This window comes from Neofelis nebulosa, chromosome 4 (assembly GCF_028018385.1).
Source record: "Neofelis nebulosa isolate mNeoNeb1 chromosome 4, mNeoNeb1.pri, whole genome shotgun sequence".
NCBI classification, from domain to species: domain Eukaryota; kingdom Metazoa; phylum Chordata; class Mammalia; order Carnivora; family Felidae; genus Neofelis; species Neofelis nebulosa.
The window spans coordinates 113,044,326-113,166,221 of NC_080785.1; the positions used below are offsets into that span (position 1 = coordinate 113,044,326).

Genomic DNA, 121,896 nt, shown 5'->3' on the forward strand with positions numbered 1-121,896 from the left:
CTGGTCCCCACCCTGGGTATGGCATCGTGTGTCACCTGCCACATAGTTTCTTTGCCTACAAATGCTATGTGTGTTTTTTATGTGTATTTTTTTTTTTAAGGCAGCTATTACACCACATTGTTATTTATTTGTGGGCCTTGCAGGAGGTCTGAGAACCTGATGCCCTGCAGTCCCAGCAGGGGCCTGGCACAGAGTAGGGACTAATAATGCTGCTTTGACCGAACATGTGAAGTCACTGCATCGAATGGGAAGAGTGCCTCTAGCTGGCACGGGGGTGGGGGTGTGTGGGGAGGATTCGGTGTCCTTTGATGCACTGGTGTTGGAGTCCGTGAGACTCCAAATGTTGGTAGTTGACTGGATCAGCTGGGCCTCAGAAGCTTCTGGGCCCGGAGCCCCCTGGTCTGCGGGTTTGCTGTGTAAGACAGGACTCTGGATCTTGGCTCTGGACTTCTGGGTCGCACTTCTGCAGTCGAATGGGATTTGATTTCATGGGGGTGCTGAGAGCTGGCATACCCAGCCAGACCACAGCGCTCACCCCTACCCCCTGTCCCTGCAGCTGGGGACTGCTCTTGGTGAGGGAATCCTTTGAACAGTAACGTTCCCCTGGCCGGTCAACGCTGAAAAGAAAGCCTTTAAATATCTTGCCATGGAGCGTTGCCTGGGCCTCTGCCCCCCGCCGCTCAGCAGGGGCCAGGGAAGTCGGGGTTTATAATGGTGCGCTGTCAGGCCTGTCTGTCTGTGGGGCAGGGTTACCAGGCGCCTCTGAAATCATTCCGGTTGGACCCACAAGGTTTTTGTTTAAGGTTCGGAGTGAGCAAACTCAAAGGTCTCCTGTGCTCTTTTGTCTGAGCTGGGGGATGGGTGTGTGTCTGCGTGGGGGAGAGCCGAGGCCCCCGCAAAGAGATGATTTTCTGAAGTCAGTTCACTGTTGTTTGAGCCATTTCAAACAGTATATTGTTTAAAGTGCCTTTCAACAGCCCCGAAAAATGCTAAACAGCAAAAGTCACCCCCGTAAGCAGGGACCATAGACACTTCTGATGTATTTATTTCCAGGCGTTTTCCATGCATTGAAAGAACTCCACTCGGGTGGTTGTTATGGGACTGTGTACATCTGTCAAAGCACTTACAAGGACGAGTTTTACAGGATGTGAATTGTACCTCATTAAACTCAACCTAGAGAAACACAGTTGAAATGCTCTTGCTGGGATCTTTCCTTGCACATCAGCCATACTTCCTCAACAGCTTTGCCGTCATTAATATTCCTTTGCAAATGTTCTTGGACGGCTTCTTGTTGCCTCTTGGGAGCTGCGAGGTGTTTCCTCATCCCCCAGCGATGCACATCAAGGTGGTTTGTGGTTTTTCTCCATCAAAACAACACCGTAAACTGTTGACTCTCCATCCTGAGTGATTTACTACCGTGCCAAGGAGTTTGGACATTTATTTTATAAGCTCCTGATATTGTCGAACTGTTTTTCAGAAACGTTTTGTCATTCTGTACAGCCCCCTGGCGTGTCTGGGAATGTCTGGGAGCCATCATTTTCTGTGACAAAGCTTTTATATTTTCGGGAGTCTTGGTCGTGGATTTGCTTAGCGTTCAGACTCCAAGTTTTACTCTTCTCTCTATTAAAAATCAGACTGAGCTAGGCAAGTTTTCTTAGACACAACAAATGCATGATCCAAAAACAAAAAAAAAAAATTGGTAAATTGGACCTAATCAAAATACAAAACTTTTGCATTTCAAACTGCAATGGTAAAGACACCGTTAAGAAAATAAAAGGACCAGCAGGAGACCAGGAGGAAGTATTTGCAGAACATAGGCCCTGCAATTAAAGGACTTGTGTCTGACTTTACAGAGAACTCCTACAACTCAGTAAGACAATCCAATCAAAAAGTGGGCGAAAGGCAGAAACAGACATTTTACCAACGAGGATCATGGATGACCAATAAGTCCATGAAAAGATCTCAATATCATTAGTCATTGGTGAAATACAAAATAAGACCACAACGAGATACTATTCCATACTCATGAGAATGGCTGTAGTAAGTTAGACGGCAATAAATGGTTTCTGGAAGATGGGGAGGAACAGGAACCCTCATCCTATGATGGCGGGAATGTGAAATGGCGCAGCCACTTTGGAAAACGGTTTGGCAATTTCTCAAAGAGAGAAACATGAAACTACTGATGTGGAGATGTTGGGGTTTGGAGCAGGCAGTCAAGAAAGAATTCTTGAGACATCTTCGGTGTAAAAGGTGGTCTTCTTAAAGCTCAGGGACAGGACCTGTGGGCAGAAAGAGCCGCACTGGGGTTGTGAGGAGTGACTGATTATACATATTCAAGTTGGGAGGGGGTCAGGGATAGCATAAGACTCTAAGGAACTTGGAAGCAAGGTTTCCAGGATCTTGAAGGACTAACTGTTGTTAGGAAAAGGTCATTTGCTACTGTCTAGTAAAACCTCGGTCATGAGACCTTCGGATGTGTATCAGTGGGCCATACGCTTGGAGGATGATTGCTAACATATATCTGGGAGGGGTAGAGATAAAGGAAGTTTCCAAAGGAATTTTTATATGTTAAAGGAGACTCACAGGATCTTGGAGGGGCGAGATAATGTTAAGCAAAGATTGCCTTTTTTTCTTAGCAAAATATTAACGTCGAAGCATCTGATCTTCTAGAGGAAGGTCACCCTGCCTGTCTCAAGGACTTGCCAATGGGCTGTAAGTTGTAAGGAAATTTATTTATTTTTTCTTTTGCTTTTGTTCCCCATACCACTACCACACGGCCCAGCTCTTTTACTCCAAGTGTCTACCCAAGAGAATTGAACGTATCTGATGACGCAGAGATTTTTAGGGGAATGTTCATGGCAGCATTTTTCATAAATGTCTAAGTGTTCGGCCTGAATTTCCATGAACGGATGAACGGATAGACAAAATGTGGTCTATCACACAATGGAACATATTTAGACACAAAAAGGAATGAAGTATTGATTCATGCTACAGCATGAATGAGCCTCAAAAACATGCTAAGTGACAGAGGCCAGTCACAAAGCCAAACCATGTAATATATGACTCCAATTATATGAAATATCCAGAAAAGGCAAGTTTTTAGAGGCAGAGGTAGATTACTGGTTGCCTGGGCCTGGGGCTGGGAACAGAGATTCATTGTAAATGTGCACGAAGGCTCTTATTAGGGAGATGGATGGTTTCATCACTTGGTAAAGTTACCAAAAACCATTGGACTCTACACTCGAAATGGGTGCATTTTATGATATAGAATATACCTCATTACAGCTGTTAAAAAGGGGGGTTGGAGATGCCAAGAAGAAGGTGGGTGTAGCTTTTCCCCAAAGATGCATCCTCTGCCAGAGGCTTAGGAGAACTTCAGAAAGGCTCTTCTGGATGCCCGTGGAAACTTTGGGGCTCCCCTACTCTGGGAGGAAGAAGGAAGTGATAGAATGCCTTCAGATTGCTCCCACCCATGGGACATCTGTCTGCAATGTGGCTTCGCCCTTCCTCCTATCCAGAGGTGGAGTCTGTTCTTCATCCCCTTGAATCTTGGCTGGCCCTTGTGACTGGCTGTGGTCAATGGATATGGCAGAAGTGACCCTGTGCCATTTCCCAAGCCTTGGTCTCAAGAGGCCCTAGACCTTGCACCTTTGCTTTCCTGGAACCCTGCCCTGAGAATGCCATCTGAGGAAGCCAGTCCAGCCTGGTGGAGCATGGCGGGGGGGGGGGGGGGGGCATATGGACGGGGAGAGGGAGATTGAGGGACCCCAGGCAAGGGCACCAACGGCCAGACATGTGAGGCCATCTTGGACCTCCCAGCCCTGTGGATACAGATGATCCAGCTCAGTGAGTGAGCCCAGGCCACACCATCGGAGAGTCACTGGTCTATAGAACTGTGAACATATACCCTCTTTGCTTTGCTTTCCTTTGACTTTGCCTGTCCTGAAGGCACCTTTGTTGAAGTGAGGTTGTGGACCCACCTCCCACACCCAAGTACCAGCAAGCACACCTGTGCCTTCACTCCTTCCCGTGATGCTCTGGGTCTTGACCTAGACACCATTTCTCTCAAAGCAGTGGTTCTAAACCTTGGCTGTGCGATAGAATCTTGGTGGAGGCAACTTTAAAAAATATGGGGTCGGGGCACCTGGGTGGCTCAGTCGGTTAAGTGTCCGACTTCGGCTCAGGTCATGATCTCGCAGTCTGTGAGTTCGAGCCCCGCGTCGGGCTCTGTGCTGACAGCTCAGAGCCTGGAGCCTGTTTCAGATTCTGTGTCTCCCTCTCTCTCTGACCCTCCCCCGTTCATGCTCTGTCTCTCTCTGTCTCAAAAATAAATAAACATTAAAAAAAAATATGGGGTCGGTTCCAGTCATTTTTTATTAAAAATTAAAAATTTTTTAACTTTATTCATTTTTGAGAGACAGAGAGAGACAGAGCATGAGGAGAGAAGGGGCAGAGAGAGAGGGAGACGCAGACTCCGAAGCAGGCTCCAGGCCCTGAGCTGTCAGCATAGAGCGCGATGCGGGGCTCGAACTCATGGACTGTGAGATCATGACGTGAGCTGAAGTCAGATGTTCAACCAATTGAGCTGCCCAGGTGCCCCCCAAGTTTTTTTAAATGTTTATTTTTGAGAGAGAGTGACCGAGAGGAAGACACAGAATCCAAAGTAGGATCCAAGCTGTCAGCACAGAGCCCTAGGCCAGGCTTGAACTCACGAACTGCCAGAGATCATAACCTAAGCCAAAGTCGGACACTCAACCAACTGAGCCACCCAGGCGCCGCCCAGTTATTTGTTGTTGTGCAACAGATCGTCCTAAACCTTAGTGGCTTAAGACAACAATAATTTACTTCGGTCATAAAGCTCAATTTGGGGAGAGTTTGGTGATAGCAGCTGGTTTCTGTTACATATGGTGGCCATTGGGGTGACTCAAAGGCTGGGAGCTGGAATCATCTGAAGTCTGGCACTCTTGCACGTCTGGTGGTTGAGGCTGGGAGGCAGCTGGGAACTCCGCTGGTGCTGTTGGCCAGAACATCCGTATGTGGACCTTCCATGTGGCTTCTTGGGCTGCCCCCCAACATCCTGGCTGAATTCTCAGAGTGAGCTCCCCAGAAGAACAAGGCAGAAGCACATGGGGTTTGTATGACCTGGCCTCAGAAGTTACAGAGTCACTCTGTGGGCTGAGGTGGTCGCAGAAAGTCTTACCTGGATCCAAGGGGGAAGGGACTAGACCTACCACTGCATGGGAGGAGTCCGACATCATTCTGTAAGGGGAGTGTGTGGGAGATCTATTGAGGTGGCTGTCTTTGTGGAGAATACAGTGACTGGTTCCTAAGCCCCACCCCTGGAGAATCAATTCTGAAAGTCTGGAGCGAAGCCTCAGGATTGAAGTTTTTTTTTTTTTTTTTTTTTTTTTTTTTTTTAAATTTTTTTTTTCAACGTTTTTTATTTAGTTTTGGGACAGAGAGAGACAGAGCATGAACGGGGGAGGGGCAGAGAGAGAGGGAGACACAGAATCGGAAACAGGCTCCAGGCTCCGAGCCATCAGCCCACAGCCTGACGCGGGGCTCGAACTCACGGACCGCGAGATCGTGACCTGGCTGAAGTCGGACGCTTAACCGACTGCGCCACCCAGGCGCCCCCAGGATTGAAGTTTTGACATGTTCCTGGGTGATTCTGGTGCATAACCAGGACCAGGAAGTGGCCCTTTGTCTTAGGCCTGTGGCCTCTCAATTCTGAGCTCAGAGCTGTCCACACCATAGGAGATGCTGGGGAGATCGACTTTGGAGAGAAACCAGCCTCGGGTCAGCAGGGGGACCTGAGGAACAGGAGGCCTGCTGTCTGTGCAGGGGAGGGTGGTGTCACTGACCTGCCTTTCTTTTTTATTAAAACATTTTTTTTGATGTTTATTTATTTTTGAGAGAGAGTGAGTGAGCAGGGGAGGGACACAGAGAGAGGGAGACGCAGAATCTGAAGCAGGCTCCAGGCTCTGAGTCGTCAGCACAGAGCCCCAGTGTGGGGGTCGAACTCACGAACTGCGAGATCATGACCTGAGCCACCCGGGTGCCTCGACCTGCCCTTATTAATGGGGCCTTTTGGGAGCTGGTGCATCCTAGCAGCCTTCTTTTCTTCCAACCCTGTGTGTGTCTCTTTAGCACTTCCTGGTTTGTAGACGGTGATGTCCAGGCTGCTGGTGGTACAGTATGACAGGGTGGTATGGCATTTAGTGGGGACAGTTTGAGTTCTCCTCTCCAGGGTGCTCCCTGCCATCTGGGGCCTTCCCCTCATAGCTATTCTTGAGCCTCAGGTTTTTTTAGATTGATTCAACCTGAGGACTATTGGAGGGCCCCAGTCAGTGGGCAGGATTCTAGAAGGGGGTGGTCTAGGGAGGCAGGAAGTGGGAGGCAGGGGACCTGGGTTCCAGCTCCAGCTCGGCCACAGTTTTGCTTCTTTAACCATGGGTAGGTCATATCTCAGCTCAGAGCCTCAGTTTCCCCAACAGGTACATGTGTGGAGTCTCAGCTCCCATTCTCTTGAGTGGAGCTACTCTCCCTTAACAGAAAACCCGAGGTGGCTCCTCATTGACTCTAGTCTTTGAGTCCTGCCTGCCCTTCACACCTGGGTCTCAGGGGCCCTCCGCTCACCACTCCAGCCTCATCATCCCTTCCCAGAACTTGCGGGCACCTTCACCCCCTCTGGGCTTTTGCATAGGCTCTTCCCGCTGCCTGGAATACTTTCTCTTGCGTTCATTTCCTGGCAAACCCCGAAGTTTGGCTTTTGTCACCTCTTCCATGAAGCCTGCCCCTGCCCCCCCCCCCTCCCCCCCCCCGCCAGCTACCTCTGCGGTGTGTCCCTCCGCCCTAGCCCCTTGGATGTTCTGTGATCTACGTAGGGAGCAGCCACCAGTGTTCTCTCAGCTGGGGAGCTTTGGGGTGGCCGTGGTGTTTGCAGACGAGCCCAGGCTTTAGCGTCAGATAGTCTGGATTTCCACCCAGTACTGCGACACACTCGCTTGTGTGACCTCCGGCGAGTCGTGGCACCAGTCGAAGCCTCAGTTTTCCCATCTCTGAGTTGGGGCTCCTGATCACGAAACAGAATTCTCATGATATTTTAAGGACATCAGCGACAGAAGCAGAGTCTATATGAAAAAGGTTTGGGGTGGGGTTAGAGATACCAGAGTTTTCAGAGCCCATTGCTTCCCTCGCCCTTATCAAAGAATGGAAGGTGGGGGCTGATGGCGGTACAGGCGGGGCCACTATCCTTGTCACCTGTACTGTGGGTAAGGGCGAGGTGTGTAATAGGCGCTCACGTTCAGATCTGGAATTCTTTAAAGATTGAATGAATGAGTGGATGGATGGATGAATGGATGAATGCGTGCATGCAAGGGCTCCAACTAGTTTCCGGATTTGGAGACACCTTTTTGCCACACCTTGGCTGCACCTGGTCAGGGACCAGGGGCTGAGGACGGAAGTCCCACCTCCAGGAGCCCCGCCCCCAGAGGAGCCCCGCCCCAGGGCCGTAGCCACGCCTGTCTCCTAGCAACTGTAAACAGAATTGCGCAGCTTCGACCCCCGGGCCTCCCAGCCTGGGTGGATCGACTTGCACCCTCCGAGCCTTCTCGCCTGGCGGCTGTGCAGCGGGTGTACGAGCTGGCTGACACCAGGGTCTGAGCCCAGGGTGCTGCCCTGCGCATCGCGTCGCAGGTACCGAAGGTCCCCTGCCACCTGCCCGTCTTGCTGGGCACCCCTTTCTGAGCATTTGCCCGAGTTCCTCCTGCATGGACCCAGAGTTTGTGCCCTGAGCCCAGCACTCAGTGCCCATTCGTGTCTTGCCCCCGGGGGGGTTCCCGCCCTCTTTGACCTCACCAGGCCCTTGCACTGCCGTCCCCTGGCCCGGTTCGCCTGTCCCTACGTGGCAAACGCATACTGTGCTTTGACACTGCTCACCCGTGGAAACACCCGGTTCTCTCCCAGCTTCTCGGTTCTTAGGGAATTGCACTCACCTGGGGCTGGCTCTCCAGAAGTGCCAATGATTGACTTGGCGAAAGGGGGAGGAGCTGGGGCTGGGGGAGGAGGGAGAGTCAAGCTGGAGTTGGTGTTGCTTATCGTGAGTCCTGCAAGCCGTCATTCTCTGTGACTCACTGTTGCACGCCTACTGTGTGCCAGGCGGTGTTCCAGGCCTTGGCCGTTCACCCCAGACAGGACAAGGGGAAGGAAGGGAAGGAGAGGAAGGGTGGGTAATCCTGAAAGAGGCAGGGCTTGCCTCCGGGGAACAGAGGGTGGTGACAGTAGTGCCTTCATCGTCTTCCAGCCAGGAGTGCCGGGCCTGTGGGTGCTCTGCGGAATGTCCCTGCACGCCTGGGAGTGGGAAGATGAGGACAGGGCGAGCATGGGGCCCATGTCCTCCATGGGCAGCTTTTACCAGTCTGGCAGTGAGTGGGACACGGAGGAATACCTGAAGGTCAGAGCCCAAGCCCCGGAGTCGGATTCCGACCACCCGTGTAGCAAGTCCTCACATGGGCCTGCCGACAGCTTCCAGTCTGATGTGCCCCAGGCTGTCCCCTGCAAGTTCGTCATCTCACTGGCCTTCCCGGTGACTGCTGGTAAGTGCTAGGACAGAGACCCAACACCCTCTGCAGAAAGGGGTGCGCCAGTGACCTGCCCCCAGAAGTTTGGGGCCCCTGAGCTCCCTCTGTTGGCTTCCCCAAGTGAGGTGGCCAATGCCAGCAGCAGAGATCAGAAAAGCAGCTGCAATCTCAGGGGCCCACAGTGGGCCAGCAAGTAAGCGGTTACATGGGCTTCACGTGCTTAATCCTCTCAATAACCCTAAGAGGTAGGTCGTATTATTTCTACTTTTTGCAGATGAGTACATGGGGAAGAGGTGAAGGCATTGGTTCCCCTCAACTGGTTGTGTATCACCTAATTCCTTGTTGAAAACACAGATTCTCAGATGCATGGGATCCAGCTCTCTGGGTGTATAGGTGCATCAGTTGGTTTTTGCCACACAAATGCTGTGTCACAAACCCAAACGACTCCACAAGTGGGGGGCTTCGAACAGGAATCCCTCGTTCTGGATGAGCAGGTGGGCGGGTCCAGGCGGGTCTCCCTGTAGTGGGTCTGCTCTGCTTCGTGCCCCTCTCACCCCTTCGTGCCCCTCTCACCCTCCTCCGGGACATGGGGGCTAGCCAGACACATTCTCATTATGGGAAGGCACAGGCACACCAAGGGGGCAAGCCCGGACATCCAAGAACTCTTCAAGTCTTTGAGCACCTCCCACCTGCTAGCATTTTATTGGCCAAAGCCAGTCACATGGTTGAACCCCAAGATTAGGGGCAGAGAAAAGAACTCCATGTTTTGATATATATATATATATATTTTTTTTTTCCCCCCCTACTTGGTCTCCCCCCCGCCCCGCCCCGCCCCGGGTAGAAGATTAATTTCAGCTTCTCCTTTGTAGTTCTGTCCATTGTTGCCTCAGATACTTTGGATGCTATTTGGTTAGATGTATATACCATGTTTAGAATTGACCGGCAGTCTTGGTGACTCGAACTTTTTTACTGCCAAGACCGCCGTGAGGCAGGCAAAGCAGGCAGGTGAAACATTTAAGGAGACACTCCCTTTCAGAGTTGCACGCTGCATTTTTGCACCCTGCTGACTGGTGCACAGCCTGTTCCTCTACCTGCCAGGGGGACCGGATCTGCATCTCAGCCTCCAAGCTGGGCGAGCAGCCTGGGGTGGGGGCGGGGGCAGCCTCCCACATCCTCGGGCTCTTCCTTGCTTCCAGGGCACTGCGGGGTGGGGTCTGCTTTCTCGTGTGAGGTTCAATCAAGACTCCTGAAATCGTGTCTCCTAGGTCATAGAGGAAAACATACATGTTTTATTGAAAAACATAGGAAACACTCTCGAATGGACAAGCATACTTCCAAGGCTCGCTGTTACTACCACATGGAGTATTTCCTTCTGCCGGATGATGCAGAGCCTAAAAAGATTGACATGGTGGTGTTTCCAACGGTGGCCAAGTTGTTCCTGGATTCAGGAGTAAAGGTGTGTGTGTGTATGCGTGCGCACCTCACATATACTCTAATACTGTACCAAGGGTGCTTTCTTCCCTGGAGCTTGCTAGAAATGCAGGATATTAAGTTCCCACCCCAGCCCTACTGAATGAGAATCCTCACTGACCTAATAATACCAGTTACCTGACTTTCTATTTAGGTATCTTTGTCAGGTAGCTTCTTTGGTGTTTTAAAAGTTTTTGCCCCTCTTACGATTTCTTTTTTGGGTACCCATGTGTGTGCACACCTGCTTGCCCGCGCACACACTCACCCTCCTGCCCGAGGCCTGGCTGTGGGTCAGTGCTTCGAAGTCACTGGAGAGGGTGCTATTTGCAGGTAATTGCTTTGATTCTGGGTTCCCGAGGAACCCAGAGGTGTGACAGGGCCCAGGCCGGCACACCCATTTCCTGATGTGGGGTGGGAGCTGAGGGAGGGCCGGGCCCAGAAGGCAGACAGGTGGAGAGCAGCACCCGGCTCTGGTCCCCGGAAGGGCGAGGCTGGCAGGGATGGGTAGTCGTGGGCTCTAAGCCTCCCAGCCTTGCACGCTTCAAACCCCTTGGTGTTCTTTTACACAGACGGTGAGGCCGTGGCAGGAAGGGGACAAAATCTGGGTGTCATGGACCCAGAGTTTCAACATCAACATGACGAAGGAATTACTAAAGAAAATAAATGTTCACAAAATCACCTTGAAGGTCTGGGACACCAAGGACAAGGTTTCAAGAAAAGTCAGGTATTATCGGTTAAAGACTCCTGCATATTCAGAAGATGCAGGATCTTTTGGTAAGTCAGGTGTTTGTGTTTTATTTGAAATGTTTCTACAGGCGTGTGGCTTCTCAGTGTTTGCAGGATAAAAGCCAGTGTTCCATCATTTACTTCGGGGAACATGTTACTTTGTGGACAAGCTTGGGAGTACTGCCCGGCGGAGCTGTGTCGGAGGGTGGACAGCATCTGTTTTGCATGTACACGGTCCCCACCTCCACCTCTGCCGCATTTCTGGACTTCCTGTTCCCAGGCAGCGTGACCTGTGCAGTCCCCACTGGTCTGTCTTCTGGCCAAGTAATGGGTGTTCCCTGACCACACACACAGACACACACACACACACACACACACACACACACACACACACGACACCAAGAAACAAAAGAGAAAACCTAAAAGTCCCACACCCCTGAGACAACCATGTTAACATTTTCGTATAGACCTTCTAGATTCTTACGTGGGTGAATATTCTCTCAAGGACCAGAAAGTGTCCTTTTGAGCTCACCTCCAAGGAGAGAGCCAGGAGAGTGGAAAGATCCAGGCTTTGAAGTCAGATAGCTGACTTCAACCTGTCTCCATGTTGACCTTGGGCAGCTTACTACTTCTGGTGGTTATATGCCCCTGAGGCAGGATGATGGGAGTGCCCCCCACCCCGCGATAAAGAGGGTGTGTGTTGTCTATAAAGAATTTAAAAGCTAGGGCGCCTGAGTGGCTCAGTCGGTTAAGTGTTTGATTCTTGATTTCGGCTCAGGTCGTGATCTCACCATTGGTGGGATCGAGCCCTGTGAACAGGCTCTGTGCTCTGGCAGCACAGAACCTGGGATTCTCTCTCTCCCCCCTCTCTGCTCCTCCCCCGCTTGTGCTCCCTCTCTCTATCAAAATAAATAAGCATTTAGCATCCTAAAATGCTACCAGTTAAACTCTGTGGCGGTAATCATAAGATGCATCCAGTTTTTAGAGACCTTGAAACGTTGCAGCAGTGTGCATCTGAGATTGGTCGGAGTACGGTCGAGAGCACTGTTGGTGGTGGCTGCAGACAAGTACAGTTGTCCCCACTTTACAGGGAGCAAAGGAGACCCACACCTGCTTGAAGGGCAAGGCAGTGCCGCAATCAGAACCCATTCTGTTTGTGACTGGAAAGCCTCTCCTTTCTCTGGGTTTCCAGCCTGCCTTCTTGAGGAGCCGGTCTGACATGGGGTGGGGGGGAGGGGCATTTCCGACTGTTCATCTTTCACTTTTATCTGGGGTTTCTTGCCCTCAGTGCTGTTGGCATTTTGGCCCGGATCATTCCGTGGGGACTGTCCTGGGACCTTGACCTGATAGATGCCAATAGTCTCCCTGTTGTGACAACAACAACAACAAAAAAATTAATGTATATTTATTTTTGAGAGAGAGAGAGAGAGAGAGAGAGCGAGCGTGAGTGGGGGAAGGGGCAGAGAGAGAGGGAGACACAGAATCCAAAGCAGACCCCAGGCTCTGAGCTGGAGCCCGATGGCGGGACTCCAACCCACCAACCATGGGGGGATCATGACCTGAGCCAAAGTCGGATGCTTAACCAACTGAGCCACCCAGGCACCCCATTTCACCTCTTTCTTGTAGCTTCCATTATCTCCATTCATTCATTCGCTCCCTCTGCTCATTCATTATTCCACACGTGTTGGTTACTGCTACGTTCCTGCAGAGTCCTGTATTGATAGAAGTGAAAAACAGAGCGCCCATCTCCTTAGCTCGATGCCCTGAGCCCTGGGGGTAGCTCTGGCTTAATAAGTGCCAGCTCTGTGATCACAGGAAAGTTATCATTGTCATATTCCCCATCTGTAAAGTAGGGCAAGTGGAAGTGCCTTCAAGTGAAATGTGATGATTAAATGGACCAACACAAGTCAAATCCTTAATGGTCTTATTTGGAAGAAGTCATTGCCAGTTGAAGTTTCAATTACCTGGTATTTTGAAGGAGCCCCCTAGGCAACTGCTGCTGGAAGACAGGGGTCCTGCCTGTCTTGTCCACTGCCCCATCTGCAGCACTAGGAGAGTGCCGTATGCACAGAAGGTGTTCAGTAAGTATTTCTGATTGACTGAGTCAATGATTCTCCTCCTGCATTCTAGAGGAAGTGAAAAATTTGGTTTTAAGTCAGAGAAGATTGTGTGAAGAGGGCGCACACATCAGAAAGGAGTGGAACCAGGAGCATGCACCAGAAAAAGCAGAAAAGGCAGGAAAACACATAAAGCCTTCGCATGGTGAGTGGAGATGACCTCCGTGGACAAACTGAGTGTAGGGCGATGGCAGAGAACGAGGTGGATGGGTGTTGCTGGTACTGTGCACGTGCACTGGTACCCTTCACGTGTATCAGCAACTCCTGCTGGTGCTGCTTCGCCCTTGAAGCAAACAATGCTCTCAGGGCAGGAGTCACTTTCTGTTGTTGATCCTTTTTCTTTGTTTTATTTTTGTATATTTTGTGACTTATCCAATTTTTCTAACTGTAGGAGTTACACTTGTGGGTTTGTTTGTTTTTTAAAGAAAATTCAGTGAATATAGAAAAGTACAAAACAAGCAGGGAAAACAGTCTATAATTCCATCACCAGGAACAAGCAGTGTGATATTTTGGTTCTTATATTATGGCAAATACCTTTGTTGTAAGTTTTTTTTTTTTTTTTTCTTTTACATAGATGAGGTTGTCCCGGATTCCGAATTTTGTATTCTGAGATTAACCTGTCACCACATGCGCTTTCCTCTTTACTTAAGAACTTTGCATAAACTCCATTTGTGGTGACTACATAATATATCAGCTGCTGGTAGCACTATACGTTTCTTAATCGTTCCCTGTAGGTGGAAACTTGGGGGTCTTGGAAGTGTTTTCAGTATTCTCTGATGTAAATGGTGCTGAAGCAGACAACTGAATAGACTTTCTCCCCCCCTCCATGGCATGTTATATAAGAAATCGGAGGCCTTGTCTTGCCTCCATTTGTCCAAATAACTGTAATTATTTACAATTACATTCACTCATTTACTCATTCATTATTAACTAATCTTTTTATGGAATGCTCACCACACACCAAGCCCTCTGTCTGGTGACTGGCATTGCAAAATGGGTCAAGGGCCCTCATTTCTTAATGAACTAGAATGGGACAAGAAGTCCATTTACTAATAAATATTATCCGATTCTCACTCAGCAGAGCCTGAAACTTTTTCCAAGAGCTCCGAGGAATATGAAAAGGCACTCCGAATGGATGATCTTGGCATAGTTCGGTAAGGATGGACCCATGTTATTTTGGGGAGTGGGAGTGGAACCCCCTCTTGTACTGGCCCTATAAACTCTCGCCAAGAATTATGTGGGTTTTAGTAACTTCAGTTAAGTCGGAACTCATACAATCCAGGTGAAATTAAAGGAATAGAGAAAGGAATGGTTGTGTTTATGAGTGTAAACATGTACTGTACTTTTGCATGTGTAGTTTATCTCACTTAATCCTCATCATGGTCACTCTGTGAGGTGGTATTACTATCTCCATTGTCTTCACAAGCTAACAGAGTGGTGGTAAAGCAATTTGCACAAAGCTTTAAAATTGGAATTCTTTGGAATCTTGGGAGTGTTGGTAAAGCCAGGACCCCATCCCATACCTTTGGATCACCAAGTCCACAGCCTTTCCTGCTGAGTGCAGTTGCTCTTGGAGCCTAAGAAGGATATGGAGAAGGAGATTCCTTGGATGCTGTGGGGACCAGGGTGGAGGCCCAGCTGGTGGCTTGAGAGAATAGGATGGGGAGAACCCAAGAGACCATGTCGTTAAAAAATCTCGATTTTTAGGGGCGCTTCTGTGGCTCGGTTGAGCATCCGACTTTGGCTCAGGTCATGGTATCACAGCTCATGAGTTCAAGCCCTGCGTCGGGCGGGCTCTGTGCTGACAGCTCAGAGCCTCGAGCCTGCTTCAGATTCTGCGTCCCCCTCTCTCTCTGCCCTTCTCCCACTCGTTCTGTCTCTCAAAAGCAAATAAAAACATTTTAAAAATTTTTACAGAATCTCGATTTTTAAAAAATTGTTTTTTTGCATTGAATTTATGCGTTAATTTGGGAAGAATGGACATTTTTACATTGAGAAGTTCTCCTGTCCATGATCATGGTATACCTTTTCACCTAATTCAGTTCCTTCTTTATGATTTTTAATAGAGTTAAAAAATTTTTCTTCCTATAGATGTTGGATAATTCCTATAAGTGAGTTCCTGGATTTTTTTAGAGTTTGGGTGCTTTTATAAAAAATATAATATTTTCCTTAATGTCTCTGGTTGGTTAGAAATTGATAGTACAAGTGTGGTCTGCAGAGCAACAGCATCAGCATTCCCGGGAACCTGTTAAAAATGTAGAATGTCAGGTCCACTCCAGGCTTACTGAACCCTAACCTGACTTTTATTTAACAGCATTTTCAGGTGATTCATATGCACAATGAAATTTATGAAGCATTGGTTAGAGAAATACAGTGTCATTTAAAAAAATCTGCTCACATTTGGTCCAGTAAATAGATTCTTAGGTCTGGTCCCTGATTTTTTTCACCTTCATTTATTTTTCTCTTTGTGAATTTTCTAGATGGAGTATTTCAAGAGAACCAACTGTTTATTTGGAGACAGCACCTGGGATGGAGATGAAGGAATTAATGGAGAGATCATTTAGCAGTTTAACAAACATAGTAGAAAAGCAAAAATTTCAAAGTAAGTTAGGATGGGATTTTGGAATTTTATAACGTAACTAGACTTGGAAGAATTATGAAATATTTCTTTTTTTTATATATATTTTAGAGAGTGAGTGCACATGAGTGGGGGGGAGGGGCAGAAGGAGAGGGAGAGAGAGAAAATCTTAAGCAGGCTTCATGCCCAGCATGGAGCCCAACATGGGGCTCGATCACATGACCCTGGGATCATGACCTCAGCCAAAATCAAGAGTCGGATGCTCAACTGACTGAGCCAACCAGGCACCCGGGATTATGAAATATTTTAAATTCAGAATACTTCAGAAAGATTCTTTGATATCTGACCAAACGTGACTCAAAAGTAAAAGAATACTACATACACATTCAACTTGCCCATTCTATCTCACCTCAACCAGCCATCCCTACCACCCCATCCGTCCATTCCAACCGACCTCATCCCATTCAGTTACCTGCGTGATCCCACCCATCCACACTGCATCCCCCTTCCACTCCACTAACGTTTCTGTGCTCCCGACTCATGGTGTCGTGAACATGGGAAGCATGAAAATCTCTAATGTTGATGGAGACTTCCTAATAAATAATGATAGTCCTATGTGATAGATGCTGTGGTAGGGTAGGTAGGCATGTTGGGGAAGCACAAAAGAGTTGGGGCTATGGAAATAATCTTGGAAGATAAGTTATTTGCTTCTTATGGTGGAATAAGGGAAATAGCATGCCAGGTTACAGGAACTGCTCATGCAGATGCTTGTAATCTTAGTGACAGACAAGAGGCAAAGTGTCGTCAGAAGCCACTAAGTGGACCTGTTCATTCTTGACCTTGTTCTCCTCACCAGTTTTTCAGTAAGCAGTTGGGTTTCCAGTATGAGGTGGAATATTCTAGAGCTGATGCACTTGCTGCTTCTGGGATGGCCTACTTCCTGTTTGTTCAGCTGTAACTGCTACAGATCATTTCCTTAACTCTCTATCAATTAATCTGCTTTTCCTGGTTCGCATTCAACACTATGAAGCTGGGGGAAGAAGTGGCTGCTTGAGTCGGCTCTCTGCCAGGCGTCAGAAACACAGTTGTTCATGTTCCTATTTTTAAGGCCCTAAAAGTCTAGTCAACACTTTCACATCGGAACACCTTCAACTCTGAGTTTTCTCTTTTTCAGATTAAAGAGGCTTGCTCAAAAAAAAAAAATTTTTTTTTAACGTTTATTCATTTTTGAGAGACAGAGCAGGGAGGGGCAGAGGGGGAGGGAGAAACAGAATCCAAAGCGGGCTCCAGGCTCTGAGCCCAATGCAGGGCTTGAACTCATGAGCTGTGAGATCATGACCTGAGCTGAAGTCGGATGCCTAACCAGCTGAGCCACCCAGGCGCCCCTAAAGAGACTTGCTTTTTAAGAAAATATATTTATTTATTTATTTATTTATTTATTTATTTATTTATTTATTTATTTATTTATTTATTTAGAGAGAGTGTGAGAGAGTCCTCATATGGGCAAGGGAGGGGCAGAGAGAGAGAGGGGGAGAGAGAATCACAAGCAGGCTCCATGTTGTTAATGCAGAACCTGATGTGGGGCTTGATCCCATGAACCATGAGATCATGACCTGAGCCAAAATCAAGGGTTGGCCACTTAATCTACTGAGCCACCCAGGTGCCCCTAAACAGCCTTGCTTTTGAAAAATATTCTTTAAGCATTTTAATGAGCTTTTCACACCCTCCTTTTTACTTTGTAAAAGTACACAGTAAAATACAACCACAGCTTTCTTGAGAAGGGAAAGTTTACAGATAGAGTTTGTCTCCTTTACACCCTGTGCTTTTAAGAAGCATACCCTGTCCTGCAGATAAATTGGTGTGACCCTTCCCTGCCACCCCTTTCTTTCTGACACATTCATACAACATTGTATTGATTTTTATTTTTGTGAGTCACAGAAATGATTTCATACTGTACATATCTTCCTGCAGCTTGCTCTTTGCATTCAGCTTGATTTTTGAGATATTCGTGTCCATATACCTAAGTCCAGCTCCTTCCTTGGAACTTCTGTAGAATACCCCATTAGATGGACGTGCCATCCTTCACCCATACAGTCCACACTGAGGGACATTTGAGTTGTCTCCAGTTTCCTGCTGTCACCAGTGCTGTGACAGCGAGCACTCTTGGGTAGGTCTCCATGTGCCTGTGCCAGAGAGTCTAGGGCATTTGCCCAGAGGGATCACAGGGCATGGGAAATGCACCTTGACCTCCTCAGGAGGTATTCGGGTTTATTACTCTCTGGGTGGTACCAGTTTGCTCTCTGGACAGAAGTCCTGAGAATTCCAGTTTTTCCATGTCATCAGCCGTGCTTGGTGCGCTCAGGGCCTTATTTCCTGATTCCCAGTGGGGTTGAGAACATCTCATGTGCCTATTTGGTCACCGTCTTATGTGATTTGGCTATTGCGGTTCTTTGCTTATTTTTCTGTTGGGTTTTATATTTTTTTCCTAGCGATGTGTAAGCTTTATTTCTGACATCTTCTGGATAATTATGCATTGTCAGTTACATGCACTATAAACATCACAGCCCGCAGTCTGCAATTTACCCTGTTACTTTATGTGTGCTGTTTTGTTTTGCACACCCTTTATTTGACTATTCCTTTCTAGTTTGTACTTTTGGTAATGTTTAAGGAATCCTTCCTTGGGGTGCCTGGGTGGCTCAATTGGTTAAGTGGCCAACTTTGGCTCAGGTCACGATCTCATGGTCTGTGAGTTCGAGCCCTGCGTCAGGCTCTGTGCTGACGGCTCAGACCCTGGAGCCTGCTTCGGATTCTGGGTCTCCCTCTCTCTCTGCCCCTCCCCTGCTCACACTCTATTCTGTCTCTCTCTTTCAAAAATGAATAAACATTGGAAAAAAAAATAAAATCATTTCTCATCCAGATGTCAATAGAGTCTTCTCTGTATTCTCCAAATGAGTTTGAAGTTTTTGTTTTCTGTCATTAGTCTGCAATTCATTTTGCATATGGCATGAGATGCCTGATAATTTCATCTGCCTCCGAATGGATAGTCAATATAATTAACCGACTGATCCATCCTTTCCTGAGATCTGAAATGCCACCTCTGGCATCTATTAAGTCCCTCTATGCTAGCAGATGTATTTCTGGGCTTTCTAGGTTCTGTTCCCTTGGTCGTTATATCACGGAACAAATAGCTCATGGTTTTTTTTGTTTTTTTTTTTTTTAATTTTTTTTTAACGTTTATTTATTTTTGAGACAGAGAGAGACAGAGCATGAACAGGGGAGGGTCAGAGAGAGGGAGACACAGAATCTGAAGCTGGCTCCAGGCTCCAAGCAGTCAGCACAGAGCCCGACGCGGGGCTTGAACTCACGGACCGTGAGATCATGACCTGAGCCGAAGTCGGACGCTCAACCGACTGAGCCACCCAGGCGCCCCGCTCATGGTTTTAATTACCATAGAAATATATGTCTTATTGTCTCCTTTTTAATCCCTGGATCTGAGCTTGGCACAGAGCTGAGTATTTTATGTACCTTTGCTCATTTCCTCTTCTCAACACCCTACAGGGTAAGCACTATAGCTCCCATTCTACAGATTCTACAGATCGAGGCTTAGAATGGTGACGGAGGGGGAGACCTGGTTCTGGAACTTTGGTGGTTCAACTCCGAAGCCCAAACCTCAACCCTACACTGTGGTTAAGGGCTGACTTGGGGGAGAACTTTGGTATGTGATGGTGCTGTGGTCATCATCCAATCTTAGCCCCCTTCTGCCCACGTTCTTAGGTAGGAGAGGCTGGGAGGTCACATTCTTCCTGAATGTAACTGATAACTGGTCTGGTATCTACATTTAGACACCTCTTCTGGTTGCTGGGGACCGGCAGCACCAAGGACAGCCTCTGCCTTCAAGGATCTTCCAGAACCTACCTACCTCTTTTTCTTTCTTTCTTTCTTTCTTTCTTTCTTTCTTTCTTTCTTTCTTTCTTTCTTTCTTTCTTTCTTTCTTTCTTTCTTTCTTTCTTTTCTTTTCTTTTCTTTTCTTTTCTTTTCTTTTTTTTCTTTCTTTCTTTCTTTCTTTCTTTCTTTCTTTCTTTCTTTCTTTCTTTCTTTCTTTCTTTCTTTCATTTTTGAGAGAGAGACAGAATATGAGTGCAGGAGGGGCAGAGAGAAAGGGAGACACAGAATCCAAAGCAGGCTCCAGGCTCTGAGCTGTCAGCACAGAGCCCGATGCGGGGCTCAAACCCATGAACTGTGAGATCACAACCCGAGCTGAAGTTGATGCTTAACCAACTGAGCCACCCAGGCGCCCCTGTTCCAGAACCTTTCCGAATCTCTGCAGCATGTAAGAGTTCATATATGGTAGCTTGGATACGTGCTCCTCTTAACACTGATTTCCTTCCTTTGATTTTACAGGTAAAAGGAAAGAGTCGGAGGTGAAAAAGAAGAGCCAGAAGAGAAAGAGGAAATCTCGAGTGGAAGACAGTGACTTCAAGGGGGCAGGAAATTGGAAGCACGGAGCTTTCTCTACCGAACTGGTGCTGATGCCGCTCCTCGCAGGTAGTTACACCTGTTCCCAGCAGTTCTTAGTTGTCTGGTCCCACGTGGCTAGAATGTCCATAAACAGGATGCTTGCATTGACCAAGCCTTTCCTCTGCCACCTACTTCCATGCTCCCAGCCATTTCAGCAAAATGGAGGTGTCTCCATTACACAGAGGAGGAAAAAGAGGCGCAGAGAGGTCAGCCGGGTTGTCCGAGATCACACCAGCAAGTAAAGGCGAGGCCAGGATTGGAACTCAGGTCTGATTCCGAAGTCCAAAGAAACCTGTGAGAATAACTGCCCTGATTTTGTTTTCTAAATAGGATGCTGCTTTTTATAAACGCCTTCCTGCAGAGTTTTACAAAAACATCTAGTAAAGGAAATGAGGAAAAGGAACCAGTGTTCCTGGCCCATCATTTACTGCTCATGGCAAACTCGGATCCTCCCGGTGAACTTGTAGCTGTGGTGTTGGGCTCGCTCTCCTTTATTCTGTGAGGGACCAAAACTCAGAGAAGTCAGAGCAACCTACTTGAGGTCACAGAGCTCAGTGGCAGGACAGGGGTTTCATTCTTCTGTTTTGTAAGATCTATCACAATTTAGAAATGAGGCTTTCTCTGGCTTAAATAATAAATAGTAGGCATGTTATATCCATAGGTTGTGCTCATGGAAAGCTCAGAATATATTTTGGGTAACATTATGTGACTTCGTTTCTGAAATAGTATATGGGGGGAAACCCTTCTCTTTTAGAGAAGGTAATTTTCGAGAATAATTCATGGTAAATTTTTTTTGGCCATCAGGGTAAATGTGCGCCCTCTACTGGCCAATCTGCAGAAATTTAGGCTTCCGTCTTGGGATGGAACCCCCCTTTGCAGCTGCTTGGGGTTTTACCTCCTAAAGTCAGTGTCGAGTGACTGGAAAATCATTTCTCACAAGCTCTTGGGTTGATATTGATACAGTTTGAGGAAATACCTTTAACTTTTTAGTTTTTACTTTTAGTTATTAAAAAAAAATTTTTTTTTAACATTTATTTATTTTTGAGAGAGAGTGTGTGAATGGAGGAGGGGCAGAGAGAGGAGGGGACACAGAATCCAAAGCAGACTCCAGGCTCTGAGCTGTCAGCACAGAGTCTGACGTGGGGCTTGAACTCACAAACTGTGAAATCATGACCTGAACTGAAGCTGAATGCTTAACCGACTGAGCCACCCAGGTGTCCCTGTATGTTTGTTTTTGCCATAAAATAATAGCATAAGACTATTCCAAGACCAGCATGGTAATTTTTGGTAATCATCTTCAATTTCAAATTAGGCCATAGGCTTTGCATCCCTGAGTGATAAATGCTGATTGGCTAGTAACACATTAAGATTCTAGAAAGATTCTGTGTTTGGAATGAGCTCTTTACTTTCTATTATTGCATAGCGGAGGGGCCAAGCATAGCCAGGGAGGATGGGCTTGGACATGGGTTCTGCCACTTATGGGCCAGGAGACCTCAGATGGCGTCTCACCATTTCTGGACCTCGGTTTCTGTATCTACAAAACAGACATTATGGCGGCCACACAGGGCTGTTCTCAGGATCAAATGGCATGAATGCAGGCTCAAGTCTGGCCGTTTCAGTGCACACACTGTGTGGCGTTCATTCCCCCGCTCCTTTTCTCTCCTCGGCTTGGGCACGTGTGCCTCCCCCCACTCCACCCCCCACAGTGTGAGAATGTATTTTGGTTGTCACAGGTGGGAGCAGAGCGTTAGAGGGTTGCTGCTAACTGCCCCACGATACACAGGACGGTCCCCACAACAGAGAACTCTCTGTCCTCAAGTGTCTGTGGTTTTGAGGTTGGGAAACCCTACCCTGGAATTATGGCTCTCCCTGCCCTAAATTTCTGAATGATGATTTGAGTGCATGTTTGCACGGGAGATTTCTTCTAAACTGGGCAGTCTTTTTCTACGAAGAGGCTTGCAAAGTTCTAGAACACAAATCATAATTAGTTATGGCCTTAATGAGTCAGCTCCATTGAAAAGAGAGATGTGGGAGCACTGAGGGCTGCTCCCCTGGAGCTGCACATGGCCCCACGCTCACGGCCTGTGCACATGGCCAGACACGCTGGGCCCATAACTTGTTTTGGAAGTGACTGCTCTTTTCTTTCTTTACTCTTTGCTTTTTTTTTTTTTTTAACATTTGTTTATTTTTGAGGAGGGGGAGGGGCGGCAAGAGAGGGAGACAGAGGGTCTGAAAAGGGCTCTGTGCTGACAGTAGAGAGACGATGCGGGGCTCGCACTCACACACCGTGAGATCATGATCTGAGCCCAAGTCAGAAGCCTAAATGACTGAGCCACCCAGGGGCTCCTGGAAGTGACTCCTCTTTCTGAGTGTGACTGACCGGGTTTTTGTGTGCCCTGGAAACGCATTTATAAGTGTCGTGAAAGGAACAGAACTGATTTTTTTGAGCACCCACCGTATGCTGGGTGGTATCCCCAGCACCTTCACATATATGAGCCCTCTTGACTCTCCTGACCAAGAAAGCTGGGATCTGTGCCTGTTTTGCCCATGAGGACATGAAGCCTCAAAGAACCTATGCTTGTACGTCTCATGACTGCTGAGAATCGAATCTGGGATTTAAGCCTAGGCCTCTCTGCTTGTTAAATTGGAGGATTTCCCTCTTCCCCTCCCCTCGCCCCCCACCCCGGTATGTCTCCACCTGGTAAAATGTAGGGACGCCTTTCGCAAGAACATATTCCACTGCTACCCGCGTGCCACGCGGTGGCTCAGTTCACCCACCCTTTTCCCTAGTTGCGCCATCGCGCAGCCATTGGGGAAGGGGCGCCATGCTTGATCCGGTACCAGTTACGTTCTACGTCAGCATCTAGGCTTTTCTCACTGGACTGCGACAGTGAAAGTGGCACCACTGGCCCCCGTAACAGACACACTGACTCTCTAGTGGAGCTTTCTGCAGTGATGGAAATGTTCTGTATCCGTGGTGTCCAGGCCAGTGGCTCCTAGCTACACGTGGCCACTTGAACATTTGCAGTGTGACTTGTGTGATGAAGGAACTGCGTTTTAAATTATATTTAAGTTTAAATTTCAGCAGCCACAAATGGCCTGAGAACTTATTTATTTATTTATTTTAACACTTATTCATTTTTGAGAGACAGAGACAGTGAGTGGGGGAGGGGCAGAGAGAGAGGGAGACACAGAATCCGATGCAGGCTCCAGGCTCCGAGCAGTCAGCACAGAGCCTGACGCGGGGCTTGAACCCACAAACAGCAAGATCATGACCTGAGCCGAAGTCGGTCGCTCAACCGACTGAGCCACTCAGGCGCCCCAGCCTGAGAAGTTTTTAAAAACCTTAGTGTGGAGGCTACATCCCAGACCAAGTACATGAGACTGCTTGAAGGTACCACCCAAACATCGGTATTCCTGTAGATGATTCAGGAAATGCTGATATTACAAGGTGATCATCAAGATTAAATCACAACAAGTAAATTCTCTTAGGAGACCTCTGGGACCTCAGTTTGAGAAACTGACATACACTATGCTGCCCGTAGGTGTTTGCCAATTCGCTTTTTTTTTTTCTTTTAAGTTTTCTTCTTTTAGTTGCGATTTATCATTGGCTTTTGTCAGGTTGCCCGATCCCTCTGTATTTGTGGTGGGGCTTTCAAGAGTAACAGTCTAATGCTCTGTGTATGTCCCTCCTAGGATGGCAAACTGTCATGAGTTGTGGCTGTTGGAAGTCTGCCAGCATTTTAGATTGTTATTTGAGTTTTAAAACAGAAGTTCCTATCATGACTGAGGAGCAAAAGCAGGATTTAAACCCTTTGACCATAAAGATCAAGTGTGTTTCCTGCCTTCCATCACAACCTGTGCCAATCCATGAACTAGAGGTAAGAGTGAGCCAGAAAAACGGACTTGAGAGCTCTTTTTCCCATCCAGTTGTCCGTGTCATCTCTACTTCCCCACCATGACCTTACGTGAGATGTATAATCATTTAGGATCTCATAGCGAGATATGAGAGAGATTAGGTTCCTGGGATTAAGAGCTACCGATTCTTGATGTCTCCCCGCTGCACCACAGGTGTCCTTCAAGTGCAGGTAGTGATCCTCCCTTCAGATCCCACCCGCCAGGCTTCATGAATACAGTAACAGCACTCACCTAGATGCTCACTCATTTTGAACCAACCAGGTTTAGCACTGATGTTTATCCTGGGAGTTCCCTTTTTCCTTTCTTGGTGGGATCCTTGTTTCCTGGATTCTGTCTTCCTCTTGATTTGTTTGCTTTCTGGTTTTGCTGGAAGACATCTTCCTGTAGATTCTTGAGAACAGGTTAATGAGAGGTGATTGTTTTGAGGTCTCATGTTCTGAAAATATCTTTATTCTACCCTTACACTTGATTTATAGTTTAGCTAGGCATAGAATTCTAATTTTCCTTCAGAGTTTTGAAGGCATTGTTCTGCCATCTTTTATGTTCCATTTGAACTTTTGTATGTGCTTTGAATGTTTTTTTTTTTAATGTTTATTTAGTTTTGACAGAGAGAAAGAGACAGAACATGAGCCAGGGAGGGGCAGAGAGAGAGGAAGACACAGAATCGGAAGCAGGCTCCAGGCTCTGAGCTGTCAGCACAGAGCCTGATGTGGGGCTCGAACTCACAGACTGTGAGATCATGACCTGAGCCAAAGTCAGACACTCAACCGGCTGAGCCACCCAGGCGCCCCTGAATGTGTTGTTGTTGTTGTTGTTGTTGTTGTTTTTAACCTACAATCGTCTTCTTGTCTTCTGAAACTGATTAATTATGTATCTTAGCTTGGGCATGTCCACATCTGTGTATTATACTTTTATTTTGAAATAAAAGTTCAGATGAAGTTACAATCGTAGAACAGAGAGATCCTATGTAGTCTTTGCCCAGTTTTTTTTCATGTTTATTATTTATTTTTGAGAGAGAGAGAGGGAGGGAGAGAATGAGTGGGGGAAGGGCAGAGAGAGAGGGAGACACAGAATCTGAAGCAGGCTCCAGGCTCTGAGCTGTCAGCACAGAGCCTGATGTGGGGCTTGAACCCACGAATTGTGAGATCATGACCTGAGGTGAAGTTAGATGCTAACCAACTATCACCCAGGTACCCCTGTCCAGTTTTTTTCCAGTGGTTATATCTTATATAACTATAGTGTAATATCAAAATCAAGATATTGATAAATGTGTGTGTAGTTCTATGCCATTTTATCTTTTGTGTAGATTTATGTAACTGTCATTGCACTCAAGATACAGAATTACTACATCACCACAAAGATCTCTCATGCTATTGCTTTATGGTCACAACCACTTCTTAACCTCCCACCACCCCTAACCACTAACGTGTTTTCCATCTCTATAATTTTGTCAATTTGAGAATGTTATTTTTGTGGGTTGAATTGTGTTCCCTCAAAAAGATATGTTCAACACCTAACTGCTAGCAACTCAGAATGTGACTTTATTTGGAAATTGGGCCTTTACAGAGGTAATCAAGTTAAAATGAGGTCTTGAGGATGGGCCCTAATCCAATATGACTGCTGTCTTTATAAAATTTGGATGTAGAGAGATAGAGGTAAGACTATATGAAGAGATATAGGGAGAATGCTATGTGAAGAGTAGAGTTATGCTGTCACAAGCCAGGAAGTGTGTCAGGCTACCAGAAACTGGAGGAGGCTGGGAAGAATCTTTCCTTAGCATCTTTAGAGGGAGCATGGCCTTGTTGACACCATGATTTTGCACTTGTAGCCTCCAGAACTGTGAGACAATGAATTTCTGTTATGCTAAACCACCCAGTTTGTGGTAATTTATTATGGCAGCCCTGGGAAATGAACAGTTATATAAATGGAAACATCCAGTGTATGACATTTTGAGATATGCTCCCCTGCTTCAGCATAATGCCCTTGCATTTAGGGCAGTTTTTTTTTTTTTAAATTCACTAGCTCTTCTAATTGGTTTATTTAGACCATTTACATTTAGTGTAATTATTGATATTTTAGAGATTAGGTCTGCCATTTTAATATTTGCTTTCTGTTTCTTTGTTTTCTTGCCTTCTGGTGGGTTATTTGAAAGCTTTCTATGACTCTATTTTGATTATCTACAGCATTTTTGAATGCATCTCTTTATATAGGTTTTTAGTGTTTACTACAGGAATTACATTATGCATACGTAGCTTATCACAGCCTACTGGTGTCAACATATTTCCAGTTTGAGTGAAATGTAGAAACCTTACCTTTCATCAAATCTGTTTACCCTATCTCATTTACAATTGTCTTAAATATTTCCTCTACATAGGCTGAGAACCACATCAGATGATGTTATACTTTTTTTTTTTAATTTATTTTTTAAAACTCAAGTTAGTTAACATACAGTGTAGTATTGGTTTCAGGAGTAGAACCCAGTGATTCATCACTTATGTATTACACCCAGTGTTCATCCCAACAAGGGCTCTCCTTAATGCCCATCACCCATTTAGCCCATCCCCCCGTCCACCTCCCCTCTGACAATCCCCAGTCCATTCTCTGTATTTAAGAGCCTCCTATGGTTTGCCTCCCTCCCTGTTTTTATCTTATTTTTCCTTCCCTTACTCTATGTTCCTCTGTGTTCCTTAAATTCCATATAAGTGAAATCATGTGATATTTGTCTTTCTCTGCCTGACTTATTTTGCTTAGCATAAGTGAAAACTCTAGCTCCATCCACATTTTTGCAAATGGCAAGATTTCATTCTTTTTGATGCGGAATAGTATTCCATTGTATATGTATACACACCACAGGATGATATTATACTTTTTTTTTTTAATTTTTTTTCAACGTTTTTTATTTATTTTTGGGACAGAGAGAGACAGACAGAGCATGAACGGGGGAGGGGCAGAGAGAGGGAGACACAGAATCGGAAACAGGCTCCAGGCTCCAAGCCATCAGCCCAGAGCCCAACGCGGGGCTCGAACCCATGGACCACGAGATCGTGACCTGGCTGAAGTCGGACGCTTAACTGACTGCACCACCCAGGCGCCCCGATATTATACTTTTTGATTCATTGTCAAACATAATTTAGAAAACTCAAGAGGAGAAGAAAAGTGTATTTATCTATAGGTTTGCTCTTTTTAGTGTTCTTTTTCCTTTTTGATGTTCCAAGATTTAAAAAAAATATTTCTGTTTCAAGAAATTCCTTTAGTAATTATTTTAGGGTAGATCTGATAACAACCAATTCTCTTAGTTTCTCTTTGTCTGAGCATGTCTATTTCTCCTCTATTCCTGAAGGCTAACTTCACTTGATTTAGAATTGGGGGTTGAGCATTTGAAAGAAGTTGTGCCTCTTCCTTTTGACCTGTATGGTTTTTTGGTAAGAAATCAACTGTCTTTCCCAATAGGCTGGGTGGCATTTATTACTTGTAGCTTTCAAGTTTTTTTTTTCCTTTGTCTCTGGTTTTCAGAAGTTTGACTATGATATGTTTCAGGTTTTCTACATAGAGTATCATGTCATCTGCAAATAGTCGAAGTTTGACTTCTTCCTTGCCCATTTGGATGCCTTTTATTTCTTTTTGTTGTCTAATTGCTGAGGCTAAGACTTTCACTACTGTATTAAATAGTAATGGTGAGAGTGGACATCCTTGTCTTGTTCCTGACTATAGGGGAAAGGCTCTCAGTTTTTCCTCATTGAAGATTATATGAGCTGTGGGTCTTTTGCATATGGTCTTTATGATGTTGAGGTATGTTCCACCAGTCCCTACTTTGATGGGCATTTTAATTAAGAAAGGATGCTGGATTTTGTCAAATGCTTTCTGCATCTATTGAGAGGATCATATGGTTCTTATCCTTTCTTTTATTAATGAGGTTATATCACATTGATTGATTTGCAAATATTGAACCAGCCCTGCAGCCCAGGAATAAATCCCACTTGATCATGGTGAATAATTATTTTAATTTACTGTTTATTCAATTTGCTAGTATCTTGTTGAGAATTTTTTCATCCATGTTCATCAGGGAGGTTGGCCTGTAAATCTCCTTTTTATTGGGGTCATCTGGTTTTGGAAGCAAGGTAATGCTGGCCTTGTAGAATGAATTTGGAAGTTTTCCTTTCATTTCTATTTTTTTGGAACAATTTGAGAAGGATAGGTATTAAATCCTCTTTAAATGTCTGGTAGAGTTCTCTTGGGAAGCCATCTGGCCCTGGAGTTTGGTTTGTTGGGAGATTTTTGATTACAATTTTCATTTCTTTTCTGGTTATATGTCTGTTCAAGTTTTCTACTTCTTCCTGTTTCAGTTTTGGTAGTTTGTGTGTTTCTATAAATTTATCCATTTCTTCCACAGATTGCCCAGTTTCTTGGCATATAATTTTTCATAAAATTCTCTTATAATTGTTTGTATTTCTGTGGTGTTGGTTGTGATCTCTCCCCTTTCACTTGTGATTTTATTGGGTCATTTATCTTTTCTTTTTGATAAGTCTTGCTAGGAACTTATCAATGTTATTAATTCTTTCAAAGAACCAGCTCTTAGTTTTGTTGATCTAGTCTACTGGGGTTTATTGTATCTATATCATTTGTTTCTGCTCTTCTGCTGGCTTTAGGCTTTATTTGCTCTTCCTTTTCTAGCTCCTTTAGGTGTAAATTTAGGTTACACCTAAAGTATTAGGTATTTGAGACTTTTCTTGCCCTCGAGGTAAGCCTGTAGTGCAATATATTTCCCTTTTAGGACTGCCTTTGCTGCATCCCAAAGGTTTTTGGACTTGTGTTTTCATTTTCATTTGCTTCCGTATACTTTTTTATTTCATCTTTAATTTCCTAGTTAACCCATTCATTCTCTAGTAGGATGTTCTTTAGCCTCCATGTATTTGTGGTCTTTCTGATTTTTTTTCTTGTGGTTGACTTCAAGTTTCATAGCATTGTGGTATGAAAATATGCATGGTCAGGATGCCTGGGTGGCTCAGTCGGTTGAGTGTCTGACTTAGGCTCAGGTCATGATCTCACGGTTCGTGGGTTCGAGCCCCGCGTCGGGCTCTGTGCTGACAGCTCAGAGCCTGGAGCCTGCTTCCGATTCTGTGTCTCTCCCTCTCTCTGCCCCTCCCCCGCTCATGCTCTGTCTCTCTGCCTCTCAAAAATAAAGAAACGTAATAAAAAAAATTTTTTTTAAATATGCATGGTATAATCTCAATCTTTTTGTACTTGTTGAGGGCTGATTTGTGACCCAGTATGTAATCTATTCTGGAGAATGTTCCATGTGCATTCTAGAAGAATGTGCATTCTTCTGCTTTAGGATAGAATGTTCTGAATATATCTGTTAAGTCCATCCAGTCCAGTGTGTCATTCAACGCCATTGTTTTCCTGTTGATCTTCTGCTTAGATGATCTGTCCATTGATGTAAGTGGGGTGTTAAAGTCCCCTACTATTGTATTATTGTATTATCATCAGTGAGTTTCTTTATGTTTGTTGTTAATTGATTTATATATTTGGGTGCTTTCAGGTTGGGGGTACAAATATTTATAATGGTTAGATCTTGATGGGTAGACCCCTTAATTATGATATAATGCTCTTCTTTATCTCTTGTTACAGTCTTTGGTTTAAAATCTAGTTTAGGGGTGTCTGGATTGCTCAGTCGGTTAAGTGCCCAACTCTTAGTTTTGGCTCAGGTCATGATCTCACGGTTCATGAATTTGAGCCCCACTTTCAGCTCTGTGCTGACAATGCGGAGCATACTTGGGATTAATTCTCTCTCTCTCTCTCTCCCCCTTTCTCTCTCTCTGCTCCTCCTTCACTCTCTCGCTCTCAAAATAAATAAACTAGGTTTTTTTCCCCCCATTTTTTAAAAGTTTATCTGATATAAGTATATGGTTACTCTGGCTTTCTTTTGGTGTCCATTTGCATGATAGATGGTTTTTCATCCCTTCACTTTCAATCTGCAGGTGTCTTTAGGTCTAAAATGAGTATCTTGTAGGTAGCATATAGATGGATCTTGTGTTTTTATCCATTCTGATACCCTATGTGTTTTGATTGGAGCATTTACATTCAGAGGGATTATTGAAAGATATGAGTTTAGTGCCATTGTGTTATCTGTAAACTTGGTGTTTCTGGTGATGTTCTCTGTTTCTTTCTTTCTAGTCTTTGTTGCTTTTGGTCTTTTTCACCCCACTCAGAGTCCCCCTTAATATTTTTTGCAAGGCTAGTTTAATGGTCACAAACTCCTTAGTTTTTGTTTGGGGAAATCTATCTCTCCTATTGTGAATGACTGCCTTGCTAGGTAAAGTATTCTTGGCTGCGTATTTTCCCCATTTTCCCCATTTATATCCTGTCATTCCCTTCTGGTGTACCAAGTTTCTGTGGACAGATCTGCTGAGAACCTGATCTGTCTTCCCTTATACATTAAGGGCTTTTTTCCCCTTGCTGCCCTCAGGATTCTTTCCTTGTCTGTGTATTTTGTGAATTTTACTATGATATGCCTTGGTGATGGCCAGCCTTTGTTGAATTTAATGGGAGTTCTCTGTACTTCTTGGATTTTGATGTTTGCATTCTTCCCCAGATTAGGGAAGTTTTCAGCTATAGTTTGTTCAAATAAATCTTCTGTCCCTTTTTCTCTCCATCTTCTGGGATTTCTATGATATGAGTGTTATTCTGTTTTAATAAGTCACTGAATTCCCTAAGTCTACCTTCTGATCCATTACCACTTTTTTTCAGCTTCATTGTGTTTCATAATTTTGTTGTCTGTATCACTAATTTGTTCCTCTGCTTCATCCATCCACACTGGCATGGCATACACTCAGATTTGCATCTCGGTTATAGCATTTTAAATTTTGGTCTGACTAGATTTTAGCTGTTTTATCTCTGCAATAAGGGATTCTCTAGTGTCGTTGTTGTTGTTGTTGTTTTTTCAAGCCCAGCTAGAATCCTTATAATTGTTTTACATTCTGATTCAGACATTTAACTTATATCTGTATTGATTAAATCCCTGACCATCATTTATTCCTTCTTTCTTTTGGGATTAATTCTTCCATCTTGTCATTTTGGAGGAAAAATTAAATTAAATTTAATTTAAATTTAAAAATTTTTAAATAAAATAAAGAAAGCTAGATTCTAGGTATGCTTTGGTCTGCTTGTTAAGAGAAACTGGATAGAACAAAAAGACAAAAATTAAAAAATAAGTAAGTAAACAAAACTTGCTCTTTCTGTATTCAAGAAAAACAAAGCAAAACAAAAACAGAATCAGCCAACCAATCAACCAACCAAAAACCTGAAGGAAGCTAGATCCTGTTTCCCCTAGAACTGAAGCTTTGCAGCACTCTATGATCAGTAGACTTGGTGTGGGCAAGGGGTTTGTGCTGGTCTTCGGGGGCGGGGACTGCTGTTCTGATTCTCAGGTGGACTTGTCCTATTGGAGATGTGCCTGGAGGGAGCAGTGGGCATGGCTTGGTGTGATGGCTCCGTTCTCCACTTGGTGGTGCTGTTTAGCTCACTGAAGTCAGTCAGTGCTGGTGGGCTAGGGGTGAAAATGACTTCAGCCCTCTCTCTAGTCTCTGGAGTGGAAGGTCCATACCCTCACAGACACGCGATCAGTCACCCTTCCTGTATCTCCAGCTTTTGTTAGATCCCCACCTTCACCCTGTCTGTGTCCAAGCTGCCTGCCTGCCAGGTGCTGCTGCCCTTCTGTGTCTTATCTCTCAGGTATGGCTGTGTTTCAAAACCCCACACTTCAGAGATCCCCACACTTCAGACCAGCACTAATCCTCTGGGGGAGGATCTCTCTGTGCTGTGGCTGGTGCCAGCTTGTCCCAGAAAACATTTGTGTGATTGTGCAGCAGTAGTGGCTCAGTATTTATGGTAAATTGCAACACACAGCTGGTGCCAGGGTTTGCTGCCCTCAGCTGGTGTCTTTATTCCTATACTGGTGAACGGGGCAGCTCTATGGTGCCCACTGGGTCTTTTAACCATGGAGAGACCATATCACCTCTACCAAATGCACTCCAAGCTGGGGAACTGCTTTTCCCCATGTGACCCAGGGGATCTTTAGAAGTGCTGCCTGCTCCTAAGGCTCCACCCCACTTCCTTGCTGTAGCATCACCAGGGGCTGAAGTCCGAAATTTCAGACTCTGCGTGCTCTGCTGTTTATAAGAACTGGTGATATTGTTGGGCACCTGGGTTGCAACAGTTGGTTGAACATCCAACTCTTGATTTTGGCTCAGGTCATGAGCTCACAATTTATGAGATCGAGTACCACGTAGGGCTCCATGCTGACAGCACAGAGTGTGCTTGGGATTCTCTCTCCATCTCTGTCTGCCCCTCCCTTCCTCATGTGTGCACTTTCTTTCTATGAAAATAAATAAACAAACTGAAAAAAATATTGGCAGTACTGAAATCCTCTCCTTTTTTCCTGTCAATGGTTTTGGGGAGCAGTTTTCTTGTGCAATCCCCCATGCACATTTTCACTCTTTTTTTTACCCATCGTTTCTCTCTGTCTCTCTCTAGCTACTCTCTCCGCATTGAGGGCTCCCTTCCCACCACAGCACCTGGGGCTCTTTTCTACCACAAATCAAGTCTGCACTTCCTACCTTCCACGGGTCATTTTTTCTGTTTGTAAATGTGCAGCTTTGTTCTCTAAGACTTTCCATCAATTTCTTGGGTGTTCAGAATGATTTGATATTTATCTAGCTGTTTGGGGTGTGGGGAGGCAAGCTTAGGGTTGCCCTACTCCTCTGCCATCTTAACCCTCCCCCCCATTCCAGCCATTATTTCTCTAAATACATTTTAGCACTACCCTTGTTCTTCTCTCCTTCTAGGACTCCAATGACACGAAGGTTAGTTCTTTTGTTATAGTCCCCACAGGTCCCTGAAGTTTTAGCTCATTTGTTTTTAGCTTATTTTTCCTCTATGTTCTTCAGATTGGATAATGTATATAGTTTTATCTTCAAGTTCACCAGATCTTTTCTCTGTCCTTTCCATTCTGTTATTGAGCCTATCCATTGAGTTTTAAAATATTAGTTATTGTATTTTTCAATTCTAAAATTTCCATTTGGGTGGTGCCTGGGTGGCTCAGTCAATTAAGCCTCCAACTCTGGATCTCAGCACAGGTCTTGGTTTCAGGGTCATGAGTTCAAGCCTCACATTGGGCTCCATGCTGGGTGTGAGGCCTACTTAAAAAAATAAAAATTTTCATTTGGTTCTTCTTTATTTCTTTGCTGAGACTTAAAAAAATTTTTTTTTTCCATTTGATTCAGTAATGTTCATACTTGCTTTAAAATTCTTGTCCGGTAATTCCAAGAGGTGTCATTTGGTGTTAGCATCTGTTGATTGTTATTTGTCATTTAAGAAGTGGTGAGAGTTGGGCATCCTTGTCTTGGTCCTGACCTTACAGAAAAGGCTCTCAGTTTTTCACCATTGGCAATGATATTAGCTGTTGGTTTTTCATAGAAGGCCTTTATTATGTTGAGGTATTTCCCCTCTAAACCTACTTTGTTGAGGTTTTTTTTTATCATGAATAAATGTCATACTTCATTAAATGATTTTTCTGCCTCTGTGGAAATGATCATATGGTTCTTATCATTTCTCTTATTGATGTGATGCATCATGTTGATTGATTTGCAAATATTAAACTACCCTTACAAATCAGAAATAAATTCCACTTGATCATGGTGAAAAAAATTTTTTAATGTATTGTTGGATTTGGTTTGCTATTATTTTGTTGAGGATTTTTGCATCTGTGTTCACCAATGAGAGTGGCCTATAGTTCTTTTTTTGTGATGTCTTTATCTGATTTGGGTATCAGAGTAATGCTGGCCTGATGGAATGAATTTGGAAGTTTTCCTTTCTTTTCTATTCTTGGAAATAGTTTGAGAATAATAGGTATTAACTCTTCTTTATTTTTTTTTCAATATAAGAAATTATTGTCAAATTGGTTTCCATACAACACCCAGTGCTCATCCCAAAAGGTGCCCTCCTCAATACCCATCACCCACCCTCCCCTCCCTCCCACCCCCCATCAGCCCTCAGCTTGTTCTCAGTTTTTATTAATTAATTAATTAATTAATTAATTTACTGAAAAGTCCACATTGTGTTCTCAGTTTTTAAGAGTCTCTTATGCTTTGGCTCTCTCCCACTCTAACCTCTCTCTCTTTTTTTTTTTTCTTCCCCTCCCCCATGGGTTCCTGTTAAGTTTCTCAGGATCCACATAAGAGTGAAAACATGATATCTGTCTTTCTCTGTATGGCTTATTTCAGTTAGCATCACACTCTCCAGTTCCATCCACGTTGCTACAAAGGGCCATATTTCATTCTTTCTCATTGCCACGTAGTACTCCATTGTGTATATAAACCACAATTTCTTTATCCATTCATCAGTTGATGGACATTTAGGCTCTTTCCACATTTTGGCTATTGTTGAGAGCGCTGCTATAAACATTGGGGTACAAGTGCCCCTATGCATCAGCACTCCTGTATCCCTTGGGTAAATTCCTAGCAGTGCTATTGCTGGGTCATAGGGTAGGTCTATTTTTAATTTTCTGAGGAACCTCCTCACTGTTTTCCAGAGTGGCTGCACCAATTTGTATTCCCACCAACAGTGCAAGAGGGTTCCCGTTTCTCCACATCCTCTCCAGTATCTATAGTCTTCTGATTTGTTCATTTTGGCCACTCTGACTGGTGTGAGGTGATATCTGAGTGTGGTTTTGATTTGTATTTCCCTGATGAGGAGTGACGTTGAGCATCTTTTCATGTGCCTGTTGGCCATCCAGATGTCTTCTTTAGAGAAGTGTCTATTCATGTTTTCTGCCCATTTCTTCACTGGGTTATTTGTTTTTCGGGTGTGGAGTATTAACTCTTCTTTAAATGTTTGATAGAATTCACCTGTGAAGCAAATGGTCCTGGATTTTTCATTTGTTGGGAGTTTTGTGACTACCAATTCAATTTCTTTGCTGGTAATCAATCTGTTCAAATTCTATTTCTTCCTGATTCAGTTTTGGTAGGTTATATGTTTCTAGGAATTTATCCATTTCTTCTAGGTTGTCCGATTTGTGGGCATGTAGTTTTTTATAATATTCTCTTATAATTGTTTGTATTTCTATGGTGTTTGTTGTTATCCCTGCTCTCTTTTTTAATTTAATTTTTTATTTTTATCTCTCTTTTCTTTTATATGTTTTTATTTTCTTGGCTCCTTTCCACTTTTTTGTTGTTGTTGATAAGTCTGGCTAGAAGCTTATCAATTTTATTTATTATTTTTGAAGAACCGGCTCCTTGTTTCATTGATCTGTTCTATTTGTTTGTTTTAGTTTCTATATCATTTTTCTTTTCTAATCTTTGTTGTTTCCTTCCTTCTGCTGGTTTTAGGTTTTGTTATTCTTTTTCTAGCTCCTTTAGGTGTAAGGTTAAGTTGTTTATTTGAGATTTTTTTGTTTCTTGAGATAGGTCTGTATTGCTATAAACATCTTTCCTAGAACCACCTTTGCTGTGTCCCAAAGATTTTGAGCTTTGTGTTTTCATTTTCATTTGTTTCCATGTATTTTTAAAAAATTTCTTATTTTATTTCCTGGTGGCCCATTCATTGTTTACTAGCATGTTATTTAACCTCCATGTATTTGTGATCTTTCCAGGTTTTTTTCTTGTGATTGACTTCTAGTTTCATAGTGTCGTGATCAGAAAGGTGCATGTTATGACTTCAATGTTCTCGAGGTTTGTCTCGTGGCCTAATATGTAATCTATTCTGGAGAAGGTTTTTTTTTTTTAATTTTTTAAATATTTACTTATTTTTGAGAGAGAGAGCACATACAGGGGAGGGGCAGAGAGAGATGGGGGCAGAGGATCCAAAGTGGGCTCTGCACTGACAGCAGTGAGCCCAGTGTGGAGTTCAGACTCACAAATTGTGAGGTCGTGACCCGAGCCGAAGTCGGACACTTAACTGACTGAGCCACCCAGGCGCCCCACACCCTGTCTTTTGATTGGAGCATTTAGTCCATTTACATTCAGAGTAATTATTGATAGTTATGTATTTGTTGCCTTTTTATTACTTGTTTTGTGGTTGTTTCTGAAGATTTTCCCTGATCCTTTCTTCTCTTTCTCTCTTTCATGGTTTGATGGTTTTCTTTAGTGATATATTTGGATTTCTTTTTTTTTTATTCTTTGCATATTTATTAGTGTCTTTTTATTTGTGGTTACTATTATGTTTGTATATAACATCTTCTGCATATAGCGGTCTATGTTAAATTGATGGTTGCATATGTTTGAACCCATTCTTTACTCCTCTTCCCTCCCATGTTTTAGTGTCATATGGTGTCATATTTTACATCCTTTTACTTTATGAGTCCCTTGACTCATATTCAAAGAAATACTTATTTTTAATGCTTTTGTAGTTTTTATTTTTCATACTCTCACCTGTATTCTTTCCATTAGACTCAAAGAGTTCCCATTAAGGGGCGCCTGGGTGGCTCAGTTGGTTAAGTGTCTGACTTCGGTTCAGGTCATGATCTCATGGTTCATGGGTTCGAGCCCTGCGTTGGGCTCTATGCTGACATCTCAGAGCCTGGTGCCTGCTTTGAATTCTATGTCTGTGTGTCCCTCTTTCTCTGCCCTCCCCCACTTGCACTCTGTCTCTCTTTCTCTCTCTCAAAAACAAATAAACATTAAAAAAATAAAAAATGTTTCCTGTTAATATTTCTTGCAGGGCTGGTTTAGTGGTCATGAACTCCTTTAGTTTTTGTTTGTCTGGGAAACTCTTTATCTGTCCTATTCTGAATGATAGACTAGCTGGATAGAGTATTCTTGGCTGCAGATTTTTCCCTTTCAGCACTTTGAAGATATCATGCCACTCCCTTCTGACCTGTAAAGTTTCTGCTGAAAAGTTTGCTGGTAGCCTTATAAGCTATTTTTAATTTAATTTAATTTAATTAAAAAAAATTTACATCCAAGTTAGTTAGCATATAGTGCGACAATGATCTCAGGGGAAGATTCCTTAGTGCCCCTTACCCACTTAGCCCATCCCCCCCACCCCCTCCCACACCCCCTCCAGTAACCCTCTATCTGTTCTCCACATTTGAGAGTCTCTTGTGTTTTGTACCCCTCCCTGTTTTTATATTATTTTCGCTTCCCTTCACTTGTGTTCACCTGTTCTGTCTTAAAGTCCTCCTATGAGTGAAGTCATATGATATTTGTCTTTCTCTAATTTTGCTTAGCGTAATGCCCTCTAGTTCCATCCACATAGTTGTAAATGGCAAGATTTCATTCTTTTTGATTGCTGAGTGATACTCCATTGTATCTATATACCACATCTTCTTTATCCATTCATCCATTGATGGACACTTGGGCTCTTTCCATACTTTGGCTATTGTCGATAGTGCTGCTATAAACTTGGGGAGCATATGGCCCTTCGAAACAGCATAACTGTATCCCGTGGATAAATGCCTAGTAGTGAAATTGTTGGGTCATAGGGTAGTTCTATTTTTAATTTTTTGAGGATCCTCCATACTGTTTTCCAGAGTGGCTGCCCCAGTTTGCATTCCCACCAGCAGTGCAAAAGAGATCCTGTCTCTCTGCATCCTCTCCAACATCTGTTGTTGTCTGAGTTGTTAATGTTAGCCATTCTGGCAGGTGTGAGGTGGTATCTCATTGTGGTTTTGATTTGTGTTTGCTTGATGATGAGTGATGTTGAGCATTTTTCATGTGTCGGTTGGCCATCTGGATGTCTTCTTTGGAGAAGTGTCTATTCCTGTCTTTTGCCCATTTCTTCACTGGCTTGTTTTTTGGGTGTTGAGTTGGATAAGGTCTTTATAGATTTTGGATACTAACCCTTTCTCTGCCATGTTGTTTACAAATATCTTCTCCCATTCTGTCACTTGCCTTTTAGTTTTACTGATTGTTTCTTTGCTGTGCAGAAGCTTTTTATTTTAATGAGGTCCCAGTAGTTCATTTTTGCTTTTGTTTCCCTTGCGTCTGGAGACGTGTTAAGAAGTTGCTGCAGCTAGGGGCGCCTGGGTGGCTCAGTTGGTTGGGCATCTGACTTCAGTTCAGGTCATGATCTCACACTCCATGAGTTCGAGCCCCGCGTTGGGCTCTGTGCTGACAGCTCAGAGCCTGGAGCCTGCTTTGGATTCTGTGTGTGTGTCTCTCTCTGCCCCTCCCCTGCTCATGCTCTGTCTCTCTCTGTCTCAAAAATAAATAAAAAACATTAAAAGAAATATTTAAAAAGAAATTGCTGCAGCTAAGATCAAAGAAGTTTTTGCCTGCTTTCTCCTTGAGGATTTTGATGGCTTCCTGCCTTACATTTAGGTCTTTCATCCAATTTGAGTTTATTTTTGTGTATGGTGTAAGAAAGTGGTCCAGGTTCATTTTTCTGCATGTCACTGTGTCCAGTTTTCCCAGCACCACTTGCTGAAGAGACTGTCTTGATTCCATTGGATATTCTCTCCTGCTTTGTCAAAGATTATTTGGCCATACATTTGTGGGTCCATTTCTGTGTTCTCTATTCTGTTCCATTGATCTGAGTGTCTGTTCTGTGCCAGTACCATACTGTCTTGATGGTTACAGCTTTGTAATACAGCTTGAAGTCCGGGATTGAGATGCCTCCTGCTTTGGTTTTCTTTTTCAAGATTGCTTTGGCTATTTGGCATCTTTTCTGATTCCATACAAATTTTAAGATTGTTTGTTCCAGCTCTGTGAAGAATGCTGGTGTTATTTTGGTAGGGATTGCATCAAATATGTAGATTGCTTTGGGTAGTATTGGCATTTTAACAATATTTGTTCTTCCTATCCAGGAGCATGGAATCTTTTTCCATTTTTTTGTGTCTTCTTCATTTTCTTTCGTAAGCTTTCTATAGTTTTCAGTGTATAGATTTTTCACCTCTTTGGTTAGATTTATTCTTAGGTATTTTATGGTTTTTGGTGCATGGGCTCTTCTTTTTTAATGTTTGTTAATTTTCGAAGGAAGAGAGACAGAGCATGAGTGGGGCAGCGGCAGAGAGAGAGAGAGACACACACACACAGAATCTGAAATGGGCTCCAGGCTCTGAGCTGTCAGTGCAGAGGCTCAAACTCACAAACTGCGAGATCATGACCTGAGCTGAAGTCGGTCGGTTAACCGCCAGAGCCACCCAGGCCCCCCTTCAAATAAACTTTCTGATCTCTTTTCTCTCTCTTCTTTTGGGATCCTTATATTTTATTAAAAATTTTGTTTGTTTGTTTTTGAGAGAGCACGTGTTGGGGAGGGGCAGAGAGAGAGAGGGAGAAAGAGAATCTTAAGCAGGCTCCATGCCCAGCATCAAGACTGACATGGGGCTCTATCTCATGACAGTGAGATCATGACTTGAGCCAAAATCAAGAGTCAGATGCTTAATTGACTGAGCACCCAGGCGCCCCCTTCTGAGGTCCCTATAATATGAAAGTTATTATGCTTGATGGAGTTGCTGAGTTTCCTAACACTATTCTCAGTTTGCATAATTTTTGTTGTCTCATTTGCTCATCTTGGTTACTTTACTGTCTTCCAGGTTATTAAATCATTCCTCTGCTTCATCTAGCTTCCTATTTATTCCATCAAATATATTTTAAATGTCACTTATTTTATTCTTCATTTCTGATTGATTCTTTTTTTTATCTCTTTGTTAAGGATCTCACTGAAGTCCTCCACTATTTTCTCCAGTGAGCATCTTTACGATCATTACTTTAAATTCTCTATCAGGCATATTACTTCTATCCATTTGCTTATGTCTCTTGCTATGGTTTGGTCCTGTTCTTTCATTTGGGACATCTTTCTCTGTCTCCTCATTTTGTCTAACTCTCTGTGACTGTTTCTCTGTGTTAGGAAAGTCAGCTACTTCTCCTGCTCTTGAAGGTAATGGTCTTATGAAGAAAAAGTCCTATAGTGGCTCTGCAGTATCCCCTGTTCCCTGGGACCTGGCGCTTCAGGGAGTGCCTCCTATGTGTGTTGTTTATACCCTGCTGTTGAGTCCTGGCACCCTCCCTTTTTTTCAGTCCAGTTGCCTGCAGAGGCTGTCTTTGCCTGTTGTGGGCAGTGTTTGGCTCCCAGCAGGGGTGGGGTGCATTTTAATAAGGTGTGCACTGGTCTGCTTGTGAAATGAGACCTGCCAGCACAGCTGCTCCTGCTAGAACTAAGGTCCCACAAAATATGCAGGTCGGGAGATGAGGTGTTGGTGCAGTTTGTGCCCGTTTTCTGGGAGAGGGGCCCTGCAGTGTGGGGACTGAGACAAGCATGACTGGGAAGGGTAGGTCTACCAAAGTTTGTGGAGTGGGAGAGACCTTGGTGTAAGCCAGTTAGGTAGTGAGTGTCAGTGATGCACTGGTTCCCGCAGGTGGCCGTATGTTTTTGCTGGGGGTAGGGGAGGGAAATGGCATCTGCCAGCTCCTTTGTTCCTGGAGAGGTTTCCCTGTTATCCCTGCCTCTCTGGGCCATGATTTTGATGAGTGAATCACTCTCCCTCTTCTCTACCCCCACCACCCCTGGCATTTTTCAAACTGCTGCTTCTAGGCTGTGTCTGCCTGGGTTGTTTGTCATGCTGTCTCTTTAAGGGTGAGAACTCTACTTTCTAATGTCTTCTGGGCTCTCCCAGGGCTGAACCTACTGACTTCTAAAATCTAGGCTTTAAGTCTCACTCACAAAACTCAGCCCCTCTTTCTTTCAATACCACATGTTATGCGGATTCGTCTTCCCTTCGTGGGCTCCCTGGTGTGAAAGTCTATTTTTTGGCCTTCTCTGCAACATTGGCTCCTTCCCCACCACATACGGACACAGTTCGTCTCTTTCCCAAACCATGTCTTTTCCCTTCCCACCTTCTTTGATGTGACCTCTTCTCTACCTTTAGTTGTGGAGTTGTTCTGTTAGTCTTCAGATCATTTTCTGGGTTATTTACACTGATGTGAGCGTTATCTCGTTGTGTCTGTGGGAAGAGGTGTGTGCTTAGGGTCCTCCTACTCTGCCATCTTCCCAGCCTCCTCAGATATCTTTTATACAAGTTTCTTCTCTTCTCCTAGAGCTCTGATGATACAAATGTGAGACTTGTTCATATTGTCCCACAGGTCCTTGAGGCTCAGTTTACTTTTAATTTTCAGTCTTTCTTTCTCTATGTGTTCAGGTTGCATACTTTCTATTGATCTATCCTCAAGATCACATACTTGTTCCTCTGCCATCTCCATTTGTTCTTTGGGCCATCCAGCAAATATTTAATTTCAGTTATATTTTTTAGTTCTAAAATTTCCCTTTGGTTCTTTGTTATTGTTTCTATTTGCTGAGACTGGTTACCTTCCATTTGTTTCAAAAATGTTTGCAGTTACTTGTTGGAGAATGATTATAATTGTGGTCTTAAAGTTTTCATCTGATAACTCCAGTATTCATGTCATCTCAGAGCTGGCATTTGTTGGTTGTCTCTCCCCCTGATAATTGGCCAACATTCCTAGTTCTTTGTATGTCCAGTAATTTTGGATTATATCTTAGACATTTTAAATACTATGTTATGAGCCCCTGAGTCTTTTTAAATCCTATGGAGAATGTTGGTTTCTTTGTTTTATTAGACAATAACCACAGTTAGGGTGAAGGTGTAATTTCCAGTTTACCTTCTGTAGCTGTGGTTTTAAGGCCAATTCAGTATTCAAAGATTTTGTAGTGATATTTAAGCCTGTGCTGCATGTGCACTACTCAGGGGCTAGTCTGAGACCTGTGCAGTGGTCTCTCTATAGTTCAGTTCTCAGAACCCCTGGTATGCTGCTTAAGGCCAGATCCACACATGCATAGTTCAGGTATAAGCCCAAGTTTACACATAGCTTTATGGAATCCTTTTCTTGATTTTCCTCCTATCTACACTCTCCAGTTCCTAAGGAATCCTCTTCCTGGTCTGCTGGCTTGAAAGGTGTATCTTTAGTGTTTCCACTCTAACATGCCTTTCCTGGGACTTGGACTGCTTCTGAGAATAGGTGGTGGGAAGACATGTAGAGTAAAAACAATAGCGAGGGTGTGCCACACACTTTGTATCACAGTTACTTTGGTCAAAGAGGATTTCCCTCTTTCGGATTTTTAGGTGCCTTTGGGGTGGTTGGCTGGGTCAGTTGGTAGAGCATGCGACTCTTGATCTCAGGGTTGTAAGTTTGAGCTCCACGTTGGGTGTATTTATTACTTAAAACCTTCAAAAAAAACAAACAAAAGATTTTTCAGTGCCTGCCCAGTTGCTGCCACTGCCATCAGATTGCAGCGTTGGAACTTGAACTTGAATGAGGGCAGAGCCTGGAGAGAAAAACAACAGGAGATCCTCCCCAACCTCTACTCTTTGTATCCTGTAGTGGCGGGGGAGGCGGGGGGAGTCCCTCCTCCCATTCTTTAGAACAGAAAGAAAGGGCTTCTCTTAGAGCTCTGACAGTCAATGCCTGGTATACAATTCTGGGATTCAGGCTTCCTTTTGAATCCAGTCTGTGACATACAGGAGGAAGATAAAATCCAGGAAACTCACAGCTAGATTGGTTGTACTTTGAGTTTGTTCTCTTTCTGCAATCTGCCCATTACCTTTTACTTTCCAGAGACCTCTGACAGCAGCTCCATGCATTCTGTCTACAGTTTTTGGTTGCATTCACTGGGAGATACATGGCGGATGTGCTTACTCCATTTAGCCAAATTTTAAAGTTCATCTTGACCAGTTTTAATTTTTCTTTTTTATTATTGTTTTATAGATGTTCTTTTTATAGTCTGCATACAAGTCCTTTATCAGATGTTTAGGTATTGCCCATATTTTATGCCAGTTGAGGACTCGACTTTATTTGACAAAGTCCATTTTATTAACTCTGGCTGTTATAACTAGTGCTTTTTTGTGTCCTGTCAAAGAGATCTTATCCTTCGTTCATGAAGATTCTCTCCTATGTCTTCTTCTAGAAGATGTAAAATTTCAGCTTTTGTATTTAGGTCTATGATTCATCTAGAATTAATTGCATTTTTCTGACCATGAAAACTGTGTATTTCTCTATTTAGATTTTCTTTAATTTCTTTCTGCAATAGTTTGTAGTTTTCAGTGTGTACAGGTCTTACACATCTTTTATTGCATTTCTTTCTAGGCATTTTATGTTTTTATGGTATTCTAGGTGATATCTTTATTCATCACCAGTAAATTGAAATACAATAGATTTGACCTTGATATTCCTTTTTATACACGTAACCAAATATATTTAGTTTATATGTATCTGATCGTTCTAATATCTTATGCCTTTGTGCAACCAATTTTGCTAGTAGTACCTTTTACCTTAGTTATTTTGTGATTTTTTTACTATGAGCTCACATTTAATTGGACTTTATCTGTGGGGATTCTCTGAGGCCAAGGTTGAATGTGGATTTCTCTAGGTTTCTTGATTGCTTCTCCCAGGTACCTGGGAGCATACCAGCCCAGGATTATTTAAAAGTAATTTTCAGTTTCTGTGTAAAATAAGTAGTACACTTGGAGTATGAATTCAGATCATAAACTTGCATAAGGGATAACTTTTGATAATAAAATCTTAGCCCCAAGGTTAAAAGTTGCAAGATTCCCTGTTTTCTGTCCCTCCTTTCCATCTCATTCTCCATGCCCTCTTAAGCCCCAAACCTCTGAGCCTTTCCTCACCTTGTATCTTTCTCCTTGAATACCTAGTGATATGCTGAAGGTGAGCCCATGCCAGCCCTCCAGATGGATGTCTGGGAAATATGGATTACCTTTTCTAAAAACCACTTACCTCCGCCTTTTCTGCACCTAGCCCTGGGCTTGGAAGTAAAAATACAGGTGTGCAAAATGCACGTGGACTGTCATCATGACACTCAGTTTGGGAGGAGGAAATAGTGACTTAATACTTATTAAGCCCTTGTCTTGTGTCAGCCACCGTCTTTCACATATATCACCTAATCCCAGGGATTACCTGGCAGAGCAGGCTTTTCATCAGTATTTGGGGATGAGGAAATCCAGGCCACAGGGGCGTGTCAAATGCGACATTAGGATTTGAGCCCGTGTGGGATTCTTCCTTTAAAGAGGAGGCAGGGTGACTGCCACTGCATCCTGGTGATCTGTCGTCACCTCACTCTCTCCTAGAGGCTGTGCACTCCCGTGTACTGCAAGTACAAGTTCTTTAAGACTCCAGTTCACAAGACGGAGGGGAAGCCCCATGGAGTACACATCTACTTCCAGGACATCAATGTCATCTTTCTTGGGCCAATGCAGCCCAGTGACCTGAGGGAATACCTGGAGGGGCCCCCCATGATTGTGGAGGTTCACGACAGGGACCGCAAGTTAGAAGAGTATTCCCGGAAGCCCACCCTGTTTGGGGATGACCCCTTGGATTCACACCTCAACCTCCAGGCCCTCATCTCTCCGGAAGAGACAGAGAACAACCCCTTTGAATCCCAAAACAAGATATGGGACCCTTATGGGGTTGCCAAGGTCAGTTTTGCCGACCTTCTCCTTGGCCACAAGTACTTGAACTTGGTTGTCCCCATCCACAGGTGTGAGCTCAAGCCCACACATCATGGCCGAGATGGCAGGAGCAGGAAGGTTGTGGGGTTTCAGGTCCCCACAGATGGCTTTCAGCACAGCTCAGTGCCCATGGGCAACTACCTCGAAGCCAACTCCCAGCTCAAGCTGCGGGTGGACATTGCAGTGCCACTGCGGGCCAGCACCGAAGCCCCTGACCCTGAACTTACAGGCACCCTGTTTGGCCGCATCATTTTCGTGTTTGACTCCAGAAAGATCTCCCTCCTCTCCAGCCTGCTGCAGGACATCTCCATGATCAATGCCAAGGCCCTTGATCTGGACGCCTACTCTGCTGGGAACGTCCAGCAGATTCTGTCTGCCTTTAAGATGCACATGAGGATCCAGGAAAGGCAGGACCTGGATGTGCTCACTGGCTTCCACCTGCTGGATGGGAGGATCCATCTTCTCATTCTGGAAGGTTTGGCTGACCAAGGCTTGAAGCGGCTGTGGGACAGCCATCAAAGCCGGTGAGTGCGTGGTTTTGTGTTTCATGTAAAAGTCATCATGTCTGGATGCTGAGTGAGTGGGGAAATCTTTTGAAGCCAGGATCAGGTTCAGTATGTTCATCTGTGAGAAGGATATGCTGATTCAGCTCCTCTTGGGGTTTATTGTAAAGCACTTTACAGGGCTCTGTACTTGGCCTTGATCACAGAAGCAGTTGCTTGCCTTTGGATGAAGAAAAGACTTTAGGGGCATCTAGAAGAGAGGATGGTTGAGGAAAATGGGTTTGCCTTCACACTTCTGAGGGGCCTACTTGGCTAACAGGGAGAAGAATGTTCTATATGGCCATAAGATGGACACTACAGGGAAATAGATTTCAACTCACCCCAAGGAAGACCTTTCTGATTATTTTGGGGCTGGGAAAACTGCCTCAGGTGCAGAGGGTTTCCCTTCCCTGATGGCCTCCAGGAGCACCTGATGACTGCTCAGTGGGGATATTGGAGAGGCAATTCAAGTGTCTGATTTGGGGCTAGAGCAGGTGGCCCCTTATGGTCCTTCCATTCTTTAGTTTTGGTTTCCTGACAATTCTCTTTTCCTTTCATTATTTGCATGTATCCTAGTTTGGGTTAAAAGGACCTCCCTGTTTTAGTCTGGGAACACCCTCTCTCTGTCTTTGGAGTTCAGATGCCCCAGGACCCAGATGATGACAATAGCAGGTAGTCCTGAGGTTGAGTGCATCCACCCAGGAGGGAAGAGCGGCCCTGCGGGGACCTGTCTTAATGTGCTAGTGGGCCAAGAGGCACTGTGGAGAAGCTGGCAATATGTCTAGTTACCTGCCCAAGAGAACTGAAAACATATGTCCACGCAAAAACTTGTACAGGAATGTTCACAGCATCATTATTTATAATAGTCACAAAGCGGAAACAAGCCAAATGTGCTGCAACCAATGAACAAGATGTGATATATCCATACACATGAATAATGTTCAGCCATGAAAAAGGAACGAAGTACTGATCCACGTACTTCAACATGGATGAAGCTTGAAAACATACCAAGTAAAAGAAGCTGGGCATAAAAGGCCACATGTTGAATGATTCTGTTTATGCGAAATATCTAGAATAGTCAAATCCACAGAGACAGAAGATTAGTGGTTCCCAAGGTCTCAGGGGAGGGATGAGGGAGAAGTGGGGAGTGACCGATAATGGGTACAGTTTCTTTTTGGGGTGATGAAAATTTTCTAGAATTAATGTTTGCGATCGCACAACATTGTTAATATACTCAAGACCATTGAATTGTTACAATTAAAAAGGGCAGACTTACAGTGTGCGGTGAAGAATCTGGCCTTGCCTAAAAGGTCTGGCCTTTGCCCTTCCTTGGCTTCTGGGAGGTGACATATGTCATACCATATATAAGTGCCTTTGTTTAGGATGGGGGCTGACTGCACTAGATCTTAGAGTGGGACCAGCCTCACCTGATAATCATAGGATAGAGGCTGACCATGCCAGATAGACCAACAGTGTGAGTTAGGATTGGGGCTTTGGTCTTGCAGTGTTGGTTGGTCTAGAGACTGAGATTGCTATGTGGGCAATCAAGCAGTAAATTGGTCATGTCCCTGTAATGGAGCCCAAATAAGAACTCTACACACTAGGGCTTGGGGGAACTTCTCTCTGCATATTGTCCCATCAGTGTCATAAGGGTGATACATCCTGACTCCATGAGGAAAGAGCAATGGAATCTTGGTGTTTGGAACCATCCTGTACCCTGCCTGTGTCTCTTCCTCTGGCTGATTTTAATCTGTATCCTTTCCTTGTAATAAGCTGTGTGAGTATAACAGCTTTCAATAAGTTGAATAATCGGTGAGCCTGGGGGTGGTATTAGGAACCCCCTGAACTTCAGTTGGTATCAGAAATCAGGGTAGTTTTGGGGACTATGACCTCAAATTTTGTAGTTTGGCTAAGTTGGGGGGTATGGTATGATCTTGTATCTCAATGAACAGTTTTTTCCCAGTAGGAGAAATGATATAAAGTATGTTCATGGACCCCAGTTAAATTAAACTACAAATAAATTACTAACCAAGAAAAAATTTTACATGCTTGGAAATTAGCAAATACTTCCAAGTAACCCATGAGTCAAAAGAGAAATTGTAATATAATTTAGACATTGTTGAATTGAACACTAATGAAAAGAGTATAATATCTAAATTTGTGGGGTAATGTTAAAGTGTTATTTAGAGGAAACTTTATAGACTTAAATACTTACATTAGAAAAGAAGAAAGGATGAAAATGATTGATAGATGTTGCAGAGATTGAAATAAGCATTGTAAACTATGTCAGTAAACTTAAATATGTACAAGAAATTCCAAATATATAAAAATGTTTTCAGAGGAGATAGTTTAGAGGTTTCTGGATATAAAAGTTAATGTAAAAATCTATTGAATGTCTGAATACTATCTACATACAAAAGTCATTTTTAAAAAAGTTAATACTTTTAAGTATCATAAAAATATGAAATTTGCATGAATAAATTCAACATAAAGGAGTGGAAGACCTCTATCATGAATACTATGGAACTTTTAGACACTTTAAAGAAAACCTAAATAAGCGAAGAGACATACCATGTTCATGGATTTGAACACATAATAATGTAGAGGTGTCAGTTATCCCCAAATTGGATATATAGATTCAATGCAATATCAATTTAAAAATGCCACTTTTTCAAAAGTATGGAACTTGAAAAGCTGATTTATGAATTTACATCAGCCTGCAAAAAATACATTCTTGAATAAGAACAAGATGGGAGAACTTGCTCTACTAGATATCGGGACTCATGATAAAACCACAGTGATTAAGATCATGTATTGGTTCAGGGATAGACAAGCAGATGTATGGGATGTAATAGAAAATCCAAAAAGAGACCTACGTGTAAGTGGTAACTTGACATATGACATATGCAGATTGAAAAATCAGTGGGAATGAATTTTAAATGCATTAAAAGTGTGAATTTACATAACACAATATCACTTTACACCCACTAGTCTGGCTAGAATTAAAACGTCAGATTATAGCAAGTGTTGACAAGGATGTGGAGAAATCAGAATTGTTATTCACTGCTGGTAAGAATTAGGTGAATTAGATGGTGTAGTCACTTTGGAAAATAGTCTGGCAGTTCCTCAAAAGAGTTACTATTTGACCTAGCAGCCCCACTCTGAGGTAAATGCCCAAGGTAAATGAGACTATATATCCATGCTAAACAGTATATAACTTTATAACAAGATTATAATAGCCATTAGGGGGGCACCTGGGTGGCTTAGTTGGTTAAGCATCTGACTCTTGCTCAGATCATAATCTCATGGTTCATGAGTAAAAACGATTGAAGTATACACATTAAACGAATGAATTGTATGGAGTGTGAATTAAATCTCAATTGAAAAATACCTCTGGGGGGCGCCTGGGTGGCTCAGTTGGGTTACGTGACCAACTCTTGGTTTCGGCTCAGGCCATGATTTCACAGTTTGTGAGTTCAAACCCCGTGTTGGGCTTTGCGCAGACAGTGTAGAGCCTGCTTGGGATTCTCTCTGCCCTTCCTCTGCTCATGTTCTCTCTCTTTCTCAAAATAAATAAACGTTATAAATAAAAAAGAAAAGTACCTCTAGTGGGCAAAAAAAAACTGAGGAAAGGAGAAAATGTTTTCAAAAAATGGTGTTGGGATAATTGTTTATCCAGAAGAAAAAAGGAAAATAATTTCCTACATCAAACCATTCACACATATCAATTCCAGCTGGATTAAAAATCTGTGTACATTTTCAAATTTCTGAAACATTTTTTAATGGTTATTTTTGAGAAAGAGAGAGTGCACGAGTAGGGGAGCGGCAGAGAGACAGAGGGAGACACAGAATCTGAAATGGGCTCCAGGCTCCGAGCCATCAGTACAGAGCTTGACGTGGAGCTCGAACTCACAAACCACGAGATGGTGACCTGAGCCAAAGTCGGACGCTCAACCGACTGAGCCACCCAGGCGCCCCTCAACTTTTTATTTTGAGATACTTATAGATTCACAGGAAGTTTAAAGAATGTCGCAGAGATCTCACATACCCTTTCCCCACAGTGGTTACATCTTACCTAAGTACAGTACAATATCTAAACCAGGACGCTGACACCAATACAATGTGTGTGTTGTCTGTGTCAGTTGGTCAAATACAAATTTGTATGACCACTACGCTAATGAAGTTCCACCCTCTTTCTCCGTCCTGTTTTCCACTTCCTTAATTTTTTCGTCTGTGTATAATCTTGCATATTAATGGAATCATACAGTATATGACCTTAGGAGATTGGGTTTTCTCCACTCAGTATAGATTGTGACAGGTCCATGCGAGCTTTTGTGTATGTCAGTAGCTCATTCCTCTTTGTTGCTGATTAGTATTTCATGAAATGGATGTACCACAGTTGAACCATCCATTTATTGAGAGACCTTTTGGTTATTCCCAGTTTTGGACTTTTACATACGAAGCTGCCGTGAACAATGACGTACAGGTTTTTACGTGGACATAAGTCTTTTTTAAAAAAAAAATTTTTTTTTTAACGTTTATTTATTTTTGAGACAGAGACAGAGCATGAACGGGGGAGGGTCAGAGAGAGAGGGAGACACAGAATCTGAAACAGGCTCCAGGCTCTGAGCTGTCAGCACAGAGCCCGACGCAGGGCTCGAACTCACGGACCGCGAGATCATGACCTGAGCCAAAGTCGGCCGCTTAACCGACTGAGCCACCCAGGCGCCCCAAGTCTTCTTTTTTTTTTAATTGAATTATAATTGACTTACAATATTATATTAGTTCCAGGTGTACAGAACAGTGATTTGATGTTTGTATGCACTGCAAAATGATCACCATGGTAGATCGGATTACCATCTGTAACCGTACAAAGTTATTAAATATTATAGACTCTATTCCCTGTGCTGCACATTACATCCCTGTGACTTATTTATTTTATAACTAGAAGTTTGTACCTCTTAATGTTTATTTATTTTTGAGAGAGAGACAGACAGAGCATGAGCAGAGAAGGGACGGAGAAAGAGAGAGGGAGGTATAGAATCTGAAGTAGGATCTAGGCTCTGAGCCATCAGCACAGAGCCTGACACGGGGCTCGAACTCACGAGCTGTGAGATCATGACCTGAGCCGAAGGCGGATGCTCAACCGACTGAGCCACCCAGGCGCCCCTATGCTTGTGTGTTTTTAAACAAGTGAAAAGAAAAGGAAAAGGCTCTTGCCAAAGGGCAAAACCGCGGAGCATTCTGGGGGCCTGCAGAGCGGTGCTGGTAAAACCCCGCCCTGCGGGCTCCTTGCAGAAACACCAAAGCAGAACACGGGAAATGCAAGGTGCTCTACAACTCCATGCTACTGTTTCGCCACCGCCTGTACGCAGACCTGGAGACCGTCCTGTACCAAGTGCACCTCTTCAAGCCGCTGTCGCAGCTCATGAAGCACTCGGTGCTCTACGTCCGCAACACCGTTCCAGAGAAGACCTTCCAGGCCCTGACCAGGTGTGCTGGGCTGCCACGGAGATGAAGGTCCCCTCCCTCGGGGTGGGCGCCGGGGCCTCGTGGGGGAGCCCCTCCAGGGGCAGTTGTTGATACTCTTCATGCCCAAAGGAGTCGAACCAGGAGTGTAGCACGGTTCCGAGGGACCCCGAGCTTCTGTCATGCCCCACCCACCGAGGGGGTTTTGGAATCACACTGGGGAAGGGAGGGCGGTTGACTTGAACACGGGTCACATGAAGCTCTCTGCTGCTCTTGGGGAATAGCCTAGAACAGCGTGAGCAGTGAGTGGGGGGGGTTAAAACCCCTTTTCCCAGTGAGTGATGAGGACCAGAACCAGATCCACCAGGCCTGCAGCAGTTGTCTCTACCAACTGGATGTTTGCTTTTGTTGGCTTCTTCCCCAGCGGCCTGTCCAGAAAGCCACCGTCAGAAAGGCATCCTCCAAAGATCTAGATCTTAAACAGGGCATGCCTTAATCTGTGCTCAACCCTGGGAAGCTGTGTGCTCCTCCTGCTGGGTTGAGCACGGCTCGTGCTCCAGGAGGACCTCCTCCCTTCACGTAGGGAACAGCCACTGCCCAGTAGCAGTGGGGCCGAACGAGGCACACCCAGTTTGGAAGCAGAGACGGAGAAAGCATAGTGCGGTGGGGTTCCTGGGACCCTGGCTAGCCTGTGCCGGGCTTCGTGGGGGCAGCGAAGGACCGTGGCTGGTTCTTTCGGGAGGTCAGGAAAGGCTGATCGGAAACAGGCTCCAGGCTCCGAGCCATCAGCCCAGAGCCCGACGCGGGGCTCGAACTCGCGGACCGCGAGATCGTGACCTGGCTGAAGTCGGACGCTTAACCGACTGCGCCACCCAGGCGCCCCTCTTTACACCTTTAAAAGCAGCAACAGCCGTGGCCGAGACGTGGTGCCCAGCTGATTGAACGTATTAATGAAGGAGAGGGCAGAGGCAAGAGAGAGGAAGGGAGAGAGCCCGGACGCGGAGAAAGAGGACTTAGTCCTATCATTTCCCACTTCTCCATGCGCGGGTCTGCCTGAGGGGCTAGGCAGGGTAGCCCTGAAACAGTAGGCCGAAGCTGCAACTCAGAAAGGGTCGTGTGTGCAGTGGGCCTCAGGCTCATGGTGGGGAGGTGCTGGGACATGGGGGTGTCCAGAGCTTTGGCAGTCAGTCAGAGGAGGCTGGACCCTGCCCTGTCCTGCCCTGCTGGTGACAGGAAGTAGCTGGGGTGCGGGGGGGGGGGTGTTAGGGAAAGGGAAGAAAACCGCTATTTATGAAGTGCTGGCTGCATCCTGGGCAGCTGCCCTCATCGTGGCTTTATTCCCATCTGCAAGGTCCCATGGTGGCCAGAGAGCTCAGCGGGTGAGAGGCAGAGCCTGCCATCCTCAGGCATGCCCCCTCGCGGTGGACCTTGGGAGTGTCAGAGACAGCAGCAAGTAACAGCTGCTATGTGTATGTTGTAGAACATCAGCGTCAGCCAAGTGCCCAAGGTGCACCGGCCCCCCACCCCACCGGGAGAGGGCAGCGAGGAGGAGTCTCAGGGCAGGGGACGTGGGAGGGGGGGTGTGGGTGGTGGCCGCTCAGTCCTGAGCTTTGCGGAGACACGAGGCTGTGTGTGTACTGCCTTCCTCCTGCGGCAGGAGCTCTGAGATCCACACCCCTGACCAGCTAGCTGGTTGGGGCTATACCCTGATGGGGCGCAGGTTGGTGACAGGCGTGGAATAAGGCCACGGTAGCAGAAAAATAATCAGAGTAGACTGTGGAAAGCCCTTAACTTCTGGGGGCTGGGAGGAGAGCGGAAAGGGGGCATTGCGTTTTGTGGGCTCGTCCGAGTGGAGTCTAAACTGCGCATATGAGGTCTGTGATCTGGGACCAGCTGGCCAACCTCTGAGCTTCCTTTGGTGTTGTGAAATGGGGCCGCTTTCGCCCATCTTGAAAGGTTAGACGAGGCTGTGTTGCGGCGGGGGGGCCCTCTGCGTTTCAGGATCTACTGCATCTGCTATCACAGCAGCAAACTCAGGGAGGTGATCACAGGAGACCTGCTGCCATCCTCCGCCATGGTCAAAGACTTGAGCCAAGAGCTGGGGCTGCCCATTTCGCAAGAAGGCCTCACAGATGGAAAACTGTCGGTCTTGCCAACTCCTCCCGCCCCCAATCTCGAGGACTTCCGAGCTCAGAAATCCGACCTCGGTTATGAGATCCAAGCCCACCAGGAGAAGTATCTGCGGTGGCGGAACGCCATGGCGCTAAAGAACAGAGGCCAGGAGTGCAGCCTGATCCAGGTGGGCACTCTCTCCTCCCCGGGTCAGGGGTCCCAGGCCTTTGCCCCACCTGGGCTGTCCAGTCACCACAGGGGATACAGGGCAGATGACCAGTTCCTGTACCTGCTCTCCTGGGATCCCGGGCAGGTTGCGTAAGAGGTGCCAGGTTGGGGGCTGAACCAGGTCAGAAGCGTTCACTCCCAGCCGTCAGGTACCCATCGTTCCTGAAAGTGAAAAGGAACGCTCTTAGGTGTTGTCACCTTTACCTTGGCCCCGGAGTTCACCTTGAAGGCTGGGCGCTAAGGAAAATCTCCCTCCCTCCACAGCCACCAAGAAGGCTTAAAACACTGACATCCAAGGTATGACTTGAACTTGTCCGCCCACGGTCTGTGTGAAGCACCTCCCTCCCCCCAATCTCCAGGGAGAGAAAAGTTCAGAAAGAAGTTTGTGAGCTTTGCAAGTGGATATTATGAGAACCAGCAAAGAAGTTGTTTTCCCATTTGTGTTCAGGTTTTTGGTTTTTTCCAAAGAACCAGTTCTTGGATTCATCAATCTGCTTTTTCTCTAGTCTGCTTTCTAATTAACTTCAGCTTTTTATCTTTTATCATCTTTTAAAACTTTTTCTCTTCTTTCTAGCTTCTTTAAATTTTATTATTGAAGTATAATTGGCATACGGTTAGTAAGTGTAGTCACCATCTGTCACCAAAAAACATTATTACAATATTATTGACTATATTCCCCATGTCATAATTTGAATCTCTGTGGCTTATTTATTTTATAATTGGACATTTGTACCTCTTAATCCCTTTTATCTATTTCACCCATCCCTCCACTCACATCCCCTCTGGAAACTACCAGTTTGTTTTCTGTTTTTAAGAGTCTATTTGTTTTTTGTTTGTTTGTTCATTTGCTTTATTTTTAGACTCTACATATAAGAGAAATCATATGGTATTCGTCTTTCTCTGACTTACTGTACTTAGCATTATATTCTCTAACCCCATCCATGTTATTGCAAATGGCAAGATCTCATTCTTTTTTCATGGCTGAGTAATATCCCATTGTACATATATACCACATCTCCTTATCCATTAATCAGTTGATGGACACTTGGGCTGTTTCCCCATCTTGGCTATTGTAAATACTGCTGCAGTCAACATAGATGTGCATGTATCTTTTCAAATTAGTGTTTTCATTTTCTTTGAGTAAATACCCAGTAGTGGAATTACTAGATCATATGGTAGTCGTATTTTTAATTTTCTGAGGCACCTCCATACGGTTTTCCACAGTGGCTGCACCTTCCTAGCTTCTTGAGTTGACTATTTCATTCATTTTTATTCTTCCTTATTTAATAAGAAAGGCTACACATTTTCCTCTGTACACATCCTTGGCCACATTCTGTAAAGTGTTACATGTATTGTATGTTGCGATTGTTATTTGCCTGAAATGTCTTAGAAATTTCAGAACAAAACAAGACCTAGATACAGTCCTAGAAAAAAGTCAAACCACTGAGTCTATGAGAAGTCTTCCCTGACCCCCTTATTCTACCTTCTCAATGCACTTACACAGGTACACACTTGCGCACACATGCATTCAAGTACACAAATGTATCACATTCATTTCTGGGTTAACACTGTTGTGTTAATGCCATTTAACACAGGGCCTTGAAGATTTTATAAAAATATGCCTGTATAGAATTTTGTAATATGTTTGTACAATTAATATCTTCCTATCATCTGTATTTTATTGAAACCACTTGGAAATATTGTTTCTATTATCTCAGTTATTGCTAATTTCAAATGGCCTTAAGTAGCTTATCCATGCTATACTCAATCATTGAAACCCAGCCATAACTTTTCTATTTTTACTCTAAGATATAATTTACATACCATAAAATTTAATCATTGTAAGTGTATATAAATCAGTAATTTTTAAGCAAATTTGTGGAGTTGTGTACAACACAATCCAGTTTTAGAACATTTCCATCCCCATAAAATTTTTCCCTATTGCTGTTTGAAGTCAATCCCTGTTACCACCTCCAGCCCCAGGTAACCACTGATCTACTTTTTGTCTCTACAGATTTGCCTTTTCTAGACATTTCATGTAAATGGAATCAGACAACACGTGACCTTTTGTGTCTGGCTTCTTTCACTGAGTATAATCTGAGCTTCATCCATGTCGCAGAATGTATCAATAGTTCCTTTTTAAAATTGATGAATAGTATTCCATTGATTGGATGTATCACATTGAAAGTTTTGTTTAATGTGTATTTATTTATTTTGAGAGAGAGACAGAGAGCGAGCAGGGAGGGGCAGAGAGAGAGAGAGACAGAATCCCAAGCAGGCTCTGTGCTGTCAGCGTGAAGTCTGATGCGGGGCTTGAACTCACAAACTGTGAGATCATGACCCGACCCCAAATCAAGAGTCAGATGCTTAACCAACTGAGCCACCCAGGCACCCATGGGTGTATCACATGTTTACTTATTCATTCCCCACTTGGTGAAATTTGTATTGTTTCTAGTTTGGGACTCTTATGAATATCGCTGGTTTGAACATTTGCATACAGATCATTATGTGAAAATGTATTTTCATTTCTCTCAAGTAGAAACCTAGATAGAGAATTGCTGGGTCATGTGGTAAATTTAACATTTTAAGACATTTTCAAGCAGTTTGACAATGAAGTTGTACCATTTTACACCACAGAAAGCACTCCAAGAGTTGGTTTCTCCATATCCTCACAAACACTTGTTACTGTCAGTCTTTTTTCATTCATTTATTTATTTATTTATTTATTTATTTATTTATTTATTTGAGAGCGAGGGCATGAGCTGGAGAGGGGCAGAGAGAGAGAGAGAAAGAGAGAGAGAGAATGCAAAGCAGGCTCCACACTGCCAGTGTGGAGCCTGATGCCAGGTCAAATTGAATCCATGAACCGTGCGATCATGACCTGAGCTGAAATCAAGAGTCAGACGCTTAACCAACTGAGCCACCCAGATACCCGTTGAATATCTCTTAATGTACTTATTAATGATTTATATATCTCTGGTAGCTATTCATATATTTTACATGTTTTAAAATCAGGTTGTTGTTGAATTGTAAGAGATCTTTATTTTGGATATAGTTGCTTAATCAGAACTATGATTTGCAAATGTTTTCTCTGTATATGTGGCTTGTCTCTTTCTTAATTGTGGTAGGAAAAACTCTTGACGTGTAAAGGCTTTTAATTTTGATGAATTCCAGTTTATCAGTGTCTTTGTCTTATTGATCATGCTTTTGGTGACATAGCTCAGGGCTCTGCTTAACCCAAGCTCACAAAGATTTTCTCCTGTGCTGCCTTCTAGGGTATTTGGAGTTTTGGCTTACTTTTAGACTTTAAAGCATCTTCACCAATTTTTTGTGTGCATGCATAATGGAAGGTAAGGGTCTAAATTCATCTTTTTTGCATGTGGATATCCAATCGTTTTAGCACCGCTTTTCAAAAAGATGAACTATCCCCACACCGTCCCTAAGAATCCATTGATGAGAAATGCAGAGGTTTATTTCTAGGCTGTTATACTCCATTGACTTAGATGCCTGTCCTTACACGAGCCCCACATTATCTTGATTACTATAGCTTTACAGGCAGTTTTGAAATTGGGTTGTATAAAGTCTTTTAACTTCTTTTTCAAAATTGTTAGACTATTTTGGGTCCCTTGCATTTCTATATAATTTTAGGATCACCTTGCCAATTTATTAAAAAAAAAAAACAACTTGTGGGGATTTTCCTGAGGCTTATATTGAATATGTAGATCAGTTTCGGGGAGAATTGCCATATTGACAGTTTTGAGGCTTGTAATTCATAAACATGGAACGTCTAGACTTCTTTTGGGTCTTCTGTAATATCCTTCAGGAAGCTCTGTCGCTGTCACACACAGGCCTTACACCTGATGAAATCTTTGCTGTTATGAGCTGAATTATTTAATTTTTGAACTGTTGCAATAACAGAAATACAGTTGGCTTCTGTATATTGATTTCGTATCCTGAAATCTTTGGAAACTGGATCATGTCATCCCTGGATAAAGATCTCTTTACTTCTTCCTTCCCAAGCTGGATACCCTTCCTTCCTGCATTAGTCTATGCAGATTGTCATACAGAACACAACGGTCGGGTGGCTTAAATGTCAGAAAGTGCTTTTCTCACAGTCCTGGGGGGTGGGAAGTCAGGATCAATATGCTGGTAGAGTAGATCTCATTCTGAGGCCTCTTCTCTTGGCTTATAGGTGGCTGCATCTCACTGTGTGCTCTTTTCTTTTTTTCTTTAATGTTTATTTACTTTTGAGAGAGAGAGAGAGACAGAGCATGAGCAGGGGAGGGGCAGAGAGAGAGAGGGAGACACAGAATCCGAAGCACGTTCCAGGCTCCGAGCTGTCAGCACAGAGCCTGACGCAGGGTTTGAACTCACGAACTGTGAGATCATGACCTGAGCCGAAGTCAGATGCTTAACCAACTGAGCCACCCAGGCGCCCTTGAAAAAACATTTTTGGAATTTGTTCATTTTCTCTATTTTTCTATTTCATGTTTTTCTGCTCTAAACTGTATTATGATTTCTTCCTTCTGCTTATTTGGATTCATTTTGTGACTCTAGTTTCTTTTCTTTTTTTTTTTTTTAATTTTTTAATGTTTATTTTTATTTATTTTTTTTTAATTTTTTTTTTCCACGTTTTTTATTTATTTTTGGGACAGAGAGAGACAGAGCATGAATGGGGGAGGGGCAGAGAGAGAGGGAGACACAGAATCGGAAACAGGCTCCAGGCTCCGAGCCATCAGCCCAGAGCCTGACGTGGGGCTCGAACTCACGGACCGTGAGATCGTGACCTGGCTGAAGTCGGACGCCCAACCGACTGCGCCACCCAGGCGCCCCTAATGTTTATTTTTGAAAGAGAGAAAGAGCACGAGAGGGGGAAGGGCAGAGAGAGAAGGAGACAGAGGATCCAAACCAGGCTCCAGGCTCCAAGCTGTTAGCACAGAACCCGATGTGACGCTTGAACCCATGAACTGTGAGATCATGACCTGAGCTGACGTTGGACAGTTAACCGACTGAGCCACCCAGGCGCCCCTGTGACTCAGGAGTAAAGTCAGGTTTTCGATTTGGATCTTTTTTTATGCATGTGTTTCCAGCTACAAATTTCCCCCTAAACTCTATATTAGATGCATCCCATAAACTTAATATGTAGTATTTTCATTTCATTCACCAAAAAATATTTTATAATTTCCATTGTGGTTTTAGAAATTTCGAATTTAATTCCGTTGTGACTAGGGAATGTACTTTGTATGATTTCTATTGAATGAAATTTATTACAATTTGTTTTATGGCCTAGATACATCCTCAGGCTTGAAAGGAGTATATACTTTTCTGACATTGGGAGGAATGTTGTATAAATGGCAGGATGATAAGTGTTGTTCAGGTCTTCTGTGTCATTGATTTTCCTTTCTCAGGTTCAATGATTGGATTGAGGTATTGAAGTCTCTATTGATGGTCGTTTGTCTATTTCTCCTGTCAATTCTGTTTAATTTTTCTTATTGTCTTTTGGGGCTCTGTTGTTAGGCGTGTTTGTGTTTATAATTATATCTTCTTGATGAACTGACGCTTTAATCATTATGGAATATCTCTTTTGTTTCTAATAACATGTCTTGTCTAAAACACCATTTTGTCTTATATTAATGTACTCACACCAGCTCTTTTCTGGTTTGCATACTATATATTTTTTCACCCCTTTGACTTTCAAACTGTGCCTTTACATCTAATATGCGTATTCTGTAGACAGCAGATATCTGCATCCTTTTTTCAAAGTCCAGTCTGACAATCTTTGCTGTTTGTCCATTTATGAGTAATATAATTTTTGATATGGTTCGATTTATGTCTTGTTTTTTATATATTTGATATTAATTTCGATTCTCTGTTGTTCCTTTACTGCCTCCTTTTGTGTTGAACAGATATAAAGTTGTACCGCTTTAATTCCTTCATGGATTTTTTTCTTAAAAAAATGATTTCCTAGTGGTTTCTCTAGGATTCATCTATAATATGCATCTTAAGCACAATCTACTTCAGATTATCACTAGCTTTATTTGGGTAAATGTAGAAACTGTTCTGCTATATAGCTGTTTCCTCCCCTCCTTTTATTTCATTATTGTTATATCTATATATGCAGTAATCCCCAAATATGGTGTTATTATTGTTTTATGCAGTCAGGTCTTTTAAAAGTTGAGAGAAGGAAAAATGTATATAATATTTTATATTTACCACATATTTGTCTTTTCCAGTGATTTTTCAAACACTTATTTTTGAGGGGGGAGGGGCAGAGAGAAGGCAGAGGATCCAAAACGGGCTCTGCACTGAGAGAGCCCAAGGAGGGGCTCAAACTCATGGGTTGTGAGATCATGACTTGAGCCAAAGTCAGACGCTCAACTGACTGAGCCATCCAGGTACCCCAGTGATTTTTTAAATGTAAATTCTAGTTACCATTTGATGTCATTTATTCTCAGCTTTAAAGGATCTCCTTTGGTATATTTGATAATTTTCAGGTTACTACCAACAAATTCTACCTTTATCAGAGGATATCTTTATTGACCTTCGATTTTGAAAGATGGTTTTTGCGGGACACAGAATTCATGGTATATTTACCAATAACTTTTTTTTCTTTCACCACTTTGAAAATGTTATTACATTGTGTCTCTGTTGTTTCTGTTGATGTTTAGCCATTAAATCATATTTCCTTGTACATGATGAGTCATGAGTCATTTTTTTCCCTTGCTGTTTCTAAGATTTTTATCATTGTATTTTTCTTTCAACTGTTTGACTCTAATATGTACAGGTGTAGATCTCTCTATATTTATCCTACTTGGGGTTTATTGAGCTTCCCTAGATCAGTAGATTAATGTTTCGGGTCTTTAGTTCTTCAATACTTTTTGCGGCTTCTTCCTCTCTCCCCACCCTCCCTTCTCAGACTTCCATTATGTGCATGTTGGTTCACTTATTAATATCCCATACGTCTTGAGGCACTATTAATTTAAAAAAATATTCTTTTGGGGCACCTGGGTGGCTCAATCAGTTAAGCGTCTGATTTTGGCTCAGGTCATAATCTCGCGGTTTGTGAGCTCGAGCCCCGCGTCGGGCTCTGTGCTGACAGCTCAGAGCCTAGAGCCTGCTTTGGATTCTGTGTCTCCCTCTTTCTCTGCCCCTCCCCTGCTCACGCTCTCTCTCTCTCTCTCTCTCTGTCTCTCAAAAATAAACAAATGTAAAAAAAATACTCTTTTGTTTCTGTTCCTCAGGTTGAATAATCTCTATCTTCAGGTTCAGATTCTTTGCTTAAATCTGTTGTGTCCCTCTAGTGCATTTTTCATTTCAGTTACTGTACGATATAACTGCAGAGTCTTCCTGTAGCTTTTTAAAATTCAGATTGCCTATTTCTTTTTTTTAATGTTTGTTTTTTGAGAGAGGGACACAGAGTGTGAGCAGAGGAGGGGCAGAGAGAGAGGGAGACACAGAATCCGAAGCAAGCTCCAGGCTCTGAGCTGTCAGCACAGAGCCCAATATGGGGCTCGAACTCACGAACTGTGAGATCATGACCTGAGCTGAAATCTGATGCTCAACCAACTGAGCCACTCAGGCACCCCTCAGATTGTGTATTTCTTGACTTGGTGTATACTTTCTTTAAATTTTTGAAATAATTTTCTCTAGGTTTTTTTTTTTTTGTTTTTTTTTGTTTTTTTTTTTTGTAGTAATAGCCACATCGAAATCTTTGCTAAAGTCAACCAGCTGGACCTACTGGATGGTTTCTAGTGACTATTTTCCTGAATAAGGTTTACAATTTACTATTTCTTTACATGTCTCCTAAGTTTTGGTTGAAAACTGGACACCTAAGGGGCACCTGGGTGGCTCAGTTGGTAAATCCGACTTTGGCTCAGGTCATGATCTTGCTGTTTGTGAGTTTGAGCTCTGTACTGACAGCTTGGAGCCTGGAGCCTGCTTCAGATTCTGGGTCTCCCTGTCTCTCTGACCCTCCCCTGCTTGCACTCTGTCTCTTTCTCAAAAATAAGTAAACATTAAAAAAAGAAAGAAAGAAAACTGTACATTTAAAATGCATTGCAGTAGGGGCACCTGGGTGGCTCAGTTGGGGGACTCTTGATTTCAGCTCAGGTCATGATCTCTTGGTTGGTGGAATCGAGCCCCACCTTGGGCTCTGAGCTGACAACATGGGGCCTGCTTGGAATTCTCTCTCTCTGCCCCTCCCCTGCTCTCTCTCTCTCACGTCTCCTCTGCTGGTGCAGGCAGGCAGTCAGCAAGCGATATATGAAGAGCATATCAAGGTGGCTATTTCATTTCCTGTGTCTCCCCATTAATTAGTTTGCTTGCCTGTTGCTTGTGCCATGTAGGACGGCAACCTCAGGTCTGCTGAGCAGCTCACCTGCTCTGTTGGTTTGCTGCTGAGATTGCTGTCGTTGCTTATAATTGGCCCTGCCCTTGGGCTTTGCAAGCTGCAGTGCAGGTCAAGTAAGTGTGCGCTCAAGCGGGCAGTGCAGCTGGTGATCTTCCTGACTCGCACACCCTCGGGAGAACTGCTCGAAGTGCCCGGGGATGGCAGGAATGACGTTGACTCTTCCTGTTCTTACCTGAAGTTGAGCACGTTTCCATGAATAAACACTTTGAAGTTTTTTGGTATGCTTTTGGACAGTTTCCAGTGGTTGCTTTTGACAGTTTTGTCCAGTTTTATTGTTTTTTGATGGAAGGATTGGACTCCTTACTCCACCATACTAGAAGTCCTGTCTTCCTCTAGCCAACTTCAAATTTTTACTTATTTCTATTCTTGCGATGATGTGTGCGTGTTGTGTCTACGTAATCCTTTGCTTTACTTTTTTTTTTTCTTTCAGAAAGTTTTTGTAGATAATGAACTTTCAGGGTGCTTGCAGGTCCATGGTTATCATTGTCTTTGCACTTGAATAGCACCTGAACTGTTTTTGAGATTATGCTTTCAAATCTCTGCACGCAGCCTTCCCCCCACCCCCCACCAAACCCATGGCTTTCTAAAATCAAGAATCGTGGGTAAGTCTGATGCCCACCTGATCCTGTTTCCTTTTTAACTAGACTGTCATCTCCTCTGGAATCTTTTAAAACTTTCCCTTAATCCTTAGTGTTCACCTCGGTGTCGAGGTGGGAGCTTTTTGTTTTTCACTGAAGCTTGAAGGGCTTTCCTCCATTTTGTTTGCCCTCTTAATTTGTACTTGTTGGTATTTAAGTTTTTTTTGATATTTATTTTTGAGAGAGAGAGAGAGAGAGACAGAGAGTACTAGTGGGGTAGGGGCAGAGAGAGAGGGGGAGACAGAATCTGAAACAGGCTCCAGGCTCTGAGCTGTCAGCACAGAGCCTGACGTGGGGCTCAAACTCACCAACTGTGAGATCATGACCTGAGCCAAAGTTGGACATTCAACCGCCTGAGACACCCAGGTGCAACCCCCCTTTTTTTTTTCTTTAAAATTTTTTTTAATGTTTATTTATTTTTGAGAGAGAGAGAGAGAGACAGAGCACAAGTGGGGGAGGGGCAGAGAGAGGAGGAGACAGAATCCGAAGCAGGCTCCAGGCTCTGAGCTGTCAGCACAGAGCCCGATGTGGGGTTCGAACCCACGAACCACGAGATCGTGACCTGAGCCGAAGTCGGATGCTTAACCGACAGAGTCACCCAGGCACCCCTCTTCTAAAAAGATTTAAATTTTTGTTCATCATATTTACATTTTGGATCTATCAGGAATGTATTTTTTGTATGAGGGTAGGACTCTGATTTCATTTCTTCCACATGATCAATGGTACCAGCGCTTTGCTTAAATGCCCATCCCTTCCCAAATGATTTATGTTGCCTATTCTGTCAGATCAAGTTGCTTTTCATACATGAGTTTGTTTATGGGAGATTGAGATCTTTATTGAAATTGCATTTACGAATGCCTTATTTTCTTCAAAGAACCAGTGTCTCTGTTGTTTTTTGATTCCATATTGTACACTTATTTCCTATTGATTTCTGCTCTTATTCCTTCTTCTTACTTTCTCTGGCTTGAATTTGCTCTGCTTTTTCTGATTTCTTCAGATGGATGTTTTGATTATTTTCAGATATGCGTCATTTTATTATCTTTGTGTATTTATTTTGGCTAAAAATTTCCTATGAACATCAAGTGCATCCCCGTTTTTATACATTGTGTTTTCATGACTCAGTTAAAAATGTTTTCTACTATCCATTTTCATTTTTTGTTTGATCAGTGGATTAGCTAATAGTATATTCTGTAATTTCCAAATACTTTGGACTTTCTGTTACCTCTGTTTTTCAGTTCTACGCACTGCTGTCGGAGAATATATTCTGTATAATTCCTATCCTTTGTTGATATTTTACAATCCAGAAAAGGTCAGTTTTGGAAAGTGTTCCAGAGTATTTGAGGAAAAAAAAATATATCCTGCAGTTGTTGACAGTGTTCCAAATACATCAACTTTGTTTTGTTTTTCAAACCTCTATCCTGATCTTTAAATTCTGATTCTTCTCTCAGTTACTAGGGGAAGTCTGTTAAAATCTCCAAATAGGATTATGGATTTGTTTCTTCTCTCCTGGTTTTGCTTTATATCTGCCCGCTTATGTTTTAGATATACACAAATTTAGGACTGCTTTATCCTGTTGATTTGATTTTTATAAATATGATAAGTCTCTTTTTGTCTCTGGTAATACTTTTTAGAGCAAATACCGTAAAATGCATATATCTTAAGTATATAGCCTCATTCATTTCCATCTATGCACATCCCTGTGAAACCATTACACAGATCAGGGGGTAGAAGGTTTCTATCACCCCAAAAAGTACCACGCTCCTTCCCAATTAACTACTATCTTGAATTCTGTCATCATGGAATAGGTTTGCTTGCTATTTGTTGGACCTTATATAATGGAACCATACAGCATGCATCCTCACACTGGCTTCTTTTGCTACACAAACATATTTATAAAGACTTATGTTATTACATGTTTGTTGCTGTGCAGTTTTCCATTATGCGTATGCCACAATTATTTGTTCTGCTGATTTCCATTTGTGTTGCTTTCCAGGGTATTTTGGGGGAGGCTATTATGGCTAAAGTTGCTATGGTGTTTTTGTACAGATCCTCTTTGTTGGACCCATCTACTCATCCCTTTGGGCATATACCTAGGAGTAAACTTACTGGGTCATAGGGTAGGCATGTGTTTAACTGCCACATTTCTGAAGTGGTTGTGCCATTTCACACTTCTGCCAGCAAATACAGGAGTGTAGCTTTCCATCTGTGCTCCAGATACTTGAATTTGTCCATCTTTATAGTCCTACCCACTCTGGTGAGGTGTACTGGTATTACATTTTAATTCTAATGTGCTTTTCCCTGATGAATAATAATACTGAGCACCTATTTTCACCTACTGTCGGCTATTTGTATATTTTCTTTTGTGAGGTGCCTGTTCAAATGCAGTTTTTCCTCCAGCTCATCTGGACTTTGCTGTTTTTAAAAAAATCCAGATAAGCTGTGAGTTACATGCATTACAAGTATCTGTGTGCATGGCTTGCCTTTGCGTTGTTTCAGTGTCCTATTTTGAGGACACGTGTCAATTAGTTCCATTTATCTCAGTTCTCTGGTTAATTTTGGGGGGACATTTTTCTTGGCAGAATGCTAGCTTGGCAGTTATTTTCACACTTTAAAGCTGTCAGTTTTGCTCTTTTTGAAGATACTGTCCTCTCCTGGTTGCATTTAACATTGTTCTCCTTTTTTCTTTTTTAAAAATTTTTTAGTGTTTATTTTTGAGAGTGAGTGAGCGAGCGAGAGTGAGCACATGAGCAGGGGAAGGGCAGAAAGAGAGGGAGACACAGAATCCAAAGCAGGCTCCAGGCTCTGGACTGACAGCAAAGAGCCCAAAATGGGGCTCGAACCCACCAGCTGTGAGATCATGACCCTTGCCAAAGTCGGACGCTCAACCGACTGAGCCACCCAGCTGCCCCAAAATTGTTCTCCTTTTCCTTTTCAGTTTTACTATGATGCTCCTAGGTGTATTTTTCTTTGTATTTACCTTGCTATGGGTTTGTAGAGCTGATTGAATCTGTGGCTTGATATCTTTACGTTAAAAAAAATCTAGACCAGTATTTCTTTTCAAAAATACTTCTGTTCCAGTCAAGTTCTCTCTCCCTGTCCTCCTGGGATTCTAATGACGTTAGATATTTTCACTATGACTTACATCTTATATTACTTATATATCTCATGCTTTTATTTTTCCATGTTTTAGTGGGTGTTCTTCAATCTGGATATTTTTTAAAATGTTTATTTTCGAGAGAGAGCATGAACAGGTGAGGGATGGGGGGGGGGGAACAGAGGATCTGAAGTGGGCTCCGTTCTGAGAGCAGAGAGCCCAATGTGGGGCTCGAACCCAAGAACCATAAGACCATGACCCTTGCCAAAGTAGGACACTCAACTGACTGAGCCACCCAGGCGTCTTCAATTTATACTATACGGTAGTATACAGTACAAATTTTAACTAATCTATCTTAACTCATTGATCTCTTCTGCTGGATGTTCATTCTGCTGTTAAACCCATCCAGTGAATTATAATTTTAATGATTTAAAAAATTTTAAGATTTCCATTTGATTTTTCTATGGATTCCAGATATCTAGTTCAATTCTCCACCTTTTCATTTAGCTTATTATATTAATCGTAATTCCAGTATCTGGATTATCTTGGGTTTCTATTACCTACCTTTTCTCTTCATTTTCCTATTTGGTCCTGTGTCTTGGCATGTGTCTTAGTTTTTTAAAATTGAGACATAACCGACATGTTCTATTCGTTTCAGGTATACAACATAATGATTCAATATTTGTGTATATTGTGAAATGATCACCATGGTAAGTCCAGTTAACGCCCATCACCACATATAGCAATTTTTTTTTCCTTAGGAAAACTCTTAAGATCTACTTTCTTAGTAACTTTCATATACAATGTAGTACTATTAACTGTAGTCACCATGCTATCTATGTATCACGTCCCCATGATTTACTTATTGTATGATTAAGAGTTTGTACCCTTTGACCATTTATTAATTTCACCCACCCCCTACCTCTAGCATCCACCAATGTGTTGTGTATTTATGAATTCGTGTTTTTGTTCATTTTAGATTCCACAAGTGAGGTTTCTCAGCCTTATTTCATGTAGCATAATGCCCTCAAGGCCTATCCATGTTGTCACAGAAGGCATGATTTCCTTCTATTTTATGGCTGAATAGTATTGCATTGTGTAACACACACACACACACACACACCCCACTCCACATCTTTGTCCGTTCATCCATGGATAGACACAGGCTGCTTCCACGTCTTGGCTATCATAAATGCTGCAGTGAACATGGAGGTCCATATATCTTCTTCAGTTAGTGTTTTCATTTCCTTCAGATAAATACCCAGTAATGGAATTGCTGGATCATATGGTAGTTCCATTAATTTTTTGAGGAACTTCCATACTATTTTCCATAGCCGCTGAACCAATTTACATTCCTACCAAGGGTACGCAAGGGGTCCATTTTCTCCACACCCTTGTCAACACTGGTTATTTCTTGTCTTTTAAATAATAGTCATTAAAACGTGTGGGTTGGTTTTGATTTCCATATTCCTGACGGTTAGTGATGTTAAGCATTTTTTTATTTACCTGTTGGCCATTTGTGTATCTTTTCTGGAAAAATGTTTATTCAGACTTCTGCCCATTTTTAATCAGGTGTGTTTTGTTGTTTTTTGGTTGTTGCTATTGAGCTATAGGAGTTCTTTATTTAGTTTAGGTATTAACCCCCTTATTGGTTGTATCACTTGCAAATGCCTTCTCCCATTCAGTAGGTTGCCTTTTCATCTTGCTGATGGTCTCCTTTGCTGTGCAGAAGCTTTCTACTTTGACGTAGTCCCACTTGTTCATTTTTGCTTTTGTCAAATCCAAAAAAATCATTGCTAAGACGGATGTCAAAGAGTTAACTGCCTATTTTTTCTTCCAGGATTTTTATGGTTTCAGGTCTTAGATCCAAGTCTTTAATGCATTTTGAATTGATTTTTGTGTATGGTGTGAACTGTGGTCCAATTTTTTTTTGTTTTTGCATGCAGCTGTCCTATTTTCCCAGCACCACTTATCGAAAAGACCATTCTTTCCATTGTATATTACTGGCTCCTTTATTATAAATGGACTATATATGTGTGGTTTATTTCTGGGCTCTATTCTGTTCCATTGAACTTTGTGTCTATTTTTTTTTTCAACGTTTTTTATTTATTTTTGGGACAGAGAGAGACAGAGCATGAACGGGGGAGGGGCAGAGAGAGAGGGAGACACAGAATCGGAAACAGGCTCCAGGCTCCGAGCCATCAGCCCAGAGCCTGACGCGGGGCTCGAACTCACGGACCGTGAGATCGTGACCTGGCTGAAGTCGGATGCTTAACCGACTGCGCCACCCAGGCGCCCCCTTTGTGTCTATTTTTATGGCAATACCATACTGTTTTGATTATAATAGTTTTGTGATATAGTTGAATCAGGAAATGATGCCTCCAGCTTTGGTCTTTCTCAAGATTGTTTGGGCTCTTTGGGGTCTTTTGTGGTTTGGTAAAAATTTTAGAATTGTTCTATTTCTGTGAAAAATGCCATTCGAATTTTTATAGGGATTGTATTGAATTGGTAGATTGCCTTGGGGTGTTTCCTTAAATGGTGAACACTGTACAGGAAAAACTGTATCTTCCTACAGAGAGGATTTAATTTTCTTCTAGCACGCCAATGAAGGACAAATTCCCCTAAAAAGGCTTATCCCTTGTTTGCATTTATTTCTAAGCACAGATTTTCTGAATTTTCGACTATAAGCTTAGGGTGTAAACAGGTGCCTTCCTCCTTGGCACACTCTGGAATCCAGTTTTTTATTTCCAGCATGGTGACACTTTCCAAAATACCTGCTGAACATTGAACCTCTTAGCTGTTTTTTTTTTTTTTTTAAATGTCTTCTGTTTATTTCTGAGACAGAGCATGAGTGGGGGAGGGGCGGAGAGGGAGGGAGACACAGAACCCCAAGCAGGCTCCAGGCCCTGAGCTGTCAGCACAGAGCCCAATGTGGGGGGGTCGAACCCACGAACCATGAGATCATGACCTGAGCTGAAGTCGGTCACTCAACTGACTGAGCCACCCAGGCGCCCCGAACATCTTGGCTGCTTTTTCTGCCTGGGTTCTTGTCTGCTCCATTCATCTCATTCATGAGCAATTTAGGAATCAGCAAATAAATACCTTGAGAGTAAACTGTGTAGGGTGGGTGGGGGAGGATTCAATGTTTTCTCCTTCTCTCCAGGTTCTTGGCCCCTCGAATTCTGACTTCCTTGATCACTATCCAGTGATGTCAAGCAGATGTCCATTTCTCTGCAGTTCTGTCAGTTGCTTAATAAACTTTGAGGCTGTATTGTTAAGGGGCACAAATGTTCATGACAGTTATACCTTCTTGCTCTGTTTCTCAATATACAAGGTCTTTTTGTGCCTCTTGATAGATTTTTATCTTGAATTATGTGCTCCAGTCTTCCGAATGCCACTCCAGTTTTTCTCGTCTTGGTTTTGTGGTTCCTTTTTGCCTAGTTTGTATTCTTCCTCCCTTTAATTGCAACCCTGTATCTTTTGGTCTAAAGCCATTCTTTTTAAAAAGATTTATTTTGTAATTAATCTCTACACCCAACATGGGGTTTGAACTCACGACCCTGGGATCAAGAGTCATATATGCTTTACTGACAGGGCCAGCCAGGCACTCCTAAAGCAGTTTTTATAGACAGCATGTTAGCTTAAAAAAAAAAAAAAAATTGAGTCTGAGATTTGCCAGTTGGCAAGCCATTTACTGAGAGTATTGTTAGATTAGGCTTTTGAGGCTCACTTTTAAATTCTTCCTTTCTTTGGTTAGACCAAAGATTTAAGAGTTACACATTCTTGGTTTCTAAGGTGGCTGTCCTAAAGACCACATTCATTTTTGTAAATTCCTACTGAATTCTGAAACTTCAATAAAGTGTATTCTGAGATCGAGAGAGTGTGTGCAAAAGGGGAAGAGGCACACAGAGAAAATCCCAAGCAGGCTGCGGCCTGTCAGCACAGAGCCCAACATGGGGCTTTAACCCACGAACTGTGAGATCATGCCCTGAGCAAAAATCAAGAGTCGGACACGCAAATGACTGAGCCACCCAGAGGCGGCCCCTGAAACTTTTTATATTAATGCCCTCCTTTTATCTTTTCCTATGCACACCTTACCATCCCTTTTATATATTAAGTCTCCAGAATTTCAGTTCTAGGTTACTATGCTTTTCTGGTCCTTTTTAGACAAGAAAACATCACTTGGTACCTTTGTCCAAACTCTTGGGTTTTCCTCCTCCCTTTTGAATTTTCTTCCGAGTGTATTTTCAAAGTCTCTGCCTAAATTCCCAGGCCTTGCACACCTGACACACTCACCTCAACTGTTTGATGTACAGTCCTAGGTTCAAGTTCTCCACCTTGTTTCCTGCTCTTGTAGAATCTGAGGTCAGTCTGGTACTTTTCCCTTCGCAGGTGGCCTGCTGTCTTTTGGGGGTCTCACACTTCATGAACAGTGTGTCCAGGCTTGGAAGTTTCCTGATCTATTCCAATGATCCTGCTTTCTTAAAAGTTCCGATTCCCGTTTCCCCCGTCCTTTTGGGGCTTCTGTTATTCACACATTTTGAGTTTGGTTCCCATTCCCTAAACTCGGGCTTGCTGTCTGAGCCTGGATTCCAGTTCACGAGTTCACCCTGCGGCGTCTCACTCGCCCGCGCCCCCGATCTCAACTCTAGTGTTTTGCCCCCAGTGTCTGTTTCTTTCGTCTGCCGTTTTTAGGATTGCATGTACAATCAATTTTTATCCCATCCCTTCCAATAGCTTGGTTTCAGTTCAGTTTGTGCCTCTGGTCTTGGATACTGGTCCTCCTCCTCAGGCATCTAGTTACTTTGGCTGAAGAGTCCAACTTTCCCTGCAGCCTCCACCCCCAGGGCAGAGAACGCCAGGCGTCCAGAAACACCGTTGACCACTGTTTTGACCTCACGTAATCTCTTTTGGTTGGAACTTCAACCTCAAACTCCAGGAAGTATCATAAAAGGAAGAAGCGGACTCCCTTAGGTCGTAATCCACCAGCTCTGAGGACTTGCACTTTTATTAACGCAGACTGACTCATTCCGACCAACCCTCCCACTGGAAAAACTGGACCAAATACTCAGGGCTCTGACGAAGCCATGTGTGTGCCACCACAGGGTCCTAGCTCAGATGGCCCGTCTGGCACGGTCATCTGGAAGGTGCTCCAAGGCAAGAGTTTTGTCCCTCACCCGATGACGTGTGGCCTGCCTTTGCCTTCAGTCCCTGTTGCTCTCAGCCATGCGGGTCCTACTGCCTTGACCTTTCCTTCGTGTCTGAGTCACAGACTTATTTAATCTTTCCCTTGGTTACTTTGCCTTCTCTTACAGAAACTGCTCAGAGACTAAGACACTGGGGCTTGGCCTGAAGTAGTGGTTAGTATGTGAGTCAAGGTCACCATCTTCGGTTAAGAAAAAAAGTTCCTTCAAAGCAAAAGATGGTGACTTTGCTGGAGGTGCACAGGCAAGTGAAGGGCAGGCTATGGGTGCTGCACAGTACGGAGTGCAGCTTCCTCCTGGGGCCCCGCCACCTTTCCCTGCACTGTTCTCTTTCCTCACTGCTGTTTTCATTCACAAAGGGAGCTGACAGACCACCGTGGGGCTCTGGAGAGACGGGGACGCTCCCTATGTAGTCAGCACTGAACGGTGACCACGGGCAAGGATGGGATATACCACGAAAACCTGAAGCTTCTCCCACTTCTGGCCATCTGAGCCACAAATTCTCTCCGTGGCTGGGTGCTGTGTGTTCCAGTCACGCCGACCTTACTTACGCCAATCTCCTTTCTGGTCTCGAGTTCCATCCCGGATGGTGAGGTGTTGGACCTGATGGCCCTCTGGCAGTGTTCTGGGATGGAGTGGCCGCCCTGGTGCTCAGGAAGTGACACCTGAACCACAGCCATGTCCCAGGGGTCCGCTTGCTCCACACACGCTGGCAGCTGGTGTCGAGGGGCCTGTGTGCGGGTTGTGACCAGTGTCTCTTTCTTCAGAAAAATATTGCCGGGGTCTACCAGGTTGGCAAGAAGCCTCTGAAGTCTGTGGTGAAGGTGATCAGAATCGCAGCGCCTGCCAAAGACGCGGTTTATAACTACAGCATCCAGACCCTGAATTCCACACAGCTTGCCAAGAAGGAGCTGTATCGAGAGATGGCCAAGGTGAGAGGCCCAGAGAGGGAGGCAGTGGATGCTTGCACTCCAGAGTAACAGCTAACCCGGTGAACCCTCTCCTCTTGTGACCGTGCTGCCTGGAGGTCAGCAGGCACTCTCCGACGTGCACAAGAGAGTCAACCAGTGAGGGGAAGGAGACGGGGGGGGGGTCGCACCCCGGAGGGAGAGGTGTTCTGTTCCCATGCTACACGTGAATCCTCCACACGTGGGAGAGCCAAGGGATCCTCAACACCTGCTCCCGGGCACCTGTCTGCACACAAGTGTGGAGGCCTCGCCTTCCCTAGAGAGCTCTTGTCGCCGTCACCCCGAAGGAAAAGCCTTGGCTGAGGCTGCCAGCACATGACCTTTAGAAGAGGGCTGCTTCCGTCGAGAACACCCACGCCACTCTCACGGTTCAGTTACTCTGGAGGTCTGGTTGTCAAGGACTGTCATTCTGTCCCCCCTATGCTGCCGTTTCTGACACCTGCTTGGAGACTGGAGGGCTAGTCGGCCCCGTCCGTGTCTGTTACCAGCCCTTCTACCCTCGTGTCTGCCCCTCGTTTCTAGGAGCCAAGGAAGAGGTTCACGTACTCCCAGAATTACCTCTCAGCCATGGTGGAGCCCCAGGACTCTGAGGAAGAGGAAAAGAAAGCCAAGAAGCAATCCCGCCAGGCCTGGCTCACGGCCAACGGATTCCAACTGACAGGTCTTCACAAAAGCACCGAAAGCGACCGTCACATCAGGCTGCCGCCCGTTGGCATGGTCACAGAGCTGAACGAGGTCCAGGGGGGGTGGGGGCAGTAGGGCCTCAGGCGGGGTGTGCACAGGAACCTCCCTCCTAACTTACTGTGCCGTCCTCCACGCAGGAGTGGAGGGAAAACACACCGCTCGCTAATGTGCTGGATCGAAGGAGGTGGACGTGGGACCGGCGCCACCAGGACTTTGACCTGTACGGGAAGCCACCACTTTTCTTCGAGCTGCCCCCTTCTCCAGTGCTAAAGCCCAGAACAGGTAAGAGGCCTTTGCGGGGCTGAGCCTCCCGATGCCATGGGCAGTTGGGAACTCTGCTGCTGTGCGTTTGTGGCAGGATCCGTTTCGCTTTAGCTGCCCAGACTGAGTGTCAGATTTGGGTTTGGCGTTAGCGGGCTGGGTGAAAACTCAGGGGCCCTGGATTCTAATTCCAGCTGTCATGCTAACTTGCTGTGTGACGTTGGGCAAGTTGCTTCACTGCTCTGGGTCTGGTTTCTTACAAAACGCAGAAGTCGGAAGACAGGTCTAAGGGCTTTCTGAGCCCCAACACACATTACCCAGGACCAGATGCCTGGCCAGTGGCTGGGGGCAGGGGCTCTGGGCACCTCTGGGACCTTCTGACTCCCTTCCTATTCCAAGATGCTGCCATCCCTCTCTGGGGGAGGGAGGGAGCCTAGGAGCATGGGTCCCTCTCACCCTGTTTATGAAGATGGGCCTCATTTACAGGTTAACAGAGAATCCAGACTTGTTGGTTGCCAGAGCCTTTGCTCAGGGAGAGAGAGGAGAGAGAAACTCATCTCTGGTTTGCCAGAGAAACCTTTCTCAGAAAGCTAGATCAGATAGATAAAATGGATTTCTTTCTTCCCGCAAGCCCCGAGGGCAGTGGGTAACAGCTCTGAAAAACAGGAGGAAATGCTGGCAGGCTGCTGAAATTGGCCTCCCTCCTGTCTGGCCCTTGCTGCCTCCCTCCGGAACAGGCTCTGGGGCTGCGTGAAGGTCTCCTGGCCTGGCCCAGTGATGCCAGGCCCCCCCAAGCCGCGTTCCCTGGGCACGGTGGGTAGCCAGTGCCAGCTGACAGCAGGCCACAGACGCACACTGGGGCCTCTCCTCCCCACAATGTGTTTAAGGAAAACTTGGAAATGGCAGGTGGGAAAGGGAGATTTGAACCAGGGGCCCCAGCCTTTGAAACTCAGCTGGATGCAGAGAACCAGCTGCCGGCAGGGGCGACCATGACTCCGGGCCCACAGTGAAGCCCCCTTTCCCGAGGGCTGCCCTCAGGGGCGGGAGGTCTGAACAGATGCTTCCCTGGCAGAGGTGCTCCATGCAGCCTCCGGTCCTGGCACTATACTAGAAGGTTAGTACTCTCCATTTTGTACAGAATGCTTCCCTGCGAACAAAACACTAAGAATGTCAGGTTTCACTGGAAAGTCACGTCCAATGTCACAAGATATGTAAACTTTTACCTCTTGAAGATTAGTTCCCCAAACCCTGGCGGAGTGCTCAGGCCAGCCGTCCACGCAGACTGACTCGTATTTGAAGGGAAAGGGAAGGGCCTGGCCTCCTCTTCCCACCTCCAGGTGATGGCCAAAGCGGGCTTTCTGGAGCCCCAAACTTCTCAGGACCAGGTGAAGCCTGGAAGCGTGCCAGTGTGAGCACGCAGGGACCAAGGCATCTGGCTAACAACATCAGAAAAGAGTCTAGAGAAATGCAAAGGTCTATTAGTGTCACCTCAAGATTCCTTTTTGTCCCCCCTTCAAGAGTGAAGGCCAACTTCTATAGAGACAGGAAACAGGCCCCAGGCAAGAAACAGCATATGGACCATATGGTTTTCACCCATCACCCGAGAAAGCCCAGAGACAGGGACTTGGTACTCCCTGGAGCACTGTGGCCTGGGCACCTGCCCCTCAGCATTCAGGGCCTCCCTCTTCCTGCCGGATGAACACAAAGGGAACTGGAGGCCATCACCAGAGGGGGGATCCCAGGGCTCTGAGGAAAAACGTGACCAGTGCGGCAAAGGCTGAAACACAAACGATGTTTTCTGGTTTTCGTTAGTTCCCAGTATATGTTTTAAGTGTATATCCTCCACGTACACAGTTGGCAGGTGGTTTTTTGGAGAATGCACAGCCCACCAGAAGAATGTGTGGTCCGGCAGAAGCAGCTCCCCAAGCCCAAAACAGGTCCCCACCAGCCTCGTGCCACAGGCAGCAATGTCTCCCACTAAACTAGCAGAAACCCCTCAAATCCCAGGCGTCACCAACTGCCTTCTCTCCGTTTCTTCAGCACCTGGGATCAGGTCAAGCAGCAGGGCCTGCAGGGCAAAGCCTAAAGAGGTGCCTTGAGGCCAGAAGGCCCTTTTGGTATAGACTGGGAAGAAACAGTTCCACTTGTAAAAAACCCCAAGTCCTCCACCTTCTGGAGAAAGAGTTGTCCAGCGATGGGCCATGGCTTGGGGGCAGCAAGGAACACTGTCCTCTTGCTTCAGGACGTCCTTTCTAGGGGGTGGGCACAGATGTAAGCTCGCTTCTCTAGGACTTGCTCGGACACTTTCTTAATCTGTTCATCTAGATTTTCTGGAGAATCTGGGAGGAAAAAAGAATAGATTTGTGATAACAGAATATTCCTGGAACTTCTTTTTTTTTTTCAAAGAACAGCCCACCCACTGTGAAGGGAGTCCTGAAGGTGACCCTCTTCCTCCAAACCCCCAAGGAGGTGATTCTGGCTGCAGGGAGAAAGGAGGGAGAGGGGCTTCATCCTGTAAACCAAAGGGTTCATCCTGGTAACCCCAAGAACCCTGGATCTTGTGGGAGCAGGGGCTGGAGAAGGACCCTTTCACCAGGCAAGCCTGCCAGAGGAGCAAGCGTGTCTCCCCCCACAGCACGTAACAGACATGCCAGCACCCAGGGCCAGGAGCTGTACACAATCACGGGCTCCTCTCCTCCGTCACTTGGCAACAGGGGTGGGCTCTGCAGGGGACACGTGACACGGAGCCTTGAGGCCAAATGACCGTAAGGGTCAGAAGAAGAATGTGAGCCGGGTGTTCCCAGACTTGGCCAAGTGGCTACAGTAGAAGAGGAGCATTCCAGACCAACAGCTGCATGAGCCAAAGCCTGGGACTTCTGCTAGAAGGCAGACTGATTTTCCCTGGAGTGCAGGGGGTGAAGAGGCAGGTAAAACGCTGCCTTCCTTTGCAAACCTTCACTAGGCAGCTGCCAGACTGGGGCTAGGCATGCTGGGCAGACACCTGTGGGGACTCTGACAGCCTTTGCTCCTGCCCGGCAGGCCAGCCTGGCAGGCTGGCCAGCCCGGCTGACCCTCCCTCACTCAAGGGAGAGGTTGGTGAACAGCCAGCAGGCCCTGGGAGCCTGACAGGGGCCAGGAGCAGCTCACCATCAACAGTCACCTGGAATTAGGCCCTCCCCTCCCACCCCCAAGGCCACCCTACTTACACTTGTCCAGCTGGGACAGGGTGAAGAGATTCTGGTAATAAGCTTCGGCACAGAATATGTTGGCTAGGAGAACCTGCCAGAACCAAGGTTAAAGAGTTGACATAGAGACCTAGAGATGACATAGGGCACCCCCTTTCTGGTGTGTGAGCTTTAAGGAACTCCATCAGCCAAACTAAGCAGCTTGGCTGGGGTCAAAAGGCCTTGCTCAGGAGCCAGAGTCATTCTAATTCCAGGCCTGACCCAACTAGTTAGCTAATTATGCAACACTCTGAGCCTTAGTTTCCTCTGTGGCAGGAAGGCCATCATAATCCTAGTGCCCACAGGCTATTGTGGGATAATGCACACAGCAGGTGCTCAGTTACGACATCCGGCCCCTCGGGCAGGGTAAGGAAGGCAGCCGGAGGAGGGCACAGCTTTGGGACCATCCTCACTCACCCACTCCCTCTTCCCTCAGGTAGGAAGACAAAAGGGAGTAGCCCTGTGTCCTGAGCAGCACAGACCTCCTCCTCACAGCTGACCGCCAGTGCGGGCCATGGCCACAACTCAGCAAACCAGCAGCCTCCTGGACCAGTACCGGGCTGAGGCCTTTGACTTGCCCAGTCCCTCACTCCCGAGATTCCTTGACTGGGTCATGCGGCTCGCTGACCCCCTCCTCCAACCACTGGCCTCATTAAAGTTCAGAGGATAAAGCGGGCAGGGAGACTCACCTCATGGTCGTGGTTGGGGAGCCCCACTCGGATGGAGCGGCTGGCCCGCGACAGCACCGCCGTCATGCCGTACAGGTTGATGAGGATGTTGGCCACCCGCTTCAGGATCATCTGCTCCTCCACGATGGTCTGGGAGCACAGAGCCCAGGGTGGAGGCTCGCCGCCCACGACCTCCCTCCCGGGGCACATCTTCACCCACCTCCAGGCCTCAATTCATGCCTAACACGGCCTCTCCCTTTGGGTTGGGGGAGGCTGGCTCACTGGATGCCCGGTTTTCCCTTCTGTCTCGGTTTGGGCAGGGGTCAAGGTGAGACCAGGTCCCAGGAAACTGAGACACAGGCTGGTGTTTACTGTGCTTCATGTCACCAGGAGCAGCAACAGCCCTAGATTTGGGCTCCAAGGAGCCTCTCTCTGCCTGGAAGGCACCCACCCAAGTGGCCCCTGGCACAGCCAGCCCCACCCCATGCCTCCATGGTGACCAAGATTTCTTTCTAGGCCTGGTCCCAAAGGTGGACACTTCAGACAGCCCATCTCCCTGGCTCCCAAGTCGGAGGGGGCCTGCCCTCCCCAGACCTGGCAGGGGCCCAGTTACCTTGCCAAAGCGGAGCAGTAATGTCTCCACTGTGCGGCCAAAGTAATACACGTTCTCCTCGAGCTTGCTGGCGCTGTCCTAGTATGTCAGAGGAATGTCAGAGGAGTGACTGCTCAGCGTCCCCTCCCCATGGTGCCCATCCTACCCAGACACGGCATGGCTGGGGCTCTGGGGCCCAGGCTCTGCTACCAGGCAGGGGCCGTCTTCCCCAACGCCCTGGGCACAGCCCTCTGGAAAGGGACATCCCCCGGAAGGGCACCCAGATGGGGGGTATGCCAGCTGTGCCCACTTACCGCGACACTGGGGTGCACAGCTCCCAGCTTCCCTGTCAGTCCCATGTTCACGGTTCGGCCCACGGAGTCTCGAAGCTTCTGGCTGATGGTCTCAATGACAGTGCTCACATTGCCCCGTTTAAGCTCACTGCAGAAAGCCCATGGCCCCACGAACTCAGGCCCCACTGCTGGTTTCCACTGCCCAGCAACAGGGTCCCTAGTGGCACACCAGAACTGCAGGGCACCTCTTCCCTAGGACTATCCAAGGCATTAAAGGGACCTACTCAAGACCTACGTGCTGCCCGCCCTGGCCTGGGCCTGCTGCACGCCTGTCAGAGAGCAGCTGGTCCTTCTGAGTGGAGCCACACGAGTTCTCTCCACAAGTAGCAGTCACAGCCGGCCCCCAGGTGCTCTCGGGTTAAGGAGTCTGCAAATAGTCTCAGCAACCCGTACGGGGTTCCAGCAGTGATTTCTAATTGCTCCGAGCCCATGACGGGGGTCCAGGGGAGCCAGGAGGGAGAGAAGGAAGTGGTCTCCTCTTAGCCTGGGAGCCCAGCACCTGAGGGGCACCTCTCAGTCCCTAGGTTCTGAGAACACAGCTCCCTGTAGTGTGGGAGGCAGGAGCTGCCAGTGGAGGCGGCCCGTGACTTCCTGAGGCAGCGGACCCTCCCGTCACTTGCAGGTGCAGGCCAAGCTCTGGAGCCCGGCTTTTAATTTCAAGGCTCCTGTCCCCTTCCCTCCCTCCAGCCAGCCCGTGACTGAGCTGAGCACTGCATGGCTTCACTGGGACAGGGCGGCCTCCCTCCTCCAGCTGCCCTGGGATGGGCTTCTGACGGGCAGGTGGGACCCGAGGAGCAGACAGTGGGGCTGGCACCTACTTGATCCTTGCGGTCAGGATGCGACCGGCGTGCTGCAGGCCTGTCAGGGCAATGTACATCCGGAGAATCTCGTTGGTTCCCTGTGGCCAGCAGTATGGAGGTCAGAGGCTGCCCCCTCGGGATGGCCTTGCCTGTGCTGTGCACGTGACTGGGTAGGTCACACCACTGCCTACCTGTGCTACAGAAGCTGCTGTTTTTGGAAGCGACCTCAAAAAGGGAGCAGGGCTGTGACCTGAGGGTCAGGGCAACATGCTGGCTACCACCTCCATGGGGAGGAGTTGCGGGCTGACCAGAGAACCATGGCCTCCCTAGGGACCTACCAATTCTCTATGACCAACTGCACAGGAGTCATTCCTTTCTCCAAGCCTCTACTTCAGCTTCTTTATGAGAGAAGCCACTTCCCCCGGTGGGGAGGGATGCTGATGCCCAGGGTGCAGCAAGTGCTGTGCGGGCACCACCAGATTCCTCGGGGCAGCCTCTGACCGTGCCCGGGTACCAGGTGTCAGTACCTGCTGCTGTGCCCACGCACACCACTTACTCCCCAGGATTATCTCAGGGAGCCAGTGGGGCTGTGGGTCACACACACAGCCAGCATGGGGCACTGAGTGCTACAGCCGGGCTGAGCCATGGACGGGAGACTCGCATGGGAGAGGAAGGAGAGCTTGGAGGACTGCAGGCTGAGCCATGCCCCGTCTCGCAGTCTAGACTAGAGCATTTGCTTCGCACCGAGGGGTCCGTGTCCCTCAGAGCTTCTGCCCCACCCAGTCACACAGGATTGAATTCAACCAGGCTGAGGGAATGGGGCCTCGGAAGAAGCATTCCTGGGGCAGCAGGGATGTGACGCATCCCCGTGCCCTTGGGACTCGTGACTTCAGGCTGGTCACATCCTGTGTATCCACTAAGAAAGAGGACCACAGGGGCTGGGATGTGGAGAGCATGCCCTGATGCCTTCCCCTGAGTTGGTAGCCCAGGAGCAGGGCCCCACCTGCACATGGTCTGAAGGTGGCCCTTCAGAAACCACACCAGTTGCTCAGGCTCCGAGCCTGGTCCATGGGCCCGCTTCTCTTACAGCCTGCGTGCATCCTGAAATCCCATCCATCTTCACAGCCTCTGGACTCAACCTCTCTCTTCTGCTGCGTGCACCCGGCCTCTGGTCTCACCTCTGCAACCCACCCCCTGATGTCAGCCCCAGGGAATCTCCCACAATGGGAATGTACCCGAGTCACTCCCTGCTCAGAAACCTCTGACGGCTTCCAGCACCTTCACAGTAACATCCAGACTCTGCTTATTGGCCGCAGTCCTCCACAGCCTGGCTACTTGCCTCTCCTTCTTCTCTACCCTCTGCCCCAGCTCCCCCCAACCAGGACTGTCCGCTGCTCCCACAAAGGTTTGCTTACTCTACCTAGTGCTGGCAGGCAAGGCCCTGTCTGGGCCTGGCATACTCCATCTCCTCTGCTTGGCCCAAACCACCCTCCCGTAGGCCAGGCCCAAGTTGTTTCTGCCGCCAGGGGCCCAGTGCACTTGCTTCCTGAGACTCCAGCTGCTCTAGGAGGAGGGGCACCTCAGGCCCTCACTGCACTAGTCTGGCCGTGCAGTCAGACCATGAGCTCCCCGAGAGCTTCTCGGCGGCCCCCACGTCCCCTTCCCTTATCCCCCCCACTCGGCCTCTCCCCACTCACTGAAGTCCCTCTTTAGGCTTGTGAGCCCATGGAAGGGGGCAGTAATTAGAGAGGGAGCGGTCAGGACTGGGGAAGCCCATGGAGAGGACCCTCAGCTGCCTCAATACCCAGAGAAGGAAACCCAGACCCAGAGAGAGCCCTGGAGGCAGAACCAGGCCCTCCCATGAGACCTCTGCTTGTCTCAACATAGCGAACGGAAGCGGCAGGCTCGGAAGAGGCCCTTGCTTGGCCCCTCGGCCTTCCCTCCACGCCTGGGGAAGAGGCTCCGTGAGGAGGGACAAACGAGAGCGCTCACGGTGGGTGGTGGGGGGCGGAGTGGCGGGCACTCACCTCGAAGATGAGCAGGATGCGGGTGTCACGCAGCATGCGCTCGTACGGGTAGTCCCTCATGTAGCCTGAGCCCCCGAGGATCTGCAGCGCTTCGCTCACACACTGCCAGGCACACTCTGAGCTGAACACCTGCCACAGACCCAGGACACGGTCAGCACGGGGGCGGCAGGACCGAGTCCCTTCCAAGAGGGGGCCTTAGCCAGGGTGGGGTGACTGGGCACGGAGAACTGGTCTCTAGGATGAGACTGGCCCTGTAGCAGCCCCGATGCAATCTCCCGGGGAGGCCTCAGGCAAGTCCTTTGCTTCCTGGACCACAATGACCAGCTCTGGCCCCCGACCCACCGTGACTCCTCCTACCTCTGAGGCTTCCTTACAGTGGAAGGGGCCACTCTACACCTTCCACAGAGGAATCTCCTGTCCTCCTCCACGAGGCCCGACCCTGCCCGCCCAGGCCCTTTCACCCACAGCTCGCCCCTCTGCACGCGAGCTGCTTGGCCCGACACCCGGCTGTGGGTGACACAAAGACACATCTGTCCACACGTGAGCACCCAGACAGCAGAGTCACTGTCCTGCTCAGCTGGGAGCTCAGCCTCCGGGCAGAGGCTGCATCCAGGGGCCGTCCCTGTGTCTGGCTGTCGGTGAAGGATGAGGGGGCACAGTGAATGCAAAGTGCCTGGCACAGAGACCTACTGATGGTGCCTCTAAAGCGCCTCGAGACACTGCAGGGTCTCTCCTCTGAGCTCCTCTCACCACTTCTCCTGAACCAGGGATGCCTCTTTTATACTGGAGCTTAAAAAAAAAAAAAAAAAAAAAAAAGACACTCCTCACCGCCCCCCTCCCCAAAATGAAGGTACTGAAAACTCTAGTATTTACCCAAAAACAGGAAGGCTGAACACTCACAACAAAAGTCCTAAGAAAGCTTGGCTGCTATTTTACACTGACGTGAAATTACGTACGTGGCCTAGATTTTTCTCCATCTGCTACAGACCGCAGACAACTTGGCACAAACTGTGCTCAGGAGACACTGACCTGTCCTAGAAACGCACTCAACTGGGCACTGTTCTTTGCTGCTTCTCCTATGCTATCCTGGTCTCTCCACGTGCGTCCTAGGGCTGTACCTGGCACATGGTGGGGACACCACGGATACTGGGTCGATGATAAACTGGCCTATCAGCTAAAGAGAAGAGGAAGGTGGCAGGCAACACTGGGTGTGAAAGGCCACAGCTAAGGAGCTGTTCTTGCTCTCTCCCGGGCTGTGCGGGGATTACCTTCACCATGGCAGCCTCGATGGAGCAATCAGGAAACCCTGGTCGGTCCAGCATCCCTGCGGTGAGGTAGGCCATACTTTCCATTACATAAGCCTTCTGAGCCATCAGGGCAAACTTTTCCTGGGGTGTTCAGAAGAAAACACAATCAAGAAACAATTTGCACGTGCTGAGACCCAGATGTGCCAGTCAGCAGAGAAGGCAATGAAGGCCAAAGCCTCGGTGCCCAAGAGAACCAAGCCCCGGCATCCCGAACAGGGAGGCACGTTATCTCGCCGTCTTCCGAACCGCTGCACGAGAGTCCCCAGTACAGACCACAAAAGCATACATGTAACGCCCACACGTGAAATCAACACGTGCAGCACCCACAACCTTCAGTACCTGAATTAATCCAAATTCGCTGAGGTTCTTGTTGAACTGTTTCCTTGTGCAGGCATATTCGGCAGTCATTTCTGGAGAAGAGCAGAGTCATCACAAACCATTTTCTGGCTATCCTAGAATGATCTCCTAAGGCTATCATCACGTCCCTGCGAACACTCAGGCAGGAACTATGAGAAGCAGGTCGGCTGAGACCAAACGCCCTGCAAGATGGCGCTGCCCCTTCCTAGTGTATCTGGTTGGAGGAGCGGCTGTCCACTCTCGGGTGCCTCAGCAGTGGACAGGGGCACAAGCACAGAGTTTAGAGTCGGGCCCGACCCTGGCGCTTTTCCTTACCAGATAGTAGGCCGGGCCAAGCAGCCAACATCCCTGAGCAACACTACCGGCCTCCTAGCATGGCTGCCACGGTTATCAGAGAGGAAGGTGTAAGGCACCTAGCAAGAGCCAGGGCCCCAGAAGCACCCCGACAAGAGGAGCAGGCTCACGCCTGTCCCAGCCGTCCCTCACCAGAGCAGGAGGGCAGCCTGTTTTGTGTATAGCTGTGAACAGGTGCCCAGCTCTGAGGTCACCTGAGAGGACACGGCGGCCTCCCAGCAGTCGGCAGCAAAGGCCCGCCCCGCCCCCTGCGGTGTTCTCTGAACGTTTCACAGGCATGATCCAACCACGGTCTGGCCCCCGTGATGGGTTCAGGAGGTAGACAGGCACCCACATTCACACATTCCTTCTGGGCCTCGGGATCGCAAGAGTCTACATCCTTTGGAGACAGGCAAACCATGAGCGCCCCCACGAAGCTCTTGCTTCCTCATGCTTCTTGAGTTTTCCCGACGGGGAAGAGGAAGCAGAGGCCCAGACGGCTTCAGGGGTCTTGGCAGCTCAGCAAAGTGAGATGAGCCCGGAGCTTGGAGTCTGACAGGGTCAGATTTTGGCCCAGGTGAGTGGCCTCGGGCAAATGAGTGATCCTTTCTGAGTCTCAGGCTCCTCATCTATGAAATGGAGAGAAGAGCCTAAAACAAAGTCTCTCTGTCCCCACCTGGCCCTGCACTCTGAGGAACTTCACAAGCACTCTACCAGCCTCCAGGTAACCCTCAGCTCTGTGCCTTTCCCTTCAGTCACTTCCACAAAGCTGACATCCTTGCCCAACAAAATCCTACAGGGTTAAGTTCGCTGACAAAAACTTCTAGGTTTCAGGTACGCTAATGGAAAAAACAAAGGCAACATCCTGAAACCAAGTGATACGAGTCCCACTCCTCATCCACTGAGTCACTACAAAATGGGCATCTTGTGATAAACAGCACTAATGTGCTGCTCACATCTGGATGTTTGCTAAGTAGCTCTGTTCTTAGTGGTCAGGGTAGCAACCCCTCTTGACCTCTGGCAGACTACACCGGCTGCCCCAATCCTTTGTAAGTAAAACAGAGGAGTGTGAAATGGGAACATTAGCCACCTGGGCGCAGACTGACTACGACTTTTGGTCTAGACCAAAGCCCACGTCTTAACCTGCAGCTGGGCTGTCTGTCCAGTGGCCTGGCTCAGCACCGGCCTGCTGCGAGGACGTGGCAGAGCCTCCAGGATGGAGTGGGGGCCGCAGGAGCAAGGTTGTGCCACAAAAGGCTCCTGTCCCCAACGTACCTACCGATCAGTTTCTTGAGCATCCCAGCCACAACGCTGCCCATGCTGAACCGCCCACTGTTGAGGATGTTCATGGCCACCTGCAGGGAGAGTGGGGGTGGCTCACTGGGACTGCACTGCCCAAGTGTCCTGCTCACCCCTGCTGTACTGGGAAAAGCCCAAGGGCCAGACCGCAGCACTGCTTGTCTATTTTTACCAGGTTTCATGAAGACAAAAGGCAAGTCGGTACAGAATTCTGTGCCAGCATCTGGGAAAGTTAATTGTTCTGCCAATCCCCACCGGGCTGGGAGAGAGTGTAGTCCCCACACGTTACAACAAGGTAACTCAATCACAAACATCCTTGGAGTCACCCCCTGATAAAGGAACTGAACATTATTCCAGAACAGGACAATTCTTAGTCCTCAGAGGAGAGGAGCAGAAACTAAGACCTACCAGGTACCCCTGCAAGCTACTTGGACTTTCCCACCACTACTGAGAAATAGTAGTGACCTGCCACGCCCCTACCATGCCTGTGATGCCTCAGAGGCAGGCTGGGGCTGAGGGCAGAAGGAGTCTGTGAACACCACAGTTTTCTTAAAAGCTCAACTTCAAGCGTATTACAGCTTTTGACTGAACGCTTATACAGGACTTGGATGAATAAATCATGCAGCTGAATCTGAATTTATGATTACTTGTTAACCTGAACAGGAGAATCTCAAAGCAGACTTTGTGAGGTTGGCAACAACTGCTGGGAGGGGCGAGTGCGGTTCCCACGGGAATGCGGGAACAAGGCCCAGCCCCGGGTGCTGGATGGAGCAGCAGAGGGTGCCGTTATGCACCACCACAGTGTGACAGACACCCAGATCCTGCCCTGCTTCCTCCTGGGCCACCTCTGGCCTCAGACTCCCTGAGTCTCGGGCCATGGGTGTGCGCCAGTCTAGACCTGCCAGGACTACGATGAGGACGCGAACGCCCCACCTTCATTCCCTCTGCCCACACAGGCTTGCGAAAGCTGGCTCATGGTTTTACGAATGAAATCCGTTTCGTGGCCTCTTCAGAGTTTATTCTTAACCTCATTAAAAAAATTGATTTTGAAGGAAAAAAAGATTTGAGACGAGGTCTCATTCCCCAGAGGACCAACGACCTAACAGATTTCACCCTTTCTCAAGAGGGGCTCCCGAGCTCAAGTGTCAATCCTACTTAACCCCGGGATCCCCCCGCTGCCCGTGCAGCCCCAGAATGCTGCAACAGCATCCCTACTGCAGACCTCTCTGTCCATAATTTCTAAGCTGCATTCTACATCGCGGCCTGCCCACGAGCAAGACACATACTCCGCACTTTCGACAGCCCCTGCCCGACCGTTCACTGCCTCCATGCCTCAAAGATCTGACCATGGACAAAACCTCTGACTGTCCACAGGAAGAGGCTTACTTTTCTCCCACATCAGACAGGCAATGTTCCCCTGGCCTTTGCTCATTCTGTGGTCTCTGGAATCACTCACTGTTTAGCGTTTAGGCTAACTGGCAAGTAATCCTACTAATAACAAAGAGAGGGCTTTGGAAATCTTTCTTTTGTATATTAAAACAATTGTTTTTTTCATCTACCACGATGGGAACAATGTGTTAATGCAGTGTGGAAAGGACTAGGGCAAGGGGCACTCCCACACACCGCTGGTGGGTGGGCGCTGGCCCAACTCCCCACGCAGCTTGGCAGCAGGGGCCACGAACTAAAAATGTTAGTGCTCTCCGACCTGGCAAGTCTCCTGCTGGATGTTTAAACTCAGGACAAGTGTGTACAGCTACAAGCAAGGACATACACCACACAATCTGGTTCTGAGCAGGGAAGGTGTGTGAACAGTACCGTGTGCCCGATCTCAGGGACTGGGAACATCAAAGGTGCCGTCCCAAAGATATTCTGCACCGTGAAATATTAGCAACATATATTCACTAGCACGAAGACAAGACTGGAATTCTTGGTGAGCGAAAAACTACGGGCTGTATTACACAAATGGCGTTACCAAATATTTACGAGATGGATGTTCTTTAAAAAGATCAAAATCTAGGAAGATAAGCACCCAAACTGAACGATGAATATCAACTCTCTTGGAGTCAACCTTCAGTAATTTCATCTTTCCCATCTACATTCTCTTACCTGTACAGAACATCCGGGATAAACATACCATCGTGTGCATACAACTGTTCCCTTTTTGTCTGCCCACCTCTAAAGTCCTCTGGTAGACATTTACCCGGCAGCCTTGGGCCAGGAGCTTTGGCTAATGGCACTCATCAGATTCTTGTAACACCCAGAAAGGGAGAAAGGTACTGCTGTGATCCCCGCTTCATAGCCAAGGTGGGTGGGGCTCCCCAGGGCAAAGATGCTTGCCCGGGTCACCCATGAAATTAGGGCAGGGCAACAGTAAAGACAAACAGCCCAGTATAAAACTGTGTAAAGGAGGGGCGCCTGGCTGGCTCATGTGGTGGAGAGTGCAACTCTTGATCTGAGGGTGGTGAGTCTGAGTCCCATGTTGGGTGCAGAGATTAGTATTGGTGAGGATGTGGAGAAAATGGACCTCTTTACATCGCTGCTGGCAACGTAACATGGTGCAGCCACTGGAAAAGTCTGCAGTTCCTCAAAAAGTTAAACATATAAGTCACCACGTGGCCAGCAATGTTGCTTCTAGGTATATACCTAAAAGAATTGAAAACACATTGTTCACGCAAAGACTTATACGTGCATGTTCACAGCAGCATTATTGACGATAGTCTAAGAGTGGAAACAGTGCAAATGTCCGTGAGCTGATAAATGGATTAGCAAGTGTGGTGTATCCACACGATGAGTATTATTCAGCCACAGAAAGGAATGACACGTGCCACAAGGTAGGTGAACCTCGAAAACATTCTGCTGTGTGAAGAGAAGCCAGACACAAAAGATCACATATGGATTCCGCATATGCGACGTTTAAAATAGGCAAATCCACAGAAACAGAAAAATAGCGACGCCAAAGATGGTGAGAGGAGCAATGAGAAGGTGTGGCATTTTTGGAGTGATGAAAATGTTCCAGAATTAGACCATGGGGATGGCTATACAACATAGTGAATATATTAAAAAAACACCCATGTGTACATCTGAAAACGGTAAATTTATGTTATGTGAGTCATGTCAATTAAAAACAATACTAAATCTAACTCCAAGAAAAATTAGGGCAGGGACTCAGGACCCAGGGTTGTGCATTCAGAGAACTGGAGCTTCTTCAACGGCCACTGGCCTGCTTTCTTACCCTCGCTGGAGAGAGGACTCCTAACCCTCCTCAAGGCAAACAAAGCCTTGCAGAGGAAGGAGATGGAGTTCCAACTACACACTCCCTCTTCTGGGAACCAACTCTTCTCCACTCTGATTTCCCAGTGGAGAATTATGCAGTCACCTGGCAAGTGCACTGGTCGGCCACAAACAGGGACGGTAAAGGAAACTGGGGGGCCAACAAGCTAAACCGTGAAACCGCAGCTCTCACAGGGCCTGCTCTAACCACGCACCTTAAACCCGCCTCCGACTTCTCCAAGGACATTCTCGACCGGCACCCTGGTGTTTTCAAAATGGACCTCACAAGCTGAAAAAGATGAAATTGCAGGCTTTACTTGACAAATGCAAACCATTCTGCACTTGACCCATAGGCACAAATTCATTCACTCATTCATTCTCCAGCTACGACAGGACAGTACAGAAAGACAAGGGTTTTGTCCGCGTGGAGCTCATACTTTGCTAGGAACATGTTGGTGTTGTAAGTGCTACAGAGGAAATACATAGAGCACGGTGGGGACGCCTGGGTGGCTCAGTCCGTTAAGCATCAGACTCTTGGTTTCAGCTTGGGTCCTGACCTCACAGTTTGGGAGTTCAAGCTCTGCATTGGTCTCTGAGCTGACAGCATACAGCCTACTTGGGATCCTCGCTCCCTCCCCACCCCTCTCTCTGCCCCTCCTCTGCTTGTGCTCTCTAAAAAACTTAAAAAAATATTTTAAAAAAATAGAGCATGGTGACAAAATCAGAGGTTGGAGAGGAGGTGAATAATATTTTTGACGAGGGCTTACATCAGGATTTTCTAAGCTGACATTCAGCAGAAGTGTGAAGGAGGAGCAAGAGCCAAAGGCGGAACAATGAAAGTGGACAGCACAGCCTTTGTAAGGTCCCTGTATCTCATGGGAGTACGGGTCCCACTTAGCTTGGATGCAGCCACACCCTACGCTGTGACTCTGTGGAAGCGGACTGCGTTTCCCCGTTAGCTGTCGCCAGGGACACACAGCTGACCCGACATGAGCCGAGGCCTTAGGTGTGAGCCAGCTTGGCCCCCAGGGGCCGTGATCTGCTGTGAGGAACACATGCCCCAACATGGCACGCACATGGCAGACACATGGCAGACAGGGAGCCAAACCACAGGCTGAAGCAGGCTGAGTGAGAGGATGGCTCGCTCTGTCAGCTCAGTGCTGGGGTGGCTTCTCACAAAGGTGACGATGGTGACGGAGGACGAGCAGACCTTGAAGTGAGGAAGCACTTGGGTGTGCAGAAGCAGAAAGCCAAGGTCAAGGTGACAGAGGCCGGCAGAGAAGGGAAAGCATGGCAGTGGTGACGACAGAGGCAGGACAGAACAGGGGCTTTTGACCCATGTTTTCTGTAGCAGCGTGCTTTTGCATGTTGTCACATAAACACTGCAACTCCCAGCGACTTAACACTGGAAGAAAGGGAGACTCGGGACAAAGAAGGTCATGGCTCAAGAGCAGCCACATAGCAGGCAAGTCAAGTGTGGGCAACTGGGTCCACTAACCTTTTATTCTACTATTCCAACAGCCTGGTCGTGAAATACAATGAAATCTCCACCTCTCTGGCCGCCGGGTCCTAGCTTACCACCTTGGCTGCGGGGCCAGGCGCTTGTCCCAGTGGCTCGAATTCCTTCACCAAGCTGCGGAGTGTGGGAAGGACTCTGCCTCCCTCTCTGACCTCAATTTGTGTCACTCACTCCACTCTTGCGGGGCCACTGCATGGTCCCAGGGGCACCACCTACCCTGAGTTCAGTGTGGACACTGCCCAAGCAGTGTGCAGGCCTGCCACCCTGCTCCCTCCCCTGTCAGGGCCCCCTTTCCCTCACCACCACGCCAAGCTCTTTACCTTGGGCCTTTGAGCGCGCTCCTTTCCCTCTGGGAACATGGCAGGAGCTAACGCTGTCCTGCTTCCGTGTGCACTAAGCATCATACAGACGTTGTAACACTTCTTTCCCGTGTCACATTACTAGGTAGGTTCTGTTATCACCTCTTTCCTTTAGGTGAGGAAACGGAGGCACGGGAAAGTAAGCTAGCTGGTTCAAGGTCACAGAGTTTCTAGGTGGTGGAGTCCGGTTAGAGCTCAGAGCCCCTCTGACCCCTCTGAACCAGGCTGCTGTGGCAAATATCGCCAGCCAGAACACAGAGTGGCAAACAAGCAGGTCCAGAGGTGCCGAGGGCAGCACGCTGGTCCCCACATCACAGACACCCCAAGATCTAAACTAGGATCCCCAAGAGGCAGAGTCTTGTAAGGACTCCATGGCAGCACTGGGCGGGTACGAGGGAGTGCCAGAGGAAGGAGGAGGTCCCAGTCAGGAAAGATGGGGTGTCCTGCAGTGGAGTGTTTCCTTAAGACACCTCTCTGCCTCTCTGGTGTCCGTTACACCTGCCTCACAGGACGGAGTGCTCCATGAGGCTGTGATGAGCTCTCGTGGAGATCGCCAGTGCCTGATGCGTGGGGAAGGGCATAAATGAGCTGAAAGAATAAATTAGCTTCAAGGGCTCCTCTGCACTGCCATGAAGTCACTGTGGTTTTTTGTTTTTGTTTTTTTTTTAATTTTGAGAGAGAGACGGAGAGAGAGATAATGCATGAGCAAGGGAGGCGCAGAAAGGGGGAGAGAGAATCCCAAGGAGGTTTCTTGCTGCCAGAGCAGAGCCCAACATGGGGCTCGATCCCACAAACTGTGAAATCATGACCTGAGTGGAGATCAAGAGTTGGATGCTTAACCGACTGGGCCACCCAGCTGCCTCTCACTGTGGCATTCTTAACGTGATTTTGCTGACATGCTTATGTGAAACCAACACTATTTACATCTCATTTTCTCTTGCATTTGGATGGGGCTGAAGGGCGGCTCTCTTTCACACACACATACCGCATGCACACACACACGCGTGCTACTTACTGTTGGAGCCACGTATGCCTAACTTATCCTCAGGTTTCCCGTTAGTGACTCCACCAAAGTCTCTCTCTACTATGAATGCTGTGATTTTGTCTTTTACTGAGCTTTCAGAATCAACAACCTGCGTCTTTGCAAACACGGTAAAAATATTGGCCAGTCCGCCATTGGTGATCCAGACCTGAGGGAAGAAAGAAAAAGGGCTCTGGAGAAAGCAAAACTGTTACGCATCACCTCTCAGCTCCATCTTTGCTACAGGATTGCTCCAGGGGCCTGTCAAATTTCAGGCCACAAACATAAAGCCCTCGGCTCGGGGGAAGCCAAGCCTGCATGGGCAGAAGACAGGGGATCACCGCAATCTCCCAAGAGCAAGGATCTCCCCAAGAGGCACAAGTGGCCGTGTGTGTGCACATGTGCACGGAAGAGACGCCAGAGGTACCGAGACGGCTCAGGCTCTAGAACCGAGCAGCCAGGTTTCCTCAAGAAAACAGAGCAGGCGGGAAGGAGTGAGGAGAGGCAAAGAAGAAACGGGAAAAGGAGGGAGAGGGCAAGAGAGAGACTCCTCAACAAACTGCAATGTACGGAACCTAATCAGATCTGGGTTCAAACAAATTATTTGAAAAATAAGAAGGTACGAGATGACCAGAGAGTCTGGAATGCTGACCAGAGACGAAGAAATGACCAACGGGTTTTTTTAAATAGTCTTATCTGGCTGAGACACACGCTCAGAACGTAGGGATGCGACCAGAGGGGGCAATGCTGACCGAAAAGACACGGCGGGCCGTGGGCGAGTAACTGCTGAAGCTGGTGACGGCCGCATGGAGCCTCACTACACTAAACTGTTGCGTGTTTGAAATTTTGTGCAATCAGTTAAAACACAAACACACAACACCAGCCCCAGCTACCGGAAGGCAGCTAGTTCTGCACAGGCGTGTAGGGTCTGGAGGCAGGACAGCTTGCTTCCGATCCTGGTTCCGCTACTGAGCAGACACAGGCCACTGGCAAGCCACTTCACCTCGAGCCAGTTAATTCTTTCAAAAAGAGCAGCATCCACCCAAGAGCTGCCAGTCAAGAGCTGAGGTGTACACGCTTTAGGATCCGCGGGGTGCAGGAAGTGGTCAGTGCGTGGCGGAGGCCGTGGCTGAGACCCCAAGCAGGCCGCAGAGGCCACGGAGCGCTACCTTGGAGCCATTGAGGATGTAGTACTTCTTGTCCTCGCTTAGCGTGGCCCTGGTCTTGATGGAGGCCGCGTCACTCCCACTGCAGAAACAGAAACACGTGGCTGAAGCGAGTGATGCTGGGATGAACAATGTCTCTGGGGGGCTACAAATGGACGGTTTGGTACTTTAACATGTGAGTCCGCCAACTTAAAAATAAAGGGCCAGAAAGTAAATCTATTCGGCTTTGCAGCCCGCAGGATGTCTGTCCCACCTGCTCAGCTCTGCTGCTGTGGCACGCAGGTGGCCACAGACAACCTGTAAACAAATGGCGTGCTCCAGTAAAACCCTATTTACAAAGACAGGGGCCGGCCGGCCACCCCGGCTTTATCACATCAAAGAGTGGCAGTGTGGGGGCACTCAGCTGGGTGGCTCAGTTGGTTAAGTGTCCCGCTTCAGCTCAGGTCATGATCTCACGGTTTGTGAGTTCAAGCCCTGTATCGATCTGTGCTGTCAGCACAGAGCCTGTCTGGGATTCTCTTTCTCCTTGTCTCTCTGCCCCTCTGCCCCCCTCCTCTAAAAACTAAAACAAAGACTCTGAAACAACAGGCCTAGGCTTTAAAAAAAAAAAAAAAAAAAAAAAAAAGTGGCAGTGAAAACCTCCTGGGCTTAGGTTTAAACACAGGAATGTGTGCAGAGAACAGGCTCATGTGAGCTCCTGTGAGGAGTGCAGGATACCCGCCCCCACCAGTTCTGGATGGAGCACGGCCCAAGTAATGGACTTGTCAGCAGAAGCCCTGAGTCCTAAGCCGGCCGTGTGATCTTGGGCTGATGACACAACCCCACTGAACTAAGGTTCCTAACATGTTCAGTGGGGATGATACCACTTGCAAAGCTGCTTAGAAGCCTGAATGCTTATCCTGTGTAAGGTGTGCTGTGGACACAAAACAATTACTTGATAGGTGCCGTCAGGTATGTTATCTCCCTCGTAAGTATCCATAGGACAGAGAAATAAGGTAAAGATAAGAGAACTGGCAAGAAAAGTTGCTGAGCTGACTCTCTGGAAGATTCAGGGAGGGAAGAAAGAAAAGCCACGAGCTATGAGCCAGAGCCCTCATCCCAGGGTGCCCTGGAAGGTTCCCCAGAGGCTGCCGTGCAGCACCTCTTGTCAGGGGGCAGACCTGGAAGGCTCCGTCAGACAGAAGGCGGCGATGTGCTCTCCAGATGCCAGCCTGGGCAGGTATTTGGCTTTTTGTTCCTTGTTGCCGGCCAGGATGATCCCCTAAACCAAACACACACAGGCTATCAGCTGTGGGGAAAAGAAAGTGTGAAGTGTGCTTGCAGAATGTGGTCCCTTCTAGAGAAAATACTTCACACAAGAAGAAACACTCTGAGCTCAGAGCCAGCAGCCCCAGCTGAGAAATGAACAGGTGCTGATGAGTATGGGAGCCAGACTCAGGGACTGTCACCACCAGGCTGGGTGGCCTTGGGCAAGGGATGTCCCCTCTCTGAGCCTCCATGCCATCAACTCCATGCCACTGGGGATAATCCTACCCACCGGGGAGGGGTGTTGGATGATACACGGGAGTGCATAAAGAAGGTGTGCGGTCAATGTCAGAACTGTCTGACCCCTTCTCAGTCGGTGCCCTGGGGAGAAGTCCTCTCTTTCCACCAATGACCGCTCGGAGCACAGGTGGGGGGTGGGGGGCCCAAGTACACTGTTCACTTGGCTCCCTTCACTTTCTCCATTGAGCAGAGACAGCCTGAGTAATGGGACTGTCACTGAGTGTGACAGTGGACCTGCCCAAAATGCTGCAAGCCCAGAGGTAAAGAAGACACGTGCACAGACAGCAGGGAGGGGAGGACATGCTCAGGCCCCTAGTGACTCAAGAGCTCAGCAGGGGAGGCTGGCTTCCAGCATGAGGTGAAGACAGGCTCCTCAGAGTATCTGATGTGGGCCTTCATGAGGTGAAGACAGGCTCCTCAGAGTATCTGATGGGTCAAAGGCGATGGGGACAGAAGGATTCCAAGGGGAGGGACAGTGTGATCGAAGCAGCACTGCTTGTGTGGGGACCCAGCATCAGCCGGTGTGGCCGGAGAGAGGAGGTGTACCAGGGGGGTGCTGCAGGGGCCCCTCCAAGACCCGACACGGCGAGCCCAATTCACTTCTTGGTAAAAACGAGCAAGGCTCCTGCCTCAATGCCACCGTGTGACTCCAGACCAACAGAGAGCATCAGACAGAAGCCATAGACACTTGACCTTGAGGCCAATAGCCTGGTGTGCTGCTAGGGTCACAGCGATCGACCCATCCAGGCCGACGATTTCTCCCATACGCGCATACAATGTGTTGGAGAGGCCCAGGCCACCTGAAGAAAAAACAGACCAGCTTTACTTATGGTCCAGCACCAAATTCCTCCCGCTGAAGGCAAAGACCTTGACTGTTTTATCTGCTTGTAACAAAAGTAATACCAGATCACTATTTTAAGAAGTCATACTTACAGAAAGGTAGGAAGAAAACAAAAATTACCCATAAACTTACCAGAGCATTTTTGTGTACCTCCTTTCAGATTTTTTTTAGGTATATAAGCACATATTTTTATCATAAAAACATAACATTTAATACAAAAAGAGTACCTTCACACGCATTAAACCATTTAAAATGTTGTGAATATCTTCTGTCACAGACCTAGATCTTTATAAACAAGACAGCTGTCTAGCATCCCACTCCTGGTATCCAGTGGACTCCAGGGCTGGCCTCTCTGCCTCAGTACTACTGACATTTTGGGATGGATCATTCTTTGCTGTGGGGGACTGTTCAAAGTACCACAGGATGTTTAGCAGCAACCTTGGCCTCCACCCACGAGATGCCAATAGCTCCCCTTCTCCCAGTTTTGACAACCAAAGACATCTCTAGACATTGCCAAACATTCCCTGGGGGGTGGGGGGGGCAGTAATTCACCCTGGATGGGAGTTTTCTAGGAAGAAGACAAAGATTTAAAAAAATAAAAAACTCCATTGAACTCATGTATTTTGCATTTCCTCTTCAACCTCCAGGAGGCTGGGTGGCCTATGTGCATCTTAAAAGTGACAAACTGGGGCCCAGGGTCATGTGGCCAACACGCAGCATAGCTGGGCCCTGAGTTCGGGTGGGGTCCTGGCCCTGGAGCCCCCTGCACGGCCCAAATGCGGAAGGTGCACATAAAGGGGAGGGCAGCCCCGCCTGACGTGCAGTCCCCTGGGATCAGTACCCAGGGAAGGCCGGGGCTCCACGGTATCCCATCCCCACGCCCCCTACTCCATCCGTGCCTCAGTTGCAAACAAAAGTTTTGGTCTTACTCATTTCATACACTGAGGGAGTCAGTACTGTTTGTTTAAAAGAAAAGGGCTGGTGGGGGGCGGGGGGGCACCAGAGTGCCTCAGTCAGTTAAGCATCCAACTTTGGGTCAGGTCATGATCTCACAGTTTGTGAGTTCGAGCCATGTGTCGGGCTCTGTGCTGACAGCTGACAGCCTGGAGGCTGCTTCGGATTCGGATTCTGTGTCCCCTTCTCTCTCTAACCAGCCCCCCCACTTGTGCCCTCTCTCAAAAATAAATACATAATGTAAAAAAAAAAATTCTGATGCTTTTCCCCTGATGTAAGTATCACAATTGTGGGGGAATGCAATCACATGGAGACAGATGACGAGTAGGCGGAGACGGCTGGCTGGGGAGGGGCTGAGACAGGAAACGGTCACACACTGGGCAGCACACAGGGACCTGGGGGAGAAAATCCAGGCTCGGTTGGCAAAAGGGCCCCCGTTTTCCAGGATGGTGGTTTCCAGCCAGTCTTCAGAATACTCCAGACTGGGAATGTTTCCCTCAAAAATTTGGGGCCCACCCACAAGGTTGTGCTTGTCTTAAAATTCCCAAGAAAGGATAAAAAAGAGAAAGAAAAAAGAAAAGAGTAAAAAAAGGCCCAAACTCGTCACAGGCAAGAACGAACATTTTCACACCAGAGAACAGCATGTAAACCAAAACGAGGGGTGCAGAGTTGTCCAACGTCATGCCAACACACACCCCCGCCCATACATGCTGGCACAAAACACACACGCACAGGTGAAGTCACATCCCAAACGGACACAAAGTGTCTGCAGAAAAAATGAAGTCCTTTTCACCAAGCAAGAAGGGATTTAAAAATGCTTCTGAAGGGGAAATATATACTATTACTAACCTGGGTAGGTCTAGAGGCTTTCTTCTCCACTTACGCTTTCTCCAAGCGGCTGGCAGGTAGGTATGTATGTATTTATAGCCAATGACAGACCCACTTTAGCTCTCTGGCTCTGCCTGCACCTTCGTTCTGTTCTAGTATTTACCAAGGACCACACACCACGGGGGACAGTGTCCCTTGTGAGCTCGGACACGGACAAGCCTCCCAAGTCTGGGCAGAGCTCAGTCTCCCCCCACCGCACACAGAGGCTACAGGTTTTGGCAAGGAAACCCAGGACATGTCATGTCCTCTGCAGCCGTGCATGCTGCCACGCCCTGCCACAGGGGATGCAGCGTCACTGATGGCTTCGTGGCCTCTGCAGGGGCTGTTTTTACACATTTAGGGATGTGAGGAGAGCTATTTCATAAAGGACAAATGACAACTGTTTAATCCCTTAATATGCTGCAGTAAACACACATGTAAACTCACGGTTTGTGAGTGCAAGCCCTGTACTGGGCTCTGTGCTGTCAGGGCAGAGCCTGCTTCAGATCCTCTGTCTCCCTCTCTCTCTGTTCCTCTACTGCGCGTGCATGCTCTCACTCCCCAAAATAAACAAACGTTAAAAAAAAATATGCCTCAGAATCGGGGCGCCCGGGCGGCTCGGTTGGGTGTCTGACTCTTGGCTTCAGTTCAAGTCATGATCTCGGGGTTCGTGAGTTCAAGCCCCGTGTCAGGCTCTGCACTAACAGGGCAAAGCCTGCTTTGAATTCTCTCTCTTTCCCCATCTTTCTCTGCCCTCCCCCAAAATAAGTAAACTTAAAATACACACACACACACACACATACACACACACACACACACACACACACACGCTTTAGAATCAAGCCGGCATTGCACTCCATTACACCTAGTTGGTCCTAAATGTTCACATTTGGTCTCAGACTGGACCAGCTCCAGACTGGGTACCAGTGGGAACTTATTCTGTAGACACTGAGGCCCCCCAGGGGTGCCTGGGTACAGAGGTGGGAGAGGAACAACACAGGCCTAACTGTAACTTCTGGAGATAAACCAGGTAGGGAGACAAAATATCGAGAAAAGCTCCTGACTTCTGTGTCTTGCTCTGCAAAACCTAACTCATGACCTGGTTGGAAAAATGCCCAAAATGTTAAATGTCCAAATGACCAGCTCACAGACACGAAACAGGCCCAGGTCCTTAAAGCACCATCAACAGCTCTTAGCTGATCAAAGGGGGAAGCGACACCAGAGAAGGCTCAGGCAGAGGGCTCACAGAGTAATGGGTGCAGGTTACGGGCTGTGGAGCCTGGAGCCACACTTTTATGTGGAAGGGGACTGAGTGTGCACACATCCGTGTGTGACTGTATTTTGCTCATGTGACACTTTCTCTATTCCTTGTGCCCTTCACCCACCCCCCCAACTTCTTGCCTATCCCCTTAACCCTTACAGAATTTAGGTCACCAACTCTAGACTAGGCAGAAGAGAGAGGGAGAGTAGTAGTCATTGACCAAATCTCAGAAGGCAGAATTACACGAGGATCCTGGGGAGAAAGACAGGGTCTTTCATTTGGGGGCTAAAAATATCACTACAATGATCCAGGAATTACAAGGACAGTCCGTGCTTGAATGTTCTCACTGATCTAGTCTCCTGTCTCCAGGCAGCTGTGTCCTATAGCCATGTGCCTTATTCCTCTGCACCAGGATGGGAAGCACCCTGGTGGATCCTGACACCTGAGCTCTCACCCCACAGTCGTCCCTCCCACAAAGGGCTCACAGCTCTGGGGCAATTCCTTTGCAGAGAGACCAAAGGACCTCATGGTGCAGAAGACACTGAAATCAGCCAATGAGGCTCCAAGGTGATACACACCTCCTTCTCTGCCCTGCAAGGACCTGGAGAGCATAGGCACCCTGAGCGGACCTGATCCATGTCAAATGAACAAAGTACAGGCCTCAGCAGCTCTTCCTGCCCCAAAGTCCCTTAGTCCACACACTCACCTGCCAGCTACCCCAGATTTGATCCACGATGTCGGTTTTCATTAATTCCAGCACTTTCAGAGCTTGATCTTGGACATACTGCATTTAAAGGCCACCTTTCCCAAACAGAACTCTTTTTTGGGGCAAATATGAAGCACTTTCTTAAGAGCCAGCAGGATGGTGTTTCCCTTCACTTACCATATTCTTCTGGGACTTGCATCCCAAAAAGACCCAGGCTCTTCAGTTTCTCTAACGTTTCATCTGGGATTTTTTCCTCCCGGTCAATTCTTTGAGAGTCCACTGCCAAGAGAAAATGTTTGATTAAGTAAAACAGAAGCTATGTTTAGACAAATAAAAGTAAACAGAACAATTTCCCCAGGGTCAGAAACTTCAAAACGGAGTGGTCTGGTCAGTTAGTCAGCAGGTGCTCAAGCTCACCTAATTAATCAGCCCAGCCAGCACTTGATTTTGAAAAATGACCAGGGGTATCTGGGTGGCTCAGTCGGTTAATCGTCCGACTTCGGCTCAGGTCATGATCTTGTGGTTTGTGAGTTCAAGCCCTGCGTCGGGCTCTGTGCTGACAGCTCAGAGCCTGAAGCCTGCTTCAGATTCTGTGTCTCCTCCTCTCTCTGCCCCTCCCATGTTCATGCTCTGTCTCTCTCTGTCTCTCAATAATAAATAAACGTTAAGAAGAAAAAAATTAAAACAAAAAAAAAAAAAAGAAAGAAAAATGACCAGTACCAGGTAGTGTTCTGTATCTGGGTGCTATTCACATGGGTGTATTTCCTGCATAAAACTCCAGCAAATTATACAATATAAACTTTTCTGAAGGCATACTCTACCTGAATTTTTTATTACCATTACCTTCTAGAAAATTAGAAAACAAGCATGCAACTTCCAAAACTGTCCAAAAATGTGAGGCTAGATAGCCAAATTCTGGGCGCTATCTGGACCCACATTCACCTAGTCTACAGAAATCACAACTGCTTCACCACAGCCCACAGGTTCTGAGGGCGGCGTAATCTGTTTAACACCTACTCACTTCCCTTAGAGCAGAATGGAGCAACCAGCGGCATTAGGTCTATCATTGTGCACTTTATACATACACGATTTTGCCTGAAGCAGTTCAAATGCTCTTTCAAACTGTCAGCAAATTAAATTTCACTACTAATATAAATTTGAAAAACTATCATAACCTGCACTTGGGAATTTTTATGCACAGAGGTCACAAAGGAGAAATACACATTCCCCCCAAAACTCCAAACCTCTCATTTTTTTATTTACCTTTTTTACAGCTTTACTGACATATACAAGTGGCATATAGTAAACCTTACATATTTACAATATTTCATTTGTTGAGTTCTGACATCTGCCCATGAACTACTCCCACCAAATAAATAAAGAATAAAAATTTCGTTTTCCACCAAGTCTCCTCATGCTCCTTTGTGATCAATCCCTCAGTCCATTTCCAACCCCAGGCAACCTCCTTTGTGTCTGTAGATTAGTTTGCATTTTTGAGTTTTATATAAATGGGATCACACAGAATGTATTTTGGGGGGCTGGCTTCTTTGACTCAGTATGATTTTGAGATTCATCCATATTGCTGCATGTTTCAGTACTTTATCATAATACTTTTTACTGTTCAATACTCTACCGTATGGGTAAAAACCAGCTTATCCATTCACCTCTCGATGGACATTTGGATGGCTCTCAGGTTTTGGTTCTTAGAAACAGAGCTTCCACGAACATTCATATGCTCATTTCGCACAGCTCTGTCTTCATTTCTCTTGCATCACTATCTATTTTGGAGTGGAATGCTTGGGCTGTACTAGGTAGAGTATGTGTAATAAGAAACCGCCAGGATCTGGGGCGGGGGGGGGGGGGGGGCTCTGCTTCCAACGGAGATGGAGTACCAGGGACTGGAATGATCTCCTTCCACAAGACACTAAATGCACAGGGCACTGGGCACAGCACGTACGAGAGCAACATGTCACCAGTAGAGAATTAGCCCTAGATCACGAATTCTCAACAAGGGCAACAGCACTCCCCAAGGTATAAAAAAACTGGGTCTGGCGTGGAGCAGCCAAAAATATTTTTTTAATGTATAAAGACCAGAAATACAAATAATACACAAACAGATATTTGTTACAACTGTGGCATTAAAGTTTCATTAGTAGGGTGTAAACAGGGGGCCATAAAGGACTGGAGGAGAGGGGGCAATAATGAAAAACAGGTTGAGAAACACTGCTCTACAGGCTGCTCTACTCCCACCAAACGACACTTAAAAGCAGGCCTTGACCAAAACCAAAGACACCACCAAAATTAGAGGTCAATATCCCTGAGGGAATATTGATGCAAAACCCTCAACAGAACACTAACAAATACTGAATTCAGTAATATAATAAATGGACCATTCACTATGATCAAGTGGGATTTATCCGGGGATGCAAAGATGGTTCAATATCTGCAAATCGATGTGATACATCACATTAACAAAAAGGATAAGAATCATGGGAATGCAAGCTGGTGCAGCCACTCTGGAAAACAGTATGGAGGTTCCTCAAAAAACTGAAAACAGAACTACTCTATGACCCAGCAATTGCACTACTAGGCATTTATCCATGGGATACAGGTGTGCTGTTTCGAAGGGGCACATGCACCCCAATGTTTATAGCAGCACTATCGACAATAGCCAAAGTATGGAAAGAGCCCAAATGCCCATCGACGGATGAATGGATAAAGAAGATGTGGTACATATATACACAATGGAGTATTACTCAGCAATCAAAAGAATGAAATCTTGCCATCTGCAACTACGTGGATGGAACTAGAGGGTATTGTGCTAAGTGAATTAGTCAGAGAAAGACAAAAATCATATGACTTCACTCATATGAGGACTTTAAGAGGCAAAACAGATGAACATAAGGGAAGGGAAGCAAAAGTAATATAAAAACAGGGATGAGGACAAAGCATAAGAGACTCATAAATATGGAGAACAGACAAAGAGTTACTGGAGGGGATGTAGGAGGGGGGATGGGCTAAATGGGTAAGGGGCATTAAGGAATCTACTCCTGAAATCATTGTTTCACTATATGCTAATTTGGATGTAAATTTTAAAAAATTAAAAAAAAATAAATTTTTAAAAAAGCACTTAATAAAATTCAAGATCAATTTCTGATTAAAACTCTCAAAAAAGTAGGGATAGAAGGAACTTAACATAATAAAGGCCACAGATGACAAACCCACAGCTGAGTGTGAAGCTAGCAGAAGTTGGTTCATGAGATTTAAGTGGAGCCGGCTTGGGATTCCCTCTCCCTCTCTCTGCTTCTCCCCAACTCATGCTCGTGCATGCTCTCAAAGTAAATATATAAAAAAAATAAAAAGCTTGTGCACAGCAAAGGAAACCACCAACATAAAAGGCAACCTACTGAATGGAAGAAAATATTTGCAAATAAGAGATCTGATAAGGGATCAATATCCAAAATACATAAAGAACTCAAAGCTCCATGTCAAAAAACAATCCAATTAAAAAATGGACGGAGGATGTGACTAGACAGTCCTCCAAAGACAGCATATAGATGACCATTAGACAGAAGAAAAGATGTTGAACATCATTAATCATCAGGGAAAAGCAAATCAAAACCACAATAAAATGTCACCTCAGGCATGTCAGCATGGTTAGTACCAAAAAGACAAGAAATAACAAGTGTCGGTGAGGATGTGGAGGAAAAGTAACCCTTGTGCACTATTAGTGGGAATGCAAAATGGGGCAGCCACTGTGGAAAAACAGTATGAAGGTTCCTCAAAAGTGTTAAAATAGAACTGCCATACAATTCAGTAATTCCACTTCGGGGTATTTGTATCAAGGAAGCAAAAACACCAATTTGAAAAAGTACATACTGCCTCTATCTTTACTGCAACGTTATTAACAACGGCCAAAATACAGAAGCAAATTAAGTGTCCATCAATAGATGAATAGATAAAAAGATGTGGTATGTACATATACAATGCAATATTACTCAGCTATAAAAAAAAATGAAATCATGTCATTTGTGACAACATGGATAGATGGAGAGGGTATCATACTTAGTGAAATGATAAGACAAAGACCGTATGCTTTCACTTATATGTGGAATCTAAAAAACAAAAGAACCAAAACAGAAACAGACTCACAGACACAGAGAACAATAAGGTGGTTGCCAGAGGGAGGGGGGATAGAGGGCTAGGCAGAAGTAGGGGAAGGGAATTAAAAGATATAAACTTCCAGTTACGAAGAAAAAAAAAAAAAAGACACAGGGATACAATGTACAGCATAAGGAATACAGTTAATAATAGGTAACAACTTTGTATGGTGACAGATGGGAGCTAGATTTATACTGGTGATCACTTTGTAATGTACATAAACGTTGCATCACTCACTAGATTGTTTACCTGAAACTAATATAATATTATATGTTAATTACACTTCAATTAAAATATAATAAAATAAAATGATCATTTAACTATAAACAAGGATAAACTGGTCCTCAGGCAGTATTAAACAATCCAATTTAATTCTGCTGTTGTAGACAATATAGGACCCTCTCTTATATTCAAAATAATTTTAAGAGGCATTATCAATAGTGTCTAGGGACAACTTTTTATTTGCAATAATTTTGGTAAGTAAATATGAGTATTTTGTATCTCATTCCTTGTTAACTGGTACATAAAATGCCCACATTTCCTACTGTGCTCTCATTTCCACATAAAAGAATGGTTTCAGACAACACATGAACACAATGAAAACACTTTAACTTACTCTTTGGGTAGTGGGGGAGAGAGCAACCCTTCAAAGGATCAAACTGTTCCAAAGTAATCTACCGTACCCTAGAACAAAGCTTAACATCACACACACACACACGCATGCACGCACCTGGCACCAATGATGTGGAACCCACAGTGACTGCTACCCAGTAGGAAACTACCAGGCACATGCAGAAGCAGGGAAATATGACTGACAGTCTGACAGTGAAAAGAAACAACAATCAACTGAACATGACTCATAAACAACACAGATAGTAGACAAAGACATTAAAAGAGCCATTATAACTATATTCCAAATGCTTGAGAAAGTTAGAAAAAATACAAGCATGTTAAGGAGACATGGAAGAAACAGAAACATACAAGCTGAACTTCTAGAGAACACACACACACACACACACACACACACACACACACACATACTTGGAGTCCCCAAAGGAGGGTGGGGGAGGAGAGGGCAGGAGATGTGGTGCTAAAAAAAATTTTAAAGAAATAATGGCCAAAAGCTAATCAAAGTTGGTCAATACTATGAACACACAGACCAAAGAACCAAAGTTCAAAGAATCCCAAGCAAAAGAAATGGGAAGAAAACTACACCAACACATATTATAATCCGATTTTCCTAGACCCAATCAAAAGCAGCCAGAGAATAAAGAGACGTTATGTAAGAATAAGATGGCGGCAGACACCTCGCTGGAAACAACATTAAGTCAGAGGACAATGGAGCAAAGCCTTCAAGGGGCTGGAAGAACAATACCGTCAACAAAGAAATCTTTTCTGATGAAATAAACTTCACACACATAAAACTTGAAAACATTCATCCTGCAAAGCTACACAAGAAATATCAAAAAAGTCTTCCCATGGAAAGGGATGGTACCAGAAAGAAATCCAGTTACACTGGAGGAAATGAAGATTAGAAATAGCAGGCAGACAGGGGTGCCTGGTGGTTCAGTCGGTTGAGTGTCCGACTTCAGCTCAGGTCATGGTGTCACAGTCCGTGGGTTCGAGCCCCATGTTGGGCTCTGTGCTGACAGCTCGGAGCCTGGAGCCTGCTTTGGATTCTGTGTCTCCCTCTCTCTCCTACCCTCTCCCGTTCATTCTCTGTCTCAAAAATAAATAAACATTAAAAAAAATCTTTTTTTTGAAATAATTTCAGATTTAAAGAAAAGTTACAAAAATAGTATAGAGTTCCTATATACTCTTATTCCCACTTTTAAGAGAACCTTGTAAGAACCAGAAAAAATTCTCAAAATTAGGAAACTGGCATTCATACAGTATTACTAACTCACTTCCAGAATTAATTTCACTTCTTATCCATTAATGTCCTTTTTCTGTTCCTGGATCCAATCCAGGATTCTACATTGTATTTAGTGATGCCTCCTTAGTATCCTACAGTCTGTGAGAGTTCTTCAGTGTTTCCTGGTCTTTTGTGGCCCTGATACTTTTGAAACACCGGTTACTTTGTAGAATGTCCTTCAATTTGGGTTTGCCTGATGTTTTGACACGACTAGCCTAAGGTTGTATGTTTTGGGCAAGAGTATCACAGGGGTTATGAAGTCTTCTCATGATTTGGAATATCATATCAGGGGGTACATGATGTCACTAAGTCTCACTACTGGTGATACTAACCTTGAATACTTTTGCAAGGTGGTGTTTGCCAAGATTCTCTCTATAAAGTTACCATTTTCCCCTTTGTAATTAGTAAATATCATAGGGAAACTACTTTGAGATTATATAAACAAACTGCTTCCTCTCAAACTTTAACCCGGTAACACTAGCATCCATTAGTGGAACTTGGCTACAACAACTTTACTATAGGGTGTGCTTCATGATAATTTTTTATTTCTACAATCCCTTCTATGCTTATTAAGTGGAAGAGAAACCCACTTGGAGTATAAAACACAAATTGGTCAAGAGGATGAAAAAAACATACTATACTAACACCAATCAAAAGACAGCTGGTGGGGCACCTGGGTGGCTCAGTCGGGCTGGGTGTTTGACTCTTGATTTCAGCTCAGGTCATGATCTCACGGTTCGTGAGATCAAGCCCTGCATCAGGCTCTGTGCTGCAGTGCAGAGCCTGCTTGGGGTTCTCATTTTGCCTCTCCCCTATGCATGCTTGCTCTCCCTCTCTCAAAATAAGCAAAACAAAACAAAACAAAACAAAACAAAACAAAAAACAGCTGGAGTAGCAACACCAGGCAAAGTAGATTTCTAAACAAATGCTATCACCATGAATAAAAAGATCGTTTCATTTCATAAGGACTCAGCAACTCAACATGCAGACAAATAATCCTGAATTTTCATGCACCTGATACCGAAGCCTCAAAATACATGAAAAAAACCTGATAGAAATGAAAAGGGAAAAAACATACAACCATGCTGGAAAGGTCAACATCCCTCTCTCATTAACTGATGGGAAAAGTCGCTAAAAAAATTTGTAAGGATACATTAGAACAACACTACCAGCCAATCTGTCCTAACTGACATTTATAGAGGACTCAACCAAACGATGGGAGAATATTGTTTCAAATGCACATGGAAGAACACCCACAAAGTAGACCATATTATGGCCATAAAACAAATTTCAATAAATCTAAGAGAACTGAAATTATACAATGTTCTCTGACCACAATGGACCACTTTTTAGAAATCAACAATGGGAATATCAGCACAAAGCCTACAGTCTTTAAGAGGATAAAGAGATAATGGGGCACCTGGGTGGCTCAGTCAGTTAAGCCTCTGACTGGCTCTGGTCATGATCTCACGGGTTGTGAGTTCGAGCCCCGCGTCAGGCTCTGGGCTGATGGCTCGGAGCCTGGAGCCTGCTTTGGATTCTGTGTCTCCCTCTCTCTCTGCCCCTCCCCTGCTCGCGCTCGCGCTCTCTTCTCTTCTCTTCTCTTCTCTTCTCTTCTCTTCTCTTCTCTTCTCTTCTCCTCTCTCTCTCTCTCTCTCTCCCTCTGCCCCTCTCCCACTCATGCTCAGTCTCTCTTGCTCTCAAAAATAAACATAAAAAAATTTGTTTAAAGAAAAAAAGAGGATAAAGAGATGATTATAAACAACTTCAAGTTAGTAGGCTCAACAACTTTGATAAAATGAATAAATTCCTTAAAATTTATGAACCATCAAAGTCCACAGAATTATATAATCTAAATAGCCTTATATCTATTAAAGAAATTGAATTAGTTAACTTTCCCATTAAGAAAATTCAAGGCTCAAATAGCTTCACTGCTGAATTCTGCCAAATATTTAGGGAAGAAATAACACCAACCTTACACAAGGCCTCAAAGAAACTTTAAGGGGAGGAAACACTTCCTGACTTAGTCTATATGGCAGGCCAGCATTATTCTGATTTTAAAAAAATCACAGAAAATTAAACCACAGACAAATATGTCCAGGAACACAGATGCAAACATTCTTAAAATTTTAGCAAACTGAACCCAACAATGTAAGAAAGCGTAATAACATCACGACCAAGTCTGAATTATCCTGGAAATGTGAGGTGGGTGAGCAATCAACATGCAATTTACCAGGTCCATAAAGACAGAAAATAATCACCTCAAGAGATGTGGAAAAAAAGCACTGGACAAAATTCGATACAATTTATGATGAAAATGGTCAGCAAACTAGAAATGGAAGGAATCTCCCTTGACCTAATACAGAGCGTGGACAGAAGTATAGCTAACGTCACGCCTAGCGGTCAAAGACTGCCTGCCTCGCCCTAAGATCAGGAACAAGGCAAGGAAGTCTGCTTTTACTACTTATGTTCAACACCATACTGGAGGTTTTAGCCACCACGATGAAACAAGAAAGGGAAACCAGACTGGAAAGAAAGAAAGAAAACTGCCCTTCACCAACACCACTGTCTATGCAGAAAATCCTCCATGACCTACCCAAAAAACTCCTAGCACTGATAAATGAGTTGAAGAAGGGGTTTCTTCCCAGGTTTTCTCTTAATAGCATTTTCATTTTGTTCATACATTCTTGACTTTCTTCATGTCTACCATGGGTTCTCTGAGCATCTTTAAGACAGCAGGTTTAAAGTCTGGTCCTCCATCAGATCTTTCACAGAAACAGTTTCTACTGTTTCGTTGGTTTTGTTTTGTTTTTCTTTGAACAGGCCGTTCTTTCCTGCTTCTTTGTATGCCTTGTGATTTTTTTTTTTTTTTTACTGGAGATGTGAATCTGATAAAAGGTGGTAACTCTGGAAATCAGATCTTCCCTCTCCCCCAGAGTTTGCAGGGTTTCTGCTTCTGCTTTTTGTTCTTTTAATTGAATATATTTGATATGTAGCATTGTCTAAATTTAAGGATACTAGGGATACCTGGGTGGCTCAGTCTGTTAAGCGTCCAACTTTGGCTTAGTTCATGATCTCACGGTTCATGGGTTTGAGCCCCGGTATTGCGCTCTGTGCTGACAGCTGGGAGCCTGGAGCCTGCTTTGGATTCTGTGTCTTCCTCTCTCTCTCCCCTCCCCTGTTGTGTTCTGTCCCTCTGAAAAATGAATAAGCTTTAAAAAAATTTTTTTTTTTAATTTTTTTTTTTTTCAACGTTTTTTATTTATTTTTGGGACAGAGAGAGACAGAGCATGAACGGGGGAGGGGCAGAGAGAGAGGGAGACACAGAATCGGAAACAGGCTCCAGGCTCCGAGCCATCAGCCCAGAGCCTGACGCGGGGCTCAAACTCACGGACCGCGAGATCGTGACCTGGCTGAAGTCGGACGCTTAACCGACTGCGCCACCCAGGCGCCCCTAAAAAAATTTTTTTTAAAAGCTTAAGGATACCACATGTTGAATTTGATACATTTATATATTGCAATAAGATGGCCATTGTAGCCTTAGCTAATGCTTCTATCGCATCGTATATTTTTCATTTCTTTTTTGTGGTGGGAGTAAGACCTTATGCCTTAGCACATTTGGGGTTTATAATACAGTTTTGTTGTCTATAATCACTATACTGCTAAAGACTTATTTATCTAGTAGTTGCAAATTTGTATCCTTAAACATCTCTCCTGTACCGTCACCCCCTGGTAACTACCATTCTACTGTTTTTAGGAGCTTGGCTTTTTTAGATTCCACATGTAAGTGATGTTTTTTCTTTTTTTTTTAAATTTTTTTAAAATGTTTTATTTATTTATTTATTTATTTATTTTTTTTTTTTTTAATTTTTTTTTTTTCAACGTTTATTTATTTTTGGGACAGAGAGAGACAGAGCATGAACGGGGGAAGGGGCAGAGAGAGAGGGAGACACAGAATCGGAAACAGGCTCCAGGCTCTGAGCCGCCAGCCCAGAGCCTGACGCGGGGCTCGAACTCACGGACCGCGAGATCGTGACCTGGTTGAAGTCGGACGCTTAACCGACTGTGCCACCCAGGCGCCCCTGTTTTATTTATTTTTGAGAGAGGGAGAGACAGAGCATGAACAGGGGAGGGTCAGAGACAGGGAGACACAGAATCTGAAACAGGCTCCAGGCTCTGAGCTGTCAGCACAGAGCCCGACGCGGGGCTCGAACTCACGGACCGCGAGATCATGACCTGAGCCGAAGTCGGCCGCTTAACCGATTGAGCCACCCAGGCGCCCCAAGTGATGTTTTACAGTATTTGTCTTTCTCTGGCTTATCTCACCTAGCATGATGTCCTCAAGGTCTATTCATGTTGTTGCAAACAGCAGGCTTGTGTGTGTTTATATACGCACATAATTCACACTTTATTCATCAGTTGATGGGTACTTAGGTTGTTTCCACAGCTTGGCTACTGTGATTAATGCTGCAATAAAAATGGGAGTGCACATCTTTCTGATACCCTATTTTCATTTTCTGTTTTCTTTGGATATATACCTAGAGGTAGAACTGATGGAACCTTTGGTAATTTTTTTTTTTTTTTTTTTTTGGTAGGCTCAATGCCCAGCATAGAGCCCAGCATGGAGCTTGAACCCACAGTCCTTAGATCAAGACCTGACCTGAGATCAAGAGTCAGACACTTAACCGACTGAGCCACCCAGGTGGCTCCATAATTCTATTTTCTTTTTCTTTCTTTTTTTTTGGGGGGGGGGGAGAGGGGAGGGCACAAGTGAGTGAGGGGCAGAGAGAGAGAAGTTGGGGCTTGAGCTCACCAGATGTGAGGCTCAAACTCCTGGACCGTGAGATCATGACCTGAGCCGAAGTCAGATGCTTAAAGACCGAGCCACTCAGGCGCCCCCGTATTTTCACTCAGGGAACCACTATGCTGTTTTCCACGATGTCTGAAACAGTCACATTCCCATCAAAAGGGTACACGGATTCCCTTTTCTCTACATCTGTGTCAACACTTTTATCTCATCTTCTTGATGAGAGCTGTTCTAATAGGTGTGAGCTGATACTTCAGTGTGCTTCTGATTTGACTTTCCCTGATGACTACTCACATTGGGCACCCCTTGTACCTGTTGGCCATCTGTATGTCTTCTCTGGAAAATGACTATTTAGTTCCTCTGCCCTTTTTTAAATTGGATTGCCTGAGTTTGCTACTGAGTTGTAAGAGTTCTTTACGTATTTTAGATATTAACCCCTTATCCAATATATGGTTTGCAAATATTTTCTCCCAATTCTTAAGTGATGGTTTCTTTTGCTGTGCGGAAGTTTTAAAGTTTGCTACAGTCCCATATGTTGATTTTTGCTTTTGTTGATTGTGCTTTTGATGCTTGGATTTTAAAAAACTGTTTTTTTTTTTTTTTTTTTAAAACAGTGCCAGTGATCAGCCCCAGGTATAAATCTAAGGCCTTCTCAGGTCCTTCCTGAGTCTATGCCTTTCCCTGGGCATATGTGGTGACTTTCTAATTCATTCCCCCTGTATATATGATTGCTTTTGAATGTCCTGGTCTTCAATCTGGTTCCCAAAAGAGGAAAAAGAAAAATGAAAGGGGGGGGGGGGGACAAGAAAAGACACACAGCATCCCCTGTCATTTTCGCTACAGGGGTAAGGGTTTGCAACAAGAGAAGGTGGAAAAATGGTCTCTGCCTTTTGGTCTGTATCTCTGTGATTAGAAGCAGCAATCAGAGCACAGATCCCTAATACCTGATGGCCAAGGTGTTTTTGTCTCCTCTGGCTCCCACAAGCTGAGTGCAAGCTGCTCCAGGAACAAGTGCACAGCTGACTACTTTGGGGCTAGGGTGGGGAATGGGTAGCTGTGCTCAGAGCTAACTGACCAAAATTAAATGGACTCCAGAGTTCCAAAAACAGTTACATCACACAGATTCTGCCACTGTTGTCCAGGTGGGGAGACAGATTCCTGGTGCTTCTTACCACTCTGCTATTGTCCCAGAATTCTCTGGTCAATTGATTTTGGCAAAGGTACCAAGTGAATTAAATGGGGAAAGGATAATCTTTTCAGCAAATATTGCTGCAACAATTGGACAGTCATATGCAAAAAATCCTCCAATTTTACCTCACATCATATATAAAATAAACCGGAAAAGGGTCATAAATCTGAATGTTAACACTTAAAAATATAAGCCTTCTAAAGTAAATATAGACAGAAATCACCAAGACCTTAGGTTTGGCAGATTTCTTACATAAAATACAAAAAAAAATATGAACTACAAAAGAAAAAATTGTACTTAAATCAGTATTAAAAACATTTGCTCTTTACTTAACAAATATTATTCTTCTTTTAAAAGTTTATTTATTTATTTTAAGAGGGGGGGAGGGGCAGAGAGAGGGAAAAGGGCATAGAGAATCCCAGGTAGGCTCTGTGCTGTCAACGCACAGCCCAATGAGGGGCTCGATCTCATGAACTGTGAGATAATGACCTGAGCCAAAATCAAGAGTCAGATGCCTAACCGACTGAGCTACCAAGGTGCCCCAACTTTTGCTCTTCAAAAAGATAAAATGATAATGAAACCAGAAACTGGTCCTTTGAAAGAATGAACAAAATTGATAAACCACTAGCCAGTTTGATCAAAAAGAAGAAGGAAAGGGCCCAAATAAATAAAATCAAGTATGAAAGAGAAGAGATCACAACCAACACAGCAGAAATAAAAACAGTAATAAGTAATAAGAGAATATTATGAGCAATTATACACCAGTAAAATGGGCAATCTGGAAGAAATGGACAAATTCCTAGAAACCTATAGACTACCAAAACTGAAACAGGAAGAAATAGAAAATTTGAACAGACCCACAACCAGTAAAGAAATTGAATTAATAATCAAAAATCTCCCAAAAAACAAGAGTTCAGGGCCAGATGGCTTTCCAGGGAAATTCTACCAAACAATTAAAGAAGAGTCAATACCTATTTTTTGGAAGCTGTTCCAAAAAACAAAAATGGAAGGAAAATTTCCAAACTTATTCTATGAGGCCAGCATTACCTTGATTCCAAAACCAGACAAGACCCCACTAAAAAGGAGAACTACACACCAATTTCCCCGATGAACATGGATGCAAAAATCCTCAACAAGATATTAGCCAACCATATCCAACAATACATTTTAAAAATTATCCACCACGACCAAGTGGGATTTATGCCTGGGATGCAAGGCTGGTTCAATATCCACAAAACAATCAGTGTGACTCATCACGTCAATAAAAGAAAGGACAAGAACCATATGATCCTCTCAATACATGAAGAGAAAGCATCTAACAAAATACAACATCCTTTCTTGATAAAAACCCTCAAGAAAGTAGGGATAGAAGGATTACACCTCAAGATCGTAAAAGCCATGTATGAAAGACCCAATACTAATATCATCCTCAATGGGGAAAACTTGAGAGCTTTCCCCCTAAGGTCAGGAATAAGACAGGAATGTCCACTCTTGCCATTGTTATCCAACATAGTATTGGAAGTCTTAGCCTCAGCAATCAGACAACACAAAGGAATAAAAGGCATCCAAATCGGCCAGGAGGAGGTCAAACTTTCCCTCTTTGCAGATACTCTATACGGAAAACCCAAAAGATTCCACCAAAAAACTGCTAGACTGATTCATGAATTCAGGAAAGTTTCAGGATACAAAATCAATGCACAGAAATTGGTTGCATTCCTATACACCAACAATGAAACAACAGAAAGAGAAATCAAGGAATCGATCTCATTTACAATTGCACCCAAAACCATAAACTACCTAGGAATAAATCTAACCAAAGAGGTGAAAAATCTTTACACTGAAAACTATAGAAAGCTTATGAAAGAAACTGAAGAAGACACAAAAAAATGGAAAAAGATTCCATGCTCCTGGATAAGAAGAACAAATATTGTTAAAATGTCAACACTACCCAAAGCAATCTACATATTCAATGCCATCCCTATCAAAATAACACCAGCATTCTTCCTAGACCTAGAGCAAACAATCCTAAAATTTGTATGGAACCAGAAAAGACCCCAAAGAGCCAAAGCAATCTTCAAAAAGAAAACCAACACAGGAGGGGTCACAATCCCGGACTTCAAGCTGTATTACAAAGCTGTAATCATTAAGACAGTATGGTACTGGCACAAGAACAGACACTCAGATCAATGGAACAGAACAGAGAACCCAGAAATGGGCCCACAAACGTATGGCCAACTAATCTTTGACAAAGCAGGAAGGAGTATCTAATGGAATAAAGACAGTCTCTTCAGCAAGTGGTGCTGGGAAAACTGGACAGCAACATGCAGAAAAATGAACCTGGACCACTTTTTTTTTTTTAATTTTTTTTTTTTTAACATTTATTTATTTTTGAGACAGAGAGAGACAGAGCATGAACAGGGGAGGGGCAGAGAGAGAGGGAGACCCAGAATCTGAAACAGGCTCCAGGCTCTGAGCTGTCAGCACAGAGCCTGACGCGGGGCTCGAACTCACGGACCGTGAGATCATGACCTGAGCCAAAGTCGGCCGCTTAACCGACTGAGCCACCCAGGCGCCCCGAACCTGGACCACTTTCTTACACCATAGACAAAAATAAACTCAAAATGGATGAAAGACCTCAATGTAAGACAGGAAGCCATCAAAATCTTTGAGGAGAAAGCAGGCCGATCTTGGCTGCAACAACTTCTTACTCAACATGTCTCCAGAGGCAAGGGAAACCAAAGCAAAAATGAACTATTGGGACCTCATCAAAATGAAAAGCTTCTGCACAGCGAAGGAAATAATCAGCAAAACTAAGAGGCAACCGACAGAATGGGAGAAGATATTTGCAAATGACGTATCAGATAAAGGGTTAGTATCCAAAATCTCTAAAGAACTTGTCAAACTCAACACCCAAAAAACGAACAATTCAGTGAAGAAATGGGCAAAAGAGAGGAATAGACACTTCTCCAAAGAAGACATCCAAATGGCCAAGTGACACATGAAAAAATGCTCAACATCTCTCATCATCAGGGAAATACAAATCAAAACCACAATGAGATACCACCTCACGCCAGTCAGAATGGCTAACATTAACAACTCAGTCAACAACAGATGTTGGCGAGGATGCGGAGAAGGAGGATCTCTCTTGCACTGCTGGTGGGAACGCAAACTGGGGCAGCCACTCTGGAAAACAGCATAGAGGTTCTTCAAAAAATTAAAAATAGAACTACCCTACGACCCAGCAATCGCACTACTAGGTATTTATCCAAGGGATACAGGGATGCTGTTTGGAAGGGGCACATGCACCCCCATGTTTATAGCAGCACTATCGACAATAGCCAAAGTATGGAAAGAGCCCAAATGCCCATCGATGGATGCATGGATAAAGAAGATGTGGTACATATATACAAAGGAGTATTACTCAGCAATCAAAAAGAATGAAATCTTGCCATTTGCAACTTTGTGGATGGAACTAGAGAGTATTATACTAAGCAAAACTGGTCAGAGAAAGCCAAATATCATATGACTTCACTCATAGGAGGACTTTAAGACACAGAACAGATGAACACAAAGGAAGGGAAGCAAAAATAATATAAAAACAGGGAGGGGGACAAAACAAAAGACACTCTTAAATATGGAGAACAAACAGAGGGTTACTGGAGGAGTTGTGGGAGGGGGGATGGGCCAAATGGGTCAGGGGCATTAAGGAACCTACTCCTGAAATCGCTGTTGTACTATATGCTAACTAACTTGGATGTAAGTTAAAAAAATGAATTAAAAAAAAGAAAAAAAAAAGATAAAATGAAAAGTCAAACCACAGACTAGAAGGAGAAAAATTTTGCTAAACAGATATTGGGCAGAAAACTAGCACTGAGAATAAAGACTTCTTATAACTCAACAGTAAGACAATCCCATTTTTTTTGTAATGTATAAAATATCTGGAAGACATCTCACCAAAAAAGATACACAGATTGCAGGTAAGCACATAAGATGCCTAACATTATCAGTGATGAGGGAAATGAAAAGCATAGCCACAATGAGATACCACAAGACACCCACTAAAGCGGCTAAAATAGAAGACAGACTATATGAAGTGTCAGTGAAAATGCGGAGCAATGGCAAGTGTAATACTCCACTAGTGGGAATGTTAAGTGGTGACCACAGTGGAAAACAGTTTGGTGGATAAAGTTAAATGTGAACCTATCTTGTAATCCGGACATTCCACACCTTCGTATTTTCCCAAGAGAAATGTGAGCATATGTGCACCAGACTCATAGAAAAACACTCACAACACCTTTTGTGATAGCTAAAGTCTGGATGCATAATGTCAATTAATAGGTGAATGAATAAACTACGGTATATCCACACAAAGAAATACTACGTGGCATTAAAAGGGATGAACTAATAGTACACACAACACAGACAAAAACTCAAAAGTTATACTGAAAGCAGCTAGACGAAAACATACGTAATGTAGAATTCCACTTAAACAGAATTCCAGGAAACGCAAACTTATCTACGACAGACGTCAGATCACTGGTTGCCTGGGGACAGGAGGGGATGAAAAGGGCATGAGAAAACATTGAGGGGTAATGGATAGGTTTATTAATGTAATTACATTGATGCTCCCTTGGGAGTACATACATATCAGAATTTATCAGACATTACCCTTTAAATATGTGCAAATCACACCTCCATAAAGCTTATGAAAACCCTGACAAATCACATAGTAAAAGTTTAAGTAAAAGAGCAAGGAACTAAGAAAACATACAAGAAGATAATCACTAAACCAAAAACAGAAGTATTTCTAAATAAAAGATATTTATACACAACTAAGCAACTTTTAAAACTAGCAATGTAACAACACTTAGTGATATAAGATTTCTCAAAATGTGTGTGGCGGAGGTGGAGAGGGGAGGACTAAGACACTTCCAGGAAGTCCACCGGGCCAAAGCTATTTTAGCAATGGTAAAATTTTCTTTGCCTTTTTAATTCTATTTCTGTCATGAGTATACAGTGGGGTTTTCCAAGGACTACATGAAATATATCATAGATTAAATGCAGAAACAGTTCTGGGAATCCAGCTGGATTGTGGTTCCAGTTAGATTCTCATATCTGTTGCATATAACAATAAGCAAATATTTAAAAGATCTGCAAAACTGTAAAACCATACCACTCCTATTTTTGTTTGCTTGTTTATTTGTTTGGAATTAAATATTAGGGGCACCTGGGTGGCTCAGTCAGTTGAGCATCCAACTTTTTTTTTTTTAATAATGTTTATCTTTGAGAAAGAGACAGAGTGTGAGCAGGGGAGGGGCAGAGAGAGAGGGAGACACAGAATCCGAAGCAGGCTCCAGGCTCCGAGCTGTCAGCACAGAGCTCGACACGGGGCTCGAACTCACGAACTGCAAGGTTGTGACCTGAGCCGAAGGACACTCAATCAACTGAGCCACCCAGGCGCCCCGTGCATCCAACTCTTGATTTTGGCTCAGGTCATGAAACCAGGGTCGTGGGATCAAGCCCTGCACTGGGCTCTGTGCTGAGCATTGAGCCTACTTATGATTCTACCCCTCTCTCCCTCTCTCTCTCCCACTCTGCCCCTTTCTCCTGCTTGCGCTCTCGCTCTCAAAAAAAAAAAAAAAAAAAAAAAAAAAAAATTAAAAAATTAAAAAATAATTTAAAAAAGGAAATATTATTTGTCATTTAAAATATCATTTCTGTTAACATGTAATGGGCTTTTCATAATTTTAAATAAAGTAATAAATGAACACAGTAATTTTTAAATTTCTCAGTTTTGATCTTCTAGCAGGGCACATGTCCCTAGAGAAAACCCACATCAAAAAGAACTCTGGAGTCCTCAGTGCTAGAGAGGTAGTCCCAGCTGTGTGTGAATCATCACTGAGCTCCCCAGAGAGCTCTGTCCGCCGAGGGGCCGCAGCTCCATCCCAGGGCTGGCTGCCAGCTCCAAGGGAGGCATCCCGCAGGCTGTACTGGGGCCCTCAAAACCTGAGCTCTGCAGGCTGCCGGACTATTCCCGGTTCCTAATGAGAGAGTAAATCTTTAAAAACATTTACAGCATTTTTATATTGCCACACAACCAAGCACATGATCAATGGATTTATATTCTATAGATCTTTGGTTATGTTTCTTTTCATTTTTCTAGTTGTTCATTTTATTATAGTTTATGAAAGTGTTGGTCTGCAGTTTGGAAATGTTTAACAGTGATCCTTCATCACAGAAACATCGAGAAGCACTAAACTAGATGCCTTGTAATTAAATAGCATTTATAAACTGGGATGATTTTAAAGCAAAATATTATCAATAGATATTATTTCTCCATGATTAATGATATTCAAGACAGCTCCCATATGAGTATTGCTTCTAATGTAAATATCTAAACAACCATCCTTAAAATGGAAATGAGTAATGATAAAGATCATACATACCCTCTTCAGTGAAGAATTTTTCTACAGGTCCCACAAACTGATTGATTTCATTAAGTTCATCTTGGCTAACTTCTGGAAATGGGAAAACTTCTTTCTAAAAATGATAAACATTGACTAAAAATTTAATTGTTAACAACCTCCCAGAGTGGTAATATCAGTCAAAAGGGGAGGAAACAGGGCGCCGGGGTGGCTCAGTTGGTTGGACTCTGACTCTTTTGGCTCAGGCCATGATCCTGCACGGAGTGTGGAGCCTGCTGGAGATTCTCATGCTCTCTCTCTGCTCCACCCTCCCCACCTCGCTCTCAAAAAAAAAAAAAAAAAAAAAAAAGGCAGAGGTAGGAAACAGTTGGTAGATTCTGTGTCTAGTAGGCGGGGCCTTACTCACTGAAGAAGTCAGAATGCAAATTCTAGAACAGGAGTTGTGCGCAGGACTCCACCAGCCATGGAGATCCTCCCTCCAACTTGAGCAGGTTTATTCTGGATTTGGATCTGCTTTCCCAATCAGCAACAAGTTACGTGGAGTGTCCCACAAAGCAAAGGGCCCCAACACTTCAAAGCCTTGGGTTTTGTTCCCTGCTTTGCAGCCTGCTAACTGGGTGGTCTTGGCCAACCCCCTTCACCTCTTCGTATGCCATCCATAACATGCAGGTAGTATTTACTCAATGGTGTCGCGAGGATTGTGAAAAGGAATAGACGGGAAAGCTCTCTACCGATACGTAAAATTCTACACTGGTTATTTTGTGAGTTCAAAGATGTTACGCCGACAAGAATACACTGTGGTGACAAGGCCGCACATCCCGCCAGGTTCTCGCCCGGCTGCGTACGCCAGCCTCCATCCCTCCTGTTTGATAACACCTGCTACCTGTAGGGAGGGCCACTGCAGGTTGAGCCAAATCACCCTGAATTCAACTCCGGCTCTGCAACTTACATGTGCGACTTGGCCTTTCTCAGTGTCAGTTTCTCTTCTGTTACAGAGGACACTTCAGAAGGTGAGGCTCTCAAGAGACAAGGTGTATCCTGGAACCCAAAGTAACTGATTATCTATATGAGATACTGGCTCTGCTCTGAGCTTCAAGTCTCTGTCTCAAACTGTCAAGTGCCCAATGTTTCCAGCCGGTCTAGGATTCCTCACTGGGTCGTCACCATATATTGCCTAAAATCTCCTGCTGTGCTCTTAGCCCCTCTGGCTTTCTGGGCTCCTGCTACCCCTCAGCTGCCAGCACAGCACAAGTACTTGGGACTTGAGAAGTGAGGTCGCTGATCACAGGCTGCCAGCCTCCAGGAGCCCTGCCTCTCCTCACGGCACCTCCCACCAAGTGTTCAAGAAAGGTCTTCAAAGCAGAGGAGTCCTCAATCTTCCCCCTCCAGCCTCTCGTGTGGCTCATCAGCCACTGAAGCCTGTCCGCTCTAGTAACATGCTCCCAGGTCTGTTCTCTCCTCTCAGGACCCATGATTCCAGGCTTGTGGTGGATCCCTATCCAAAAATGAATGCAGACTTAAAGGAATTCCTGTCCCCCACCCCCAGGCCATCCCTTACTCTGCCCTCAAGATGGTCTAGAAGGAAAATACGCAGAGATTTTCATCATCTCAGAACAAAACCGGATGCTTAGCAGAGCATCTAGAGGCTCAACCCAGGCCCTTCACAGCCTCATTAGTTCCTGTGGGCCTTGTGCATTAGGCTGTGCTGGAGAAAGATTATTTATTCAGTGCTGGTACCAGTGAGCAAGAGAACAGCCTGAGCTAACCGGCCACACCTATAACCAAAACCCTTTGGATTTGGATTTGTAGGACTGCTACAGGAAGAGAGATCTCAAGTGCATTTAAGAACAGATCTCTGATAGCAAAGTTCAAAAACCTAATGGGGTGCCTTATAGATGTTAGGCTTAATTTCTATTCAGCAGTTTTAACATTCTTAAAGCAGTGGAACCTGTTTTTCAAATAAATCTACTACAGAAGCCAAATATGAAAAACAGGTAAAAGCGAAGCTGCTGTGGTGGGGGATGGGGAGGTCACCTACACGCCTCCCATTCGACTCTCCACTGGTCCCTGCAGTAGCCGCTGGGACACTTCCTTGAATAGCAAGGGTCAAACTGCGGGCAGTGTGACAGCTACAGGCCTAGAGAATCTTGAAGGTTTTTCTCTCTTCTGAGATTCTTAGCATCTCAGATGCCATGTTTCTGCTCAAACCCCAATGATGCTGTGAGAGAGGAGGTTGGCTTGAATCAGGGCAGTAGCAGTGGAAGGGCTTAAAAGTGGTCACATTCTAAATATATCCCAAAAGTAGAGAAAACAGGATTTGCTGTTGGCTTAGATGTGGATTACGAGAATAAGAGGCATCAAAGGAGACTCCAGGCGTTTGGCCTGAACAAGTGGAACAGAGGCCCCACCATCTATGATAAAGAGGACTGGTGGGAGGAATAAGATTGGGTGGAAAGACCAGGAACTCAATTTTAGTATGCTAAATCTGAGGTGCATATTAGACATCTAAGTGGAGCTTTTGAGTATAAAGGCAGAGGTCAAGAGCCTGGAGGTCAGTAAGTCTGAGCTGGAGAAAAAGATCTGAGTCACCAGGATATTGACAGTATTTAATTTTTGTTTTTAATGTTTATTTATTTTTGTAAGAGAGAGTGTGAGTGGGGTAGGAGCAGAGAGAGAGGGAGACACAGAATCTGAAGCAGAGTCCAGGCTCTGAGCTGTCAGCACAGAGCCCGACGCGGGGCTCAAACTCACGAACCGTGAGATCATGACCTGAGCTGAAGTCTGACACTTACCAACTGAGCCACCCAGGCACCCCAGGATATTGACAGTATTTAAAGCCATAATACTAAATTAGATTAAAGGAAGAATTGTGGATAAAAGAGAAGTCTATAGACGGAGTCTCAGAAAACTCCAACTCTGAAAAACAGACCCATAAATACATAGAACTAAAGGGTGCCAGAGAAGGAGGTAGGAGAATGGGCCAAATAGGTGAAGAGGAGTGGGAGGTACAGGTTTCCAGGGATGAAAGGTACAGCAAAGGGAACATGGTCAATGGTATTCTAACACTGTTGTATGGTGACAGATGGCAGCTACACTTGTGACAAGCCTAAATATAGACTTGTCAAATCACTATGTTGTACACCTGCAACTAATGTAACGTTGTGTGTCAACTATACTTCAATTAAAAAAAAAAAGATACACCTGAAACTTATATAACAGTGTTATGTTAACTATACTGTAATTAAAAAAAATAAAATAAAAAAATAAAAAGTTAGGGGAGCCTGGCTGACTCTGTTGGTAGAGCATCTGACTCGTGACCTGGGGTCATGAATTCAAGCCCACATTTGGTATAGAGATTACTTTAAAAAAAAAAAAAAAAAGAGGTTAAAAATAGGACCACCCTACAATCCAGTAATCGAACTACTGGGGATTTACCCAAAATATACAAAAACACTAATTCAAAAAGATACACACAACCCTGTATTTATTGCAGCATTACTTACAATGGCCAACTTATGGAAGCAGCCCAAAAGCCCATCGATAGTTGAATGGAAAAAGATGTGGCATAAGTGTACAATGAAATATTATTCACCCATAAAAAATGAAATCTTGCCATTGGCAACATGGATGGAGCTAGAGAGTATTATGCTAAGTGAAATAAGCCAGAGAAAGACAAATGCCATATGATTTCACTCATGTGGAATTTAAGAAACAAAACAAACGAGCAAAGGGAAACAAGAGAAAGACGCAAACTAAGAAAAAGACTCTGAACTACAGAGACTAAACGGATGGTTACTATAGGGGAGGTAGGTAGGGGGGATGGTTAAAATAGGTGATGGGAATTAAAGTGTACATTTACCATGATGAGAACTGAGTAATGATCAGAACTGCTGAATCACTGTATTGTACACTTGAAACTAACATAACACCGCATGTTAACTATACTGGAACTAAAATTAAAAACCTAGACAAAAAGAAAAAAAAAAATTTCCAACTCTGACTGGGCTAGTCAGACTGGCCACTGTTTATAGGGTAAGGAGCAAGCGACAGAGAAGCATTAGCCAACAAAGTAAACAGAAAAGCCAGAAGAGATTTTTTTTTTTAGAAGCCAGGAGTGATGAACTGTGTCAAATGCCAGAGATGGGTCAAGTAAGATGAGAAAATATCACTAGATTTGACAACAGGGAGGTCACCACTGATCTTGCAGGAGAGCAGTTTTAGCAGATTGTTAAGGACAGAAGCCTGAATGGTATGGGGGCAAGACGCAGCAGAGAGGAAACAATCACTGATGTAGATGAGAAAGGAGAGAATTACTGGATCAATGAATGCCCCTGAGTAGGTGAGAAGGCAGGGGATCTAGTGATGAGGTTGGTCTTTGCCAAGAGTAGATAGTTCGTCCACAGTAAGAGCGTAGACCGTGTGGGCATGTGTGGGGAAGAGGGGTAAATGTGGCGGAGGTTCTCACCCGACTGTATGTACTTTCTCAGTGAAACAAGAAGCAAAGTTGACAGGTGGGTGTGAAGACAGGGGAGGTGGTGCAAGAGGCTTCGAGAAAGAGATGCATGAAAGATTCAGGGTTTTTTCACTCATGTGCTGGAAGGCATGACATCCCAGGGCTGAGTGTCCAATGGCCCCAGGTTCTGGGAAAAATGGTTTCTCAAATGTTAAAACCTGGGTTTGTACTTTCTAGCAGGGCAAACCACTCTGAATTTCAGCTTCTGCAACTGTAATGCCTGATTAAGGAACAGTCTAAAAGAAAACACCAGGGAGTAACTTTAAATAATACAGTATCAGCCAACATTTCAGCCTACCTCAAAGCATTTGACACAAATGTCTGCTTTACACTGCACTTTTAGGAGTGGGCAAATACTACTTTTACTATTTTGTGGATTAGCACACTCAGGCACGGAAAGTGAAGTGACTAATCCAAGTGGTGAGTGAAGCCGGCATTAATTACCTACCCTGCTGCCTCTTCCAGCAGCACGGTACCTGACAGTTTACAAAGCATTTCCACACACTACAAATGTCACTTTACAACACATCTGTGTGAGACAGCACACATCACTAGCTCCACTTTAAGGCTGAAAGCACTGAGGCTCAAAGTTACAGGACCAAGGACCAAGGTCAAATCCATAAGAGGACAGTGAGTGCTTGATAATGTAGCTGTTACTACTGACAGGGTTGTACGACCTATGGAAGGGAAGGGATGGGGAAGGCAACTTGAAGCCAGACTGCCGGGGAGCCTGAGTGACAGAGGGACGCGCTGGAACTCAAGCCGTGAAAGCTAAGGGGCCCCTGGAAGAGGACAGAAGAGCGCCAGGGTCTGAGCTGTGTTTTAGGAATCAGATAGGAAGCACCGCACATTCCGGGGCCAGAACGCCGAGTCGAGTGACCACCTCGCCTAGGGTTTCCCAAATTGAGCTAACAAGAATTAACTGGAATATACGTCACAACCACAGATGGATTCTCAGGACCCCGTCCCCGGGACTCTTCCCTTTCCCTGGAAAGGTTCCAGCGGAGCTCAGGAACTTGGGAACTTTAGCACGCCCCTCCACCCCCGCCGCCCCGACGGGTATATATGTCAGCCAGGTATGGGGACTCTCACTCACTCCGACCCCTCTTTTCTGCTAAAGGGCAAAAAGCGAGAGGCAAGAGCTCAAGGGTCGACCAGGGCTCGGCGTTACCTTCTCGATTTTGCCCAGGAAGAGCTCCTTGGCGAAAGCCCCGCTCGGCGGACTAGTGCGCAGCAGGCGCCGGCTCGCTGCGAAGGCCACCAGGGCCCGGCAGGCACGCGCCGCCGCCGCCCTGCGCAAGAGGAGCGCCACCGCACTCATGCTGCTGAAGTCGACCGCGCCACCCCCGCGGTGGAGGCCTCCTTTTTGGAGCCCCGGTCACGTGCACGCGGCTCGCGCCGCCGGATGACGTCACCGGCCTGAGCCCAGCCGCCCGTCGGCACCGCCCCGCCCGCCGCCTCTGCGCTTGCGCGGCCTTCCGCCAGGGAGGGGGAGGTCGCAGGGGGTGGGGTTGCTGCCGTGTTGGCGGCTTCGTGCTCGGCTTGGAGGGGCTGCTGCGAAGTGTTTGTTTTCAAATGCCGGTGGGTGGTTGCGTCCCTGCCTGCCAGCCGGGGGAAACTTCTCAGGGACGCCCAGCTCTTTCTCGCCACTTGTGGCGCTGAGGACGCCGCATAGCGAAAGAAAAGGAAATGGGGCGGAGGAATTTACAGTATTGGTTTATCTCTGGGGGGGAGCTCAGTAGGCGTAATGTTTTTTAAAAAAGTGAATGGTGGATTCCTTTTGATTTGTGGCTTTCGTGTATGTTACATATCCTTATTTTGCAAGAGGAAAATAAAAAGCTTGTTCTGCCAGAAAGGGGTCCGGATATAATCCTGAGTCACAAAACTCTCCCTGGGAAACAGCAACTTAAAAGGCAGGCGGAGGAAGAGAAGCTCCAGAGGGAACCGAGAAGGGGTGTGTACACTTGGAAGGGACGGGCAAGGCCATGGGGCCCAGGGAGGAGGGCCGGCAGCCCCGTGGCACCCCCAGGTCCTTGCGCAGCGATGCCTGCCTGACCCGCGGTAAGTGGGCACCCTCGTGGTTTTAAGTCAGCCTCCTCCAGGAACATTTCTTCTGTTTGTGCTTGTACCCTGATTCTGGGTTTGACACAGTATTGGAAAACGCTTTCTGCCGCCACCCTGTGAACTCCTGGAGAAGAGTGGGAAATCGCAGTCGGTCTCAGCGTGCTTTGCCGGCCCGGCCCAATAAAAGGTTGACTTGATGACACAACATCAGGGGAAAAGAGCTCAAAAACGTTTCCGGTTGCAAAATCTTTGCAAGTATCTAATGCAATCTGTGTTACTTAGAGACACAGAATCTGGGCAGGCTCCTAAATATATAGAAGGCTCCCACGAACCGGGAGATCATGACCTGAGCCGAAGTCGGAGG

At 45.5% G+C, this 121,896-nt stretch overlaps 2 protein-coding genes and 1 non-coding gene across 10 annotated transcripts; 2 read left to right on the plus strand and 1 right to left on the minus strand.

Annotated features, from left to right (window-relative positions):
- Positions 1-6,816: 6,816 nt before the first annotated feature.
- Positions 6,817-75,891, plus strand: CFAP92 (cilia and flagella associated protein 92 (putative)). Of its 7 annotated transcripts, none has more exons than XM_058725826.1 (16): positions 6,826-7,698; positions 8,306-8,597; positions 9,848-10,038; positions 10,622-10,826; positions 12,909-13,040; positions 13,974-14,049; positions 15,376-15,497; positions 19,875-20,018; positions 23,688-23,872; positions 43,999-44,903; positions 50,220-50,414; positions 52,392-52,689; positions 70,844-71,008; positions 71,567-71,779; positions 71,866-72,010; positions 75,654-75,891. In XM_058725826.1, exons 2-16 carry the CDS (start codon positions 8,339-8,341, stop codon positions 75,710-75,712), a joined length of 3,294 nt encoding a protein of 1,097 aa, XP_058581809.1. In that variant the 5' UTR covers positions 6,826-7,698; positions 8,306-8,338; the 3' UTR covers positions 75,713-75,891. The 7 variants fall into 7 exon arrangements, 6 of the variants coding, with proteins under 6 accessions (XP_058581814.1, XP_058581812.1, XP_058581813.1 ...); XM_058725827.1 differs by having other exon boundaries at positions 13,977-14,049; XM_058725828.1 differs by having other exon boundaries at positions 6,827-7,698; positions 75,650-75,891.
- On the plus strand, positions 28,901-28,985 carry TRNAL-UAG (transfer RNA leucine (anticodon UAG)). Its single transcript has one exon. It is a non-coding gene; the product is annotated as a tRNA-Leu (tRNA).
- On the minus strand, positions 73,446-120,846 carry ACAD9 (acyl-CoA dehydrogenase family member 9). 2 transcript variants are annotated; one of them, XM_058725832.1, is made up of 18 exons: positions 120,640-120,846; positions 114,977-115,070; positions 96,636-96,737; positions 92,523-92,629; positions 91,445-91,545; positions 90,288-90,366; positions 89,113-89,287; positions 86,435-86,508; positions 82,930-83,005; positions 81,300-81,370; positions 80,922-81,041; positions 79,654-79,782; positions 77,645-77,724; positions 76,788-76,914; positions 76,495-76,572; positions 75,903-76,031; positions 75,196-75,268; positions 73,446-74,328 (listed from the first exon to the last, which is right to left on the minus strand). In XM_058725832.1, the coding sequence occupies exons 1-18, from the start codon at positions 120,787-120,789 to the stop codon at positions 74,228-74,230; spliced, it is 1,866 nt and encodes a 621-aa protein (XP_058581815.1). In that variant the 5' UTR covers positions 120,790-120,846; the 3' UTR covers positions 73,446-74,227. The 2 variants fall into 2 exon arrangements, with proteins under 2 accessions (XP_058581815.1, XP_058581817.1); XM_058725834.1 differs by lacking the exon at positions 114,977-115,070 and having other exon boundaries at positions 120,640-120,747.
- Between the last annotated feature and the right edge of the window lie 1,050 nt (positions 120,847-121,896).

What these genes read in the sequence shown, in the direction of transcription:
- CFAP92 (XM_058725826.1), top strand. Translation starts at nt 8,339, where the DNA reads ATGTCCCTGCACGCCTGGGAGTGGGAAGATGAGGACAGGGCGAGCATG. An exon ending in AGAAGATGCAGGATCTTTTG is followed by an intron (nt 10,827 to 12,908) that starts GTAAGTCAGGTG and finishes CCTGCATTCTAG; the next exon opens with AGGAAGTGAAAAATTTGGTT. An exon ending in ACACATAAAGCCTTCGCATG is followed by an intron (nt 13,041 to 13,973) that starts GTGAGTGGAGAT and finishes ATTCTCACTCAG; the next exon opens with CAGAGCCTGAAACTTTTTCC.
- ACAD9 (XM_058725832.1), bottom strand. Translation starts at nt 120,789, where the DNA reads ATGAGTGCGGTGGCGCTCCTCTTGCGCAGGGCGGCGGCGGCGCGTGCC. An exon ending in AAAATTCTTCACTGAAGAGG is followed by an intron (nt 96,738 to 114,976) that starts GTATGTATGATC and finishes TTCTCTTGGCAG; the next exon opens with TGGACTCTCAAAGAATTGAC. An exon ending in ATCCTGACCGCAAGGATCAA is followed by an intron (nt 76,915 to 77,644) that starts GTAGGTGCCAGC and finishes GGCTTTCTGCAG; the next exon opens with TGAGCTTAAACGGGGCAATG.